Raw genomic sequence first — 144,179 nt, forward strand, 5'->3', positions numbered from 1 at the left:
TATGGCATAGAAGGTATGGTCATCTTCATTACAAGGTCATTCCTCCTCTTAGTCAATTGGTTCATTGTATTCCTAATATGAAGTTAGATCATGAAGGTGTGTGCAAGGGATGCTCTTTGGGGAAACATACTAGAAAGCTATTTCATAATAGTGAAACCAGGTCTAAAGAAATATTAGACCTCATCCATTTTGATGTGTGTGGGTCCATGTCTGAAAAATCACTTGGAGGTCATCTCTACTATGTAACATTCATTGATGATCATTCTAGGAAGACATGACTCTACTTACTCAAAACTAAAGATGAAGTATTTGATAAACTCATGGAGTTTAGGACTAAAGTGGAAACCCTAACTAAGAGAAAGATAAAAACTTTGAGGTCTGACAATGGTGGGGAATACACTTCTAAAGAATTGATTGCATATTGTAAGGATGTAGGTATTAAGAGGGAGCTCATTGTTCCTATCCCGAACAAAATGGATTGGTAAAATAAAGAATAGGTCAATTGAACAAGGCATTCGAACTATGCTCCTTGATCAAGATCTACCTAAGTTCTTATGGGGTGAAGCAACAATGACTGTCGTATACATTCAAAATAGAAATCTTCACAAGAGTCTTGATAATACTACCCGGAGAAGTAGTCACAGGGAAGAAGTTGAGTGTGGATCATCTCTGAATCTTTGGAAGTCCAGTGTATATCCATGTTCCGAAAGACAAGCGAAAGAAGTTGGACTCGACAAGTATCAAGGGAATGTTCGTTTTTTATAGTCATTCATCAAAAGCATATAGAATTTACATAAAGGAAGTAAGACATGTTGAAGTAAGCATGGATATCATATTCGATGAAAATCAAGCTTACAAGAAATCAAAGGATATTCCTATTGATTCTGATGACGAAGAAGTTCACTTTGAAGAAAAAGTTCATCATGAGAACTCTACTACAAATGTCAAAGAAGGACTAAGTGAGCCTATTCATCCCAACCACAAGGAAGAGGCCAAATTGGTTGAAAGCTACATTAAAATATTTTGAAGGACATGAAGATGTGAAAGGTTCCTCCAAGGAAATTAAGAAACCGAAGAGATATCCTGGCTATGCTGCATATATGACAAAGTTAATTGAAGTCGAACCATCTACATTCAAGGAAGTTAAGCATGAAGAGGTTTGGAAGAAAGTTATGCAGGATGAATATTAATCCATCATGAAGAATGGAGTTTGGGAGATCGTTCCTAGACCTAGTGACAAATCGGTTGTCACATCGAAGTGGATCTATAAGATCAAACATGTTGTTGATGGAAGTATAGACAAATAAAAAGCAAAGTTCACTGCAAGGTATTTCTCTCAAAAGGAAGGTATTGACTATGAAGAAACCTTCGCACCTATAGCAAGGTAAACTACCATTAGATCGTTGGTTTCACTGGCTGCTACAATGGGTTGGAATATCCATCAAATGGATGTCAAGACCGCATTTCTAAATGGGACCATTGATGAGGAAGTGTACATCAAACAACCCAAGGAATTTGAAGTGAATTGCAGGGGCTCTCATGTTGGCAGACTCAAGAAGGCCCTATATAGTTTCAAGCAAGCACCAAGGGGATGGTATGCAAGAATGGATGCATGTCTACTTAGAATTGGGTTCGTGAAGAGTTCTACTTATCCGAATCTATACATCAAAGTCGTGAATAATGAGCCTGTCATTCTTCTACTATATGTGGATGATCTATTCATCGCAGGTGTAGAGAGAAGAATTCAAGAATGCAAGAAGATGTTGGCAACTAAATTTGAAATGAAGGATCTAGGACTGATGGACTATTACCTAGGTCTAGAGGTATGGCAGAGACCCCGGGAGATATATTTGGGGCAAGGAAAGTACATCATCAAGTTATTGCAGAAAATCAAGAAGATGGATTCCAAGTCGATGACTACTCCTATGATCACCAACCTCAAGAAGTTGAGGAGCTCTAACTCTAGTCTCGTGGATCCTACCTCATATCATCAGTTGGTGGGTTCCCTCATGTATCTAGTGCATACTAGGCCACATATAAGTTTTGCAATGTGTTGTTCCTTAAGAAACCAATTTCCTGACTGTGGGGAAATTGTGCTTAAGACATTAATAAATATTACTTACTGTCATTTATTGTTTATTGTGTTCTCAAATGAAGGACCTGGAAAACTTGGTCTTTAACTCTTAATACATGTATGACCAGAACATCTCAGAATGCCATTTGTTGCTAGATATAAATGATGAATGAAGAAAGTTTGAAGGGGAAGTTAAAGATAATATGTTGATCTTTCACAGAAACTACTATCTGTAACTTAGAGGAATTATGATAATGAGAACTAAATCATAGACAATATGTTGATCTTTCACAGAAACTATTATCTATAATTTAGAAAAGAAGTGAGGACTTCAAGTATAGGAGCGCTCTTTAAGGAATTTTAACCTTATCTACATAAGCAAATAAAGACATGTTGCTTCATTACTATACTTGAAAAGAAGAAAACACAGCGTGACACATGACAGAGAAGCTTACAAAATTATATGCAACAACTCATAGAAAATTCTGATTCTTTCATTAATCAATGATGATATCAAGAATATAGTGGCCTAGTCTCCAAGTTCTCCAAAGTTCGAACCCTTTCTTAGTAAATTTTCCTCTTTTTATACATTGTGGAATAGTTGTTGATTTCTGAAACTGCCCAAACTATCTAACTACTTTTCTAACTATATGAAGTAAAAACTATTACATAATTTTACAGAGGGTAAAAGACACCTCAAAGAACGTGAAATAACAAGAACATAATTGGATTCAGAAGGGGATGATAATTGTTGGCTTGCTCTATTGATCCACTGCTGAATTCCTCTGCAAATGCCCTAATGATACTTAATTCATCTTAGCCGTAATGAAATGTGTTTAGTTTGTGTAATCTTGGGCTTACATGGGCATTCTGATTGGCCAAAATGCCAAGAAACATATCGGATTGTCTTCCTTTTCAGCTTCGGCTCTAACCCTGATTATTCACTTTACACAGCGAAATTAACGCGAACCTATGATTAATCCAGAACTCAAAAGAGTTAATCCTACTTTATAAACCTGTCAAATCCGCCCGTACAGCGCTCCGTTGACTTTCATCGCGAATCGCAATCGGCCCGATAACCCCTGTAAAACTTAACTTATGCACCCTTAGGCCGCATAACTATGAAAATGTTGGAATTATGTGTAAATATTTTATATCTGTGCTTTTCTATCGTAAACCTTTTATAATGAAAATATATGATAAAACATGCTTTTTCCGCTTCCAATACGGGCTCCGCACAATTCTCGAGGTATACTTTCCCGCCGATTCATCCCCACCGTAGATCTATGCTTTTCAGATTAGATGGTATGTAAAGGTTTCGAGCGAGACATAAGCCTGGAGAATACCTGCCCAAAATGAGCGATTTCCTCTCTCCACTTGACTGCTACATTTTGAACGTTGAGTGGAATCGGGTGCATTCCAATAAAAACCATCTACCGCTTTTGCTCTGCCTGAAAACCTGCCTTATAACTTGAAAACTGCCTTTCTGCACGCCTTGCGGACCTGCCGGACTTATATAACATAATATATCACTATCAGATTCAGCCCACAATCGCCATGTCATATTTATATATAAAGTGTTATACGATGATCGCGGACCCGCTGGGGCTTTAAAATATAATATATATATGCTTCAGGTCTGGGCTTTCTATTATATTTCTTTATAATAGAAATTTATATAAAACAACGTAAACAAAATATATATGAATATTAATAAAAATCTTTGCAACCCGCGATATGATGGACCCGTCGCAACTATAAAACATAATATATATTATATCGGGTCTGATCCGCCATCGCTCATTGCAATCGGCAAAACCATATTCATATAATATATGCTCTTTGTGTTGTTTCGGATCCACCGTCATTATAAAATATGGCATATAGAATATCGGGTCCGGAACCCAATCGCAAATCGTAATTGGCGCTTGTCTGCGGAACCAACCATCCATAACCATTGCGGACCCGCCGAACTTTTAAACGCAACATATATTATTTTGAGTCCAGTGTTAATTCTTTAACACTTGTTTCCCTTTGTAAAATCCGATATATTCCTTCATTTCTTTTATGTTTTGATTCCGATATACAACTTATTACATCTCCCTCTTGCCTTATCTTTTTTCAAAATATTTTTCAAATGATTTTTTGAATGAAACAAACAACAAAATACATGTTACAACATCTGGCTCCACCTGGGGATAGTATTTTTTCCACATAAGCACTAAGAACCGCAGATTAGTGCCTTCACTTTGAGCATGGAGTCACATATTGCTTTGCATAAACTGAAAAACTATGGCATTTGTACAGTGATTTCACTCCGATATTCACAATGAAATGATGCTTATTCTTTAGAATTAGAAGTAGTGTGTGCTTTAAGTATTGCCCATTAACAGGTAGCTGTAGAGTTTCACCATCAAGATTCTCAAGGATGAAGATATTATTGGATCTCACTTCAGAAATTCTAAAAGGACCATACCAGAGAGGATCAAAATTCCCATGCTTACCCTTATCTTCTCTTCTGGTATCCCATCTCAATACTAAATCTGCAACTTTAAAATCAATTTCCTTGGCTTTCCTGTCAAAAATATTTTTCATCTTGGATTGGTACATAATCAAGTTGTCTCTTACCTTGTCCCTGTTCTCGCTAAGCTCCACCACTTTGTTCATTCTTCTTACCAAAGCATTTGGTTCTTCTTTCGCCTCTTGAATCATTGCAATCACTGGCATCACAAGTTGACTTGGAAACAGAGCCTGAGTTCCATATACTAATTCAAAAGGTGATTTTCCTATAGATCTTCTTGTAGTTACTCTAGCAACCCATAGAGCAAACTTTAACTTAGAATCCCAATCTCTTTGATTCTCTACAATGGTTTTCTTAAGGATCTTCATCAAAGTTTTGTTAGTAGATTCAACTAATCCATTTCCTTGAGGATGATAAGCTGTTGAATGGGACAAAATAACATTATACTTGTGACAAAAAGTAATGAACTTACTTGAATTGAAGACTTGAGCATTGTCTGTTATAATTTTAACGGGACATCCAAATCTGCTGAAAATATTTTCTTCCAGGAACTTCATTACTATCTGATCATTTTCTCTCTTAGTAGGAATTGCCTCTACCCATTTGGTGAAGTAATCAGTTGCTGTGAGAACCCACCTGTGTTGTCTGCTTGAAGGTGGATTGATTTCTCCAACAAAGTCCAATCCCCATTGCCTAAATGGCTCCTCTATGAAAACTGGAATCAAAGGTAATGGAGCTAATCTCTTCTTCTCAGCAAAAATCTGACATTTCTGACAACTTCTAACAAACTTATATGTATCACCAAATAAAGTAGGCCAATAAAATCTCGCCTGAAGGATCTTATGTGCAGTTACTTTCCAACTGTAATGTCCTCCACAAAACCCCTCATGATAATCTTTGATTATTTCTGTAAATTCATCTTCTGTTAAACATAGCAATAAAATTCCAGCAGGACCCTTCCAGTACAATCTACCTTCCACAATCACATATGGTTGTGCTTTGATCTTTAGTTCCCTATACTTTTTTCTATCTAAGGATTGAGGACAAGGAAGAAAGCACAAATAATGAATTATATGCTTATACCATTCTGAACACAAAAATTTGTACCTGATCTTCATACCTGGATCTTACTCTCTCACTTTCTTCGGCTACTTTTTCATCCACAGGTGCCAACAAGTTAATTCCCAATGCCTGAAAGTTTCATTCTGTCAACATTTTTGCCAATCTTTGTCCTTTCACCAACTTTGTAGGTTTTATGTCCAAATCGTATTCTTGGATCTTGGAAATCCACTTTGCTTTTCTGCCTTCTACATTTCCCTGTACTAATACATCTTTCACTGCAGCATTTGGCACATAAGCAATGATTCGGGACTGCAGCACATAAGTTCTAAAAGCTTTCAAGGCTTTTACCAAAGCATACCCCTGTTTCTCAAGAATATTATATTTCAGCTCAAAATCCCTAAGAATTTTACTGAAGAATGCAACTGGCTGCTCTCTCTCTTCATCATTCTTCTGCAGTAAGATAGCAGCGATTTAACTTGATGATGCAAATGAAAAAACTTGGAAAGGCTTTTGGTAATCAGGGTTGATTAAGACTGGAGCCGCATGTAATGCCTCCTTAATCCTGGAAAATGATTCCCTAAATTCTTTGGTCCAATTCACTTCGTTCTCCTTCTTTAGAATATCAGTGATTTCTTTCAGGATTTTTGCATAGTTGGATACAAATCTTCTCAGGAAGTTTATCTTTCCTAGAAACTTTTGAATATCCTTTTTACTCCCAGGCAATGGTATTTTCTGCACAGCTTGTACTCTAGTTGGATCTATCTTCACTCCTTCTCCGGAAACAATGTGTCCCAATAGTTTTCCTTCTTCCAGAGCAAAAATGGATTTCTTGGGATTTAAGGAAAGTCCAAATCTTCTACATTTATCAAAATTCCTCTTCAAATGATCCAAATGTTCTTCATCAAACTTTGAGAAAACAGTAATATTGTCCAAATATATTACTACAATTTTATCTCCAACAAAAGCAATGTACATAGCCCTTTGAAATGTAGCACTTGCATTCATCAATCCAAAAGGCATTCTGGCATACATAAATGTTCCCCAGGGGGTTGTGAATGTTGTTTTCTTCTGATCCTCCTTATCCATAGCCACCTGGTTATAACCAGAAAATCCATCTAGCATTGACATTCTAAAAGATCCCGTTACATTTTGCAACACATGATCCATCTTAGGCAATGGATAGTTATCTTTCAAAGAAGCCCTGTTGAGATTTCTGAAGTCCACACACAACCTTATTTCTCCATTTTTCTTTCTCACAGGTACTAGATTAGCCACCCAATCAGAATACCTGAGTGGGACTATGATTTTGGCATCAAGCAACTTCTTGACCTCCTTTTCAATTGATGGTAGAAGCAGAGGATTTATCTGTCTAAGCTTATGTTTGTAGGGTTTAACCCCCTCCTTCAAAGGAATCTTATGCTGAATAATATTTACATCATAGGTTTTGAGATCTTCATAGGACCATGCAAAGACATCAACATAATTCTTGAAAAGTTTAATATATCTTTCTTGAAAATTAGGTGAAACTCCAGCATATAATTTGACTAACCTGGGATTCTCCTGAGTTCCAATGTTATGATCCTGAATATGTTCATCTTGTGAGATTTTCCCTGAGTCCACAGCTACATCATTGGAATTAAAAAGCCTTTCAAGAGGAACAAGTCCCTTTGGCAGAATATTATCTTTCAATTGAAATATCTTCTTATTTGCTATTGAATCTTTTAAACCACTGGCTCCTGCAATTTCTGTTGTCTCTTCTTCATCCTGATCAATTTCTGTGCCCTGGAACTCTTCAACCATAGTCAAAAACTCCTTAATTTGCTGGTCATCTTCAAAAACTTGTTAGTTCTTAACATTATCAAGAACAGAAGGTCTGTGTCTCATTTCTACCTCATATTTTAGTCTTGGATTAATAGGAGGCTTGAAAGTGTTAGCAGCCACAGCTAATGAATCTGTCAATCTATTCTCATCTCTTGGAATGAATTGAATGTTAAAAGCTTCAAAGAAGTTTTCAATCAAATCCCATACCTCATTTCTTTATGCCCGGAGCCTGGGATGCTTTGTTTAGCAGTGATCTTTTATCTGCTTAATAATTAGCTCTGAATCTCCAAAAGCAGAAATTGACTTGACTCCCATCTGTTTCGTTGTTTGTAGAGCAATAATCAAGGACTCATATTCTGCCACATTGTTAGTTGCCTTGAACTTTAATTTGAAAGAAAAATGGAACATATTACCTCCAGGGGCAATTAGAAGAAAACCAACACCTGTTCCTTCCTTGGAATAAGCTTCGTCAAAGAAACATTTCCACACTTCTTCTGTTTGCAGCTCTGTAATTACATTGGCTGAAGCAAGATGCTTTTGATTATCTTTAGCCAGCTCTGCATTATCATGCAGTGTGAAACAAGCAAAATCATCCTTCTCCTGACTATATACAAGTGAATTGCTTGCTCCATTTTTTGCAATTGTCTTTACAAACATAGTTTCTTTGTACAATCTCCTCTCCTCCCCACCAAAAATCGATATAACAACATATGTAAAATCTAGTTTCAAAACACCTCCCAATTTAGCCCCCCATGACCTAGATAGAAGCATTCCAAATCTAACAGGAATATCTGCTACTACAACATTCATGACCAAGCTTCTAGCTAGAATTTGGGCTAGTGACACTGCCAAATCCTTAAGAACCCCCAGACACTTGACCTTGTTTGAATCAAAAGAATACAAATCCGTGTAAGGTTTGGTCACTTGTAGATTTAGTTGCTTCATCACCGACAGAGCCATAAGATTATGTGAAGCTCCCGAATCAAACATACAATTATGTAGGAGGAAATCATGAACCAATAGGGAAATATAACAAGGAGGTATTGAAGAATCTACTTCCTCTACACGTGGACCAAAAACCACTACTGGTTTATCTTCCTACAGATTTACAGTGTCACTCTCATTTTCTTTTAAATTAATAAACTCAGCAATCACCTTTTGATAAGTGGGTGTTTTTGCCAATTATGTAAGGAGAACTTGTATTCTTACCTTTTCCAACTCCTTGGTAAGACTAAACAAGTGACCCTATTTAGCAATCTTTTCATTTTCATCTTCACCTTTGTTCATGACTGAAATTATTTGAGGAATTGAAACAAGTTTCTCCAAAGGAATTTTTCCAGTTTGATCTTGAGAAGACTCACCTCGAAGTATTTGTGTCTTTCCATTTGCATTTTGTTGTTGCTTTCCTTTATTTACTTGTTTTGCAGGCTGAGATTCTTGTGGAGTCGCCTTTGGTGAGGAAGTTGAAACTTGTTGTTCACTTTCATTTTCTTGATTTCTTGATCTTTTCCTATATCTCAGGTCATATTTCTCATGTAGTTCAGCCTGCATAAAATCAGAGAATTGTTTCCAATATTCGTCAATTTCATTTTCATTATGAATAGCATCTGCTTCATCATACACATACTCTTCTCCTTTAATGCCGAGTTCATCTTCATCAACTGCATTTAATGTAGAAATTTGATCTTCAGATTGTTCTTCACCAGGATCTGCTTCTATATATAATGGTGTTGAATTTGATTTTGATCTTTTCTTTCCTTTTGCAAAATTTGCAAAGGTTGTCTTCTGAATTGGGGATTAAAGTTCTTATTACACCGTGTTTGTCTCTGAGAGTTCTTATTCTCTAACTCTAACCTATTTAACTTATCTGACATAGTTTTAATTACATTACACATATCCTCCAATGATTGACTTTGAGAGGATTCTATCTTTGCCTTTCCCTTGTCTTAGGTACGCTGTGTTTCTAGTGGTTTTCCTGCAACCACTAGATTTGCTTCTATCTCTAAAGCATCTATTTGGATTTTATCAAGGGTTCGAGCTCTTCTTTCCCTTAATGTGAATCTAAATTTTGATTCAAAAGCCCCTACAAAAGTTATGTTTGCACCAGCAGGAGGAGGCTTAATCTCTGTTGGGAGACTATTGTACAATTTGTTAAATCTTCTGACAAATTCGGCCACAGTTTCATCAGACTTCTTCTTTATGGCATTAAACTTTGTTAATGAATATCCATGGTCTCTTTTTTCTCCCCATCTCGAAATAAACACACGTTCCATCTCTTCCCAAGAAGGAATGGTATTATTGGGAAGTCCTTTGAACCATTTCCTTGCTTCTCCATCCAGGGACTGAACAAAAAGTCTTAGAACAACATCTAAATGTTCAACATTTAGGCTTTCTGCAAAATTACAAAATACTACTACATGATTCTCTGTTGTCTGTTCATCTTCTCCTGAAAAATGTGGAATAGTTTTAAGGTAATCCTATGGCATTTGACTGAAAGGTTGTGGTAGTTAAAGAGGTGCATACCTATTCACTAAGACTGTGGGTGCTACCATGTTTACTGAACTTTGATTACCACCAGATGTGGAACTTGATTGAGAGGTAAATGGAATGTGCAAAGGAGGTAATGTGGTTATTGGTTGAGGTTGAATAATTACAGCAGGTAAATGAAAAGTAACAGACTCAAAAGATTGGTCTTGACAGCTAGATTCCTAAAATGAAGATGATGCTTTCTCAGATGAATGTTCAAGTGAATTGCTACTTGATGCAGACAATGTAGGAATTAGTGTAATTAGAATCTTAGACCTTCCATCCCTCTTAGAAAATAGCCTTTCAGGGTCTGAAAGAGCTTGAACTTTCTTTTGTGAAGTGTCTGATCTTGTATGGGGCCTTCTTGAAGCCAAAGTTTTTGCTTTGATTCAAAACAGCGAAATATTTCCTCCTCATTAAACAACCAGAAGAAAATATTGAAACCCAGGGAAAAATCTTCTTATCTTCTCTCCCCAACAACGACTCAAATTAATGTTGTTCCTTAAGAAACCAATTTCCTGGCTGTAGGGAAATTATGCTTAAGACATTAATAAATATTACTTATTGTCACTTATTGTTTATTGTGTTCTCAAATGAAGGACCTGGAATACTTGGTCTTTAACTCTTAATACATGTATGACCAGAACATCTTAGAATGCCATTTATTGCTAGATATAAATGATGAATGAAGAAAGTTTGAACGGGAAATTAAAGATAATACGCTGATCTTTCATAGAAACTACACTCTGTAACTAAGAAAAATTATGATAATGAGAACTGAATCATAGACAATATGTTGATCTTTTACAAAAACTATTATCTATAATTTAGAAAAGAAGTGGGGACTTCAAGTATAGAAGCACTCTTTAAGAAATTTTAACCTTATCTACATAAGCAAATAAAGACCTATTGCTTCATTACTATACTTGAAAAAAAAAAAACACAGCATGACATGGGCTTGCATGGGCATTCTGATTGGCCAAAATGCCAAGAAACATATCGGATTGTCTTCCTTTTCAGCTTCGGCTCTAACCCTAATTATTCACTTTACACAGTGAAATTAACGCGAACCTCTGATTACTCCAGAACTCAAAAGAGTTAATCATGCTTTATAAACCAGTCAAATCCGCCCACGCTCTATTAACTTTCATCGCGAATCGCAATCGGCGTGATAACCCCTATAAAAATTAACTTATTCACCCTTAGGCTGCATAACTATGAAAATGTTGGAATTATGCGTAAATCTTTTATATATGTGCTTTTCTATCGTAAACCTTTTATAATGAAAATATATGATAAAACATGCTTTTTCCGCTTCCAATACGAGCTCCGCACAATTCTCGAGGTATATTTTCCCGCCAATTCATCCCCACCGTAGATTTGTGCATTTCAGATCAGACGGTCTATAAAGGTTTCGGGCGAGACATAAGCTCGGAGAATCCCTGTCTGAAATGGGCGGTTTCCTCTCTCCACCTGACTGCTACGTGTTGAATGCTGAGTGGAATCGGGTGCACTCCAATAAAAAACATCTACCACTTTTTCTTTGCCCAAAAACCTGCCTTATAACTTGAAAATTGTCCTTCCACAGACCTTGCGGACCTGTCGGACTTATATAACATAATATATATCAATATCGGATCCGGTCCGCAATCGGCATGTCATATATATATATATATATATATATATATATATATATAAAGTGTTATACGATGATCGCAAACCCGTCGGGGCTTTAAAATATATATATATATACTTCAGGTCCGGCCTTTCTATTATAATTCTTTATAATAAAAATTCATATAAAACGGCATAAACAAAATATATATGAATATTAATAAAAATCTTTGCAACCCGCGATATGACGGACCCGCCGCAACTATAAAACATAATATATATTATATCGGGTCCGGTCCACCATCGCTCATCGCAATCAGCGAAACCATATACATATAATATAAGCGCTCTGTGTTGTTTCGGACCCGCCGTCATTATAAAATATGGCATATAGAATATCGGGTCCAGAACCCAATCGCAAATCGCAATCGGCGCTTGTCTGCGGAACCAACCGTCCATAACCATTGTGGACCCGCCGAACTTTTAAACGCAGCATATATTATTTCGGGTCCGGTGTTAATGCTTCAACACTTGTTTCCCTTTGTAAAATCTGATATATTCCTTTATTTCTTTGATGTTTTGATTCCGATATACAACTTATTACATCTCCCTCTTGCCTTAACTTTTTTCAAAATATTTTTCAAGTGATTTTTTGAATGAAACAAACAACAAAATACATGTTACAACACAATGAACATTCTTAGTCGGTTTCAGTGGGAGCCTCGTCATGATCACTTGATAGATGCCAAACATATATTGAGGTATCTTCATGGCACTATACATCACTCCCTAAAGTATGATAGTAAGGAAGTCAAGCTAATTGACTTCACAAACTCTGATTGGGGTGTCAGTGAGACCAATGGAAGGAGCACTACGGGAGGATGCTTTAGTCTAGAAGCTATTATGATCTCATGGATGAGTAGGAAGCAAAATCTCATTGCTTTGAGTAGTGCTGAGGCAGAGTATGTGGCTGCATGTGAAATAGGAAAAGATGTTGTTTGTTTAAGGAAGCTTCTGATAGATTTGTTCGAGAAGTCTCTAGGTCTTACTGTGATTAATTGTGACAATCAAAGTTGTATCAAGATGTCTGGAGATCTCGTGTTTCATTCAAGGACAAAACATATCAATAATAAGTTCCACTTTATTAGGAATTTGGTGTAGGATGGGATCGTGAAGTATGTCCCGACATATGAACAGGTAGCAGACACACTAACAAAGGCTCTTCCTCATAAGTTCGAATACCTAAGGAATCTGTTGGGTTTGATAGATATTGGTGATTGTATTAATGATAAGGAAATGGAAGAGATTTGTTGAGGCTTTGCAAGTGAAGCATTGGCTGGGGAGACATCTGGCAAGCACTCTGTATTGATCTCTGGATCCTGAAGTTAAAAAGATAGTGTTAATTATTGAGCTCTATTTTGGATACACAATTGTATTTTTGGGTTGGTGGTTAGCAAGTAAGCTTGATGGTACCTAGAGGCGCTGAAAGCTTGAGTCCACCTTATTCCCACTTGGATAGATTTCCCTGCTCAGGAATCTAGTCCATGGCATTGTGATGCCTAAACTTTGAGTGATTGACTGAATAGATTGCATTGGTCGGGAATTTAGTCCATGGCATTGCAGTGTCTGAAAAGTTCTTCAAATTTCATATAGTTTGAGATCTTCCATTGTATGTGTACATTATGAATACCTCCCTAGTTAAGAGGGAGTGTTAGAAAATGTAACTATGTTCAGTCTTCAATTATGTACTTGAGTCATTATGTAATGTACTTGTCAAAAGAACAAAGAAAATGAATTTTTATTATTGTAACAATGACTTATTAAAGCATGTGTTTCATGCTTAGGTCATCATTATATTAGTCAAAGTCCCCATTGAGGACTCCTATGATTAATATTGAGTTTATAGAATCATTGTACATTCAAAGAGACCCTTCTTTGGCTTTTGAATCATGTAGAAAGGTTTTGTATTAAGTCAAATATGAATTATGTACCCTCCACATCATGTTGGCCCAAGAGAGACCAAGTCCGCCTAGGGACCCTAATTCGACCCACAAGAAGCCTAGATATACAAAGAGGTCGAATTCATTTGTAGCATTCGCTCTCAAGCAAGTTTGATATCTCAAGAAGAGTTGGAAAAGTACGAAGTCTGTTGTCGGGAGGTCGAAAGAAATGCAAGTTTGGGGAAGTCTATAAAGAGCAAGAAAATCGAGATTTTGGTGCCTCTCTCTGTTTCATGGTCTGTGTTGGGAGATCAAAGTCTCCTAAGATTTTGTTGTTGTCGGAAGCTGCATGTTGTCGGACACTGCATGTTGTCAGGCGTTGTTGCCTAGCCAAAGTTGCTGGAAGGGGTCGAAGATCTAGGACGCTAACATGGTGTGGAGGGAAAGTCTGGTCTTGGTCTAGGGTAAAGAGTCGCAGAGAATACTATTGAAAGGAAAAATAAACTTCACTGGGTTTTCACCTCGAGGGGGGATTTTTCCCTAGCATGTGCCTATATCTTATGTCTCTTGTTTTGTGATCATCATACACACATTATTTGGTAATCACTTGATGAAAAATAAGATAATAAAGAAATAAAAGAAGCCAACACACTCACAAGTAATTATCAAGAAAAGAGAATAAAACCCTAATATAATTACTTTGATTTTCCAACAGCTTGACCTAGTGAGTACCTTGGAAGCATTTCTTCCCACAATTATTCATAAAACCCTAGGTCTAACGCGGGGATTTCCTAAGAAGTGTTAAAAGATCATAAAGAGCTTCCTTGAGGGATCCTACCTCATCACCTAGAGTCCTGACCTTATGAACACCTATTATTGGCGTCATATCTAAAACCCTAAATCTTGATCTCTTCATCTTAACACTTTTCTTGGAGAGTTTGTTAGCTTCCTTACAGCATTGAGTCATTGTTGAGTCTCTCCTTGAATGGGCTTTGTGGAATCACATCATACTTAAATCATTGATCTATTCATTCTAAGTGATTTTCTTCCTACCGACACTCCTCCCATCGGTGAAAGTCCGAAAAAAACAAAGAATCTTAACTAAGGTGTGTGGAAGTTTCTAAGTCTATCAGTTAGAAACCCTCCATGCACTTTACTGATTTATTCCTACCTACTTGTTCTGTTACTTAACAAGTTATTTACAATGTAAATACTGAAAATAAACATTAGTGCATGCTCAACATATTACAGATCATCAACTGAAGGAAACAGAAACAATCACACCAAATGACACCGTTATTTTTGAACCAATGTCCCCGGAAAAAACCAATGCAAGAAAATCGGTGCATCTATCTGAGGGTTTTCTTACTAATAAATTTCAAAGTATAATCTGGGTGCCAAATCCAACTTACCCAACAAAGAATTTCCTTGGCAGTGGTACCTCTCAGTCTAAAACAAATGTCCCAGCTGAAACCCCGGATAAACCTCTCAGTAGCTCCTCAGCTCCAATCTGCCCCAAAAACCCCAGCGTCTGCCTTTTTGGACTGCGTCAACCTCTCTCTTCCCAGCATTGGCCCTGCGTCACCCTGAATGGGTCTGCGTCAGCCTTAGGAGGCCCTGCGTCAGCAACACTAGCCTCTCTGAAGCACTGCGCAACTCCTGGCTGCCTCTGTGTGGCCCTACTTGAGCCCTAGCTGCTATTGCGTCACTCTCTGGCTATTACGCTACTCTCTCGGCACTATCTCTGCATCTTTGTCTCTCTGTACTTAATGCCCCTCAGCTGCAACTCCGATCATTTATTCTCTCTCTTAGCAAACCCCACTCTAGAGAATAGAATCACTGATCATCTGGTGTATTCTCCAAGTGACCCTCAAGCCTCATCTTATACTTTTCTCGTTGACATATCAACGGCCGAGATTAAGTCCCTAATCAACGACTAAGATTAGATTTGGCTTGATCCATGTCTTTTAGACCATTCTAACACAGTTTTATATTAATCCACATTAATATTTTAATTTCCCTAAGTTTAAACTTAGGGACTCCAATAAAAATATTAATTATTTTAATATCTCATGAACTGTTTAGAATCTGCCCAAACCCTTTCTGGGTATTGGAAATCTCATTTGCCCCAACCTCTCCACCAAATTTCATAGCTAGAGCACATCTGATACTACCCCAAATCAACACTCCCTCTTAGCGAGCACTGTGCTCTAGCAATACTCCTCACTGAGTATTACTTTGATCATCTGGCATCGGTCTATATGTTGATGCTAGGCATGTTGCCCACCATCCTCTACATTGTTGTATCCTATATTGCTGCCCATGGTTCTGCCACTGCCATTACTGCATCTGTACGACAGCTCCCTCTGCATCTGTGTTGCTGCCCATGGCTCTGCCACTGCCACTGTTGCATCTCCTCTCATCATGTTGCATCGTGTTGCACACTGATGCACTGCAACTCAGTTATTGAGAAGTAAGTAACTGATCTCCCAACTCTGACCTCTCTGTTGGGCTAGAGACCCTCCTGATGTTGAAGCTCCCTCTACCGCTGATAAGTGCTCCCTCTCTAACTTTTACGTTGCTGCAACAACTCCCTGCATCTCACACCGTTGCACACCTCTCTGCGCCATCCTGCACTGGTGCAACGCTCTCGTGCCTCTCGCACTGTTGCAGCCTACTAGCCTCACGCTGTCTTGGGACTCCTGCATTGTAGCTCTCTCTGCGGCTCCATTTGCATCTGTCTCTACCCACATCAACCAATCCTGCTACTCCTCTTCAAAGCTCCCGTAGCAGGGTCTAATCCAAAAGGTTGGGTACCTCAAGGATCTTGCCCTTCATCGCATGTAGTCCGCCTGACTACAACTCGATGTCTCCCCACTTCCGTTCAAGTCGCGTGTGTGCATTCATGGCACAGCCATCGTCTGTCTCCACTTCCTTCTCTGCCCTTGTTGGTGTTGCCTTAATCTCGAAAGACTCTCCCTTACTCTTCTTCCTTGGACACTGGGTCGCATAATGACCCAGCTCCCCACAGTGGAAGCACTTGATCTTGGAGAGATCCTTCTGCTTTTCTTGTTTCCCCTCAAGTGTTAGGGCAACATCTTCCTCCTCTTTGACTCTGATCCCCTTACTGTTGCTTCCCGCCTTTGACTGTCGTCTGATCTCTTCTTGGCGAAGAGCTGCCCACATCCCATCCCAAGGTGGAAGTGTCCCTCTACTTAGTATACTCTGGACAAATACCTCCCAGCCTTCTGAGACTGCATTCAGCGTTGTCCTCGCCATCAATTCCTGATTCGACGTGGCTTCTACAGCAGTCAACTGATCTCAGATCTCATTCAGTTCTCCGAGGAAGGTGTCAATCGGTTCTCCCTTCATCTGATACAACCTCAGCTCATTCTCTAGTAACATCCTTCTCTGCACAGAAGTATGCTGGTACAATTTCTTTAGGGCCTCCCACATCTCATATGTCGTTTCCTTCTCGACAATGTGTGGTACTACATGGTCCTTGACCCCGTTAAGGATGATGCTCTTGGCCCTCATCATTGCTTCCTCATACTTGTCATTCTCAGTTGGATCGACTAGTATAGCTATCGTCTTGAAGGCGAAGTGCTTGACATGATTTCTGTCAAGTACAGATAAGATTCTGGCCTTCCAGACTACGAAGTTTGACGCTCCGTCCAGCTTGTCCTGGTCTCTTACTCCGTGTAGTGCCACGATGCTCTTCTACTTCCCTCCTGGAAGTTCTCGATGAGACTCCCTCTGAGTCTCAATTTCCTCCTGGAAATCCTTCTGTCGATGTCGAGATGCCCCCCTACTCTGATCGTCTGTGCAACCGCACCACTGATCTGGATTTCTCGGCGAAAAACACTCTATAGCAACTCCCTCCTCTTGGCCTTGCCCTGTCATGTATTGTTCTGACTATAGTACCTCACCAACTCCACTCTGCAACTTTCCCACAGCCTCCTAAACCCTAGCAACCTGAAGGTGAGAACTCCTAGGCTCTGCGCAATCCCGGCACCAGCAACCCAACCTACTTAGCCAACTGCGTCAGCACTCCTAGCTTCTGCGTGGTTCTGCGTGAGTCTCCCTTTGCCTCCCTTAGCCTCTGCGCTACTTCTTCATGCCTCACCCTTGATGACGTAGAAACTGCGTCACCCTTCCCTTGTTGTTGCTCAGCTAGAAACAGCTTATGTCATTCGGGACAGCTATTTTATGTTGTTATTGCTCCGCTCGACTGATGTCTTCAGTTCTCCTGTGATCTGCAACCATGCTTTGATACCATGTTGAAGTTTCTAAGTCTACCAGTTAGAAACTCTCCATGCACTTTATTGATTTATTCCTACCTACTTGTTTCGTTACTTAACAAGTTATTTACAATGTAAATACTAAAATAAACACTAGTGCATGCTCAACATATTACAAATCATCAACTGAAAGAAGCAGAAACAATCACACCAAATGACACTGATATTTTTGGACCAATGTCCCTAGAAAAACCCAATGTGAGAAAACTGGTGCAGCTATCTAAAGGTTTTCTTATTAAGCAATTTCAAAGTACAATCTGGGTGCCAAATCCGACTTACCCAACGGAGAATTTCCTTGGCAGTAGTACCTCTCAGCCTGAGACAAATGTCCCAGCTAAAACCCCGGATAAACCTTTCAGCAGCTCCTCAACTCCAATCTGCCCCAGAACCCCAGCGTCTGCCTTTCTAGACTACGTCAGCGTCTCTCTGCCCAGCATTGGCCCTGTGTCACCCTAAATGGGTCTACGTCAGCCTTAGGAGGCCCTGCGTCAGCCTTTTGGCACTCTGTGTCAGCAACGCTGGCCTCTCTGAAGCACTGTGCAACTCTTGCCTACCTCTGCGTGGCCCTGCGTGAGCCCTGACTGCTACTGCGTCACTCTCTCTAGCTCTTGCGCTGCTCTCCTGGCACTATCTCTGTCTCTCTGTCTCTCTGTACTCAATGCCCCTCAACTGCAACTCCAATCACTGATTCTATCTCTCTTAGCAAACCCTGCTCTAGAGAATAGAATGACTGATCATATGATGTATTCTGCAAGTGACTCTCAAGCCTCCTCTTATACTTTTCTCGTTGACATAACAATGGCCGAAATTAAGTCCCTAATCAACGGCTAAGATTAGATTTGGCTTGATCCATGTCTTTTGGACCATTCTAACACAATTTTATATTAATCCACATTAATATTTTAATTTCCTTAAGTTTAGACTTAAGACTCCATTAAAAATATTAATTATTTTAATCTCCTGAACTATTTAGAATCTGTGAAAACCCCTTCTGAGTATTGTAGATCTCATGTGTTCCAACCTCTCTACCAAATTTCATAGCTAGAGCACATCCGATGCTACCCCAAGTCAACAAGGTGACATTAGGTCATTGCCCCATTGTTGTCACTTAGTCTAGTAATTGTCCCTTAAGTTTTCTCTTCTTTATGGCCCTATTAGATTGTGTGGTTACAGGCACTAGCGATATAAAACTAGGTCATTGATGCATCGTTAGGGAAATTTTGAGGACTAAAATGGCCTCCTAAGAAAATTATAAAATAATAGTGGAGAAATAAAATAAGATTTGATTACATCATCAAATTTTAAAAGAACAAATAAAAACAAAAGCCAGAAAACAAAAACTATTTTTCATCAAATTTATTAACAAAAAAAAAAAATATTTTTTAACTCATATTTTTAACTTATCTCCTTATGGGTTTACTCAAATTTTGAGTGGCAACACTCGTTGGATGCAAAATTTGATTCCTCATCTGAGAAGTACCCATGTTGCATACTTTTATGGACCCTGTTACACTAAAAATGAGAAATACATTAAAAACGTGATTGCAATCATGTTTTTTCATGTATTTCTCACTTTTATTTCGCTGGGTGCATCAAAAGTATGCAACATGAGTACTCTTTCGATGAAGAATTAAATTTTGCATCCAATGAAAAATCCCAGTGGAAATTTAAATAAAACCTTAGGGAAATAAGTTAAAAATACAAGTTGAAAAAATAGTTTTATTGTTTTATTATTGTATTAATTTTTAATTTTTTTTACTTTTTTACTCCAAAAATGGTGAATCATCCATCATGGTTGACATCATCGTCTTGAATCCTATTGGTTCTTATAAAATTTATTTTGGTTGTACATTTTTCTTAAGAGGCTCATTTTAGACCTCAAAAATCCCCTAACACATGAGAATCGTAAATGGGAAGTTGGTGCTCTACAAACCAAGCCTCTAATCAAGAAATGGATAGGACCACAATAAAAAGGAGGGTGATCCTCTTGCAACTGACCTGACCCTGAAAACGGAATAATCTATTGTTTTTATGATTTTAATGTTGGTTTGTGTTGTTTGTACTCTTCATGCTAGAACCATTAAACTTTGGAACCTTCAAATTTTCCTGTGGGGTCGAGTGACTTGATAATATTGTCTTGGATCTGCTTTATCTTAGATTTTGTGGCTTTAATGACCTCAAAGCTACTGCTAGCGACCACTGCAATTGCAATGCTCTTTCTTCTATAAAGTATGCTGACATATATACTGTGAATTTTTAGTAGTTTGACGAAATATTTTCTTACCAAAACTAATCTCGAATTTGAAATTACATCTGCTTTTTTCTTTAGCTATTTTATTTTCCCAAACAGTGTTGTGTGGCTAATCTTGATCATCTCGCCTTACTTAAATCTTGTACGTAATGGGCATCTAAAGGAACAATCATTTTTCTTCCCATTTTTGGAGGGAGGGACGGAGGTAAATTAATTTCAAGGGGTATACACCAAAAAATAACACAGTCGAGAGCTGGGAAAATACAGAAGATGAGTGGAATATCCTGAAGTCAGCTGGGATATTTCTGAAATCAAAATTGAAGTCTGCAATCTTCTGTCTGATTCTTGTACAAGAGGGAATGAAAAGCAAAATTGCATAGTATTTATAGATTACAGTGATCTTTCCAAATTATGGCAGCATTCGCTGCGTTTATAAATTTCGGATATGCAAATAGAAAACTCCCCAAGAATCTAGAAATCTGTTGCATCCACACCAGGTCCAATGTAGCAGGAATTTGATGGTTTATATGTTTAAAAATGGGCGATGTCCTGCAATCTATCCTCTTTTCCAATTATAGGAAGGAAGAATCCATATATAGCTAGCAACTTTGAAGGGGCAACAACTGACTGGGTGTTATTTAATGCTTGTATCTAACAAGACTGATTTGGGGAATAGCATAAACAAATACAAAAGGATTAATCTATCCTCTTTTCCAATGTTATAGGATGGAAGAATCCATATATAGCTAGCAACTTTGAAGGGGCAACAACTGACTGGGTGTTATTTAATGCTTGTATCTAACAAGACTGATTTGGGGAATAGTATAAACAAATATAAAAGGATTTATTTTGATGTGGACGACGACTTCCTCTAAATATTTTCACCTTTTCTGACCAAAAAATCCTTCTACGTTTTCAAGGACCCACATATGGAGCCTCAATTATTTAAAGGCGAGCATTATTTCAGGTCATTCTAATAGGACTTCCTCAACATTGTTGGGTGTACTCTCACCTCCTAGATATATTTGAAGTCAACACCTCACTGGTACAGAAAAAGTCAAACAGATGCCAAAAATACAACTCAAAAGCATAGTTTAAAGTAGTCTCCCAAGAAATGAAAAATCAAATATACATGCTAAAAATATATGAATGTCTAATGAATAATGCAAATCATATCCTGAAATCAGAGGACTGGTATCCGACGTCCATGAAGACTAACAAAAAATGCCAAACTCATCCAGGTGAGGGTGAACCAGAGTCTGCTGGAAGAATCAATTTTCAGTTGATTAAAGGCCAGAACAAGACTTCAGTTATTCTTTGTAATACAAACGCACCAAGAAGAATATTCCCCTGAAAACTAAATAATGAGGATGACAAGCTTCTCTGTTTGATCCTCATGAATTTGAAGAATTGCAGTGTGCAGCAACCCTACATTCAATTCTTTATTTTATATCTGAGACTTCAGTTCAGTAGCACAGCTAATTTGCAGAAACGTGAGATCAACTAGGAATTGTTCTAAACCGTGCTGCTCTTCCAAAATCCAATAAATTACTGCACTTCACATTTATCAATATAGAAAACCAGTCTGAGACACTATCCTCCCCATAAATAATTTTCCACGCTTTTAACCAGGATATAATACAGAAGCTTACAGTGGCATCAACCGTCGATGCTTGAAAAACCATAGAAAAGAAAAAAAAATGATGAGCCCAGTAACTCCAGTTATTATCAGAACCCACTTGAAAGCCTTAGGTTCTTCAAACAGATCAATTGGAATATTCATGCCAAAGACTCCAGCTACAACTCCAAATATAGCAACAACAAAGGTTGCAGTTGTGAGCAATAGTTCAAACTGTATCAGCTGGTTCCGAACATTATCCTGTTGAGGGACATTCTTAAAAATTAGAAACACCTCAAAATAAAGTCAATAAAATATAAAAGTAATACTACAACCATTCCTAAGTGTACTGACCCAAACACCTAACAGAAAAGATGCTTATTATCTTGCCAAATTGCAACCCCTGGCCAAGTGGGGGAATATGAGGCAATGACGAGAACCTGGAATGCAAGGATTTATGCAATTGAAAGATTCAATACAACCTAAACTCGGACCAAACACTGAGGCTTACCAGTTGAATGTTTATAAAATCCTCTGTATCATCTATATATTCCTTCAGCTGAACACCATAAGATCAGAAATTAGACAAAAACTCCCATTGAATACTATTTTACAAGTTCTAAAGTCTCAAGAAAATGATACACTGATTAAGTAATCCAGGTTATTATAACCACTTACTGATGTTAGCTTGTTCAGAGTACTGTCAATAACCACAAAATAAGCCTCAAGTAACATTTCTAGCTCCTGAATATGTTCATCATTGTTTTCAGAACCCTTCATACTTTCATGCCTGCTTCGTGCAAAGCTTAGAGTTTTTTCCAACTTCCGAGAATCAGGTGGAGAACATATGGGAGAAACTGGGGCTGAAACTGATGCCCCAGTTCCAATAGAACTGTAACCAAATAAAGATTGATCTCTATAAAAAGCAGCCTCCATTCGCTCCTTTTTCTCAGTTAGATACATCTCAGCCATATCTCCATCATCATCCATGAGCTGCTCTATCTCATCTCGGACCTGCATTAAAAATTATGCCAATTATACCCCATTATATAATAATGTTGATTATGATGAAGAAACATGCAAATGTTCAGGATATACACCTTTTGAACCCTTCGAGTCAATGCGACAAGCCTACTTTTCAGTCTCCGAACACGCTCTAAGTTTAGCGTGCTGATCTTTGAAGTCAATTCATCTAATACAGGATATGCTTCAATTTCTAGCTCTGCTGCCTGCAACAAGCACAAGACAGAACATGAAAAGATCCTTGGTAACAAAAATTATCACAATCACCAGTAATGAACAAGATGGAGAAACATGAACCACCAAAAGCAAGGGCCTGATAAATTTGACTATAAGAAACCAAAATCATACTGATAAACTAGTATGCTCTTACATTTCTAGATAAAAATGTTGGGTGTGTGTTATATTCTTTCCACGACTAGCTCCATGCACTGTACGTTGTGCCGGGTGGAGTGAGGGGGTCACAAGGGGAGCGGCAGCCCCTCTGTCGAAGGGTTTGCAGGGGGAGCTACCCGGGGCAGCGCCCGGGATTTTTTTTTTTATTTTATGCGGACCCAATAATAGTTGGGCGGACCTACCCGTGGTTTTGTGCATGGGTTTTGCACATGGTTTTGGGCATGATGCTTTTTTGCCCATGGTATTTTGTAGATCCAGTCAAGGGAACTACGGTTATGTTCTAATCCAGGGTTAATGGATTGGGATTTTTGAATGCTTCGGCACATATATATATATATATTGTAACATTGAAATAATATAATGAAAAATCAATCTGGTAGTCCCAGTTTTGGGATCCAGGGGAAAATCTGTGTATAGTTGTTTTATGTTCTTGTCATTGTTTATTTTTTTGTTTTAAGAATTCATTTGCAGATAATTTCTGTACAGGGTTAAAACCTACCAAAAATATTTGGCCAGTCAAATGCAACCACAGATTGAGAAAGTCAACATGAATTAAATGGAGTACAATTGATCTGTGATTACGATAAAACAGACTGGAAACTGAAAATTGAAAGCACATCTTCTGAAAGTGGAAACAATCTTGATCAAATTAGCAAGAGGAGGAGGAAGTTTAAGTGCTTCATCCTATCCTGAGAAAGCAGGTGAGCTTTATGATTTAACCCACCTTTTAGTTGATGTCCTTGGAGGCAGCAAAGTGCAACGATAATAAAGAGAGGGAAGATGCTAGTGGAGGGATAAATGGAAATGGTAAGCAATTAGTGAAAGGGCTCACTGAAGAAATGCTTTGGATTCCTCCTCCCCAATTGAAACAGCTGTTGTTCCTGGTAATGGTAGTAACAATCGAGAGGCTGCAAGTAAGAGGGGAATGAGCACACACCAACAAGAGGATCTAGGTGATAGATTCTATGCCTCGTCCTTTGACAAAGATGAAGTGTGTCATGAAGAATACCATCTGAATTCCTATAGAGTATTCTCATTAACTTTGGGTTCTGTTTCTTCCTGAAAAAAGGACTGAGAATTGGGTCAGCAATGTATGGAAAAGGAATAATATTTAGTATGGTTTTTTCAGATATTTGGGTGATTGAAAAATTTTTAAAAGAAGCAAATATGGCTAAGAAGACCCCTAAAAATCTACTGGAAATGTGAAAGGCCATTGCTAAAGGGCTCTCCATCGTCTTCAAACATTGACATAGCTTCCTTGAAAATTTGAAAATATATATTCAATGTTCCACCGAGATTCTGGGAGGGGGAAGCGCGGATACGCACAAGGGGGATGTATACAAGCAACCCCAAAATTTAGGGCAATTTCGGGGAAATGGGGGGATGTAGGAGTCATAAAAATTATCAAATTATTAAAAATTTAATACATAAAAAATAAAATCCGAACAATATGTCAATAACTAAATACTAAATCCTAATAATTATGAAATGTAGATCAAATGAATTTCATCATTTCATATTAGACTATAATGAATTATCATTTCTGCAATGTACACCTAAAAGTAGATTGAATCCATCATTTGACATTATGCAATGTTCCATCTAAATTCATCATTTGGCATTATGCAAGGTACATCTAAATTAAAGTCATCATTTGACAGTTGAAATTATGCAATGCACATCTAAAAGAAAATTCATCATAGGACAAAGACATTATGCTGAAGACTAAAATAGCCATAGAATATTAAACAAAAAGTAAACATAGAAAGCAGTGAAATAGTAAATTTCTCAAAAAGTACTAAATAATAAATACTAAAAAATTCAAGGACTCATTCATCAGTATCTAGAGTCAAAAGTTCAAAACTGGAACAATGAAAAGTGTTTGGGCGTCCCCCCTGCATGCCTCTGCTCCCCCTACAAGGGAAACGTTCCCTCACTGGGGAAACGTTTCCCCCAGTGCTTCCCCACATTCCCCCAAAAGGGGGACGTGAGAAAATGTTTCCCCAAGAGCATGGGGAAGCGAGAGGGCGCACTGCCCGGCCTGAGGGATGTGTCCACATGGAACACTGTATATATTCCATGAAACATGAATAGTGAATTTACTTATAGAATTGCAGTTATAACTTGGCAAGAGGGCACGCTCCCCGGCCTAGGGGATGTGTCCACATGGAACACTGTGTATATTCCATGAAACATGAACAGTGAATTTACTTATAGAATTGCAACTATAACTTGTTTTGGAATCAAAATGATTTTTCCAGCTCAAGTTAAGTCAAGCTCATGTGACCAAGTTATACTCACAATTAATAGTGAGTCAAAGTTTGACCCCTGATTAATCATGAGAACCAAATCGAACCCACCAAGGTGTCTATATAACCTCCAAATCATGTCATTTTGTACTTCCCGAGTTTTTCTTGATCAAAGTCAAGCTTTTGACTCTTTTGCAGTGTTGTTAAAATCGCGATAAAATCGCGATTTTATCGGAAAATCGCGATTTTTTCGCAAATCCGATTTTATCGCGATTTTTATCGATAAAAATCGGCACTTTTTTTTATAGGCGATTTTTTCAAAAAAATCGCGATTTTTTCAGTAAAAATCGCCAGAGGCGCGGGCAGCGGGCGTTTTATATGGAAAATCGATTTTTATTTTATTTCATTGAGCAGTCCGCGCGGAGGAGGAGGAGAAGAAGTGAGGGAGAGGGTTGCCGTCGGATTTGGGAGCGAATCCAAGCGATTTTAGGAGGAATCCAAGCCAAGATCACCAATTTGTCCATAAACCAGGTATGTAGATTAATTTTTTTTTGTTTTGCTTCTATAAAAACTTTGTTTTTCATTGTTTTTAAAGAATTTTTGGAAATTTTTCATTGATTTGGGATGGGTTATTTGTTATGACTATGAGAACCAATTTTTTATTTTTATTTTCTCATTTTCTTTAAACATTGTTTATTTTTTTTTGAATTTTCATTGTTTTTTTGCATTTGCCATTGGCATTTGGTTGGGTAACTTGGGTTTAGAAATTGGGATTTTGGAAATAATTAACTTGTAATTTTGCAAATGCTAAATTGTAATTTGTATTATGTAATCCTAAATTCCTATTTCCTAATCCTTATTTTTAATTTTTTCCATAGGTTTGCAAATTCAAAATTCAAAAACAAACATGCCAAGGAAATTGGATCCTTTCTGGGAATATGGTGACCCTAAAACTCCGAATGATAGACAAAACTTGTATTGCAAGTTGTGAGGAAAGGAGATATTCGGGGGGGTGTACAAGTTGAAGTTCCACCTTGCACAAATCCCTGGACGTGATGTGGTGCCCTGTCCTAATACAAATGCTGAAATTATCCGAAAAGCCATGAGAGCATTGGGAGAATTAGAGCACTCTAAAGAGGCCAAAGAAGAACTCAAAAGGCAACTAAAAAGGTCAGCTGAAGGAAGTGGGCCAAGTGGCACTGGTTCTACTGCAGCGTCAGTCAATCCGGTAGCTGCATCATCATTTTTTGTTCCTCGAACCACACCTGGTGCACAACCAACTATCGGTTCAATGATGAAAAGAACTGAAAAAGAACAAGCTGACAAGTTGATGACAAAATTTCTCCTCTGGAGTGATATTCCTTTCAGCATTGTAAGGAATAATCCATTTTTCCAACCTACTGTTGATGCTATTGCCAGTGTTGGCTCGGGGTACAAAATCCCTTCTCTTCATGATTTCAGAGGCCGGCTTCTTCAAGATGAAAAGCGTGACTGCACCCAAAGATTGGAGGATTTTAGGGAATCCTGGGCACAAACAGGATGCACTGTTATGTCAGATGGTTGGACTGACCAAAAGGGGAGAACCCTTATAAACTTCTTGGTTAGTTGTCCCAGGGGGACTATGTTTATCAAATCTATTGATGCAACTCATCAAATCAAAGATGCAAAAAATTTATGTGATTTGCTGGATGTGTTTATTTTGGAGGTGGGTGCAGAAAATGTTGTCCAAGTCATAACGGACAACGCTGCAAATTATGTTGCTGCTGGTAGAATGCTTATGGACAGGCATCCTACTTTATTTTGGACACCTTGTGCTGCCCATTGTATTGATTTGATGTTAGAGGACATAGGGAAAATTCCCTTTGTCAAAGAGGCTGTTGACTCATCAAAAACCATCACAAAATTTATTTACAATCACACATCTGTGCTTAGCTTGATGAGAAAATGCACCAACAACAAAGAGTTGGTGCGCCCCGCCATTACACGGTTTGCGACGAGTTTCATATCTCTTCAATCCCTCTTGAAATCTATGTGGGATTTGAAGAGAATGTTTGTTTCAGAGGAGTGGCGTTCTTCGCCAATGAGCCGCAAACCAGAAGGAGAGGCCGTCTGCAGACTTGTTTCATACCAAGAAGACTTCTGGGCGGGAGTGCAGGAGGTGTGCGCTGTCACTGAACCTTTGGTAAAGGTTCTTCGGTTGGTAGATGGTGAGAAGCCCGCAATGGGCTATTTGTATGAAGCCATGGACAGGGCCAAAGAAGCCATTCGGTCCTACTATGATGACAAGGGAGATGATGGGTTCCAGAGACAACTCCTTCTATGGAACGTCATTGATGAGCGATGGAACAAAACACTCCATCGTCCCATTCATGCTGCTGGGCTTTTCCTGAACCCTGCATTTTCTTATGCATGTGGGTTTGATTTTGATGCTGAGATCATGGATGGATTATTAACCTGTGTCCAGAAGATGGTGAGAACTCCAGAACAACGTATGGAGATCTCTAAACAAATTGAGACGTATAAGATGTCAGGTGGCACATTTGGCTTTGATATGGCTATCTTTGATAGGACGGCCAAAATGCCAGGTATTTTTTAGTTTGTAACTTTGTTTCAAATTTCATTGTCTCTTCAAATTCCATTTTTTTCTTATGTTTATTTGTAATTTTGTTGTAGCCGCATGGTGGAAGATGTATGGTGGCAGAGTACCCCTTTTGCAAAAGCTTGCCATACGCATCCTCAGCCAAACATGCAGCTCCTCGGGATGTGAGCGCAATTGGAGTGTATTTGAAAAAATACACAACAAGAAGCGCAATAGGTTAACAACTTAACACTTAAACATTTAAAATATTGCAAATTTCCAAATAAATTTTTGAATTCATTAAACAATATTTTTTTTTATAATATTAATTATTAATTATTATTTCATGAACTTTGTACAGGTTGGAGTCTCGTAGACTTAATGACATGGTCTATGTCTACTACAATCTTCGATTGTGGGTGAGGCAACTAGACAAGACACCTGATATGGAAGCCATCTCATTGGATGAGATTGACACCACTGCTGAATGGAGGGTTGAGACCGAGAGGCCTCTCATGGATCCCACTGAGGATTGGTTAGTGCAGGATGAGGGGGAGGAGGAGGGGGAGGAGGAGGAGGAGGAGGAGCAGGAGCAGGAGCAGGAGGAGGAGGAGGAGGAGGAGCAGGAGGAGGAGGTGACACCGCCTACCCGGGCTACCACTAGAGGATGTGGTCTCTGTCTACCTACAGTAGCTGCTACTTCTACAGCTACTTCTTCAGCTTCTAGAGCACGTCAGACTCCACTGCCATTTCCACCACCACAGGCACCAGCATCTTCATCTAGGGGGAAAGGGAAAGCAGTGACATTTTCTCGCAAGAGGGGCAGAGGAAATCAATAGGATTAGAGTCTTAGACTTTCATTTTATTGTATATGACATTATGACATGATGAGATACATTATCATATTTTTTGTTGATATTTTGAGGCTGAGTTGGGACTCAGGACTTACTATTCAGGACATGATTCAATGTTATGTGTGATTTTAGCGCTAGAAATGATATTAAACATCTTATATATTAGTTTTTTTATCATATTTATGTGTCAATGTATTTATTTTATGTTGTAGATGGTTTAGATATTAAAAAAATTGAAAAAAAATGAAAAAAAATGAATATTTTTGTGCCAAACGATTTTTTCCCGATTTTTTCCGATTTTTTCCCGATTTTAACGATTTTTCCGATTTTTTCCCGGCGCCGATTAAATCCCGATCGCGCTTTTAACAACATTGCTCTTTTGTCACACTGATTTCCTTGAACCAATGCAAGCACTTGACTTTTCTGCTTCGTTGAGTTTTTTGCCAAGCTGAGTTTGGTAACTATGCACATAATGAAGCTCGATAGCTTAAAGTCCAAGGAATGAAGCCCACTTTATGGGATTTTATTACAAAAAAATTTAGCTTAGAGAGGTTTCAAAGATTGAGAAATGCTAATAAAACTATTTCAATCAAACATTTAAGAGTTATGATTGCCTTCTCAAGATATCATATGCCAAACAAAATCAAGATCTCCACTGGTTACTAGAGTGTTAGATTTTGCACTTTGTACAAGCCATACATGAACCTACCATAAAAAAATTCGCATTACACATTAGCTATATAGTATACACAAACCCACCCTAGGACTACACAAGGATACCTACCCACTTATGTCGTGATCTCACAAGCACTAAGGTCATGTCCTTTTAGTGTTCCTCCTATAATCCAAATAGAAGACAAGTGCTAAAGCCCCTCCTTTGAGTGTCCCTCCTACGATCCGAACATATAATTTAGGAGCCCTTAATTGGTCTTAAAAATTAATGTATCATGTAATTTGTTTTGGATCAAGGAGCCTAGTAGGTCTCCCTTCATATTTTACTTGGTCTCATACCCTAGTTAATCACTTCTGGCCACATAACCTCCCATTTAGGTCCTTTCCTAAATTACCCGCTCATTGTTGGGAAACATAGCATTTATTGTGGCCCGAAAGATTGCTCAATGCAATCAAAAACACACTTTGGGACAACAGGCACCCCTTTTCTTTGATGGATGCACTCATATTAAATAGTCGAAACTGGTCACCTCTGATCCTTCTCTTTTACTCTCTTTGTGCATTAATTACCATGGGTGATTTTGTGCTTACAAACCTTTGTAGCATTAACATAAATTCTCAATTTTCCCTTGCAATAAAGAGAACTCATTTTTGTCCTAACACACATGGTTCATTGACTTCCTCCTATGGTTAAGGGTTCAAAACACAATTAGACAATCAAAACAACGGTGGTGTGCCCTAGAATTATGGACAACATTGGAATCACTCCCTAAGGGCTAGCAGGGCATAAATAGGATGCTCCTCTTGTTTTGATCTCCTCTTCCATTCATCTATTGGATCTATTAATATGCTCTTGTAGGTAATTCTTGTACACTAGCTATACTTACAACATGCATTTGGATCAATGTTGCAATAATTGTGATCAGGATTAAATCAACAAGGGTCCGGAAAAAGAAAAAATCATAAAAATCGGGATAAAATCAGTGAAAATCAGCAGTATTAAAATAAAAATAAAAATAAAATACAAAAATTGCGATTTTTGGGGAAAAACGTGATCTTTTCAAAACATTGCGATTTTCGCAACACTGATTTGGATATCCATTGGTTTCTCATTTCCATAATCCTCCTCACTCAAGGAGGTGTTGGAAGTTGGAACTACTATTCATATCCTTCACTATCTAGTTTGGGTCTTCCCTCTTCAACTTTGAGTTTCGAGATTGCATCTCATGTTGGTTTTTAGCAATGGTACAAATATTGACAATATATAATCAACATCATGATATATCGCAATCCTCTCAACTTAATATTATCATTAGACACAAAAAGAAAAAAACGTGATTTTTCAAATTTTGAATATATCGCAATATTTTCAAAAATATCATATCGGTGAAATATTGTGAGAAAATGGAAAATTTTAGCTTAACTCGAGAGATTTTTGGATTATTTGCTCACTTCGAAGAGGAAATGAAAGGATTGAGAATAAGGAGCTTACTCATTGTTACATTTGCCCATAAAAGGGCCAAAGGGAAGGGGTTGTTTTAGATGGTTAAAAATTTGAAAGTAAAATGTTACATATTTTTTAGGCTTGTTGATATTTTCCAATTTGCCTCAATGTTGCCAATAAGTTTCTTTCTGGACCCTCAGTGATATACTTTCCAACACAAGGTTTACAACATTGATTTTTACCATCCCTCTTCCCACCTCTTTAATCAGTCTTCTCCCATCCTTCCATCTCGAGGGAATGCTTCAACATCAATCCATAATGTAGAAGGTTCCCTTCTAGTGAGTTCGAGAAAATTGTTAGAATTTTGCATCTGGATTTTGTGATTTATGGTACCCAACAAGGTCTAACCCTCTTTGTTACTTGTTGCCTATGTTAATTTCTCAATTCTAGATCTGGTCTTAATTCCCAGAAATTTTTATACCCAGAAAATATTTCTGCAATTACTAAATCTAGAACACACTGGAATTTTTCACAGAAAATTAAATAATGGAAACACACACAGAGGAAATCTTTCACACAGCAAATAACCCTCCAATTACTCTTCATTTTTATTATTTGAATAATGAGGCCTCCCGTACTAGGAATATGGCCCACATAGAAAATACAAAATTTTCACAGCAAACTTAAAACCTAGCAAATCTACCCCTGAAAACCCCCATTTGCACCCAGCTGAATTTTCCTTCACTCATGCGGCCTTTGTAGCTTCTGAAACCCTCGCACATGTGCCTGTCTCACATGAACCCTCCACACATGCAGCTCACATGCTATTCTTGTCACATGTGCAGCCTCTCTGCAACTCAATTCACTCACACATAAAATGAATTTGGCCTTAGCCTCCACTCAAGTCTCCTTTTGGAATTTCCTATTATTGATGCAACATTTCTTTTCTCTTCAACCCTGAGTATCACACTCACTCTTATTCTTTGTTTCTCCTATCTTTAACCATGCTTTTATAATTTCTTATGGAGCTAAATCCCTAACCTTAATCTCCAAAGTGATGGATGGCTAGGATTAAATCCTAACCCACATGAGGTCAACGATTGAGATTAAAACAAATTCACTAGAGTAAATAATGTATTTTTCCTTGGTTCTTTAGTTCAATAGCCAACATAATTAATTGTGTTTTCTATAGTTAGACTTAGGCTAAATTACAAAAGCAACTTACTCAATAAATTGAGCAAGTGTGCTAAGGATATTTTGGATGACTCCTGCATGTTGGACACCTAACCAATGCAGAAGTACCTATCCACTACTATAATTATCAACACTACCTCTTAGCAAGGAAGGTATTTTGCACCATTCCTAGCTTATCTTTGTAGAAGACAAACTTCCCCTTCAACAGGAACTTGGTGAGAATATTTGCAGCCTGCTCATCTATGGAGATATATTGAAGCTTCACTGCTCCTCTCCGGACCCTGCCTCTAATGAATTGATATATGATCTCAATATTCTTGGACCTATCACGGAACACTAACTTATCAACGAGTTTAATGCATCTTTGATTATCACAAAGCTTTATAGTAGGATCCAACTCCTAACCAACTAATCCTATTAGCAATTTGCAAAGCCAAATAGCTTCACAACTTGCCAAACTTGCTGCCATATACTCAGCCTCTATTGAATTAAGTGCCATCGAAGTCTACTTCCCGATGAACCACAAAATCATTGTTGATAGAAAGCTAAAGCAACACCCTGAGTTGTTATTCCAGTCTACTACACTCCCATCCCAATCTAAGTTTGTACACCCTTGCAACTTCATTTCATCACCCCTGACATATCTGAACCCATAGTCCATTATACCATGCAAGTACCTAAGCACATGCTTTGTTGCAATCCAATGCACCTCCTTCAGTTCCACCATGAACTGGCTCAGGGTGTTCACAGCAATGCATGTATTGGACCTAGTGTTGACCAAATACATCAAAGAACCAATCAGTGGCCTATACAAAGTGTGATCCACCAACTCTAAATCTGAAGCATTAGCTTCTTCAATTTGGTGATCATAGGTGCAGTCATAGGCCTACAGTCCACCATCATGAACCTCCTCAGAATATCAACTACATATTTCCCTTGCCAAAAGAAAATCTCGTCTGACCAATGCCATACCTCCAAACCCAAAAAATCAATGCATCGTGCCAATGCAATGTTGCACAAAGCAGGGACATTTTTTGGAAGAAAAGCATCGAAAGCATCATTTTCCAAAAATCTAGGAAGCAAAGCGTCTCGGAAGCTTTATATATATATATATATATATATATATTTGCATATATATTAAAAAAAACATCCAAAATACCAAATTAGTTGTAGAAGATATGAAAACATGCATATTTGTACATAAATCAAGATAGATATGGCATCCATTGTACATCAATGATTAATTATTCAAACATCAACCATCTAGAATCTAGATTCCTCTCCTCTTGTCTAGCCTTTGCCTCTACTTTGATTCTCTAGGGATATTAGTCAACATTGCCCAATTTTGATCAAATGGCCTAATCCAAGCCTTATAATATGGTAGAGAAAGCTTAACATGCTTGATCAATGATTTTGACTCGAGTGAAGGGTACATTTGTGCTAAGGTCATTACAAAGGAGTTCAACAATCAACACCACCAACACTAAGGTACATATAGGGCATGGTGTTCTTGATTATATGCCAATCGCATACCCTCATACATGATATAATCTAATGAAATGCCACAATCCCATTGATCCTGAAATCCTGAAAACTGTTAAGTCTGCTGAATTTTGAATGGGATATGACATTATATTTTCTCCATGTGAAGTCGGATGAGAATGGAACCACTCTCAAACATCCTGAGTCATTTCACCGTAATGTTAAAAATTTAAGTAAAAGGATGAAATGGAAAGATAATCCTTTATCTTTCATTTTCATCCCTTTAGGAATTTAACATTATCATTAGGGAGCATCTAAGAAGCACATTCGAAGTGTTCGGGAAGAATAATTCCTCACATAACAGTTTGAAAACCCAAGTCCAAAAAAAAACCAAGTCCATGGAACTGTCCACCTTTCTCCTAGATCCGATTGCAATCTGTCGCAGATCCGTTCCGGAACCATGAATTGAGTCGTTGGAATTGCGAATTGGGCTATCGCAGTTCCATTTTTCCAAGAACCACGAAAAAAAGGTGGAACTGCAGATCTGATTTTCAGATCTGCCGTTCTACCTAAGGATCGGTGGTAGATCCGTCAAGGATGTGAATCTGTAGCATTAGATGTGTTCTAGCCACAAAATTTGGTAGAGAGACTAAAATAACTTTGATCTCCAAAACCCAGAAATCATTTCTGGAAATTCCACCTAGAGATGACTTAATAAGATTATTAACCAATATTTTTAATGTTTCCCAAGTCTAAATTTGGAAAATTGGTTAATTAAACAGAATTAATTAAGTCAAAGTAAGAATTCTCTAGAAACTCACACAGATAGATCCATAAATGATTTGAGCCATCGATTAAGATTTAATCTTGGTCGTTGGAGTCCCAACAATAAGATATAAGAAGGGAGCGATTTGGTGATGGAGAATACACCAGAGTCACATGAAGAATTCAATTTTCCAAAGCAGCAGCAATCAGCTGCCATAGAGTTCGAGCTTCAGTGAGTAAGCAGATACAGTGAGGGGCAGCAACAGTGATCCGAAGGAAGTTTTCCAGATCCGAAGAGGCAGTAGCAAGGAGGCCGAGTTATTTCCAGTGAGGTAGCACAAAGGACTGTGCAGTTGCTTCAGAAAAGCAATTCGATTTGGCTGGAGGAAAAATCAATTCAGCCTCCAGAGGCCGGGAAAGTCTTCCAGAGGGCCAAAGAATCAGTTTCCTCACCAAAGACAGGTAGAACAACTTCACCAGAGGCAATTTCGGGCTTAGATGTCCAAGGGTCTGTGCAAGAACTACACAGACGTTGATGCATAGGGTCCAGGAGGACAAAATTTCTAAAGGGAAGTTGTGTCAGTGTTGCTTGCGGAAGAAGGGAAATTTCCTTAAATAATTTTGGCCAGATTTTCTTGTTGTTTGGATTGCTAGTTGAGAATCCATAGATTGAACTCAGAATTTCACTGCTGCTTAATAATAAAAATCCTCAGCTACGGCATTAGTTTTCCCAAGTTGGGTTTTTCCAGGGACTTTTGTCCAAAAATAATGGTGTCAGTTTTATTGTGTGTGCTAGTACTTTCTCCGTTTCCAGCACTATTATTTCCACAGTATTTTATTTGTGAAGGTTGCAATGTGATTTATGGAATATTTGCCATGGCAAATAAATTGTTAAAATTAATTAACAATTAGAAGAATAATTTCCAGTTGCTGCAATAGGATTTTCAGTTTTGAAATTTTCACAAGGGTCACCAATAATATATAATTTCCTATTTAGAACTCCTAGATCAGCAACTGCTCGTCTTTTATTATCCAATTGCAGCCTTTTCCTTGTGGACCTGCAAGTCAATTATGAAGGGGATAAGGCCTTCCATCCTATAGCTGTACCATTGTAACAGGGAGATGGGAAGCCTGATTAGCATCTGCAAGATGGTTTACTGTATAAAGATGAAAAGTTACGTACTCTGAATGGTGAAAATAGAACCATACTGTTAAGAGAAGCCCATACTTCCACAGTAATTGAATACTTTGGAGGTGGAAAGACATTGTTTGACCTTCAAAGGCATGTTTATTGGCCTTGCATCTCCATGGACTTCCCTAAAGGTTTGCCAAAGGCCAACATAGACATGACTACCAGCTGGTAGTCCCAGACAGGTTCAGCAAGATGGCTCAATTGATTCCATTCAAGAAAACCATCAGTCGCCAAGAAGCGACTAAGTTGTTCTTCTAGCACATATGGGTACTTTCAGACTGTGATAGTTCGTCATTTCAGGCAGGGGTAGCAGATTCCTGAGCAATTTCTGGAATGCATAGGGGTTATGACATATACCACATTGAGGAGGAGCACTGCATTCCAACCCCAAAAATTTGCACATACGAATGTGGTGAATCAAACAATAGTCCATTTGCTAAGTGGATATAGAGGAAGCATGCTACACATCAATGTTGCGAACCTCGGCATCGGAATAAAATCGACAAGGATCTGGAAAACCCAAAAATCGTAAAAAGGGAAAATATCGGTAAAAGCCGGCAAACATCAGCAAAATCAAGATACCATCAAAATATCAGTGAAAATCGGCAAACATTGGCTAAGCCAAAAAATCGTGATTTCGAGATAAAATCGGGATGTTATCGAGATGTTTGCAACACTGCTACACATTGGCATGAGTGTCTAGCTTACATTCAACACTCTATTATAATCAAGCTATTTGTAGCTCCGACAACCAATCCTCAGTTGAGACATGTTTGGCATTCTTACCTCGGACACCCTATTGATCTGTCATTTACACAAGTCGCTATCCAGCCCATGGATGGTAGTGATGAACAGGAGAAAGCTGCAAAATTTATAGAAACAAACAGCAGATTCACAGGCAGGTGGGAGAACAGTTGAATAAAGCTAAGCAAAGGTACAAAGAGAGGCATGACAAGCATAGAGTTTCTCATAAGTTCAGTATGGATCACTTGGCTTGTTACATCTTGGTAAGAAGCAGAAACAGGGAAAAGGATAGAAGATTAGACCCATTGGGTATGGACCACTCCAGATCATACAGCGTGTGGGAGAAATGGTAGAAAAAGTACCAAGGATAAGTGTTCCTAAGACTTGGTGTCTAGCCTAGGAAAAAGTGTCCTAATGTAACCCCCTTGACTTAACTTTATGAGAAAGAAAAATAATTTGACTTTAAGAGAGATAAAGATGACTTTATTTCACATTAACGTCATAAAGTGACTTTATAAAACATAAAGTCACAGAGTACCTTTTGAGCAATTAATGAAAAGGGAAATAAAGGGATTAGACCCCCACCTTTGACCTAAATGGCTAAAATCTAATCTCAGCCATTAGATCATAGGTTCAGATCTCTCTTCATCATGAGAGAAGAAAGGGGAAAAGGGAAAAGCGATGAGGCACCATTTGAACACTTTATTCATGAGATTTGGAGAAAAGGAGCCTGAGATGGCTAAGTACAGCAGTGAGCTCCAGACAGAAGGGCACGCATTACTAGGCTGAGAAGGCACAGAAATCGAGGCATATCTACAGCATTAATTGCAGCTAGGTCAGCATGAATTTCAGGGTGGTGTCAGCACATTTATGGCTGCAGGCTGAACACAGAAAACGAGGGGACTGACAGGCAGTTATTGCTGTTAAAATTGGCACGAAATTCAAGGGTCTGGGCTGCATTTACTGCTGCATGAATTTCGAGACGGTCAGCATTAAATTCTGAGTAGACAGGGCATGGTTTTCGAGCCTGTGAGAAGCATTTACTGTGACATCAGGGGCACAAAAATCAAGGTGTCAGCTCTGAAATCGAGGGCAGATTTTAGGACTGTTGGTGCACAAAGTTTAAGGCAGAGGCACAAATTTTCAGGGAACTGACAATTATTGCTGACAGATTGTACAGCAGTGGCACAACTTCCTGAGTGAGCTGGGCACGAATTTCTGAGACTATAACACAAAATTCGAGGAGGCGGCTACAGCACTTTTCCCAAGGAATTCTGAGCATCAAATCAGGGAGATAAGTTGACTGTTTGCTGTCATTTTTTGTTGTAATAAATTCTTTCATAAGAGATAAAAATCTCGCTCACTCACACTGGTTTTCTCTTCGGGGTTTTTTTCCAGGGTCATTGGACCAAAAAATCAGTGTTGCGAACATCAGCATCGGGATCAAATCGGCAAGGGTCTTGAAAATGAAAAAATCGTAAAAATCAGCAAACATCGGCTAGGCCAAAAAATCGTGATTTCGAGATAAAATCGGGATGTTATCAAGATGCTTGCAACACTGAAAAAAAATCTCCTGTGTTAATTTGTGTGGCTGCTTGTGTTATTCTGAGCAAAAGTCAAATATTAGAGTAGGTTCATGTGTTTCTTGTTTTGAAAATATTCATGTTTATGACAACAACATAAAAAATGTTGGATTGGGCATTAAACTGATGTGATTTCACAAAAACTTGAAACCGGGTTCAGCCTAAAACCAATTTTCTACATGGTATCAGAGCCAAGTGGGAAGAACAGCTAAGAACAGTGACCAAACAGCAAACTAAACAGGGTTTTGTGGTGGAGAGGGAGCTGTTGTTTACCCTTGGACAGATTTGAAACTTTGTGTTGGTAATCAGGGCAATGGCTACAGAGTTGAGGGGGGAGGATAGGCTGAGTGGGGCTGAAAACTTTAGCCCATGGAAGGAGAGGTTTGTTTTGGTGCTTCAGGGATTTGAACAGTGGGATATTGTTGAGAATGCAATAATTCCTCCCATTGATCCAATACTACTAGCTGATTTCAACAAGAGGAAATGTTAAAGGCCAAGAGGCTCCTTCTTAATGCTATTAAAGACCACCTTATTCCCCATGTTTCAGGGAAGACTTATGCCTTTGAGATGTGGGCAGCCTTAATCAAACTTTTCCAAAGCACTAATGAGAATAGAAAGATGGTGTTGCAGGAAAAACTAAGGCAAACCAAGATGACCAAAACCGACATAATGTCCTCATACCTCACCAAGATTACTCAAGTGAGAGATGAGTTGGCAGTTGTGGGAGAAACCATCTCTGATGAGAAGCTAGTTAGATCAGCCATGAGTGGTTTTACCACAAGTTGGGATGCTTTCATTGATGGAAAAGTAGCCTGTGAGAAACTTCCAGATTGGGGACGAATGTGGGACGATATCCATCAAGAGGAAATAAGGCAAAATGCCAAGAGTGGTTGGCAGCATAATGGGGGAGACGAGGAGAATGTTGCCCTAGCAATGAAGGGCAAGAAGAAGACCAAGAAGGGTTCCAGGAGTGGGACCAAGAAGAAGGGTAAACAGAAGGAGAAGTACATGAGCAAAGTGAGATGTTTTGCTTGTCAGAAGATGGGGCACTATGCAATGATGTGTCCCAACAAGAAGGGTGTTGCAACGTCATCCGAGGTGGATGAGTTTCCACCAAGTTTGATAAGGAGTTTTCCTTGATGGTCATTCTTGCCATGAGTGTCACATCCTCTAATGTCTAGTACATTGACAGTGGAGCTTCATGCCACATGACAAGTGTCGGGGAGCATTTTACAGGTCTTACTGAGAGGGATGTATATCTAGTGGTGGTGCTTGGAGATGACTCCACAGTCAGGGCAGTTGGTGTTGGGACCGTGTCCTTTTAGAGGTAGTCACAGCCTCCCTTGAGAGTGACAAAGGTATTATATGTACCAAGGCTAAAGAAGAGCCCGATATCAATGTCCACTATTGAGGACAAGTGGTATGATTTGGTGTTCCGAGATGGACAGGTTCTTATGTATCCCAAGGGCTCCAATATCACTTTTGCCAAAGTGATTAGAACTTGCCATGGGAAACTATACAATTTTATGTTTTGGCCTACTAGTTGACCACCAACACAAGTGATTAATGTGAGTTATGGCACAGGAGAATGGCCCACTTGCACCATGGGGCTCTGAGAGTATTGAGGGAGATCATCACAGGACTACCAGAGTTTAGTACTAAGCACCAGGATGTGTGCAAGAGGTGTGCTTTGAAAAAGTACACCAAGACTGCTTTCCCAAGCAATGATAGAAAGGTAGCAAGGATAGTTGATTCACTCTAATATGTGCGGTCCTATGTCTTCAATATCATTGAGCGGATATGAGTGTTATGTTACGTTCATTGATAACTACTCCAGGAAGACCTTGATTTTCTTCACAAAGACCAAGGATGAGGCCTTCAAGAGGTTCCAAGAGTTCAAAGCTCTTGTGGAGAACCAGACAAGGAAGAAAATCAAGTTGTTGAGTTCTGATAATGGGACTTTTGTGTGGGAGTGGGTATAAAGAGGGAGATGATAGTTCCTTACAACCCATAGAAAATTGTGGTTGCAAAGAGGAAAAGCAGGGCCATAGTTGGGGCAGCGAGAGGCATGTTGCATGATTACAGGCTACCATTATTTCTATGGGCTAAGGCGTGTAACACAACAAGGTAGCTACAAAATAGGAGTCCACACAGAGTGTTGGGGAGCAAGACTCCTGAGAAGGCTTTTTCCGGGAAGAAGCCTGAGATTGGGCACTTTAGGATTTTTGGGTTCCTAACCTATTCACATGTCCCTGAGGAGAATAGGACAAAGCTAGAACCCACAACTACGAAGGGTATTTTTGTGGGGTATAGCGAGACCTCCAAGACCTATCGTATATACATTCCTGCCAAGAGGAAGGTTGTTCTAGGCAAGATGTGATATTTGAGGAGGAGAGAGCCTTGAGGAGGTCACGAGACATGGATCAAGTAGAGCAGCAAACTCCTCAGCGAGGGAGTCCACCACAGGGTATGAGACCACCATCACAAGAGTCTAGAGATCATAGGCTTCAAGGGTGACAGATCCACAGGTTACAGGGTCACAAGGCACATGTTCCCAAGGTACAAGTTCACCATCGACCACAAGAGCATCATCGTCAGAGATACAGACATCAGAGGAGGATATTCTGACACTAGTACATGAGGCCACTTCAGGGCAGAGGAAGCCTAAATGGCTTCGTGGTACCTTGCAGGAAGCCCAAGAGGCAGTTGGAAAGCCTAAGTGGTCAGTTAGGGAGAGCAAACCATCAGAGCAACTTGGTGGTTATTTGGCTATGGTGAGTATCATTGTGGAGACTAAGCCATCTAGCTATGAAGAGGCTGCAGGTCAGCAAGTCTGGAGGGATGCCATGGTGGAAGAGTATGCTTCCATCATGAAGAATAATGTGTGGGAGATAGTGTCGAGACCTAAGGGGAAGTCAGTGGTGACTTCCAAGTGGCTCTACAAGATCAAGTATGCTGCGGATGGCAGCATTGAGAAGTACAAAGCTCGATTTGTGGCACGGGGGTTCTCACAAGTAGAGGGAGTTGACTATCAGGAGAACTTCACTCCAATTGCTCGATACACTTCTATTAGATCAGTGGTTTCTATAGCAGCATAGGTGGGTTGGAAGATGGATGTGAAGACGACATTTCTAAATGGGATTATACAAGAGGAGGTGTGCACTGAGCAATCACAAGGCTTTGAGATGCAAGGGAGGGAGTCCCATGTATGCAGGTTGAAGAAGGCATTATATGGCCTGAAGCAAGCTCCAAGAGCTTGGTACTCTCAGATAGACACTTACTTGCAGCAAATGGGTTTTAGCAAGAGTGATGCAAATCCAAGCCTCTACTACATTGTGATTGGTGAGGATCCTCTCATTCTTGTATTGTATGTGGATGATTTATGTATTATAGGGGCAAAGAGACTCATAGAGTACTGCAAGAGTGACCTTGTTTCAGACTGAGATGATGGACATTGGACTGATGCACTATTTATTGGGGTTAGATGTGTGGCACGAGGAGAGTCGTATCTTTCTAAGACAAGACAAGTATGCGGTGGACATTTTGATGAAATTTCATATGGAGGACTATAAAACAGTGCGAACCACGCATATGGATTTCCAATGAATTAATTAATCATGAGCAAGCTGAAGCTCAATAATAATACAGAGATATTTACAATAATAGAAACATCAAGTTTCTATGTAGAATATGGAAACAATCAGTTTTATCTAAGAAACTGCTAAAAGAATAAAAAGCTAAAAGAATGAGCATTAAATACTAAATAGGAATAGGAATATTCTAATACCCTCCCTTAATGCTCAATCTATTTACAACACCAATAGACCCTCTGAATTTTACAAATTTATCAGGACCAAGAGGCTTGGTGAAAATGTCGGCGGGCTGCTCTGTTGTGGGAACATATTGCAACTGAACTGAGCCGTCTTCAACAAGCTGGCGAATGTAGTGGCAATGAGTTTCCACATGCTTTGTTCGTTCATGAAAGACTGGATTCTTGGCAAGTTTGAGCACTCCCTGATTATCACAAAACAAAGAAGTAGGCCCTGTCTGGGAAACATGCATATCTGCAAGTATACGTCGAAGCCAAACTGCCTCACAGGATGCCTTAACTGCTCCCCGATACTCTGCTTCTGTTGAGGAGAGAGCCACTGCCTGTTGCTTCTTACTAGTCCAAGTAACAGCACCGGATCCTAGACTAAACACATACCTAGCTGTAGATTTACGGTCATCAACCGAACCGGCCCAGTCAGAATCAGTGTAACCACGGAGTATAGGTTTGGAACTTCGAGTGTATAGGAGACCATAATCAGAAGTGCCACGCACATATCGTAGCACACGCTTTGCTACTTTCCAATGATCAGCTTTAGGAGCTGACATGAAGCGGGAAATGTAGCTTACTGCAAAACTGATGTCAGGTCTGGTAGCAGTAAGATAGATGAGACTGCCCACTAATTGCCTGAATAAAGTTTCATCCACAAGGGGAGATGATGACTGTGCTGAAAGTTTGAGCCCTGGTTCCATAGGAGTCGTGGCCGGTTTGCAATCCTGCATTCTGAACCTGTCCACAAGATTGTTGGCATACTTGGACTAAGAGAGAAAGATCTGATTTTCAGTCTGCCAAACTTCAACCCCCAGACAGTAATGAAGAAGTCCCAAGTCTGTCATCTCAAAAGTTCTGCATAAATCTTGTTTGATCCCATGGATCAAATGTGCAGAGCTGCCAGTAATGATAAGGTCATCCACATAGACAACCACAAACAAGATATCATCACCAGTATGCTTGATATACAGGTTTGCATCAGATGGGCTCCGCTGAAAACCCTGATCTGTCAGGTACTGATCAATTTTCATGTACCAAGCCCGAGGAGCTTGTTTCAATCCATAGATTTCTTTAGCTAACCGACACACTTTCTGTTCTTGACCAGCAACCTTGAATCCTGGAGGCTGCGTCATGTAGACTTCTTCTTGGAGATCACCATTTAGGAAAGCACTCTTTACATCCATCTGATGAACTTTCCAATTGAACTGAGCTGCTAGGGCAAGCACAAGCCTTATGGTACTCATCTTGGCTGTAGGAGCAAAAGTCTCCTCATAGTCGATGCCTTCCTTCTGTGAGAACCCTCGAGCCACAAGACGAGCTTTATACTTGTCTATGGTTCCATCAGCTTTGTATTTCACTTTATACACCCATTTGCAGCCTATGGGTTTTTTTTCTGCAGGAAGATCAGAAAGTGTCCATGTGTGATTCTTCTGAAGACTCTGGAATTCAGCTTCCATAGCCTGTTCCCACTCAGATGTACCCTTAGCCTCTGAATAGGTTTGAGGCTCAAAAATACTGTGTAGGTTAGCCATAAGAGCAAAATTGACTGTAGACTGTTGTCTGTTCTTATGTCTAGAAGTTCTACCTTCAAGGAGCTCATCATCCCGGAGATCACCAATGGTTTTAGCCCACCATTTAGGCCGAAGAGTAGAAGAACCAATATCAGGAGTAGAGGAACCAATATCAGGAGGAGGTGGAGAAGACTCAAGAGCAATAGGGGCCGCAAGAGGAGGGTTATTTTCTGGAGGAAGCTCAGATAGAGTATTATCAAATACTGATGCTACATCATCCCTCCCATCAGGTGGACCGACCGGAAGAAGAACACTATGAGGCTGATCCTCAGAACACTGCTCAGAAGAAGAAGACTGAAAGAATCCTCTGTCTTCATCAAATACTACATCCCGACTGAAGCTAAGACGACCAGTGGCTATATCTATCAGCGTATAGGCCTTGTGATGATCACTGTACCCTGTCATCATGAGTTTCTGGCTTTTGGAATCCAACTTAGAGCGCTTAGTAGCTGGAATCCAAACATATGCAACTGAGCCAAATACTTTGAGATGACTGATCTTAGGCTTACGGCCAGACCAAACCTCTTCAGGAGTCTTCCCTGTAACAGCCTGAGTGGGTTATCGGTTAAGAAGGTAAACAGCAGTAAATACTGCTTCAACCCAGAATCTGTTTGGAACACTCCTGTGTTGTAACATGGAACGAGCCATTTCAACAACCGTGCGGTTGCGACGCTCGACAACACTGTTCTGCTAAGGAGTGTAGGGTGTGGTTAACTGACGTTTGATGCCATGAATATCACAGAAGTTGGCAAAAGCTGAAGAACAAAATTCCCCCCCATTGTCGGTCCTAAGAGTCATGATGTTACAGCCAGACTCTTTTTCAACTAAGGTTTTAAACTTCTGAAAGGTACTAAGTGCATCAGATTTATTTTTTAGAAAATACACCCACATCTTTCTACTGAAATCATCTACAATAAGTAAAAAATATTGGCAAGCAGTGATAGAAGTTGTATTCATAGGACCACAAATATCAGCATGAAGTAACTGGAGTACCTTAGATGCGCGCCAAGATTCTCCATCCTTGAATGAAGACCGATGTTGCTTTCCCGCTTGACAGGCGCCGCATACCCCCAACTGCTGAGTCTGAATATCAGGTAATCCTGACACATCTCCCTCCCGGGAGAGCTGAGAGAGATACTGCATATTTAGATGCCCATATCGCTGATGCCATAGAGTACTGATGGGAGAGACACGTGCTGCTAGAGCCACTTCTGGAGAGTCACCGGTGTCAAGTAGCCTGTATAGACCATGGTCCTCTAGGCCAACAGCAATTGTTAGACTAGTCTCCCTGTCAATAATGGAGCACTTGTGCGCACTGAACACTACATCAAGCTGAGGAGAATTCCTCATAATCTGGTTGACAGACAGCAGATTAATTTCCATACCAGGAACATAGTATACATTCAAGAAGATGAGTGTGCGCCCACCAGACTGGATCTGAACGGTACCTCTGCCAACCACTGTGTACTTTTCACCTCCACCAAATACCACGGAATCACTGAAAGGTGAGAAGTCAATAAACCAGTCACGCCTGTGAGAGAAATGGCGTGATGCACCAGAGTCAATGTACCAAGCAGAAGACGGTACATGATCTGACGACCTTTTAGCCATAAAGACGTAAAAGGCAGATTCTGTCTGCTCGGAATGTTCCTGACTGCCTTCCAACATGAGATTGGTTAACGAAGCCATCTGCACGTTTCCCAAGATATGGAAAAATACAAAAAATCCTGCACGGATTTCAATGCGGATGCTGGCTGATCCAGACAAAATTTGACAGATGCTGATATAAATATGAAATGATTCCCAAAGGAAACTGATTTACTGTAAGAAGCACAATTTTCTTAAACAAACACTAGATAGGAAGAATCAACAAATTGGGCCCACAGGCATAGGCAGGAAACTCAAGACGGATATGAAGAGGCACGAAATTTCTGGAAAGTTAAAACCTCTGTTTTACTGTAATAACAATGCTGATTTACTTGAATGAACTTCTTCCCAAACTCTGCTGCTTAAGATAGTGCTTTGAACGACAGATTTGACTCAGAAAATATCGGCTTATTTAATGAAATTTTGCCAGAAAGCGTAAAGGATTCATGACTAAGACAAGAAAAATAATGCCGCTTTACAATTTTATCACTCTTCTACAGGAAAAAAAATACCCTTTGTGAATGCGTTTTGCCGTCTAAGAAACGCAAATGAGTTGTTACTGAAATCCTTGATTTTCTCTCTCTGCTGGACAAACAGACGCATCGGAATAATTTGCCAAGGAAGCCGTCAATCAGCGAAGATGTTTAAATCTCAGAACATGGGAGTGCGAGGGGCTGTCTCATTCTTCAATTCTTCTGAAAACAACGCTTCGAGGAATCTAAACTTGGACCTGACAGAAGAAACCCTTACTTTACAATAGAAAAAGAAGATCTCTTCAAACTAGCAGAACAAGCACCTGAATATCAGGTTTAGAGACAGACAGACTGGTGGCCCTTTCCGCGGGGTCTCTGGAACAGAACAGCAAAACGCGTGCTCACGATGAGGAGCTTCCGCTTACGCTTCGAATCTCCTCGCCTACCTTCGTTCTCCTAAAACCAGATAAGCGTAAAGACCAGACGACGGTAAACGAGAATTTAGACGGCAATTAACGGTTTCACACTGTCTGCGTCGATCTTTTCGAGTCTTTCGGTCGGAGAATGCCGTCACGTGAGCCGTCGTTTTGATAAACCCACGCTGCCGTCGTTTTGTGGTTCTACTGTCGGAGAATGCCGTCGTCTCAAATTTTCACGTCTCTGCTACGATTGATCAATAGAAAATACGAGGGCCACAATGAGACCAGTGTCTGGAGCACGTCACTGAGAGGCAAACAGCCCCCCCAACCCAGCGACACAAGGCTTCAAACGACAAATAGACTGCTGCTCATAACACTGCGATCCAGCTCCTGGGGTTCCGGGTTGTGATGCAAACTGGTGATGCTGCGTTGGAAATGTGAGAAAGATGCAGTTCAACAGTAAAAACAAATATGGCGGAGTCAGCCAGAGAACGAATCCCGCGCCCACGAGACGGTCACCGCCACAAAGTGTTGTAGCGATTATCCAAACAGAATCGGTATACCAGCAAGGAAATTTTGTTCTAAGCCAGATCCAAGAGTTTCTTCAACTTTTAATTCCTCAGAAAAATGATAATGCAGGAGAAGAATCCATTTCTGTATCGAGATAGACGACTGTAAGCTTTTATCACAGTGAGCAAAGCCGAGGCTAAGACTCAGTGAAGGCTACCTGGCTTACAGAGGGCTCGACCTTAGAAATGAATGAAAGAAAGAACTTTAAGAGATTAGGATGCAGAGAGAATAACTGTTCAAGAAATCTCTTAACCTCGCTCGTGAGCAACCAGCTTGAAAACAAAAAAAACAGACCCTGAGAGCAGTTTCGAAATGAACTACTGAATTTTTCAAACTATGAAAAATTATTTCGAAAAAAATAAAATCCCTGTGCTCTGATACCATAAAACAGTGCGAACCACGCATATGGATTTCCAATGAATTAATTAATCATGAGCAAGCTGAAGCTCAATAATAATACAGAAATATTTACAATAATAGAAACATCAAGTTTCTATGTAGAATATGGAAACAATCAGTTTTATCTAAGAAACTGCTAAAAGAATAAAAAGCTAAAAGAATGAGCATTAAATACTAAATAGGAATAGGAATATTCTAATAGACTATAGGCCCATGTCCACGCCTATGATTACCAACGGGAAAAAGCTTCACGTTTTTGAGTCTTAAGTTGGTTGAACCCACAACTTATTGTCAATTGATAGGCTCATTGATGTATTCGGTCAACACTAGACCAAACATCCATTTTGCAATCAACACTCTCAGTTGATTTATGGTGGAGCCTAGGAGAGTGCATTGGATGGTTGCAAAACAAGTGTTTCGATATCTACAAGGTACAGTGGATTGTGGTTTGGACTATGTTTAGAGGGATGGAGTCAGATTGATTGGCTACACAGACTCAAATTGGGCAGGATGTGTTGGTGACAGAAAGAGTACTTCCAGGTGTTGTTTCAGGTTGGTTTTGGCAGTAGTGTCATGGTTTAGCTAGAAACAACAGTCAGTAGCACTAAGTTCTGTTGGGGCAGAGAATATAGTAGCTAGTCAAGCCAATTGTGAGGCCATTTAGCTTCACAAGATATTGGTGGGTTTATTTGGTCGAGTGTTGAGGTCTACAGTGATCTATTGCGATAATCAGAGTTGCATAAAACTCACGGAGAATCTAGTGTTTCATGACGAGGGTGGAGTCAAATTGATTGGCTACACAAATTCAAATTGGGCAAGATGTGTTGGTGACAGAAAGAGTACTTCTCTGTGTTATTTCAGGTTGGGTTTGGCAATAGTGTCATGGTTCAACTAGAAACAACGGTCAGTAGCACTGACTTCTACTGAGGCAGAGTATATGGCAACTAGTCAGACCAGCTGTGAGTCAGACCAGCTGTGAGGCCATTTGGCTTCAGAAGATATTGGTGGGTTTATTTGGTCGAGTGTTGAGGCCTACAATGATCTACTGCAATAATCAGAGTAACATAAAACTCACGGAGAATCCAATGTTTCATGACAAATCAAAACACATAGGCAACAAGTACCACTTCATCCGTGACTATGTTCAGAGAGGGGCAATGCAACTTGAATACATATCAATTGATAAGCAATTGGTCGAAATTCTCACAAAGTCCTTGCCAAGAGGAAAGCATGTCTATTTTAGAGACAAGATCAGGGCGGTGAGAAATACTTTCCTTGTTAAGAGGGAGTGTCAATAAAAGTACCAAGGACAAATTGTAATGTTCCCTATGGATTAATTGCCCAAGGGAGGACAAAATAGCCTAGCCAACCTCATAGGTTAAAGAGTCATTGATAAAGGGGGAAACCCATTATTCAATGTTTTGGGGCAACATTATGTAAAGTTTGGGGTAGCTGGGGCAAAAAGCCCAAATTGGGAATTGCACTTGTAACCCCTCACATTAATTTAAGGATAAGAAACCCCACAAGGAAATATATAAATATGAGAGAGTTAGAATAATTTTCTCATCATCAATTTGGAATTGAATTCTCTTCGTTTTCTTGAGCCTGAGGCTCTGAGGGTTTTAACTTTTAAGACCCCTTCTTCTTATTAGTTTCAGTGGAGGTGATCCCACCCTAGCTAATCCTCCCATCTAGTTTCAGTGCCCACCCTACCTAGACAAAAATTTTCTTTGTTCTGGTATAGCATACCTACTTGAAGAAACTCAGCACTATCTTAAGGGAGAAGTTCATGTGGTGGTGTTGAACAGCAATCTCTGTCTCAAGCCAGTGAAGGAATATTTATGAAGGAACCCCTCCAAAATTCTACCTAAAGCTGACATCTGAGGCTTTCTGAGGCATAGCGAGTGGGGTATTAGGCTACAGACCGCAGGGCCGCAGGACAAGGCCGCGGGGCCGCAAGCCGAAAAATACTTTAAGTGGCAGCCGAAGTATAATTCCTGCTGTAGATTTGTTGTCAGCTCTGCAGAGGGTGACCTAAGCTAACAAAGTGCCTATGGTTAAAGCGAATGACCGGAAGACTAATCCAGGCAATGAACAATTAGGAGATTGAGTCTGCATTGAACAGAAAAATCCCAAGGGGAAAATTACCCTAAGCAGGGCCACAGAGCCAAAATTCACTGAGCAGGAAAAACCTTATCCAGATCTGTTGGGGTCACATGGATATCCTAGGGCAGCAAAAGCAATCTGAGGCCAAACCCCAGGACAACAAGAAAGTCTAGTTGGAGCAGCGAATGATTATAGGACTATGGTGGCTGAAACATTACTAGGGCAGCGGAGCTCTCAACTTAATAGAAGGAATATTTCGGCCTGACCAGGGCAGTGAAGCAGCGAAACCCTTGATCTGAGGCCATAACTGGATTTAGGTACAGTACAAACCTATTAACCCCAGCAGCAAGATAGCAAGGAGAGAGAAGTTGGTTGTTCTGAGGCTGATTATAAGGTCAGACAGATTAGAAGTTTAGCAAAATAGTTAGTAACATAGTAGTTACTTGTACTTCAATTACTGCGAGAATACTGAAGGATTTATGGGTTAAACCCATATATATGGAAGGCTGGTTTTATGAACTGTAAATGATCTACAATACAACTCCTAGTAGACAATTGTCTTAACTGCTCATTGTTATGACTATATTAGCAAGTAAACCCATAAGGATTATAAATTGATATACAGTGTTACTGCCGCTTATCTGTTCATTGTTGCATTTCAATTGTCATTGGCAAAGATTGGCAAAGACACTGTTATTTTGGTGCAAAATTATATTCTGATTTTTAAAACCCTAAGGGCAAAAATTCCCTGTGGACATTACAGTGTTATCAGAGCTGGGCACTACTGCCACCCTGGAAGGGTTATTTGAAAAATGGAGCTGTTGGAATCGGTTTTTGGGAAGGAGTATGCAGAATTTTGGCGGAAATATGAAGAATATCGCAAGAGCCTATCAAGAGAGACAGAAAGAACTGAAGCATGGGCAAAGGAACACCCAAATGATTGGTCATGACTATACAAAAACCAGACAAGTGACCTCGAAAATCTAGCAAAAGAGGAAGATGTGAGCAATAAAAAGAGCATGTACAGTTCGGGTACAGTAGAGGAGTCACAAGGAGAATTTTGCTTAAACGACTGCAGCAATCCTGCACTCGAAAAACAGGTAACTGGGGAAAAATAACAATTTGGCAGGTGAACTGGCTAAATCTGTAACAAGTTCTGATACAAACCTATCTCACAAGAGTATGGACATTCATGCCACTGTGGATTCCAGGGAAACTGGCAATCCAACACTTGTTAACAGGAACTCTGTCATGGGTGGATCTGAAGGGGAGGAAAAAACAAGTTTTCTACCTGGTAACAAATTTGTTGACTGTGAACAATTTTCTAGATATAGAAACAAAGATAGGGTTAACGATGATAGTGCTAAAGTACTTGGGGAAGGTTCAGTGGCCAATGTGAAGGCAATTGACACACAAGATACGGGTCAAGTATCCACCAATAATAGTGATAATTGTGAAATGGCTGCCCAACTTTAGGTGTCATCTTTGCCTGTTGAAAGTGAAGGCAAACAGGATTTAGTAGGTAAATTGACAGAAAAGAAGAATAAAAATTCTTCCAATATTTCTGCCAAGAATAATGTTGGTGATGCTGCCAAGGTATAGTTGTCAGCAAGAAGAAGAAAAAGAAGGAACTTCTCAGTACGGTGAATGCTACAGCTCCCACAAGTGATTTATATAATGCTTATAAGGTTCAAGAGAAGCAGGAAGATGTGAATTCTCCAGAGCCATCCAAAGTAGTAATTGATGTTGTCAAGAGTAAGACTTTTTCAAAAGAGCCTGAGAAGCAGGTCCTGAAAGAAGTGGATGACTGGGAAGATGCAGCTGAGCTTTCAACTACTATGAATCAAGTAGCTATTTTAGTTACTAAATGTTCAGGAGACAGAAAGTACTCCAGAGATTTTTTGTTGAGAAGAAAGGATCAATGCAAAGACATACCAAATCATTTTGAAATTTGTCCAGACACTATTGAATTACTTGGAAATTCCCAAGCACTTGCAAGTCATGTAGGAGAGGCTGATGCATTAGCAAGCACTGCAGGAGGACTTGACAGGCAGCTGAGTGAGCATTATTGACTTGAATGCTGTGAGAGCAATATGGCCATTTTGGATGATAATAGATGGGCCAGGCCAGTGGATGCTTTTGTTGTTGGCCATGATATACAAATGGATGCAGATCTTAGTGGTTCCTCTGTTGTGTTTCAACTAGGCCAAGGTTATAATACTGGCTTTGGAAGAAATGCCCATACAACACAAATGAATTTGAATGGCATCCTCCCTGGAGGGCCTTATGTGCAAGCACCATTTCCACAAGTTGGACTAGTGAGAAATGATTCTGGTGTTGATAGGTAGCAGTGTGCTTCTGGTTTGCCGAATGGTTTGATTCCTCCTCCACAGCCTTCTCTACCCACAGTTCATAAATCAGAGAACCGATATGAAGTGGGCAAGGTTTCTGATGAGGATCGACTGAAACAAAGAATTAAATCCATTCTTAATAAATTAAGCCCCCCAAAGCTTTGACAAACATTTTGTACAGGTCAAAGAAGTGAACATTGACTCTGCATCATGTCTTCAAGGGATAATATCTCAAATATTTGACAAAGCCTTGATGGAGCCAAATTTTTGTGAAATGTATGTGAAATTATGTTTTCAGCTTGCTGCAGGATTACCAAAATTTTATGAAGATAATTTACCAGAATTTGAAAAAGATGAAAGAGAAGAGGCGAAGGCTGAGAAAGCAGTAGAGCATGGTGAAAAAAACCTTTCAGCAGGGGAAAGACGAGAGAAGGCGGCTGCAACACAACGGTGAATGCTAGGAAATATAAGGCTTGTTGGTGAACTCTATAAAGAAAGTATGCTGACCGAAAGAATTATGCATGCATGCATCAAGAAACTAATTGGTGAATTTAAGCATCCAGAGAAGGAAAATGTTGGAGCTTTGTGCAAACTGATGAGCATTATTGGTCATATGATTGACCACTCAAAGGCCAAGGAACATATTGATGCTTACTTCGATAGAATGACAAAAATGTCCAATAACCAAGGGCTTCCCTCTAGGTTGAGGTTCATGTTGAAAGATCTGATTGATCTAAGGAGGATTGGCTGGCAACCAAGGAGGAAAGTTGAGGGCACCAAGAAAATAGAGGAAGTGCATCGGGATGCTATGCAAGAACATTTTTCTCAAAGGACTCTAAGTTCACAACTCACTGAAATTCAACTTAGGAAAAAGGCTGAAATGATATTGCAGTGTGAGAGGTTTGAAGGAGGCAGCTTTTTGCGTAGATGACCTTAAAGCACCATTGTTTCATTCAACTATGGTTTCACTTTGGATATTAGATTCTTTTGTCAGGAAAGATGTTGAGGTTGATCTTCTAGGAAATCTACTTACACATTTATGCAAGTCTGAGCCCTTCTTTCTAAATCAGGATTGCCTTACAGAGGTGGCTAGAAGGAGGTCTTTGACAAAACTCCATATAAGGCAGGCAAGCCAAGAGATAGAAAGGATGGATAGAACAAGGAAGACTGAAGTGATCAGACCATGACAGCCCTTAAAATATCTTCTTGCACACACTCCTTGTTACCTACTCATTTGTACCTAGAAGGGAACCAAACCACTTTGCTCAACGGAGGAGACAACTGCAAAAAAAAAAAAAAATTGAAGATCAAAAGTCCAACAAGGCATTTCTGCCCCTTTCTCTCTCCATCTTCTTTCAATGCAAATTTCATGGCCCTGCGGGGGAATTGTAATAAATGACACTAGCATGATGAATTTATGTAACAGGCTTGGACCCTTGGGACCTGGTTACTAAGAAAGTCACTCTAGAGTGTTTTTTTCACTTGATTAATTATTTTCACTTTTCAGCGATAAATAACTAATCAAGTTTTTTCACTCATAACCTCCAAAGCTGAAGTGCATCTTAATAGTTGGGCCTTAAGTGTGTTTCAGAGTCTAGGATCAATGTATATTACAATGCTAGTCATTTCCCAGAGTCTCACAAAACTGCAGTAGGAATTTATAGGATTTTTTAATATTTAAAAATTTACCACAGAACGAGAATTTTTAATTAAAATTATATGTAATAATCAAAAAGTAGCACAAGGAAATGTTGTATGGCATGTAAGTACTCAAAAATCATACTCAGAGTACCAACATTATACTAGTACCCACATTGGGGTGCAAAAACTAAATATTTCCTCATGAAAATCCACTTTTAGTCGTAAAAGTGGGAAAAAAAGACCAGGAAAATTCAAAGATTAATAAACTGGGGACATATTAAAAACATGTTCCCAGTCAAAGGAGTGTCACTTTAGTCAAGTGAAGTGACTTGGAATTAAAAGCCAAGTTAAAAGCTGATTTGGAGGCCACATAAGAGGGCCAAGATCACCGCCATGTGGAGGCTGAATCAACTACCAGTTTGAGGACCAAGTTGCCAATGTGGAGGCTGAGTTTCCTCCTCTTGTGTTCATGGATTTGATGACTGTTGTGGGTGAGTTAAAGTGAGGGAACAACTAAGAGGGGGGGGGGGGGGGGTAAAATCGCACCTCACTCCCCCTCCATCTACACATTTCCATTGGCTGCCATACACAGCAGATTTAGACTCGTATGCTAGCTTGTCATGGAGATAATACACAGCAGTTGGAGGACAGCTGTTGTAGCACTTGTTTGTGGCCGAGTCTACTTGGGAGCAAGCAAGACGTAAGTGGGGACTTGTCTCCCCTTCAGTTCACCTCTTCTACACATGGCATTGAGTTTCTTCCTTGAGATATACGTTGCCTCTCTCAACAGCTACCTAGCAGCAGTACGCAGTCATCCTCTGGGACTGTTGTCACACTCATAGCTACAGCCACTTGGAAATTCGACCAGCATTGGGATCATCATCAAGAAGACACTTGTATGCTCTCTTCTCATTGGGATTTCCTCCCAAATTCCTATAAATGTAACCCCATTTGCTCATTGAAAGCTAGTGTTGAAAGCTTGAGCTTGGGGAATTGCTGGCAAATTGGTTTTGTACTTTTCATATCATTCATCAATAAACAAAGACTTTGGAGGTCTAATGGTGCAAGATTTGTGTAGCATGCATTGTGTTTATTAGAGGTAACTTGTACATGTTTTCATGTTGAATTTGCTTTCAATTTTGTGGCCTAGGCCATAGCAAGGGGCAGTGTTGTCCAAGGAGAAGGCTTTAAATGCTTATTCCGTTCTTGGTTTGCTTACATTCTAGGCTTGATTAGTACATGCACATTCCCAGTTAAATAGCATGTCTAATCTTGTCATTATGTAAGCAATCACCTATGCTACTAATGTTGTTGTGCAAGTTTCTTTTAGTGTGATACAGGTTACTCTCCAAGCTTGGAGTTGGCCACATTCTCAGTTGAATCAACCATCTTCAAGCCACTTGCGGAGCACTAGTCCCACCACACCAAACATTCTCCAAAGGTCTTCAAAAAAAGATCAGAAGAGGGCTTCAAAGACCCCCCCAGTTTCCTTTCTTCCTTCTTCAACTAAATATCAATATTTCTTGGTTCTTTTCGTTGTGCTTTACATTGCAAATCAAGCATCTAAGCTTTTACTCGGACAGTTGTTCTAACAGCAGTCCTCTTTGCTGAGAAAAGTCCAAGTCGCCTTGGCCTTTCCTTGGCAAACTAGAGCAGGAATCCGGTAGTCTAACTGTAGGATTTTTACTAAGTGTTTGGGCTAATGCATGCTAATAGTTTTAGATTGTTTTGATTTTTAGCAGGTCCTCGCCATAACAAGGGGAGATGCTGGCAAATTTTTGTCAACATTGAGGATTTGGAACACCCAATTAAGAGCAACTATGAACCTATTGTAAAAACTAGGAAATCTTACCACTGTAACCTCTTCAAGAGCTTCTTATTCCCTTTGAACTTTCAAGTGAATCCATTTGTAACTCCTACAAATCATTTTCCATCCCTTTATTCACAAGGGATCTAATCAAGCATTGTAACCTTTCTTTAAAGTTAGGGGAAATCCCCCTCCTAAGCATCCCTCATCCCCATATGGGGATCTTCTTGTGGCTGTCTCTTTTTGTGGTTGCTTTTGTGGTTGAATTTAAAATTAACTATAGAGTAGATAATCACATCATAGCATTAGAGTCGGTTGCATTTGATCCATTCATGCAATCTAGTTTAGTCTTCATTTCATTTCATTAGCTTAATCTAATTGCAATCTAGAGTAGAATAATCACACATGCAATCTAGTTAGATTTACTTTTGTTTTATTAGAATAGTCTAATTTTAATCTAGATTTCCCTTTTGCTCTTAGATTAGACTTTGTAATTTCTTGTTTTAGATTAGATTCAATTTCATATCATTAGTTATATTTCATTTTCTTGCAAATAAACCTCCGACAAGTTCCAATGGCTTGCTGGTTGAAGTAGATTAATTAAGGACCCTCCCTCTTCTATGTCTTCTTACTATGCAATTAGGGCCCCAACGAGGGTAAGGCCTGAAGAAGAAGTTAATCTTTGACTAGTTTTAACTTTTGCAATTGCATTGCATGTTGGTATTCCCACATTGAATCTACCTAAATTCAATTGAGAACCTAACTTCAACTAAAAACAAACCAAGAGACATTTCAAAACATTTCTTTTACAGCATTTCTGTACTTGGGGCATTTACATTTCCAAGCATTTCTTTCAAATATTTACTTATTCAAGCAACCGTCTTTCAATTCAAGGATTTATCTTTGAGCAATCAATTTCCGGGCATTTATTTTCCAAGCATTTTACTTTCAAGCTATTGTCCTTTACTTCGAATATTTACCTTAGTGAGTATTTTACATAAGGCACCGGTCTCTACTTGCTATATCTTATGCCTTGAAAGTTTTTCATTCATTAATATTTGTTGTTGTATCGCTTACGGTGGATGGTTATGGTGGTTTACACTCATTGATTCTATCTACATGCTTTGAAGTCATTTTTTGTAAAACTTCATAATGATAGTTGAATATATCTTGATCAATTATAATTAACTACTAGAACTAATATTCCTTTTTGCTCAAGCTTGTTAAGCCTTAGTTGTTTCATAGGGTCCACCCCCCTTGGCTTCGCTAGGAGTTAGCCTAGACAGAGGATTTGAGATTTGACTGACTGCAACTCAACTCGAGACTTGCCCCCAAGGCCACACCAAGTGAAGTTAAAGATTTTATCCATGTTAGCACAAGTGTGGATTTAGGCAGCAACACTCATCAAGATAGTTCGACAGCTATGTAGGTTAGGAATGAGAAGATATACCAAATACAAAACAAAATCAAGCATGAGAGAATGTTTTTACAGGAAGAAAAACAATTGTTGTGTGATATGAAAGAGATGTTTGGCCACATTAATAAAATGCAAGAACTTAGTAAATCTTTGGATCAAGGGTTGGATTCCCTGAAAAAGCGGATCTTTCAAACAAAAGGGAATGTGCAGGCCATTAAGGAAGAATTCGGTAGATTGAATTTCGGTTTAAGACAATTACAAGATCAATGGAATGATCATCTGAATCTGGAGATAGCAAGGACCCCACACAAAGCGTCTATTGACAGGCAACAGCAAAGGTTACATGGTTGGGCAGAAACAAAGAGCCTACAGTTTGAAGGTAGGTTTCATTTAAGCTATGAAGTTGTCGCTGACAAGGATAAAATGCCGTTGAATGTCAGGGATCCTTTATATTGTCATAGAGGAGGAGATGAAGTATGCTTATGCAAGGAGACAACTTTTGCAGCACCCAAACATGAAGCTGCTTGAGGACAAGCAATGTTGGGAAGGGGGGACTGTAATGTTTGCTATGGATTAATTGCCCAAGGGAGGACGAAATAGCCTATCCAACCCCATAGGCTATCGTCATGACTCATTGATGAAGGGGTAAACCCGTTATCCAATGTTTTGGGGCAACATTGGGTAAAGTTGGGGGTAGCTGGGGCAAAAAGCCTAAATTGGAGGTTGCACATGTAACCTCTCACATTAATTTAAGGATAAGAAACCTCCACAAGGAAATCTCTAAATAAGAGAGAGTTAGATTTATTTTCTCATCATCGAATTGGATTGAATTCTCTGCTTTCTTTGAGCCTGAGGCTCTGAGGGTTTTAAGACCTCTTTTTCCTTTGTCTAGTTTTGGTGGAGGTGATTTCACCCTAGATAGTCTCTACTGATTTCGGTGGTGAAAGATTCCACCCTAGTCAGCCATCTTTTCTCATCATTTTCTGGTACGTTACTCTAAGGAATTCTCATCTGGTTTGATATTCAAGAAGGGATTTTGTTGGGCTGTTGGTTGAATGTATTCATTGTTTCTGCAGCTATTGTCTAAGACAGCAAGCAGCTGAGAGTATTGTAGGAGCAGTGGAGTGAAGTAACGGCCCTCTTGTGGCACCCAGCTGTGACAGCGCAGGGCCGTAGCCGTAGGGCCAAAAATCTCTGAGCAGCAGAAACCTCATCCAGATCTGCTAGGATCACATTGATATCCTAGGATAGCAAAAGCAATCTGAGGCCAAACCAGAGGACGACAAGAAAGTCTGGCTGGAGCAGCAAATGAAAACATGACTGTGGTGGCTGAAACATTAATAGGGCAGCTGAGCTCTCACCTTAACCACAGGAATATTTTGGCCTGACCAGGGCAGTGAGGCAGCAAAACCCTTGATCTGAGGCCACTAGTGGATATAGGTACAATACGAACATATTAACTACAGCAGTGAGATAGGAAGGAGACAGCAAGTTGGTTGTTCTGAGACTAATTTTAAGGTTATACAGATTAGTAGTTTGGCAGAATAGTTAGTAACCTATTAGTTATTTGTACTGAAAGATTTGTGGGTCAAACCCATATATATGGAAGGCTGGTTTTATGAACAGTAAATGATATTCTGCAATACAATTCCTGGTAGATAATTGCCTTGGCTGCTCAGTGTTATGACTATATTAGCAAGTAAACCCATAAGGATTACAGATTGATATACAGTGTACACTATTACTATCGCTTATCTGTTCATTTTTGCATTTCAATTTCATTGACAAAGATTGTAGAAGACACTGTTATTTTGGTGCAAATTGTCTTGTGATTTTTGAAACCCTAAGGGCAAAAATTCCCTAGAGACATTAAACAAATGTCCCTAAGGCTTGGTACCTAAGTTTATGAAAAATAATGTTAATGAAACTTTAGGAGAGATAAAGTCATAAAATGACTTTATAAGACATTAGTCATAAAGTGACTTTATAAAACATAAAGTCATAAAGTACCTTTTGAGTAATTAATGAAAAGGGGACTAAGGGGAAAAGGTGTCTCATGGGTCATTGAGAGATTAGATCCCCACCCTTGATCTAAATGGCTAAGATCTAATCTCAGCCATTACATCTTAGGGTTAGGTCTCTTTCATAATGAGAGAACAAAAGGGAAAAGGCACCATTTGAACACATTCTTCATGAGATTTGGAAAAAATGTGGAAAGGAGGTTGAAGGGATAAGTACAGCAGTGAGTTCCAAGCAGAGAAAGGCACGCATTACTAGGCTGAGAAGTCACAGAAATTGAGGCACTTCTCCAGCATATTGCAGCTGGGTCAACACAAATTTCAAGGCGGTGTCAGTGCATTTATTGTTGTAGGCTGAGCACAGAAATCAAGGGGACTGACAGGAATTTATTGCTGTTAGAACTGGCATGAAATTCGAGGGTCTGGGCTGCATTTATTGATGTTGTCGAGACAGACAACATTAAATTCTAAGCAGAAATGGTGTGATTTTCAAGGCTGTCAGAAGTATTTACTGCATTGTCAGGGGCACAAAAATCAAGGTATCAGAGCTTTGAAAGTGAGGGCAGATTTCAGGACCATGAGTGCACAAAATTCGAGGCAGAGACACGAATTTTGAGGGAAACTGACAGAATAAATTGTTGTCAAATTGTACAGCAGTGGCACGATTCCCTGAGTGAGCTGGGCACAAATTTCTGACCATCAGGCACAAAATTCGAGGAGGCAGCTACAGCACTTTTTCCAAGGAATTTTGAGCATGATATCCGGGAAATAACTTGACTGTTTGCTGTCATCTATTGCTGTAAAAATTTCTCTGATAATAAATAAAAATCTCTCTTTTTCATTGGTTTTCCCTTTGTCAGGCCAAGAGGTAACTCCTCAAATGGAATTATGTTTTCGCATTAAGGCTGATCATAAATATATACATGGAGGGATAGACTCTTGGGCGTCATCTCCAAGTGTCTCTTCATATTCCAACTCTCTTTAATTTCTATTTACATTATTTTACACATATTCACCCAATCCCAAGGATTAGGTATCAACATCCCCCCCCTTAATCTGAAGGGATGTTGGTGAGTCCAAGCATCGTTCTAAATCTTTCGAACTTTTCTCTTCCAAGCGCTTTGGTGAAGATGTCTGCAATTTGCTCAGTTGTGGAACAATGGCGTAGATGAATTGTCTTGGCCTCAACATGATGTCGAATCAGATGGCATTTTGTATTGATGTGCTTCGTTCGATCATGGAACTTTGGGTTCTTGGCCAACTTTATTGCAGAAGTGTTGTCAATCATGAGTGGAGTTGAATGCACTTGTTTCACCTAATGTTTTAAAACTCCGACTCGGCCGAGGGTCGACTCCGACTCCGACTCAATATCGACTCGGCCGGCTTGATTCCAGTGACTCGGTCGTTGTAAAAAATACATTAAATATTTATTTTTTATAAAAACACATAATTTTAAAGATTTTCATTAATGTTTCCAAACACACAGCATTAGAATATAGATAGAAGACAACATATGATCAAAGTAGGCTCATGAATATATCCATTATATTGAAATGGCACCCAGTGCACTGTCCAATACATACATAATGATGATATAGAGATCAAAACAAAAACACATAACCAAGGAGGCTAGAAATGGCCTCTACAACAAAAGTTTGTGACCAGTACTACTGGCTACTACTAGAGTTGCCAACATCATCTGGCTCAGTGTTACTTGGGAGCGAGAGCGAAAGCAGGGAGCGGGAGCGAAAACGAGAGCGGGAGCAACATTTTCATAAGCTCCCATTTTGGGAGTGAATCTCGGAAGAGTTCGACAACCAATGTCACTAACATCAAGGTACATAGAGCGATTGGTGCTCTTGATTAAATACGAGTTCCATACCCTAATACATGACAAAATTCAATGGAAACATTGCAATCCCCCAATCCTGAAATCCTGAAAAACTAATAAGTCTGCTGGATTTTGCATGAAATCTAAAATTCTACTTTCTCCATATGAAATCCAATGAGGCCAGAACCACTCTCAAACATCCTGAGTCATTTCATGGTAATGTTAAAAATTTAAGTAAAAGGATGAAAATGAAGATTAAGGAGAATGTCACTTTTACTATAAGAATTTAACATTACTATGAATAGCATATCAATACTAGGGATCAGAGTCAGACAGGGAAACCCATAAGTCAGACAAAGAAGCCCAGGGAGTCCCCCACACTCAGAAAAATTTAAAAAAAAAATTAAAAAAAAAGCGGTTTTTTGGGGTTCATTGGCTACTATTCGTAACCCGGCCGGGTTGATACGGACTCGGCTGAGCCAGTCGGGTTAATACCGAGCCGACAGAGTTGTGTTAAAACTCGGCCAGCTCGGTATTAACCTGGCCGGCCGAACCGGTTCAATGGCCGGGTAAAATTTTTTTTGACCGACTCGGACCAACTCGACCGAGACGGTTCCGAGCCGGACGAGTTTAAAAACACTGGTTTCACCTGCAAATCTTCCAGAATTTTCCTGAGCCACACAATTTCCTTTGTTGCTTCTACTGTTGCCACATATTTTTCCTTTGTTGTGGAATCTGCTAGAAGCCTGGAACTGATTGTTTGCATGACCTCCAGGAGACAGCTCCTAATCCAAGACTCGTAGCATACCCTGAAGTAGATACCCCAATTTCTTTATCTACATTAAAGTCTCCCCTGATCCAAGACTCGTAGCATACCCTGAAGTAGATACCCCAATTTCTTTATCTCCATTAAAGTCTGAATCAGAGTATCCAATCAAGCTGAAGTCCCCCACCTGTGTATACTTAATTCCAAAGTCTTGAGTTCCCTTCAAGTACTTTCAAACTCTTTTCGCAGCAGACCAATGTCCCTCACAAGGTTTTTGCATAAAACTGGAGAAGATTCCAACAACAGATGAAATGTCTGGCCTGGTAGTAGTCAGGTAGTTGAGACTTCCTACAAGTTGTCTATACGTTGTTGCATCCTCAAATTCTTTTCGTTCAGTGGATGTGAGCTTTAAGTTATGTTCCATTAGAGTAGTCAAAGAATTGCACTCAGCCATGCCAAACTTGTTCAACAGATCTCCAATGTACTTCTTCTGGGAGAGGAATGTAAAAATCGGATGTTGAATTACTTCAATACCATGATAGTAGTGAACATACCCCAAGTCTGTCAATTCAAGGCAGTGTCAATGCATTTATTGTTGTAGGCTGAGCACAAAAATCAAGGGGGCTAACAGGAATTTATTGTTGTTAGAACTTGCATGAAATTCGAGTGTCTGGGCTGCATTTATTGCTGCAAGAATTTCGAGACAGACAACATTAAATTCTAAGCAGACATGGTGTGATTTTCAAGGCTGTCAAAAGTATTTACTGCATTGTCAGGGGCACAAAAATCAAGGTATCAGAGCTTTGAAAGTGAGGGAAGATTTCAGGACCATGAGTGCACAAAATTCGAGGCAAAGACACGAATTTTGAGGGAAACTGACACAGAATAAATTGTTGTCAAATTGTACAACAGTGGCACGATTCCCTGAGTGAGCTGGGCACAAATTTCCGACCATCAGGCACAAAATTCGAGGAGGCAGCTACAGCACTTTTCCCAAGGAATTTTTAGCATGATATCCGGGAAATAACTTGACCGTTTGTTGTCATTTATTGCTGTAAAAATTTCTCTGATAAGAAATCAAAATCTCTCTTTTTCATTGGTAACTCCTCAAATGGAATTATGTTTTCGCATTAAGGCTGATCATAAATATATACATGGAGGGATAGACTCTTGGGCTTAATCTCCAAGTGTCTCTTCATATTCCAACTCTCTTTATTTTCTATTTACATTATTTTACACATATTCACCCAATCCCAAGGATTAGGTGTCAACATCCCCCCCCAATCTGAAGGGATGTTGGTGAGTCCAAGCATTCTTTTGAATCTTTCGAACTTTTCTCTTCCAAGCGCTTTGGTGAAGATGTCTGCAATCTGCTCAGTTGTGGAACAATGGCGTAGATGGATTGTCTTGGCCTCAAAATGATGTCGAATCAGATGGTATTTTGTATTGATGTGCTTCATTCGATCATGGAACTTTGGGTTCTTGGCCAACTTTATTGCAGAAGTGTTGTCAATCATGAGTGGAGTTGAATGCACTTGTTTCATCTACAAATCTTCCAGAATTTTCCTGAGCCACACAATTTCCTTTGTTGCTTCTACTGCTGCCACATATTTTGCCTCTGTTGTGGAATCTTCTGGAAGCCTGGAACTGATTGTTTGCATGACCTCCAAGAGACAGCTCCTGATCCAAGACTCGTAGCATAACCTGAAGTAGATACCCCAATTTCTTTATCTACATCAAAGTCTAAATCAGAGTATCCAATCAAGTTGAAGTCGCCCACCTATATATACTTAATTCCAAAGTTTTGAATTCCTTTCAAGTACTTTCGAACTCTTTTCGCAGCAGACCAATGTCCCTCACAAGGTTTTTGCATAAAACTAGAGAAGATTCCAACAACAAATGAAATGTCTGGTCTGGTAGTAGTCAGGTAGTTGAGACTTCCTACAAGTTGTCTATACTTTGTTGCATCCTCAAATTCTTTTCCTTCAGTGGATGTGAGCTTTAAGTTATGTTCCATTGGAGTAGTCAAAGGATTGCACTCAACCATGCCAAACTTGTTCAACAGATCTCCAATGTACTTCTTCTAAGAGAGGAATATAAACTTCGGATGTTGAGTTACTTCAATACCAAGATAGTAGTGAACATACCCCAAGTCTTTCATTTCAAAACCTTTCCTCAATTCCTTCTTTATGGATGCAATATAGCTCTCATTGTTCCCTGTCATCAAAAGATCATCTACATACACCACAAGATATACAACTGTTTTGCCAACTTTCTTGAGAAACAAAGTTGCATCATCAAGATCATAATGTTTGAAGCTGTGTTTCAGAAGATGCTCAGTTAACTTCTCGTACCAGGCTCGCAGTGCTTGCTTGAGGCCATACAAGTATTTTACAAGCTTGCATACTTTATGTTCTTGACCCTTCACAACAAATCCTTCTGGCTGGGACATAAAAACATTCTCTTTCAAATCTCCATTCAAGAAAGCAAGTTTTACATCCATTTGATGGACTTTCCAATTGTTCTGAGCTACCAAGGCAAAGAGTGTCCGCATGGTAACCCATTTTGCTATGGGGGAAAAGGTCTCCTCATAGTCGACCCTTTCCTTCTATGCAAAACCTTTTGCCACAAGCCTAGCTTTGTGCTTGTCAAGTGAGCCACCAGCGTTATACTTGTCCTTGTAGACCCACTTGCAGCGTATTGGTTTGGTTCCCAATGGAGGATCAACCAGCTTCCAAGTGCCATTCTTTATCAAGGCATCATACTCTTTTTGCATCACTTCTTTCCATTCATCATGAGAAGTGGCTTCTTTGAAGGAAGTTGGTTCAAAAACTGAAGACAAATTCAATTCACAATCATAAGAAACATCCATATCAACAAGTGCATCAGAATCATCTACATCACCTCCATTTTGTCTGGTTGAATTTCTTGTTCCTATCTTTCCAACCTCATCAAAATGAACACTTTCAAGTGTCTTTGTCAGCCATTTTGGAGGACCTTTCTGAGATGGCCTAGGCTGAATAGTTGACTAAGTTGGGGCTGAGTCAAGATTTAGTCTCCCAATTCTATCAATCACATCACTCAAAGTATCATCAGTGGTTGGAGCTTCATGTGGGGGAGAGAGTGCTTCAGAAGAAGATTCCACAGATTGATCCAGTATAAAAATCCCCCCTTCAATATGTGGAATCTCATTATCAAATTCTTGAAAACACTTAGCATGTCTGAATCTATCCAAGCAATCAAGTTGTCGCTCAACAACATTGTCAGCCTTGGAAAATTCAAGAAATATCACATCTTTAGATACTATAAACTTCTTATTAACTTCATCATAGGGACGGTATGCTTTGGAGGTATTTGAATACCCCAAGAAGATACACTTACGACTCATTGCACCAAATTTCTTTCTTTGTTCCTTAGGTATCAAGGCTTAACAGGTAGAATCAAAGACCCTGAGATGCTTTACCGAAGGAATGTGGCCACACCACATTTCATAAGGAGTCTTGTTTCTAATAGCATTAGATGGATACCTATTCTTTATATACACAGCACATAGAATTGGATCAGCCCAAAACATTAGTTTAACATTCTTGAAAAACATCATGGAACGTACCATATTTAAGATTATCCTATTCATTCTTTCAGCGACTTCGTTTTGTTGGGGATTATAAGGCAGAGTTGTTTGATGTTTGATCCCATGTTGACAAAGATATTTTTGAAATTCCTTTGAAGTGTGTTATTTTCCATTATCAGTGCGAATAGAGCCAATATAAGATTGTGCATCATTTTCAATCCATGCATGAAAGTTCTTGAATGTTTGAAAAGCATCATATTTGTTCTTCAATAAATAAACCCAACACATTTTGGTGTTGTCATCAATACATGTCATCATATATTTATTTCCATTTGCAAAAGGAACAGGCATTGGGCCACATAAGTCAGAATGAATGAGTTCAAGTTTTCTATGAGCTCTGGAAGGAGAATCATGAAAATATTGTTTGCTATGTTTTCCTAGAATACAAGCATCACGTTGCTTAAGTTTCCTAGGAATCGTAGGCAAACCAGTAACACCACTTTTCTTTAGCATACGAAGGTTGTCATAATTCATGTGTCCAAATCTAGCATGCCATAAAAGACTTTATGGAAATGTACCTTCAACATAATGAGAACTGTATGAGAAGTTATGTGCACGAGCAGAGGTACCTTGCAGCTTTAGAAGTCTTTCTTCTTCTATCCTTGTCATGACAAGTGAGCGATCCGATGTTTTTCTGACCTCAACTTTGCCATCAAACACATGAATGGAGTGTCCTTGCTGGCGGATGTGGACCAAAGACAGCGAGTTTCTCCTCAGCATTGGGAGATATAAAACATCATGCAAAAGAAAGTTTGGAAGACCAAGCAGTTTGAGCCTGATTGTGCCAAGCCCTGATGGCTTGAGTTTTGACTTGTCTGCAAAGTATACTTGCTCCATCAACAATGTCAATAAATTCTTCAAAAAATCCCTTCTAAAAGTCATGTGTCAAGTTGCCCCTGAATCAAGCAACCAATCATATTTCCAAAAAGCAAGTGAAGCATTAAACAAGTCTTCAATTACTCCAATATTACAATGTGCCACAAGATAGTGAGCGGATTCGATTGCTTTACCTTTCCCTTTGTCATTGGTTTTACCTTTGGCTTCATTTCTTTCCTGCTCAATTTTGTCCCAAGGCAAATTACATGTTGATGCATCATGTCTATCTCTATTGCAATGTATGCAATGAATATCAAACTTTTCTCCTTGGAACTGTCTGCCCCCCTACCTCTAAAATTCATTCTTCCTCTTCCTCTTTGGCCACCTCTTCCTCTAGAAGAATCTTGTGCATGATTCTTCTCTCTATGTGCAAGACACACAGCTTCTTCAGAAGACTGAGGAGTTGTCTTCTTCCCAAAATCCTTCTCTCTTTCAGCAAACTTCTTCTCAAGGGATTCAAAGGTAATCTCCTTAAGGTTTCCACTTGCTTACAATGACTCAAGATAATTTGAATAAGTGGGATATAGTGCCTTGACATAAGCTATGAGAGGAATGTCTATTTGAACACCAATGGTTTTTACATCATGCATAATGGATCTAACTTTTGATGCTAAAGCAAGAGAGTCATCATTTTTCAATTCAAGACTGAACAATTTAATCATCAATTGGACAACTTCAAGTTCTGTAAGGCTTCAAAAGCATTTGAAAATGGTGAAATATGGTGACTCACTTCTTCATTTACAGATGTTGCAATCAGGGCATGGGCCTTGTTGTTCTTATTTTCCCAAATGACAATCTCCTTATCTGAGGTGGGCTTTGCCAATTCATTATCTCCTTCTCTTACACAAACTCCTTTCCACAACTCACTGAAAATGAGAGTGTGTTTTATCTTCCTTGACCATTCAAGATAGTTCTCTTTTCCCGAGAGGACTACTCCAACAATAGATATCAATGAATGCATTTTAAAATGTATATTGTGTAAAATGTATTTTGTTGCCAATATATAAAAAATAAAAAATAAAAAAATCACTTGTCGTGGTAAAAATATAATTTTGATATATATATAGCAAAGTTATATTTAGGGAAGGTGGTATATGGGGGAGGGTATATTTGGGAGAGGGATTATATGGGGGAGGGTATATGTATTATGCAATGGCGCAACATTATATGTATTATAACGTTAATTATGCAGGAGCAGGGCAGTGTTAATTATGCAACGGACAGGCCATTCAACGAAGTAGTATGACTATGGGAGGTGTGATGTCATGGGGAGGAGGCGTTGTTGTTCCGCTGCGCAGTGAGGAGGAGGCAATGTTGTTCTGTTGTGGGGTGTAATGTCAGGCTAGGAGCAGTGGTATATTCAACGTAATATCATATGGTGGTATAGCGCAGAGATACAACCAAGAGGGAGGGTTGTTGGTTGACCAACGTATGGTGGTATGGGTCGGGCTTCAAACAGCAGAGATGTGTGATGTGAGAGGAATTAACCAGAAGTATTATATGACCATCGGAGGAGGCGATGTCGCAACAGAGAGCAATGGCGGTGGAGAGCGGTTTTGTTAAGCGGTGGCGGGTTATATATTAATGGTATGGGAGTCACCACAATGGTAATACACTGTAATGGTAACCGGACAGCGTAACCAGTGAGGATAGTGTAACTCAATGTATATATATGCAGTGACACGGTAATACCACCACCGAACTTGAAGTAATACACAGTCACAGTCACGATGTCGATGATACCACATAGACTGCATTCTTAAAAAGCAATAAATGTTTCAACCCACAAAATTTCAGCAAAAATACCATTCAAGCACAGAGAATCACCAGCGTTCAGAGTCAATTTGTCGCTCGGTCTCTTCTACGCATCAGTCTCATAGTCCTGAGGTCGAGAGTGCAAGCAACACACCGCCAAAAACGAGTGAGGTTCAATTCTTCAATGAGAAGATGAGGAATTTGTGCTGACAGAAGGCAAATGTGTCAAGCTGCAAAATGCAAAACATGGGTAGAAGGGAGTTACAAGGGCAGGAAGGGAGTCAAAAATAGTGGCTAGGACCTGAGCTCTGATACCATGTCAAGCGAGGAGGTAACTCCTCAAATGAAATTGTGTTTTTGCATTAAGGTTGATCATAGATGTATACATGGAGGGAGAGACTCTTGGGCTTTATCTCCCAGTGTCTCTTCATATTCCAACTCTCCTTATTTTCTATTTACATTATTTTACACATATTCACCCAATCCCAAGTATTAGGTGTCAACACCCTTCGGGATTTTATCTACGGTCATTGGACCAAAAAATCTTCGATGTTAATTTGTGTGGATGCTTGTGTTATTCTCAGCAAAAGTGAAAGAGTAGAGTAGGTTCATGTGTTTCTTGTTTTGAAAATAGTCATGCTTATGACAGTAGCATAAAACATGTTGGGTTGGACATTAAACTGATGTGATTCCACAAAAACTTGAAACCGGGTTTGTAATACCCTTGCTCGTTTATGATAATGTAAATATATGTACATATATATTTAGGATGGTGAGCTGAATGTATATAACTATTAGGCTGAGTTGGAGATATTTTGCAGGCCTACATGCCTATGTGTTTATGCTTATAGATTTTGGGGCTAGTGTACTCATACATGTAAATGATGGCTTTGGCTAAGTGGCCAATGCGCCAAGATTGTAAATATGATGTAAATGGTTGTACATATATAATAATAATAATAAAATAGACTGGTTGCAAAGCCCACTCCACGGTAAAGAGTGTCGCAGAGCAACTCCACAATGGCAAAGGCAACGGATTGATGTGTTCAGTGTTGGGAAAAAAAGGGCGACTGGGACCCACATGGCCTTGGGCAGTGCCACATCGCAAAGAGAGGCCATGCATATTTAAAGGATGATATTTTTGCCTATGGGGGTTAATCATTCATTATGCATGCAAGGATTCGTCAATGGCTAGGAGTTGGACAAAGATTCTTGGTTATGAACCAATTGGTGAGCCCTGTGTGCTTGGGTTTTGGAACCAACTAGGGATTTTAGTAAGTGAGTCCAGTGCTTGGACTCTAGAACTGATTGGAGTTCTAGTGAACTCGATTTTTAGCAACCAGCTGGTGAGCTCTATGCTTGGATTTTGGAACTGGTTAGGAGTTGTTTCGGTTCAGGTGACCAGTTGATGAGCCCTGTGTTTGGATTTTGGAACCCATTGGGAATTGAGTCGGTTTATGCCCTGGAAGGGTGCCTGGAGGCCCTGGAAGTAGCATGAGTTCCTAGAAGCCCAGAGTCGAGACCGTTTTTGGCTAGCCATATGGCGTCCTAGAAGGTGGGCACCACCGTGGGACTGGCTGGGGGTAGAGAAGGGCCACGTGGGCACAGGTTTCGGTGGAAGAGTGAGCTTGTGGTTGGAGCAATGGCTATTGGGTTGGCACCTTGGTTGTTGATGCATTGATTTTATTTTTTTTGTTTATACCGTCGCCTATGGAGTTGCAACCCTGGCTCGAGGGTGACCTGTGGTTGTGATCTATGAACCACAAGGTCTGTGGATGGGTGGAACATGGAGAGCCCACAACCAATTGGGCTTTTTGTGCAAGACAAGTGTTTATACTTCTGTACTGTGTTGAATATTGAATTTATGGTGAAACCCTAGTTTCAAGATTCAGTGCATTTATGTGTTTGTGTTTATTTTCATTGTGCATTTGTGTATTTATGTTTTATGTGTTAAACATAGTAGTAATGGCATTTAGTACTACATTCATGATAATTGGGAACTGTCAGGTGCAAGAGAAACCATGGCAAAGTTACGGTTTTATCGCTTCCGCAGTGAAAAATTCATAAATTTCAATAGTGTTGGTGACAACATTGCCTACGGGTAGCTAAGGATATTACAAAGTTGGGCCTAAAACCAATTTTCTACAAGAAAATATGTTTGAATTATTGTTGCCACCATACATGGGCATTAATTCTTTCATAAATGCAGAAAACTTGAAGTTGTTTCAGGCCTCTACACTTCACTAAGGAGAAGGGTTGCATGTGTTGTCTTCAATTACAAAGCATGTGCAAAAAGCCCAATTCGAATGGGAAGAAGACACAATTTTGAAAAAGGATCTCGTGAAACCTATCAAGGTAAGCAAGAACTTTGCAGAATTGGAGTAAAATATCAAATTCCTGCCAAGGCTAAATGATACAGATTCAAAGAGGTTGAGAATAAACTCCCTCATCTTCTTCAAAATTGTTGAGATTCTTGGGGACCAAAATCGTCCCAAAAGAGGGAGTCTCATCTAAAATCAGATCGCAGAATTAAGACAAGACAATCAAAGTGTTAAAATTGGCAAAGTATGAAAAAGGAGGGAGCCAAGGGCAATTTTTGTAAGTATCAAATGTAAATTAGTCAAAATAATGATGTGGATTCAGGGTTGTGTGCACCTTTGAAAAAATTATCATTTTATCTTTCAAAGAGTTAGACCCACATTCATAGCGCCATATGACATCAACTTGATGTCATCATGCAAGAGGCTTCATGCAGACAAAGGGTTGTGTAAGAGGATCTCTCTGCACACCTAGGCATTTCACATGGGACGCGTGTAGAAGGTTGCATGCAAAGGACCACTACAGAAGGAAGGTGAGCTCCTTTGCACCCTGCATTCCTACATCACCCACATCCCACATTCAGATGTGGATCCATCCACATGACCTCTTTGAGTGCTTGGGAAGGAATGAAAAAAGGATGAAAGAAAACCAGCATAGGCAACCACATCAAAGTAGACAGCCAACAACATGATGCGAAATACCAGAGCACATCATTAGCACACGTCATCTCCATACCAGCTCCACCTTAGTGCCATGGCAGCATGGCTTGAACAGGATGCAACTTACAAAGGCAGTTGAACAAGCATCAAACTACCAATAACAGACGAAAACAAACCACCTATAGGTTATTGATTTTCTTAAGAGAATATGATCTTCTAGTTGATAACTATTTTCCAATGATTTATTTAACCGAGTTCACTTATTTCACATACATCATTAAGTAATTATACATAAAAATCTCAACAGTAATGCAATAATGACAGGAGGATCATAAAGAGACAGCCAAGCACAAAAGAGACACAATTTTACCCTGGGAAAACCCAAACTTGGGAAAAACTTGGCAATCTTTTCTTAGGAGAAATTGCTCAATTCAGCAAAAGTACAATCTAATTTTCCAGTCAAACTTGGTCAAACTGACCACCAGAATCCATACAGGTTAAGCCTAGTCAAACAGATTGAAATTTGGCCTTCCAGTTTCTACCAAGAATTTCAATCAACCTAAGTCATCAAGGTAGAAATTTGGTCTCCTGCAGCGGCCTAGAAACTTGGTCAATTGCCCAGGAAACATGGTCAAACTGCCCAGACAGAGCTCGATCAACTACCTCCAAAATTCAATGAAACAGTGCCTCAGAAATTTCGATCAAAGAGTGGTCAACGCTTGTCAAACTTCTATCTTCTTCTCTTCTCTCTCCTTCGCACATGTGAATAGAAAACAAATGAATTTTGTATGATCCGAGTTGATGCCAAAAAATTGGAGACCGAATTTGTATTTATAGTGCTCATGAGGTGCCCAAGGGGCACATCTCCTTGTGCTGGGCCAACCTATACTTTGGGGCCAACATGACCTTTTTTGGAGGCAAATTTGAATTAAATTTCTTCTTCTTAATTTATCTTTTAGGGCTGACTTGAGTAGCTCGGAATATCGACCATAGCAACCCAAAAAAATCAACACTACCTCTTAGCTAGGGGGGAATTCACCTTGACTTCCTTAGATGTCCTCTTTGTTAAACAATTTCTCCATCCCAAGAAAAGATTGAATGAGCCCGCTATGTTAATGTATCCATCCACTTCATGTTCTAATCCAAAACCATGTGGAAAGCATCTTGCATTAACATCATGCAAAGGATCTAGTTACCCACTAGTCAAATATCCTTTGCAAAGGGATCTAGTCACCCACTAGCCAAATACCCTTTGGCGATATGGTCAGGTACCCCATGACCGGAGTAAACACAAGACTAGTCCTAGGTCACCAACTATCCAAGTCGTCACTTAAAACCAGGTCAGTATCCCTGACCAATGGTCAATTCCCAGGCCAATTTACCATTCCTTCATGCCGTCACATGATACTTGAATGGTAAAACACTTGCCTGATGTTATAAGGCACTCATTCTACCCACTAGCCAAGTAACCCTTGGCAATATGGTTAGAACCTTATGACCAGGGGAGCACTCTAAGCCTTGATGCTCTCTAGCCAATCTCCCTAGCCACATTACATGGCTCCTAGTCAATACCCTTAACCTAGGGAGAATATTTGCCCTTTGATGCTATAACAACAACACTCCCTCTGACTAAGGGAAGCATTCTCAACAACTCCAAGCTTGTCTCTAAAGTAAACAAACTTCATCATGGGACAAAGGCTTTGAGAGAATGTCAGCAACCTGCTCGTCTATAGAAATGTATTGGAGCCTCACTGCTTCCTTTTGTACCATGTCTCAATACTTTATCTCAATGTGCTTTGACCTGTCATCACAGACGTGTCCACCACCTGATCAAACAATGTTGCAAGCAGCTTTCAAAGCCACACTGCTTCACAACTCACCACCTAGTTACAATATACTCAGCGTCTACTACGCAGTGCAACTATGCTCTTCTTGTCTTTGGCACTCCATGCTCAATCTGAATCTGTATATCCCTACAATTGTACTTCATCATTTGAGACATATCTCAATCCATATCCAATTGTACCATGTTGGTACCTCAACACATGTTGTGTCGCATGCTTCGACTCACCCATAAATTGTTCGACTTTGTTCATTGGATTCATCACCACAACTACATTCCAATCACGCTGATTGGGTGCTCCCTCTGACACGGAAATAGATCATGCAATGGCAATCCCGGCTACTCCCTCTGCCACTATTGCTTCCTAATCACTAAAGCATATTTGTTGTCTAGCATGGTCCACTCATAGAAGGCATACTTCTCTTAGAGACCTCCCGTCTCTAAGCATCTAATCTGACAATCTCAATCTCATGGCATCCACTTGGACGACTGGTACTTCCACCAAATCTGAATCAGAGCCTCTCAACTTCTTCAGATTGGTCACCATAGGAATGTCTATGGACTTGCAGTCCATCATCCCAAATCTCTGAAGGATCTCAATAGTATACTTCCCTTGACCAAAGAAGTAATGCACCATCCTTCATCTCGAACTCAGAGGTCAACTCCCTCTGGCATTGAAGCAAGGCTTGACTTCTCCCTCTATCACAAAAGCATATCCTCATGCCAATGTTGCTCCCTCAGTCACGTGAATCCTTCTGCTACCGTCAGAAACAAGTCATATAATAACAAGATCAACCAAGACTTGTCAAATATCCATCAATCTGAGAATACCATGCATGGGGTCCGTACAAAGCTTTCTTCAGTCGGGCGACTAAAGCAAATGTCTCTTGATAGTCCTCTCTCTCTTTCTAGGAGAAACATCTCGCTTTGTACTTCTCTGTGTTGCCATTTATTGTATGCTTGATCTTGTAGATCCACTTGGAAGTCACCATTGACTTCCCCTCACGTTTCAACATAATCACGATGGACTAATATTCCTCCATCATGGCATCCTTTGAAACTACCTGACTATTAGCTCCCTTTGAACTAGGAGCTCTTCTGGTCACCTAGCATGGTTGTAGATGTTTATACAATTTCTCTCTCTTGAACACAAATCACTCTAGCTAAGTTTATGCTCGATCCTAGGAGAATCCTCTTGTCATAAACTTTACTTCATTCTTCTTGATGCTTCCATCTGCTACCAAAGCCTTGGCAGCCTTCACGATGTACCTGCAAACCTCATTAGAAGGCCATGGAAGAACGATTATAACCAAGCAAAAAGATAAAAAGACAAGAAGTCAACCAATCAAGTAAGAATAATCAAGGAAGAAAGATATGAAAACTTATCTTTTGATCGGATTTTAGGGAATTGTCAACTCCCTCTTGATCCTTGCCTTCTTGCAGAAATCCTTGCAATCTAACTGCGATCTCATCAAGCTAGAAATGCTCATCCTCGTCCTCATCATCAGCTACTAATGCATGTAGCTTTCCTTTCCTTCCTTGCATGAATTTTAGGAGCTAGGGTTTCACCAAAGGCTCAACTGCAAGCTAAGACATCTTCACGCTAACAGGAAGATGAACCAAGTATAAACTCCACTAACATTCGGCACTCCAGATCTTGTTCTAGGGTTTCACAAACCCTTAGGACCAAGACCTCAATACAAGTCATATCCTTCTAGACTTTCAAATTTCATCAAAACCCTTTGCAAGTCCAACAAACTTGCCATGTGCAAATTTACCATCTCAAATCTTTGAAGAAATTTTACCACCTGTGAATCTGACAAACACCTGCCAATGCCATGAAGAGTTCTTCAAGTAAAGTGGAAGGAGCCAGGACTTGTTCGAATCTGGTATTTCAGTAAGGTCTGAGCATTGCTCATTGCCCTTTAAAAAACATGCAGATTTCCTCATTCTTCTATTCTTCTATTCTTCTGATTCACTATCCTGCTCTTTAATTTCCATCTCTTTTGCTATACCATAATCTGTTAAGAGTTCTGCATCATGAGTGTCCCAGAAGTATGATCAAGTATATTAAAAAAAATACAAGATGCTTTAAATCACCTCCCAAATCATCTTTCCAGGAAGGTTGCCACAGAGCACACTCAGAAAAGCACAACCTATAGACCAAAATCAATAAAGATCTTTTAACTTCATCTTCATTGTATGACAACATGATTGATTTAGAGCTTTTAGACATGCCATAAGCAGATCTATACCATGACACTTGTTTAACCTTGAGTAAAGTGATTACCAGAACCCTTTCAATCATTGAAACAACTTGATCTAGGTCAATTCAAGGCAAGAGTAACATTGTGATCAATGTTCATTCTTATGAGAGGTTTGAGCGCTTCCACATGCTTTTGATCCTTCTTTTCACTCAAAGAGTCAAATTTATTGCTTTATGTAAAAGTAGGAGGCTTTCTCCTCAGCTCCCTCTGGCTCCTGAGTTCTGCCCATGGAGATGCCATGAAACCAACCTTTAATCAGTGCTTCAAATCTTAGCTTACTGGCCTTTCCATTGTCTGATGCACTTCGGACTCCTTCTGGCCACCTTCTGAGGCTTCTCAGCCTCTGTTGTTGTCAAACTGAGGCCTTTCAGCCCTCCTGAGGTCACCCCTGAGGCCTTTCGGCCCTCCTGAGGTCACCCCTAAGGCCTCTCAGCCTTTTGCAACTCTGACTGAGGCCTTTTCACCCCTCTGCCGCTCGAACTGAGGTCTCTTTGGCCTTCTGCAGCTCGGACTGAGGTCTCTTTGGCCTTCTGCAGTTCGGACTGAGGCCTTTTCAGCCCTAATATAGGACTTCGGCCCTCTTCCACAGTCAATCACAATTTCAGCCAAAAAATCCTTCCAGCAGACAGAACCTCAAAAGAATAATTAGGCCTTCTTCAAGATACTTCAATGGCTGTTTTCACATTGCTCTGATACCATGTTGATTTTCTTAAGAGAATATGATCTTCTAAACTGATAATTACTTTCCAATGATTTTTTTAACCAAGTTCACTTATGTCACATACATCATTAAGCAATTATACATAGAAAATCTCAACAGTAATGCAATAATGACATTAGGATCATAAAGAGACAGCCAAGCACAAACGAGACACAATTTTACACTGTGAAAACCCAAACTCGGGAAAAAGCCAGCAATCTTTTCTTAGGAGAAATTGTTCAATTCAGCAAAAGTACAATCTGATTTTCCAGTCAAATTGACTACAGAATCTGCACAGGCAAAGTTTGGCCTTACTGCTGCTGCCAAGAATTTCGGTCAACCTCAGTCAACAGGGCCGAAACTCGACCTACTGCAGCTGCCCAGAAACTCGGTCAACTGCCCAGGAAACTTGGTCAAACTGCCCCGACAGAGCTCAGTCAACTGCTTCAGAAATTCGGGCAAACAGTGCCTCAGAAATTTCGGTCAAAGAGTGGTCAACACTGGTCAAACTTCTGTCTTCTTCTCTCTCTCCTTCGCACGTGTGAACTAAAAACAAATGATTTTTGTGTGATCTGAATTGATGCCAAAAAAATGGAGGGCGAGTTTGTGTTTATAGTGGTTGTGAAGTGCCCAAGGGGCACATCTCCTTGTGCTGGACCGACTTTAAATTTTTTGGAGGCAAATTTGAATTAAATTTCTTCTTAATTTTTTTTTAGGGTCGACTCGAGGAGCTGGGAATACTGACCACAGCTACCCAAAAAATCAACATAGGCTATAATAGAATCTGGGAGAAAAGGCATAAAAAAGAGAGGGCTGAGGGAGTGTGGGTGCATTGCATGTAAGCTAAGACAGACTGAGTGAAAGAGAGGAAGGTGCAAACAAAACGGTGGGAATATCATATATGTAGCCCAGTTAAGCCAAATAAGAGATGGTGTGAGAAGGTAATATCCAAGGCCACCAATTCAAGAATGCTATGGTTGTCTGGGAGGTCGTGAAATCACCGAAAATTCAGAAGCCTAAGGGTAATTATTATAAGCATTGGTTTGCAGATTAATAACATGCTAGAGTTTTATTCCTGTGAGGGTTTCTCCAGCTTAAAAAATTTCTATGCATTGTGCAATGTTGTAAGTGTTGTTGCACATTTATCTGTCTAGCTTTGCTTGGGTTGCATAGAACAGAGAGATCCATATAAGCATGCATGCAGATACATTCTGACTCGTCCACTGGAATACAGATCATAAATTCATCCTTTGGTGAACATAGTTAACCTTAATAAAAGCACAATTTGATGTTAATACAGCAGTTTGGGCCAAAAAGAGAATAAAATGCTGGCAGGGTTAAACTCATTGTTAGTTTCATACAGTACTGTTTATGAAAATAAATTCATTTAAATGAATTGATTGAGACTTTAGAAAATTTAATGTTGGAAAACTAAGCTCTGCAAGGGCAAAGTTTAAGAGTTCAACTCAAACTTGGCAAAAACTCTGTCGCAAAATAATTAAAAATGATGTCATTTCCTTTAAGTTTTGGCATTTATTTTATACCCTAGCAAGTTTTTCCATCCACTCATGAGTTGCACTCATTAGGGAGAAAATAACCCATGAGTAATCATAAAACCAACTCATTCCTGGCAAGTTTGACTCATGGACAGAGAGTCAGACTCAGGACGGAGTTAATTTGGCTTGACAGCAAGCCCAAGTATAGTTTGGCTTGGGAGTAGACTCAGTGATTTTTTTCACCTATTAAGAAAATCCGAGAAACAATATAACCAAAAAAAAAAAAAAAAAAGTTATGTCAATATAAGAAGTAATCTCAAAATTATATACAATTGTTCACCAACTGTGCATGAGTGTGTATCAAAAGTTAAGGCTTATATTTCATATACAAATTGACTAAACATATAAAACAAAATAACTTCAAGAAGCATGAACATAAAATAGCCCCTAGATGGGAAGAGTGCATTATCCTTTACTATTGACCTTCACACATTTGACTGTGCAGGCATTGGTTGCAAATTCAATTGATACTTTTAACGTTTCCAGTTACGTTTCTACACTTCCATTCCACTACATTTTTTGATAGCTTTTGCCAACATTTCACTGCAGTTGAACCTTCAGCTTTTGGCCAAATCCCATGCGCTCTTTGCACATAGTAGAGCAAGTGCAAATACATGCATGGTATGAACATATGTGTGCGCATGCATCTATCAGAGTGTGTGTGTGTGAGTGAGAGAGAGAGAGAGAGATCCAGAAAACAAATCAGGCAAGACAGGAGTTAAAGTATTACTAAACAGATTTCACAATCAACAGAGGTACAACAATCAGGATATGAGAATATAAACAAGTTTGTTACATGCCTGGGTGTCTAGAAATGTGCAAGCTGCCTCCAAAGCAACCTCCAATGCCCTGAATTCAAAGGGAAAATCATCTGCAGATGAACCACTGTAAAGTTCAGCATCACTAATTGATTTTTGTTGGCTAGACTGTGCGCTGCCAGACATGGCATCATCCCTCAGTTCTTGTCTACTTGACACTAGTGGAAATCTTGAGCTTCCTTGTTCTCTAGAATGCCACATATTGTTAACCATGTCATTTCTAACATTCAGACGCCTCTGTAGTTCTGCCACATACTGTAGAACATAGCTATCCAATGAATTCAACAGCAATACTTCATCAGCTGTGATTATACACCTTATCTGTTCTAGATTCACAACAATTGCTCTCTCTCGTCCCAGAATAGTGGAAGGATATACAAATAATGGATCCAAAAGACGGAGATCCCTAGCCGGCAAGTCACAACGCTTCATTATTGTTAATTTATCTACCTCCAAAACTTGAGAACTCCCATTTTTATCTATTCTTATCCATGACCGAATCCCCTGCCCTCTCTTTTTAACTCCCAAAAGGTCTAGTCCTTGAAACAGAGGCCTGCCAGGCATGGTTGATCGACAAGGAGCTTCACGAGCCACAGAAACAGAAGGCCGAGGAGGAAGAAGGGGCTCTTTCAAATCTGCCATATAATACTGCTTTTCAGGTTCTGAAAAATTTGTTTTCACAGGATCAAAGTCTCCAAACCTGTGTCTATAGTTATTGATAAGTGATATGTGCCTCTGAACAATATATTTCCTTCTGAGGTTTTATATTTATTTTGAAAGAAAGGCTTCGCAAGCCCCAATTCCAAAAGCATCTAAATATCATTGCCTTACATTGCTATAGGTGAACCTTGCACTGAGCGCTCCAACTCTACTAGCTCATAACTGCAAGACTCCTTGAACAGAGATAAAGACAATTGACCAATGCCATTTTACCAGATCAAAAGATCACAACCATTTCCAAAATGTGTCCTCATTTCATGAAAGTATATGTAGATTGACTCTGGGAAACAAATAAAAATCTCCGGCTCTTGAACTCTAAACAAGTAAATGTCCAAAGTGAACCTCCAGTTGGTTCCCAAACGTTGTGAGCTTGAAGTGTAATGCTTGAAAGGCGGCGTCCCTTGATATTCAAAACAGAATTCAGAGTCATCTCAAAGCAAAATTTCACAGAAGTTTATCCTAAATTCCCAGTTTCAACTTTCAACCCCTGCTTGCATTCACACAAGTAAAAGATCAACACACTCATTGAACTTGATATTCAGAACAGAATTCAGATTTATCTTAAAGAAAAACGGGAAAAATGTATTTTACTATTGATTCCCAGTTTCAACCCCCGCATGCATTCAAACAAACAAAACATCAACCCATTCAACAAACAAAGGCTCGCTATTATCGATTCGCAATTTCAACCCCCTTTTGCTTTCACACAAATAAAGCATCAACCAATTTCAACAAACAAGGGCTCCCTTATGCAGACTAGCTGCGGTTCAAATAAAATCTCCCCTTCCTGAAGTTTGTTTATCCATTCAGAGATTACTATGTAATTTGCCATTATGTGTTCAAATCTGGAAAATTAATTTCCCTCCGGCTTTCCACGTGCTCTGTTAAATTTGGCTTGCAGCAAAAATCATAAGGGATAAACAATTAAATCCCCTCTGTTGATTTTCCAGGGGGAATCTTAAGGCATGAAATATTTTCTACTGACACAAAACAGACTGCTAATCCGTTTGAGGTAGCATATAACGTACTAGCACGGTGCACCAAATCAAACATTTTGATAGACATAGTAAAATCAACAGAATTACTAGAAAGTGGGTAGACCTTTTTCACAACATCTGGACGATTCACAGTTATAATTTAAAGAAATTAGAGAGACTATTTGATTCTCCCCGTTGCTTAGTCATCTTGAAGCTTTATAATTGTGAACAACATTACTGCATAATTTCTTTGTAAATCACAAATCTTAAATGACTCGGACCGGATGCTCTACATAGGACATTTATTCCGTGATTTTCATTGCAAATTCTCATTATTTTAACGATTGCTTAGTACATAGACCTCACTGTTGCAATCTAAACGACTCAAACAATAATTGAATTCAACACGCACAACTGTGTAAATATGCATAACTCGCGCAGCAATCCGCTATCCATAAAGGTGAATTTGCACGACATGAGAACGGTTTTTGTTTCAACTTTTTACCAAATTCAACTGACAATGAAGTCATGTTTTTTACTTTACCAAAACCATTGTAAGAAAAAGCATTACGACCGCCCTAAAAACAATCCAGAATTATCTCTGAGAGGAACAAACCCCCGCCCATGAAAATAACCGTAAGCTAAAAGGAATAAAACAAACAGCAGAAGGGGGAAACAGGAAGGAATAAAAATTATGTGATAATCTTACCCGCAAACGGCAATCCCAGCTTGCTCGAAAGTTGATCTTCAGAATAAATAAAAGAACCTACGAAGATTCATCTGTGGAAGAATCAACGAGTAGGAAAATAAACTAGGGCTTCAAGATTTGAGTAGCGAGGGGGATGGATGTATGAACACCGATAAACTATTTTTGCGGTTCGTTGCCAATGGAGAAGTGGAAACAGACACCCAAATTACTTGAATTCAATAATGGTGCTGGAATCGAGTAACTCGGCATATATGTATATGTTTTGGTTGGAAATGATTAAAGCAAGCAGGCTTCCATTTCATTGGATGTCATATGAAATCGATCCAACAACACAACACATATACAGACATAGTTTAGAGATTGACAAATGGACACTGTTGCAACCATTTTACAAGACAACCCCTTTAGGTAACTGGAGCGAATAAAACAATCCCCTGATGCTACCGCCCTTTCAGAATCTTCTTCCTCCACATAAACGTGAAGAATAAGACAACCCGCCGACACCGAGCACTCGCCCTTACGCCAATAAAAGGAAAAACAACACGGCAGGGGTGTGGAAAAACAACACGGCGGGGGTGTGGGAGGTTGATTTTAATTTCAATTCTCCTGAGATTTCCTCGGGAATTTAGATTTCCTCACAATCTTGGTTCAGATGACATCTGGAGGGAAATTTTACAATTTCGTGCTCAACATAGTCATGTTCACTGTGTTTTAGTTTTCTCTTTACCATAGAGTGAAAACCTATAATCAGTTGTCTAACAGTGATAGCCATCATTGTTACTTAACTAAAATTTAGTTAGAGTTATCATTGTTACTTAACTAAACTATAGTCATAGGTTGATTTATTATTGTTATTTAAAGAAAATTATGTTATATACAATATATGACGTTACTTTAAATTGTCAGTCTATAGTTTTTGGATAGACGATAATGTCAGTCTATAGTTTATGGATAGACAAAAATCATGGGTGTTTTGTTAAAACATTTTTTGATTTTAAGTCATTTGTTCAATTCCTTACTTTATTCTTGGATAACCTTACCAATACCGAATTTACCAAATATATATATACCATGAAATTATATTTTTTATTATTTAAATTACATTTTTTTAATGTATAAATAAATGTTGACACATTCAAAACTTTTAAAGAATTTAGATTATATATATTTAACAACTTAAATATATAATTCCAATTATTTTTAATCAAATTTACAATAAAATAATCAAAATATTAAAAATAAAATGTTTAAATTATTATGTGTGTTTTTTTTAAATTGACTTTCTTTTAAAAAAAAAATATATGAATTATGGAACACAATTCTATTTTTAAAACTAAGTATTTTAAATTATAGTTGATCTAGGAAATTAGTTCATATATATTAAAAATAGTCAAATCAATGTTTAAAAAAAGGAATTTATTAAAAACTAAGGTAGAATTGTTTCTACAATGGTAAAATCTAATAAGTTTGAGATGAAAATGAAAATCTTAATTTTTTTATCATTTTGTTTGTGAGTTGTCTTTAGTGTGACTTGTTTGAAGCTTTTCCTGTGGGATTTTTTGGTCTAATTTCTCTAAAATCCGACAAGAATTTATTGAAATAACAAGCTTGATGGGTAACCCTTGCACAATCGAAGTGCCCTAGGGGTTTTTAAGGGTGTTGAATCCATATATACAGTGAAAAAAACCAGTTTAAATAACACAAATAAAGATTTTACCTCAAATTTTTCCGTCGGATTCCAGTACCGGAAAGTCCAAGAAGTCACACTAAAGACAACTCTGTTTGCCAATTGTCTTAATTTTGTGATGAGATATAAAATTCATTGATATCTTTAGCATGCTAGAAAATAAATTTAGCAAGTGGGTAGAAGAAAGAGATAAGCGTGCTAAAGGGCAAGCAGGTTTTAGACCTAAACATTCCACAGTTGATCATTGTATAACTTTAAGGCACATCATTGAAAAAGTTTGGGAGAAAAAGGAACAAGTCTTTTGTTGCCTCGTTGATTTTAGAAAAGTGTTTGACAAGGTTCCTAGGGATAAGCTTTGGCACAAAATGGAGGAACTTGGGGTTCCTAAACATTTGAGAGCAGATGTGCATAGGTTGTATGAAGAGGTGAAAGTCAAAATTAGAACTTCATCAGGCATTTCTGAAAGTTTTAGAAGCGATATCAGGGCCAAGGAAGGTTGCCCATTGTCTCCTACCCTTTTTGGTTTATATATCGACAAGCATGAGGAGTGGTTAAATTCGCAAGGGGGTGATGGTATCTATTTGGGCAAGTTTGTTATAAGGCTTCTTTTGTAAGCAGATGACCTTATTCTGATTGCTAAATCGGCTCTTCGTTTGCAAGAGCACTTACTATCCCTTGATCATTTTTGTAGAAGTGTGGGGATGCAAGTCAATATCAGCAAAACGAAAGTAGTGGTTTTCTCTATAAAAAAAAACATAACCAGCATAAGTTCTATTTTGATGGCAACATTCTGGAAGAAGTTGTGGATTACAAATACCTCGGAATTAGCTTCAACAAAAATCTAAGCTGGGATGGTTGTAGAAACAAAAGAACTTTGGGGGTTGGAAAGCATTTTATGCTTTCAAAATAGATGTAGAGAGGCAGAGTTATGGGACTGGAAAACCACTCAAACTCTTTTTGGGCTTCTAGTGATTCTGGTGGTTCTCTATGGTTGTGAACTATGGGCCAACAGTACATCCGACATGCAGTGGAGACAAATTGAGAAAATTCAGATGCGTTTGATTACAAACAAATTCAAGATTAAAAGTGCAGTTCCTTATACTCTCTTGTTAAGTGAAACATGGGTTACTCCTATTGAAGCAATTGTTATGGTGCGAGTCATAAGGTATTTAAAAAAAAAAATGAGCAAATAGAAGAGGATAGATGACCTAAGGTTGTCTTTAATGACAAATTATGCAACAGAGAAAAAAAAAGAAGCAAACAAACAAAAACAAAACAAAAAACAGAGCATGCATTTTTTGTTCTTCTTGAAAAGTGGAAACAGAAAAACATTTCATTTTAGAATGTGAGGCCTTCAGAGACAACAAGGGAAGTTATGCAGATATGCTGGCAACTAGATCTTGGGATAATCTATTTAGCGAGGGGTTTGTCGAGAAGCTAGGAGCATTTATTGTGAAGCTCCACAAAAAAGGGGTCGAATACATCAAGTAGATAAAGAAGCAATATGTCCCATATGCTATCTTTAGCCTCATAGATGTTAAGATAATTTCTTTCTTCCTTTTTTCTTTAAAAATTAGTAAAGTTATATTTTAAACGAAAAAAAATAGTGAAAAAAATATTCAAAGTTTTATTTAGAAACAAATATTCTAAAAAAATTTAAGAATTATAAAAGGAATTTAGTTAAAGATCGATTAAAATTTATGAAAAAAAATTAATTAAAAATTGAAATCCTATTAAGATAATTTAATAGGAAATTTTAAAAATAAATAAACAAATAAAAAATCATAAACAATAGTAATGATAAATTTAAAAATAAAAAGTTCATACACAGATTCTAGTAAAGATAAAGTGACACCCAGATATGACCATATTCGTTGTCTTTCATGTTCAAGAGTTATTTGAAAGTTGGAAACATAATCTCCAATGACATTGACAACATGTCAAGAGACAAGGTAGATTATATCAAGAGGAATGATTTAGATCATATCAAGGAGGAATAATTAGAGTAGATTTTAGTCAAGAATTTACCAAAAAATATATATATATATATAATTTTTTTATTTTTTAAAAATATGTTGATATAGTTTTTGGTGAGATTGTATTTTTTTATTATTTAAATTACATTTTTTTAATGACACATTCAAAAATTTTAAAGTATTTAGATTATATATATTTAATAACTCAAATCTATAATTCCAATCATTTTTAATCAAATTTAGAATAAAAATAATATATATATATATTGAAAATTAAGTTTTTAAATTATCATTGTTTTTAGGAAATTAGTTTATATGTATGTTAAAAAAATGAAATTTATTAAAGACCAAGGTAGAATTGTTTTTACAATGATAAGATCTAATAAATTTGAGATCAAGATGAAAATCTTAAATCTTTATCATTAAATGTGATGAGATGGAAAATTATTTTTCTCTTTAAAAAATTAGTAAAGTTATGTTTTAAATGGAAATGAATAGTGAAAAAAATATTAAAGGTTCGTTTAGAAACAAAATTCTAAATGAAAAAAATTTAATTAAAAATTAAAATTTAATATGAAATTTAAAAAAGAAAATCATAAACAAATTTAGTAAAGATAAATTTAAAAATAAAAAGGTTCATAAACAAATTCTAGTAAAGATAAAGTGACAACAAGATATGACCATATCCATTGCGTTTCATATTCAAGAGTTATTTGAAAGTTGGAAAGGTAGATCTCCAATGAAGTTGACAACATATCTAGAGACAAGGTAGATCATATGGGAGGAATCATTAGTGTAGGTTGTCTCGAGTCATTGTTTTAACATAATACATAAAGTAAGTTTGTAATGATATTTTGTTTTTGGTGTCTTATGTGAAGGACAATTATGTTAATTGATTGATGTAATTTTGATATAAGGATAAAAATTTAATTTTTATAATTGGTTTATGTAATTTTAACAATTAAAAATAGTATAAATATAAAGTATAATATTGATAATTACTTAAATCATATAAATAATAAGTTATAAGTAAATAATAAAGCTAAGTTATTTAAATAATTTTTTGTAATACTTAAAAGATATATGAAGTTATGGTTTTTTTTTTTTTTTTGTTAATTATCAAAGTTAATGATGTATAAGTAGTCAATATTGTCATTTTTAGGGTGCTATATATTTTTTTATACACGTGTTTATCTCGCTAATTACCAAAATCATACCAAACAATAAATCCTAAAACTCAAGACTCTATACTTTTTCCCATCAATATCCTTACGATTCAATAAGTACTAACTATGTTTCTTTGTGTATTTTAACTTAATACAAATTTGGGATAACCATGATATTTAATAAATATGTATCTATACCATTGGGATGTTTTATTTTTTAAATTGGTTTCCAATGGTCCTTCCCATATTTAGGAGTAGCCAACTTTAGCGAAACCGAAGTCATTTGGCTCAAGAATTGAGACTAACGAGTTTTTATTTTTCCAAAGGCCACCTAGGGCTTGCCGGTAGACCCAACCACTATGACAAGTACATATGCAGAATAAGCATGAATGCCATAGCCTTGATGCGGGTGATGACAACAACAAACTTTCACCACCCCGATAAATTATCAACAAAGCATTTTGAATTCAAAAATCACAATTTTCAACATATCAACAATAGTCTAACTATTATGGAATTTATAAAATATCTATAAAAAATAAGGGTATGGTTCTAAAGAAAAAAATGTACATGTATAGCCTTATACTTTATCCTCTCTTTTTTAATATAGCAAAACTATCATAACTCAATTGTTAATGGGAAGTGAAAGCAACCACCACTAACTCTTATCTGTAAATGTGGACTTACTTATAATTGTTAGATTGTATATATATATACTCTAAATGTTTTTAAAGCCTCATGTATATATATATATATATATATATAAAGAAATGTACCCAACACAACCATATAATGCATGGTCCAATGTTTATTGTTTTTTAATCTAAACAAATGTTTTTTTTTTCTTTGTATTTATAGAGCTTATTATTAGGTTAGTTTTTTATATTTTATTTTTAGTTTTTTTTATTGGTTGATATAGTGTTTGTGAGATTGTGGTTTTTAATTTTTATGTATTTTTTTGTGACTAAGTTGAACCTTGATTAGGGCTAGTTTGTTTATTGGATGGAAGAAGACTAATTCACATGTATTGGGATGCTTATCACTAGGATTGTATAAGGCTCAATCATTTTTATTTATTTTTTTATGACTACGTTGAGCTTAGGCGAGGCTAGCTCGTTTATTAGATGGAAGAAGATCGATTCACCCACAATGGAATGTTTATCACCAAGATTGTACAAGGTTCAGTCGAGCCTGAACACCCCTTAGGAAGTTTAATTCCCCTAAAGTGGTTTCCATCCTCAACCCTTCCCCGTGAGGTTTGAACTTGTGCCCTAGCAAAGACTAAACCCCACACAAACCAAGTGATCTACACCTCATGGATAGATTGTAATTTTTTATTATTTACATTGTGTTTTTTAATATATAATTAAATATAATACTTTGAAAAATCTTGAAGTACTTAAAATATATAGATCCAATAATTCAAATTTATAATTCCAATAAATTGATGTAACAATTTAATTTTATAATTCCAATTCTTTTAAATCCAATTTAAATAAAAATTATCAAAATATATAGAAAAATAAGACTCGTATACTTTCTTTTTGAATAAACTAGTTAATATGAGTTATGAACATCAATTTAATTTTATAATTCCAATTCTTTTAAATCCAATTTAAATAAAAATTATCAAAATATATATAAAAATAAGACTCGTATACTTTCTTTTTGAATAAACTAGTTAATATGAGTTATGAAAAAAATAGTGTCTTTAAATTGTCTTTATTTTCGGGGAAATTAGTTAACATGGGTTATGAAAAAAGATTTATATGTTTTAAAATCAGGCAAGTTAATGTTTAAACAAGACAAGTTGTTGAGCAACAAGTCCTTGTCTTTTTGGTAGGAAAACAAAAAGTGCAACAGGTGGTAGCTCTACCAAAAAGCAAAAAGTGCAACAGGTGATAGCTCTTCAAAATCTCAGTGTTGGACCTACAGCAATAGCACAAAGAAATCAAGAAACCAAGAAATTTCATAGATAAAACTATAAACTATAGTTGCTTATAAAGACATAAGGTAACTTATATGAAAAAACCTTCTATAAGGCACTGTGTTCGAACTTCATACTTATAGTACTCTACATCATACTAGTAGTAAGAAATGAGATGAAACCAACATAATAATAATTATTTCCCACATATGTGCTTACTCATTGAGCCCTTTTTTACTCTAAATTGAATACAGCATGCTCATGCGAGCAGTCAATTTATGAAATAGTTAGAACTTAATACCAATATCATAGTAATAAAACACATCACTATGAACATAGTAGTCACACTAATGGGAATAAGAGTACTATCTAGTTTAATGTACAGAGTAGAGAGATGATGCTTACATAGGATAAGGACTTGAAATCAACCTCATACATATCATATTCAATAAAGCTTAGTCTTTCTTCTCATTGCTTACTAAGCTCACTAACATAAGAGTATAAAGCAAGAAGATTTATAGTACAACTAATAATACAAAGCATTAACCAGGCTAATAATACAAGGTGTTAGTGTTGAACTTGTTGGCTTGTCAAGGACATGGACAACACGTGATAATTTGAAAGTAGTAAAAGCACTAAACTTTCAATGTGTTAATAATTTATGTGCGTTCAGTGTCGTGTAATTTTAGATTTCATGTTGGGGTCAATCACATTTAAGTTTCAAAATTTAAAACTAACATGTATCAGTGTCAGTTATTAAACAATTAATTCATAAACATAGTGTTGGCCAACAATGTCCATGTGGTAGGAAAATATCATCTACTTTCTAGAAATTTCATGATCGAGATGTAAAAATGGGGAGAAGTTTGAGGATTGATTGTACAAATTATGTAGTGATAAGTCGCTATCGTTATTTTGTAACTAGTAAATCTTGGAATATGGAGAATGATTCAACTAATTCCTTCTATTTATTTATTCTGTCTATGGGCGTTTGAGTTTAAAGATATTGCACGTTGAGCGCTTGCCTGGGATGTCAGTCAACTCACACCTTTTGAGTTTCGGTCAAGGGCGATGAGCGAAGTATGAGCTAGAAATATTCAATATAATAATAAATGATATCATTATGTCACCCAAAAACTTCTTAAGAAATATAATTAAAAAACACTCAAGTCCTTCTAGAATAAAATAACCTCAATGGTCATTCTGAGGACCTACTTGCATGCATTACACGTGCTCTTGTATAGTATAATCATTTGGATAGTTCGAGAAGGAGGTCTCGAGGAGATCCACGAAGTGTCCATGAGTGAGGCCTCCATACTCATCTCACCTGCAACAAATTATGTAGGTATCCCAACATGTTGATATCTTTCTTCCCAATAGTTCCTGAATTACTTCGGCAAGTTCATACCACCACCCTATGTGTCACGCTCCTATCCTGGCGGTGGTCTTTCAACTGCACATAGGCAAGTGCGGCACCACTACGCAATTTCTTTTCACCAATATTAATGAGTATGGGCTACGCCTAACATTCAACACTTAGTTATTTTTCTGTAAATCTACTAAGCATTCATCATTTTACACAGCGGAATTAACATTCATCATCATTATCATATAAATATGCACAGCGGATAAATTTCTTTTAATGGGAGGGGCAACTCCCAGATTAGAGTCTTCCCAATAATAATAATACAATCTTTTACAAGTATTTTACTTATACAACCTTTGCCAAGATTCACCTTATCAATTATGCCAAAATACAGTAACTCGACCTGCTCCTTCATCAACTCCCACTTTCTATCGTTCAGGGTGGCCCATACTCGTGTCGTGCAGCCCGCCTTAGGGCAGAGGCGCCCACCCTGTCAGGTCGGGTTGCTCTCCGCAGCTCATCCGGGCAGAGGTGCCCACACGAGGTCGCCCTTCGCAACTCGTCGCAAGTCAGCTCGTCCGCATCGGCAGTTCTCCATAACTTGTCTGCACAGGAAGCTCGTCCCCAGCTCTTCTGCATCGACAATTTTTTCGTAACTCATCCGCAGACCCAAAACCTTCCGCAAATCATCGTTGGGCAGGAGCGCCCACCCCGCCAGGTTGGGTCACTCTCCACAGGTCGCTGAGCAGGGGCGCCCACCTACGAATCATCCTCCGGGTAGGAGCGCCCACCTGCAACTCGCCGAAACCCGAAACTTGTGTTTCTTCTTTCTTCCTTGCTCAACACTGTGACCCTCGGTCCTCTTGCACCTCGCCCTCCTTTGTTCCCTCTTTCCTTAGCCTGCCCAAGTAATTGCTCAATGCTTATGCTTGAACTTCCTTGATGTCTTTCCACCACCAAGACACCATCAATATATACCCTTTCTTCCATGGTTAAGGTGGGTCGGCCTGCTTAGGCCGACCAGCCAAGTCGCCCATGAAAAATACCAAAAGATGCGCCAATCCACCCAGCTCGTCGCTCTGCACGTCGGCCCACTAGCTCGTTGGTTTTTCGACACCTCTATAAAATCATTGCACGTGCTCTTGTATACTTAGCTTATTTTCCCTTTTCGTTTTTTTGACCCTCCAAGTAGCTTGCCATCGCAACTCGTTGTCACACACTCACCGAGGCGCGTTTAACCGAACGCACCCGCTCGTTGTCGAACCTCGACTCATCACCTTTAACCAAAGTTTGCCACCCCTTCATCACTCGTTGCACATGCTTAGCTCGTGGGCATGACATACTCCCCCACTTTAAACGGTGGTCATCCTCAACAATACCATCATACAAAATTGCAAAGTGTTTCCAGATCCAACATCTACAAAATGTCCATGTTGCCCATCTCTACTCCAACATCGCATAAACCACCAAGGTTCATGACTCCTTGAACAGGATAGTCTCCTCAATCCATGATCATCAACCACATCCATCACAATCTCTACATGTTGCCCCATCGGGGAAGGCTGGTCCCTCCAACTCAAGCTACATGTTATCACTGCAACATATATCGTGTCGATCCCCATCATGTATCGTCACCATGTGAACTGTTGTCATGATAATCCAACTCAACTCAACACATCTCAGTACACTGCTAGCCTCCATGACTCAAATTAGTCGGGTGATCAATCCAACTGTCACGATCAGATCACGACAATGAACCTCCTCATGCCATCATCAGTCATTTCTCTCAGCATCCTGTCACAACATCAACTCGACCAAGAATCCATCCCATCTCCATCCAAATGTAAGTAAGCCATGCCCAGGCCCATGAAGTAATATCCATCTCATCCGCAACATGTTGTCCATGATGTTGGTGTCAATCAGTTGCATTTATCCAAACATCATCATCCATATATGTGAAGTCCAACTCCTCAAAATGAAGAGATCCTCTCATCAAACGAAATCTCAATTTGCCACATCCAAGTCCATGAAACAACCTCCATCACATTTGTAATATGCCATACCTCAAGTTTGTCAACAGGACAAGTATACACTTATCTCATCATCCATGTGCTACCCATGGTCATAAACCAATCAGCCTCCATGTCTACCAAAAGTGGTTAAGTCGCGGCTCAACCCATGCCCAAGTGTTACCACCAAGGCATCATCATCGTTGCAACTCCATCAACTCCAAACAATATAAAGCCTCCATCAGCTGCAACTATCTCAAGTCATCATGAACTCATATGAATCATCTCCACCTAACATCTCAGCAACCATACTTGTCTTGGCCTCAAATACCACTGCAAGATGCCTCTACACTTCATGTAGTATGGATACGCCATAGTCTGCTCACAAATCCAACCAGTCCATGGCCTTATTGTACAAAGGTTCACAACATCCCCATCGACTCATAAGTAAAATGTCTCCATGTCATATCAACAATCCATCAGCGCAACATCCTTGCCTTGGCACTCCTCATTGGATGTCCATAAATTACATCTCTACAAGTGCTCCTGCATAATGTCTCTGCATAGTGTCTGCCATACTCCATCTATCCAACTCAATGTCCATGACTCTAGCTGCCCATGTTATCTAACTAAGTAGATCCATCAAAACATCTGGCATCTCATCCTCGTCCTCAATTAGGTTTAGTGCCCTCGGTCACTCAAAACACATATATCATCAAGTCATAGTTTCCTTCCATCATCGTTGCCTCCCCCACTAAAGGTCCACTAAGACTGCCTCTTGGTCTCAGCCATGAAGAAGTCCACCCAAGTATCAAATCATCATAACTCGGTGTTCCCTCTCTTCAATCTATCCATGAGTCATGTTGAGCACTTAGCCAATTCTCCATATGGCCAAAGCATGACCCATCCTCCGCAATGATCATCATGTTCCTCCTTTGTCACGAGCATTTGCACCTCCTGCCATGAGGTCGCAAATTGCTCCAACAAGTTCTGCAACAATCAATGTTCCTTGCTTCTCTGCACAAGGTCTCATCCTAGACATCCATGGTAAGGTTTTCCATCGCATCGGCAAACTTTCTTCACCCTTCCCTACATATGGCCCATCCTCCAAAACCTCCAATGAAACATAAGTAGTAATAGGAATACTTACTTTGTCATGAGGCTCCTCCATGTGAGTGCCTTCCTCCATCAGTGTCTGCGACATGTATGAACTTGGTTCAGCTTGAGCAATCAAACGTGCCTCAAGTTCTTCCTCCATTATGGTCACATCTGCAACATCCTCATACATCATGGCTTCTTCTTCTTCATCGCAATCTGCAGCTACATCCTGCCCCATTTCCCAACAAAGTCAAAGAAGTTAGTCTTCAACATTTATTTCCAAGACCTCAAGTTCATCTCGAATCTGTGGGTTCTCTTCATTCATCAAATTCAACCTGCATAAGATCACCAAGAGCCTCCCTTAGAATTCTTCCCAACTTGCCATGTCTCGTTGTTCAGCTTGGCCCAAGCACAATGCTTCACCTCTGTTAAACTTGTCACGAAGTGTAGTAGTAACACTTCAATCTGCAAAACTTGATTCTCTGAATCAAGCTCTGATACCATCTATCACGCCCCTATCCAAGCGGTGGTCTTTCAACCGCACTTAGGTAGGTGCGGCACCGCTACCCAATTTCTTTTCACCAATACTAATGAGTACGGGTTACGCCTAACATTCAACACTTAGTTATTTTTCTGCAATTCTACTAAGCATTCATCATTTTACACAGCGTAATTAACATTCGCCATCATTATCATATAAATATGCACAGAGGATAACTTTCTTTTAATGGGAGGGGCAACTCCCAGATTAGAGTCTGCCCAATAATAATAATACAATCTTTTACAAGTATTTTTACATATACAACCTTTGCCAAGAAACCCCGTGATTCACCTTAGAAATTCTGCCAAAATACAGTAACTCGGCTTCCTCGTTCAGCAGTGCTCACTTTTGTCATTCAGGGTGGCCCACGCTTGTGTCGTGCAGCTCTCCCTCGAGCAAAGGAGCCCACCCTCCTGGGTCAGGTCGCTCTCCGCAGCTCATCCGAGCAGCGACACCCACCCTGGGTCGCCCTCCGCAACTTATTGCAAGTTAGCTCATCCGCGTTGACAGTTCTTCGTAACTCGTCTGCACAGGCACCTTGTCTGCGTTGGCAGTTTTTTTGTAACTCATCTGCAGACCCGAAACCTTCTGCAACTTGTCGCTGGGCAGGAGCACCCACTCCGCCAGGTTGGGTCGCTCTTCGCAGCTCGTTGGGCAGGGACACCCACCTGCGGCTCGTCCGCTAGGCAGAAGCGCCCACCTGCAACTCACTGAAACCCGAAACCTGCATTTCTTCTTTCTTCCTTGGCTTGACACTGTGGCCCTCGGTCCGCCTGCACCTCGCCCTCCTTTGTTTGCTCTTTCCTTAGTCTGCCGAAGTAATTGCTCAATGCTTATGCTTAAACTTTCTTGATGTCTTTCCACCATCAATATATACTCATTCTTCCATGGTTAAGGTGGGTCGCCCATGAAAAATACCAAAAATATGTGTCGGTCCACCCAACTCGTCGCTCCGCACATCGGCCCACCGACTCGTCGGTTTTTCAACACCTCTGTAAACTTGTCGCATACGCTCTTCTATACTTAGTTGATTTCCCCTTTTCGGTTTTTCAAACCTCCAAGTAGGTCATCGCAACTCGTCATGTTACTCATCATGTTATGAAACCAGCTCACAGAAAGATAGAAAAGAAAGATCAATGCCTTAGAAATTAGCCTCTTCAAGGGGGCAACCTTTACATTACACAAATGAACAATTCTTGGATGATACAAATGACAAAACCTCCTTTCTATATATAGGAGTCTAAGGGGTCACAATATAATCAAAGTCGACATAACAATAATAATATAAGGGCACAACAATAACAATAGTGGGCTTCTATGGGGCACAATAATAACAATATGGGGACAATAGGGGCACAACAATAACAATAGTGGGCTTCTATGGGGCACAATAATAACAATATGGGGACAATAGGGGCACAACAATAACAATAAGGGCTACAATGACAATAGTAATGGGGAATAACTAGTATTATAGGGACCTAACGTGCCCCTTTCATTCAAAAAAGTGTTGTCCTCAATGCTTGAGTAGTTTTGGATGCTTCTATAAAAAATTCTCATCCTCCCATGTGGAATCTTCCGCGGGTAAGTTCTTCCACTTGACAATATACTCCGAAATTGATCAATTTCGCAGCTGTCGAGTTCTTGTTTCTGTGACTACTTCAGGTTCCAATATGATTTTTCCTTCCTCGTCAAGTTCTGAAAATATTGTTTGAACTAGGATCTTGTCACCAATAACCTTCTTTAAGCATGAAACATGGAAAACTGGGTGCACTCGGGAAGCTGCAGGAAGCTCCAATTGTATGCCATAGTACCAATATTTTGCAACACCTTATACGGATCATAATACTTTGGTGATAATTTATTATCCTTCTTAGCTTGCTTGAGGGACATTTGTTTATATGGTTGTAGTCGTAGAAATACCCAGTCACCTATATCAAAACTTCTTTCACTGCGATGTTGATCTGCATGTTGTTTCATTCTATTCTGTGCCAAAGTTAGGTTATCCTTTAAGAGTTGGAGAACTTGTTGTTGATGCTCGATGTGATCTTCCACTGCTTGAACCTTAGAATTTTCTCTTAAATATGATGTGATGGACGGTGGGTGATATCCATAAAGTGCCATAAATGGGGTCATTTTTGCTGCAGTATGGAAGGAAGTGTTATACCACCATTCAGCCAAAGGCAACCATTTGAACCATTGTGTATGTTTATCAGATACAAAGCAACAAAGATAGCCTTCCAAACATTTGTTTACTATCTCAGTTTGCCCATCAGATTGAGGATGATAAGATGAGCTATGAGCTAACTGAGTACCAAGACAAGAAAATAATTATGTCCAAAAATTTCCAGTGAAAATGCGGTCTTTATTGCTTACAATAATATTTGGGTTTCCATGTAGCTTTTGAATTGTTTCCATAAATGCAGTAGAAACTGTACTAGCTTTAAATGGATGAGATAATGCACAAAAGTGTGCATACTTAGTAAGTCTGTCAACTAAACCATGATGACACTCTTTCCTTCGGACTTGGGTAAACCTATGATGAAATCCATTGAAACCTCGTCCCAACGTTGACTTGGAATGGGTAAAGGTTGTAATAGACCCGGGGTCTTAATTGTTTCAACTTTATTTTGTTGGCAAACCAAACATTCCGCCACAAACTTTTGAATATCATATTTAAGGCCATCCCAAAAAAACTCCTTAACCATGTGGTAAGTTTTTAAAAATCCTGAGTGCCCTCCCAAGGGGGAGGTGTGCAATTCCATAAGAATCTTTTGTTTGAGTTGGGAACTCTGACATAGGTATAAGCGATCTTTCTACCATAATGAATCATTTTTCCAGCTAAATGTATCAGATGTACTGGGATCTTGTTGTAAGTTTTGAATGAGTGCCCACACTTCTTCGTCATTCTTCCATTCCTCCCTTGCTTCGTTTATCCAATCTGGTTGGATAATATAAATGGCACATAGCAATGCTTCCACGTCCCCATCCTTTATTGAGAGTGCATCTGCCACAACATTTTGCTTCCATTTTTTGTATATGATTTCAAAGTCATAACCCAACATTTTTGTGACCCATTTTTGCTACTCTTCTGAAGATAATCTTAATTCTAAAACGTATTTCAGACTATCATGATCCGTTTTTACCTTGAAGTGTCTTCCCATTAGGTAGGGTCGTCATTTCTTAAGTGCATGTAGTATTGCCAACATTTCTTTCTCATAAATAGCTTTGGGTAAATACTTTCCTCTGATTGGACGACTTTCGAAAGCAATGGGTCTTTCTTCTTGCATTAAAATAGCACCAATTCCATTTCCTGAGGCATCACATTCCATAATAAAGGTTTTTGTGAAGTCCGATGAGGCTAAGACCGGTGCTTGGCACATTGCCTCTTTAAGATGTTCAAATGCCTTCGTTGCTTATGGAGTCCATAAAATGCATCTTTCTTCAATAATGTTGTTAGAGGTGCTGCTATTCTCCCATAATTCTTAACAAACTTACAATAATACCCTATCAACCCAAAAAATCCTCATAGATGCTTTATGGATGTGGGATTTTCCATTTATTAATGGCTTTAATTTTGCTAGGGTCTACCTTAACACCATCATGAGATACAATATGACCCAGATATTCCACCTCTTGTACTCCAAAAAAACATTTGGAGCTTTTTGCATATAATTGTTTCTCCTCCAATAGTTTGAGCACCCTGTCAACATATTGAACATGATCCTTCCAAGGCTTGCTATAGATTAGTATATCATCAAAAAATACGAACACAAATTTTCTAAGGAAGGGTTTGAAAATGGAATCCATCAAACCTTGAAATGTAGAAGGTGCATTGGTAAGGCCAAAAGGCATGACCAAAAATTCATAATGACCCTCATGAGTTCTAAATGTTGTTTTCAGAATGTCTTCAGTTTTCATTCTGATTTGATGATATCCTGAATGAAGATCCAAATTGGTGAAGTAAATTGCTCCATGCAATTCATCCAATAGTTCATCAATGATAGGAATGGGAAATTTATCTTTAATAGTGAGCTTGTTGAGCTCCCTATAATTCGTACACATGTGCCATGATCCATCCTTCTTTTGCACCAGTACTAATTGAGCAGAGAAAGAACTTTGACTAGATTGAATTATACCAACCTCTAACGTTTATGCAACCATACGTTCAATTTCACTCTTTTGGGCATAGGGATATCTGTAAGGCCCGATGTTTGGAGGAACACTTCCTGGAATCAAATGAATAGCATGATCATGATCACAAATAGGTGGAAGACCTTTGGGAGTCTCAAATACCTTGGAATGATTGTCCAGGACCTTTTAGAGATCTGGAGAAATAGATGATTTTGATGTGGGAACCTCTAGCGAACATAATTGTGCAATTACACCTCGTTGTTATTTTTTTAGAAGCTTTGTCATTCCATTAGAGATGATTATCTTTCCTGGTTTCCCCGCGATACCTCTTAATTCTACTTCCTTTACTTCCAAAGAAAAAATCATGAAAAGTTCTTGAAAATTAAAAGCTATTGTACCCAAGGATTGTAGCCATTGGAATCCCAGTACAACATCAGCACCACCCATTGCAGTGGAAAGCATTGGGCTATTCAATACATATTCTCCCATGGATAACTTGATATTATGGCACTTTCCAAAGAAATTTATGGTTCCTCCACTTGCAACCATTACTTGACACTCTGGTGCTGGATATAAGAAGCAATTCAATTCCTTGGCTATCTTACAATGAATAAAATTATGGGTACTGCCCGAATCAATCAACACTATTACCTTTTTCTTCTTGATATTTCCTTTTATCTTGATAGTTTGAGGAGTGGTAATTCCCGCCAATGCATTACAAGATATGGTCGGATTCATTTCTTCTTTCCCTAGGGTTTGTTCCTGGTGTATATCCTCTTCTTTTGATGTTTCTTGTTCATTTTCTTCCTCCTCTTCACAATCTATGTAAACTAATTTCTTCTCAGCACACTTATGAACTTTAGTGTATTTGCTATCACAACTGTAACAAAGCCCTTTCGCTCTTTTTTCTTCCAATTGTTGGGGTGTCAACCTTGTAGGTTGTGGAAGGCTAGAGGAAACAACACTTCCATCCTTATAGTTGTGAGTGGTAAGCTTCTGTTGAAGCCTCATATTTCTATTGCTCCAACATGGGGGATAACCACCCGCTCCAGAGCTTAAAGGCAGCTCCTTTTCCGTTTGAAGTGGTGGCTTAAATGAGAGTGGGTGGTTTTCAAGCGATTGCAGTAAGGATAGTGATAACTAAATGGCTTATTCTATCATGCAAATCTCTAGCTAACTTAATCTAATATAAACCCGAGTATTTTGTGTGATATGCGATCTAAAAAGATATATGTTTGACATGTGATAATAAAGATCAATCACACATTAAACAAAGGTGATAACGTGAAAAGATAATTTCTTTGACTAAATAGTTAGTCAAATAAATGTATAAACTATATCGCATATATCTTATGATTATATATGAAAATAAACATTTAGCTAGGCATCATACAGTAGTGCAATTAACGCATAACAGAAAGATTGTATCTCATATACAGTTCATGAAAATGAAGTGTTATCACTAATTAAATAGAAACAGAACTAATCATACAAGATAGAAGTACCATATGTGTGAAGTTCTTCTCATTTGACTAATGACATAGATCAACTCCTTTCTTCAGATCAAATTATCTTCCAAGTATACAATAGTGCATCAACAAAGGAAAGTAGTCTGATATTTAAAAGAAACGACCATGTTCCATAATTTCATCAAGGCATTCACAAACTTACAGAAGTGCATTATTTGCAAATGTTTTTGATAAAATTCTGGACCCTTCTCTAAATGCATGAGAAGGGTATAAATACTATTCTAACTAATGTTCAAAAATAGATTATACAAAAATTTGAGGAGGTTTCAAACAACCTTCCTCCTAACTAGTCAACTAACTCTAAAAATAAAAGTGACTTGATGAGTAGAGGTTATAATGATGACTTGTTGTCTACCAGCTTCTCTTTTAAATCACATATATCGGCCATCAGTTTCACTTGAGGAGGTGCCCCAAACTGTGTTCTGACCTGTCCTGCGAAAATAACATCTGTGAGAGGTGGCATCATCCGTTGAGTTGAATGGAGTGAGCAGTTGAGGGTCATGATTTGGCTGTGTGGCTTGACAAGGTATTGCCAATACACCTCCCAGTCAGTCTTTGCTAACTTTGCAATTGCTTCCCTTTGGATTTCCACTCTTTCCTTCCAGCTTTTATGCAAGTCGTTTAAATTTGGCAGTATTTTCGGGTTACCTTCTTTCCCTAGGTTGGTGGTATGCAAAGTGTGGTTTACTGCTTTTACTATGTTCTTTGAACCCCTGCTGCTCTTGCCACTGCCAATTCAGCTTAGTTGATCCGTGCATCCCAATCTGTGAATAGAATGTCCTTATGTGTCTCCTCAATCTCGGGAAGATTAGCTCCCCTTCCTTCTTTAGTTTCTTGTCATTCAATGAATTATGAGATCCTTGTATTTAAATCATTAAATCCAGTTCTTTGGTCAATCACCTTATCTGTTAACTGATCATTGGTGATCAGATAAGGAGCGATATGCGACATTCTTTGTCAAAATTGCTCTTGCTGTTTTGATAGAAGGGAATTTAGCTCTAGTGTCGCTTTGATGAATTCATCGACAGTAGGGACATCTTCATATTTTGCCATGGCTTCGTGCAATTATTGAATTTGCATGTTCTTCGCAAAAATGTCCGCTTCATGGCTTATATTTAACACTTCCATATTCTACTGCAATTGAGTGATTTGTTCAACAACTTGTTGGTTCACATTTGCTTTTTCAATTTGCAGTTGTTGCTCGAGCTGCGCTATCTTCTCTTCCCTCTCCCTTAACAAAATAGATATCTCTGTAGCTTTATCCGTGGTGGAAGTTGCTTATGCCCTTGAAAACTGCGACAGTCTAGTCAAATTTTCAGCTGGATTGGAAGGAATATCCTTCCAGACTATGTCCATTAGCTCATTCCCAGGTGGGATCTCGGGTGTCTCTACCCTCCTTCTTTTCCTCTGTCTCCTTACTATAGCCTTGTGAAGTGGGCTGTAGAACACATCTAAAGGAGGAATTTCAATCACCTTTAGGACAATTTCTGATGTGGGCAAAGTAGGAATGATTTCTGTCTGCTGTGAACTTGTCCCTTGCTCATCCATCGACTTAGACTCTATAATTTTCTGGGTATGCAGAGGAGTGTGATATTCTGTGGTTTCCTAGGCATTTGTTGTCTTAGGAGTGTCTTGTAGTTTTTTATTGAATTGGTCCCACTCCTGCTCCAAACTGTTGCTTTTGATCTCAGAACTGGTATCTTTAGTCAGGTCACTTATGACCTGCTTTTCGGCTGACCTCCTGCTAGATTCCGTTGTATTCTCGGTGTCTTGGGCTTTCCCTGTGTCCACTTGAGACTCTGTGCGAGAAATTGGTCCCGCGCTGTTGACAGTTGCACTGGGTGTAGGTTTGTCCTCGGTTTTTAAAAAATGCAATGGAATTATTTGGAGCCTTTTGTTTCCGAATTCTTGAAAGCTTTCAAAATATTAAGGACTCAGATTTGCCCTTGCCCACTTGAACGCTTGTTCGAATGATTTGGCTAACTGTAAAAGGTCTTCAGAATTATTAGCCTAATGGTTAAAGGGCTTAATCTTCATCGCAATAGTAATATTATGTGCTATTTTGTCTGGATCAAATTGCCTTTTCGGCAGAGTATGGAGGCTGAGGCTCTCTAGGCTTAGTGATTCCTTGGTTGCATGGTTAAAATTTGCTAACGAAAAGGAACCACAACGAATGAGAAACGATGGCCACAGTGACTTTTTTTAATTATCTTTTAGGGTCTTGGTCAAGCCTTTTCCCACATCCTGGTGGGTTATTTCTCTTGCTAATAGTTTATTAGAGACATACAAAGGGAGGACATGCAGGTCCGTTGTACTGCCAAAAACCCTGATGTAAGTAAACCATTCTTCAACAAAATACTTGCCTACTATGAGAAGGTCTGTAGTGGCTTCTTTGGAAAACCTGGGGCTTTCTTATTAAAAATCAACTGATGCAATGGTAAAATAACAACATGGCATACTTTATAAAAATGGGGTATATAATGGGATTCCCAAATCTGTTTTTGGCTTATATGGATAGGGTAGGGGTCCTGCAAAGTCCATTTCCAACCCATGATTAGAAATTTAGTGCAGAAACAGATGGCATCTATGATGTATGCACTGAAATAAAATGGAGGAAGGTTCTCTGTGGAGGAGGATCTCTTCCGACGATACTCGGAGCTGGCAGTGGCTAGGTTATCAGATAGGATAGTGGTCGAATTCATTATGTGGGAATTGACATAGGCCTCAATTAAAGGAATCCATTCTATGGAAAACTTAACATTATTAGGTAATCCATATAGCCTACATAACGTACAAGCTGCATAGTTGTAGGGGTTTGCCAAGGAGGCTACAGGATACATACCCATTTTATCATATTAGAACTTGTTCTCCATTACCCTCCAACCCTAGATCATTTTAAAAGGTTCTTCATTTTTCTTTGCAAAGGTGGCTAGGTATGACTTGTCATATATGTCCTAAGGGTCAGGTATATGATACATTTGCTTCAGGTCTTTAGATTTGAATGACCCCATGAGCTCCATCCTCGAGTTCCTGAATTGCCTATCTTCAATAGTGATATTTTCCACTACCCACCTAATCATATCAGTATATGGGAGTATTTTCGCTCTTGCTCATATTCTGTGAAGGAAGGAACAGACAACATCTTTGAATTGGACTCCTGAAGGTTTTAATTCGTTTCCTTTATGACAGTAATTTTGGGACGCTCATCTTCAAGCTTGTTGTATATGACTTCCCATGTTGTCGCTCCCCCGTCGGCGTTGCAAACTGTATCATAGAATATAGGCAACATTTCTGATATCTTGGACTCTATAATGCTCTGCTTTTTCTGCTTTTGCATCATCTTTAGCAATGACATGTCTTTTGAATCTTGCCTGAAACGGAAGAGATATATCAACACAGACGATATAGGGCAATTAAGGCTAAAAGCTCTCTAAAATGACTTTGAATCGTGGGAAGATTTTGAACGAGATATTCAACGTTAACTAGCCATAACTTGAAACATCATTACCTATCCTCGGGCTACTAAACATTAATTACCCTGTCAAACCAATCATTATTTATTAAAACACTATAAATTTCCCACGCTTCATGCTTTATTCGTGTATCCCAACTTTTAAACGTTTTAATATAGCGTTGCCTAGAGATAATGCGAAATGCGATTGCGAAAATCACAATATCACATTTCGCAAATCGTTAAAGGATGACACAATGGCATACGTTATTTATTTGCGACTCTGCGAAGTGCGATCGTGTGTCCTCAAGGCGTTCTGATCGGAATATCGCAGCAGGGAGCTTCATTGCATATCACATTTCGAGATTTACTTAAATATGTTTATATTTATCACATGGAAAACTGCGAAATGCGATTTGCGATAAATATCCTAAGCTTGGGTTGTTTTCTAAGGGTTTCAAGGCAATTTCTTAGAGTTAGCATTCATTTTTCAAAGACTAAATTTTTAAAAATGGTCCCCATTTATATGTCAAATATCAACTATTATTGTATAATTGGGGGTGTTGTTACATTGTACAACAATTGGCAATTCACTTGGGAGAACCAGCTATCTCTGATTGATCTTTTGAAATTTCTAAAACTTTCAAAATAAGAAAAGTTATAGGGATAATAATTACATGAGTTATAAACTAAACCATATTCCTCTGAAATCATAATCACTCACTCAATCTATCTATTCAACTACTTTACTCTTGTAGTGATAAAAATACAAATGTTTGCATCAGTCAATTCTAAGATTTTAAAAAGATATAGCAGGTGTCTTCTACATATTAGTTTTTTGGTTTTCTCATTTATCACAGATAGAGCCTCTGCTACTAGCAGGCGTTCATAGCCTCGACAGGGTTACCTTTTAACCAACAATGATTCATTGTCCCATCCGAAGCAATTTTCAAAATTCAAAATGATATTCATTTGCTTTTTCTTTTTTCTTTGGACCTTGCTTTTCTTTTCATGTAATTTTCTTTTGAAATTTAAAAGACATTGTCTAGGCTTGGTAACCCAATAATGACAATGCCATTCACCAGTTGTAACTAAACTGAACAAGCTGGCTCTTGATGAGACCCCTTGTCCTTTGATTGATTAGATCATTGGCTATTACCCTGTTTTGATATGCAGTTTTGGTAATATCAGTTTAATTATTCCCCTATGATCATGGTAAACAAGCTCATAACGAGACTTGTTATCTTTTAAATTTTGTATATTTAAGAATTACACTGTGAAAAAAGAAAATTTTATCTGATGGGGTGAATCACTGGCCCTTTTAAAGAGTTTTGGATGATAATGATAGAGTTTTGAGATACTCATCTGTAGAAAGTCCTTACTATAGGAATTTACAGGGTAAGTTCTTCAGACAGAACACCAAAGGACACTGCTCACAAACAGATCACAGATCAATACACCAGTATTTTGACGTGGTTAAAACCCTCAAAGAGGGAAACAGTCCACGGCCTGAGCCAACGCGGCCACTTCAGGCAATTTATTAATAAAAGAATGAAAATTTACATATGCTTCTCTCATAGACGGATTACCCTACAAATGACCCTCCATGCTCTTTAAATAGAGATCATGGACCAATCGGGTTTTAAGCCACGGATCAAGTGTCGATAATACTGAGGAGAGAATGAACCGTCGGATCACTACATATCATGACCGTCGGATTGTAAGTTACAAAATGTACATAGTAAAGAAACACACTTTACCTAACTCTATACTAGACCAAGTTGTACTTAACTATTTCCTATGTGTCGAAATATCCTAACATCCCCCTTAAGAACAACTTGGGATAGGATTGAAGGATTTACAAATATGACACAATAGGAGAAGGAAGGAGGCACTAGAGCCTATCCCCCCTTAGTGACAACTTCCTGAACTCCAACCATAAATCGAAGTTTAGTGAACTTCGCCTTTGTGAGAGCCTTTGTAAAGATGTCTGCAACTTTATCATTTGTTGAACAATATTGCACTTCAAGAACATGGTCGTGAATGAGCTTTCTGATGAAGTGCATGTGCAGTTCAATGTGTTTGCTGCGCTGATGTTGGACTGGATCTTTGCATAGCTGAATGGCACTTTGATTATCACACCAAAGTGTAGTCGGATGCTGCTGGTGAAAGCCAAACTCTGACAGGATCTGACGAAGCCACAAGGCTTCCTTACTAGCTTCTACAGCACCACGATACTTTGCTTCTGCTGAAGAAAGAGAAATGGCACCTTGTTTCTTGCAAGCCCATGTAATAAGTCCTGAGCCAAGAGTGAACACATAACCTGCAGTAGACTTCCGATCATCAGGGTCACTAGCCCAATCGGAATCAGTGAAACCAACCAATAGAGGAGATGCTTTGGCACTGTAATGAATCCCAAACTGAACTGTACCTCGAACATAACGAAGTATTCTTTTAGCTGCTTTCCAATGACTTTCATGTGGGTTTTGCATAAACCGAGCAACAAGGCCAACGGCAAAGGAAAGGTCAGGACGAGTATGGGTTATATACAAAAGTTTTCCTACAAGTTGACGGTATAAGGTAGCATCAACTTTAGGAGAAGTACAAGTGACTGAAAGTTTGACTCCAGACTGAAAGGGAGAAGGGGTTGGCTTACAGTCTTCCATGTGAAAGTGGCATAGAATATCACAGGCATACTTGGACTGAGAAAGGAAAATACCTTCCTTGGATTGCAAGACTTGAAGACCGAGAAAATAATGTAAGTGTCCTAAGTCTGTCATTTCAAACTTCCTTTTAAGGCTAGACTTCACATGGTTTATAAGGTTGGGATTACTACCAGTCAAGATAAGAGCATCAACATAAAGAACAAGAATGATAAGAGACTTGCCCACTTTCTTGGTGTAGACAGTATTGTCAAAATGACACCTAGAGAAGCCAGATTCTAAAAGAAAGTTATCCATTTTGGCATACCAAGCTCGAGGAGCTTGCTTGAGACCATAAAGGGATTTCTTAAGCCGACATACAAGGCTGGAGTCTGTTTGGATAAAGCCAATAGGTTGTTCCATATAGATTTCTTCATGCAAGTCCCCATGCAAGAAGGCGGATTTAACATCCATCTGATGGACTTCCCATTTGAAAGAGGCAACAAGGGAAAGAACAAGGCGGATAGAGTTCATTTTGGCAACAGGGGAGAAGGTTTCAGTATAGTCAATGCCTTCAACTTGTGAAAAACCCTTAGCAACAGGACGAGCTTTATGTTTATCAACTTTCCCATCTCGTCCATACTTGGTTCTGTAAACCCATTTGCATCTAACAAGTTTTCGTCCCTTTGGTAGAGGAACAAGATCCCATGTATCATTTGCCAATAATGAATGGTATTCTTCATTCATAGTTGCTTCCCAATTTGGATGGCTTGAAGCTTTTGCAAAGGTGTCAGGATCATAATTCACTGAAGCTTGAGCCAGTAAAAAAGAGGCTCTCTCGAACTGAGAACGTGTACGTCGCTGATCTGTAGGATCACCGGCAAGATCACCTGCTGCATCCCGAGTAGCACAGACCCATTTTGGAAGCTGAGGAGCTGAAGGAGGATCCTGAGAAGGTGGGGGAGGATTTTCATCCTCGCTTTCATCATCTGAAGAAGAAATATTTTCAAAAGTAGAAGAGATAGGGAGAGGTGGCACATCCGCCGAACTAGGCTCGCAGGCCGATATATTTTCATCAAACTTTACATCTCTTCTAATGATAACATTTTTGGACTTAAGTGGAATGAGTCTATATCCTTTGAAATCTCCAGAATATCCAACAAAAATACATTTTTCACTCTTTGGTTCTAAAGCTTTATGTTTCTCATCTGGAATATGGGCTCATGCTTCACTTCCAAAAACACGAAAGTGACTTACATCTGATTTGTTTGAGCTCCATGCTTCTTCTGGAGTGATATTCTTTAAAACCTTAGTAGGAGTGCGATTTATTATGTAATTTGCACAGTTAATTGCTTATGCCCAATAATTAAGACTAAGTCCTTTAGATTGAAGCATACAATTAGCCATTTCCTTTAAGGTGCGATTCTTCCTTTCAGCTACACCATTTTGTTGTGGAGTATATGGAACAGTATGTTGCATTTGAATTCCATTCTCAGTGCAAAAGTTGATGAATGTGTTTTTAACATATTCTCCGCCATTATCAGATCTTAGCTTAAGACTTTGATGTCCAGATTGTTTTTCAACAAAGGCCTTAAAGGCCAAGAACATGTTAAATACTTCACTCTTGAGTTTTAAGAAGTATACCCAAGTGCGTCTGGAGAAATCATCAATGAAAGTTAAGAAATACTTGTAGCCAGAGAATGAAGGAACTGGAAGTGGACCACATAAATCACTATGCACGAGTTGTAAAGGGGCTGAGGCGTGCCAAGAGGCACGTTTTTCAAAACTGTCCCGATGATGTTTTGCGAGTACACATCCGGAACAAACACCATCTCTGCAAGATACCATTGGAAGACTTGTCACCATATTTTCTTTACATAGATTCTGAAGAGAGCGATAGTTTAAGTGACCAAATCGCTCATGCCAAAGTTTGCTCACTTCATCATTATGAGCAACAAATACTGAGGGAAGATTTGATAAGTTGTGAAACTTATACAACCTTGTAGAATCATCAGCAATGCCAGTAGCTAAAATCTATCTAGGATCTCTTAGGTCCTTAATTACAACATCGTGAGGTGAAAATTCAACGATTTTACCTTCACCTGAATGGGTTATCTGATATACAGATAGAAGGTTGCAGGATAAGGTTGGAACACATAATACATCATTAAACTGACCATTGTCTAGATGAACAGTTCCAGTCCCTACAACACTAAGAGATCTATCATCACCAACATATATATTTTTGGTGTTACAATCATTTAAAGAAGAAAACATGGCTTTGTTTTTGGCCATGTGATAAGAAGCTCCAGAATCAATGAGCCACTCATGAGAATGAGAAGAAGAAGATACATTTAGTGCATAGCCAGACCGAGATGCTTGACAACCACATGCAGAAAGTGCCATTCCTAAAGATGAAGTTGAAGTTGAAGATTGCTCCAAATGGATGTTATGCTTCTTCATTGCTGCTTCCAAGGCTTCCATCTTCTTAAAGCATTTGGATTCTAAGTGGCCATCTCGATTACAAAAGTTGCAATGTCTATCAGTCTTCTTCCCTTTGTTTTTATTTGTCTTACCATTTTTTTGAAATGATTTTTCATTTTGAGGCTGAAATTGCTTAGGACCCTTGTTTGGTTTAGGACCATTCTTTTTAGGATTCTTTGGATTTGGTTGCTGCTGGGCGGCTAACGCTTTCTTAGAAGAGTTTCCAAGATGAAGAAGACCAAGGTGTAAGAGTTTTTCTTGTTCTCTTATTAAAGAATCACAAAAGGAATCAAAGGAAGGGGACTTGTAGGTTTGTCCTTGAGAAATGAAGGCTTCTCTTGTAGAATGGAAGGTGGAAACAAACACAGAATAGGCTGGTCCCAACTTAGTAAGAATGGAGTAGATAAGGCTACTATCTTCTTTCTTAACCTTAACACCTTCCAAGAGAAGTCTAAGGGTCTTGAACTTGGACAAAAAATCTTCAATGCAAGAAAAATTATTGGGGTCCAATGTAAGCAATTCATTTTCAATTTGATGGGCTTTAAGTTCATTTTTTATTCCAAAGACTTTAGTGATTTGTTGCAGTGCTTCATCAGGAGTATCAATTTCTGCAATATGGAATCTAAGATCTGGAGAAATAGACATCCCTATCAACCCACGTGCTTGGTCTTGCCTATTTTCCCATTTAGCTGCCTTGTCTTCATCTTTCGGTTTGGTCTCTTGGCCTGTGGCTATTCTGTAAAGACCTTTACTTCTAAGTAAATCCACAATGTAGGACCACCATTGGAAGTAGTTAGTGCTATCAAGAATGACTTGGCACGAACTTTCCATTTTTAACAGAAATTGAAGCTGTAGATGCTGAAACTAAGTGTACCAATGGAAAGATCTCGAAAAATTAGGCCGTTTCAAAAAAAAAAAACGGTTCTAAAAACGGCTTCCGGATGAAGAAGTTATGGCTTTTTGAAAAAAATTGACGAAGTGCGGGAATGTGCGGAAATGAAAAAATCCGCCCCCACAAAATGGAGACTTGAAAGAGAGAGAGAGAGAGAGGGGGGGGTTGATGCTTTAGGTTGCGTGCTTGCTTTGAGAAAGCTCTTTTTCCCTACAAAAAAAAAAAAACGAACCTTGCGGCTCAAAGTTAGCTTTAGCTGGAAACTAAATATTTTCAAAGATGAACCTTGCGGCTCGAAGTTAGCTTTAGCCGGAAACTAAATATTTTCCTCAATGTTTCTGATTTTCCGAGATCACACTAAGGCGCAGCGGAAAAGAGCATACGCATGAGAAAAATCCTTCCTTTCTGTTTCTGATTTGCCCAGATCGCACAGAGTCGCAGGGCAAAGAGCATACGCAGAAATGAAAGGTATAGATCCGGTAATAAAAAAGCTAAATAAACCGAAACCGAAATAAACAGAGAGAAAATAACTGTAAACTGCAAATAAACACTGTATACCTCTAGATCTTAAAAATGACGCATCTAGGGCTACCGGAAACCTTTTCGAGTGAAACGAAAGGGGTTCGTCACTGGAACAGATGCTCCCAACACAACAAAGTAGTCCTCTCGGCCCGAAAGCAGTCAGAAACAGTAGATCTAGGAAACGACAGTCGGATGTAGTTCTACCGACTTCAGATTTGGATCACCAACGGACGCGACCCTCAAATAGCTCTGATACCATGTAGGAATTTACAGGGTAAGTTCCTCAGATAGAACACCAAAGGACACTGCTCACAAACAGATCACAGATCAATAAACCAGTATTTTGACGTGGTTAAAACCCTCAAAGAGGGAAACAGTCCACGGCCTGAGCCAATGCAGCCACTTCAGGCAATTTATTAATAAAAGAATGAAAATTTACATATGCTTCTCTCATAGACGGATTACCCTACAAATGACCCTCCATGCTCTTTAAATAGAGATCATGGACCAATCGGGTGTTAAGCCACGGATCAAGTGTCGGTAATACCGAGGAGAGAATGAACCGTCGGATCACTACATATCATGACCGTCGGATTGTAAGTTACAAAATGTACATAGTAAAGAAACACACTTTACCTGACTCTATACCTAACTCTATACTAGACCAAGTTGTACTTAACTATTTCCTATGTGTCGGAATATCCTAACACTTACTAGGTTAAAGATTATTTTCTTGACTGATAACAAGACATCTATACTTTATAAAGATAAGAGCTTGTTCATTGAACAAGTGTTTTTAGCAATGTCAAGATTTTCCGAAGAAATAAAGCTCATTTTGAAACTCAAATGCTCTAATTATTTCTTTAACAATTCCTTCTTATAAAAGCGAAAAATCAAAATATTATCATAGATTTTATTTTGAGAAGCCAAAAGTAAATACTACATTAACGTTTATTTTCCTAGAATCTTAAAGACAATATGATAAAAAAATAGAAGAGGTTGTCTTCTAGGAAAAGTAAGTTTGTTTTTTGTTTGTTTGTTTGTTTGTTTTGTTTGTTTGTTTTGTTTTGTTTTGTTTTGTTTTGTTTTGTTTTTTGTTTTGTTTTTTTCCAGAATTTGCCCATTAATGGGCAAGGAATCCACTTTACCTGAGAAGTATTGTAAAAGAAATGTTGATTGACCAATTTTCTGAATGATTTAGAATGGTCCAAGCCACTGTCTTTGGAACTTGGTATGCTTACCCTTTTCCTCATGTGCTTTGTCACATTTCAAAACTAGATCACCTACTTCAAAAGTTTTATGACTGGCAGAGGTTGTATCAAAAGAGGCTTTGACTAATTGTTGATGATGGGAATGGGTAGCTTTAGCCTTTTCTCTTTCTTCTTCGAGTTTAAGGATCTAAAATTGTCTTGCTTGAAGAGAAGAGGAATGATTTTCATTGATAAATTGCACTAGGGCGAGAGATGTAATTGCTATGTTTATGGGGAGAATTGCTTCTTTTCCATAAACTAGAGCAAAAGGAGAAGAATCGATTGAGGTGTTCTGTGTTATTCTATCTGCCCAAAGAGAAAATGTCAATGCTTTGTGCCAATTCCTATGATTTTGGTCTATAGTCCTCTTGATGATTCTGATAAGGTTTTTGTTTGTTGATTCAGCTAATCCATTAGCTTATAGTTGGTTGAATACTTCAATTTGAACCCTCTTTTCAAAGCAAATTCTACCATAGTATTTCCAGAAAAATAAGATGCATTATCAAACATTAAAGCTGTGGGTAGGCCAAACCTGATGATTATGTATTGATCAATAAAGTCTATAATACTTTATGTATTAGCTACCTTTAGTGGGATATCCTCTACCCATTTCGTGAAATAATCAGTAGCTATAAGGATATACTTGTGTTGTTTGGAAGAGTTAGGAACAATCTCACCAATTATATCTAATCCCCATTGCTCAAATGGTTGTTGGATATTAACTGGTTGCAAAAGGAATGATGGTTTCTTGTCTCTTCCAGTTGCAGTTTGACAGGTTTTGCATTTTCTTGCATAGTCATGTGCATCCTTGAACAGTGTTGGCCAATAATAACCTGCATGTAGGATTTTATGAGCTTTGATGTTTCCTCCGAAATGACCTCCAGTTGGTCCATCATGTAATTCCTGCATAACCTTTTCAGCTTCAGGTTTCTCAAGGCATCTTAATAACACTGAATCATATTTTTTTTCTAAATTATACATCATCAACCAATTGATACTGATTTGATTTCAACCTTAAAGCATGTTTTGTTTTGTAATTGAGATGCATAGGAGCATATCCATTCTTCAAATAAAACTTCAAATCAGTATACTATGATTGTGCATTGTTGAGGCTTACCTCTGATGTTTGCACTTCATTACCTTGGTCTTCTTCTGTTGATAAGTGGGAAGCTCCAGTTAGCATCCTGCAAAAACCTTGGCCCCTAACAATTTTAGCTGGCCAGATTTCTATATCGTATTCTTGAAGTGCAGTGACCCAATTTTCTCTTTTCTCCCCCACTTCTCTTTGAATCAATAGTTGCCTTATTGCAGGGTAAGGTACTATTATTTTTGTATGAGTTTTGAGGAGAAAAGGTCTAAAATGTTTCAAGGTTTTAAAGATAGCAAAAGCTTGTTTCTCAATAGCTGAGTAGTTTAACTCGGCACCCTGTAAATTTGAACTAAAAAGAGATAGGTGCTTCTATGTTTTGATCGTTTAGTTGTGTTAAAACTACCGCATATGATGTATCAGATGAAAAAGTGTACAACACAAAAGGTTTGAGAAAGTCTGGAGTGGTTAAAGAAGGAGCATTGATGATGGATTTTTTTATTAACTCAAATGAATCTCTTTCATTTTTATCCCATTTGAAGAATGCATTTTTTCTTAACATTGATTGAAGAGGTAAAACAATCTGTGAGAAATCTGGAACAAATCCTTTTACAAAATTGAACTGGCCTAGGAATGATTGCATGGTCTTTTTGTTATGTGGGAGAGGAATATTTTCAATTTCATGGATTCTATCAGGATCAATATAAATTCCTTTCTTGGATACTATGAACCCAAGGGGATTGCCTTCTGCTAAAGCAAAGTATGATTTTTTGGGATTCAAAGAAATGTCATATTTCTTGCATCTTTCAAAGATATGCTTTAGGTCATTCAAATGATTGTTTATGATCTTAGAGTAGACTGTGATGTCATCTAGGTAAATTACAACTAATGTATTAATTAGACCTTTAAAAGCAATATCCATGTCGCGTTGGAATGTAGCACCTATATTGATAAGTCCAAAAGGCATCTTCTAATAAGCATATGCTCCCCACTTGGTCCTGAATGTTGTCTTTAATCTATCATCTGGATGTACAAGAATGTGATTGTATCCTAAAAATCCATCTAGAAAAGACATTAACTTAGAACCTGCAATTGATTGCAATATTTGCTCCATGGTAGGCAAAGGAAAGTTATCCTTTTGACAAGCTCTATTCAGGTTTCTAAAATCAATGCAAATCCTAATATTGCCATTCTTTTTCCCGAGATGAACCATATTTGATAGCCATTTTGAGTGTCTAACATGAAAGATTATCTTTTCTTTTAGAAGTTTGTTCAACTCAAATTTGATTTGACTTTCAAGGTTTGGATGAATCTTTCTTAGCTTCTATTGAATTTGTTTCTCATTAGACTTCATTGGTATAGTATGTTGAATTACAGAGGTATCATAGGTCTTGAGATCTGAATGATCCCAGGCAAAGACACCTTTATATGTTTTCAACAACTTGATGAATGATATCCTTTCTTTGGATGATAAACCAAGACCTAGGTTGACATTTTGAGGTTTTTCAGTTTTACCTAGATTTACCACTTCAAATCTCAGAGTAGAGCTCCGAGTCTTGGAGTTGGTAATATTCTTAAATATGTGTTTCACATAATAGAGATCTTCCATTTTGACTACAGATTTTGGAATTGGGTTTTGATCTTGTTTATGGTTTATTTGCAAGTCATGCTCATGTTCTTCTGTGATTTGTTCCTCATAAGATCCTTCTGATATAAGGAAATAAATTATATCATCACCATTATTAAACACTCTCCAATTTGTTACATTATCAGGAATGGATGGTCTGAAAACTAACTCTATGGAAAATTTATCTGAACTAAATTATTCTGAAGGTATAAGCCTAGATGCTACATTGGCAAGTAAGTCAACACTTGCATTTTGTAATCTGGGGACTGTACAAATGTTAAAAGCTGTTGAAATAAGAAGTAAGATTATGGGCTAAAGATTGATAATGTTTGAGATGCCTAGACACGTAATGGATTGTGTTTCTTACCTGTTTAATAACTATTTTTGAGTCTCCATATTCTTTCAAATAGTTGACATTAAGGCCAATGGATTTGTACAACCCTTGAATCAAAGCTTCATATTCTGCAGTATTGTTAGTGCATTGAAATTCAAGCCTGCAGGCTAACATGGTTTTCTCTCCTTGCGGGCTGATTAAGATACATCCTGCACCTGCACCATCTTCAGACTTGGAACCATCAAAATAAAGAGTCCAGAATAGTGAATTATTTACAACTTTATCAACTACATCTACACACTTGGAAGCATCTGTTTGTGGAAAAAAAAATATCTGAGATATTACAACATTATTTGGAAAGGGAGATTTTTGAGCATTAAAGGATCCCAATAATGACTCAGCCGAGTAGTTTCCAATAATGTTATTGGTGAAAGCTATAGGTTCATTGCTTCCCTCGAGATAAGTGACTGTGTACTTTATGAATTTTTCACGGTCTACTCTGATTTGGTTTGGTTTACCATTGTGTGGCAACCACATGTGAGACCAATCAGTTGCAAAGTATCCATGTAACTTTTCAGACCAATCCCTACTTAGAATTAAACCATAAAATTCAGGGATATCAGCCACTAGAATATCAATTATATGCGAAACTTTTGGATTAGAGGAAAGCCTAATTGACACTGATGTTATTTATCCAAGTACCTCTACTTTAGTTCTATCCAGTTGAACTATGTGTGCAATAGATTTTTGAGGTGTAATATTCAATTTGGTGCACACATTTCTTGGCATAATATTTGAAGAGGCTCCTAAATCAACAAGGAAATTATGGACATTTCTGTTGAAAATCTCATAAGTAAGAAGAAATGGAGGTGCATGAGAAATATACCTATCACCTATCAAAACTAAATCTAAGGGATTTACTTTGTTTGAAGATGAAGGAGGTTTTCCCATATCATAAGTAGCTTAAGTGACCACGACGGATGGTAGAAGGGCTACAAGAACTGTTATTAACTCTCTGAATATAATTTTTTGTTGTTGTTTGAGTTTAGTCAGCTCATGTAATGAAATATTTGCTATCGTCTTTTTCATATCTTCGAATATGTTATATTCTACTGTATCCGAGATCGCTAACATTTTGGAAGCAGTTGGAGGATCTAATTGAATAGAATAAGTTTGAGTAGTCTTAGATTTCTTACTTACTGTCTTCTCCTTTACAGGAGTAGCAGTTTTCTGTTTCTGAATTGTTATAGACATATCAGGAGAGTTTTTACTTCTTGTAGTTACTGGCATAGCTTGTGCTTCCTCTTCAGTTGGAAGAATGAAGTCCCACATTCTGTTTAACTCAACTTCTTCTTCAGTTTCAACTTCCTCTTCGGTTGGCGAGTCTTCTTCTGTTTCCAGATCAGATTCAGCATTAGAAATAGTATTTGGTGGCTAAGATGTAGAAGAAGGATTTCTTTTAAATGAGCGAAAATGTTTCTTGGGAGCAGATGATTCCGCAACCTATTTCTTGATTTCGACCATTTCATTGGACATGGTCTTCAACACTTTCTGAAGGCCTTCAAGGTTGAAAGGGTCCTTTGGAGTTTTCTTTTTTGAATCATCCTTGAATGTTACTTTCTTTGATTTCCTTTCATCTGTCTATGACCTCTTTTCTAAGGCAATAATTATTCTTTCTACAGATAGAGATTCCTTCATGTTTTCTACAAGGGTAGCCTTATTGGCTCTATCTACAAAAATTGTGATATTAGAAGGGAGGGAGGATATGTACCATTCTATTTGTACATCCACTGCAGGTTTTGAGGCAGCTGGGATTTTGTTTAGTAACTTGTTAAATCTGGAGTTGAAGTCTTTGATCCTTTCATCTGAATTTGCTTTTAAGTTGGAAATATCATTGATTAAGGATGCTATAGTCCTGTCATCACCAAATTTTGCAAGAAATATTTCTTGAAAAGTATCCCAGTTTCTTATTGAGCCTGCTGGAAGGGAAAAATACCAAGATCCAGCAGATCCTTGGAAAGTATAAGGAAACAATCTGATTACAACATCTTCATGTGCAACTCCATTAAGATTCATGGCTAGCATAAAGTTATTTAGATGTTCTTCAGCAGGAAGACCATCATCAGGATTGTACTTAGGTAACCATTTTTCTAGGTTTGTTGGGAGAGCATTTGGATTAGCAACCAGAACAACACCAGGATTTGTCCAAGGTTGAGTGGGTTGATTGGCCATAACTTGAGTCAGAGACTGGGAAGATGGGAAGGTCGGTCTAGAAGTAGGTATAGATGGTGAAGAACTTACTACTGGGTTAGTACTACTAGTAGTAGTACTAGTTAAAGAAGTGGATTGTTGAGAAGAGGTGGATTGAGTAGAAATGAATGGAGAAGTGAATGGATGGAAAGGTGAAGTGATCTCGCTGGTATCCGATTCATATATTGATATGATAACTTTCTTACGCCGTGAAGGAATGGGAAACTCAAAAGGAGTTACTCCAAGCCTTTCACTTTTTAATCTAGTTAATACACCAGTTTCTCGTAATAAGGAAATGACACTTTCTTTAGAAGTTTCGGGCCTCTCTGGTTTCTTGGCAGAAATGGATATCTGTTCCAATTTCTGTATCAAAGAGTGAACTTCAGGAGACTCGGGAGTGTAATCTAAAGGAGGTGGTTGTCTTAATACTTCAGGAGACAAGGGAGATGTTTCTACAACTTTAGATTTCTGATTCGAAGATTTTGAACGAGATCTAGAAGGTGTAGAAGTTGTGGAGGGGTTTTGACTCTTATGAATGTTTTTCGATTGATATTTAGGTTTATATGCCATTCATAGTCAGATGGCCCTCCTTCTAGCGCCAAAATGTTGAAGCCTCAGATTTCTGCTGCTCCAACATGGGGGATAACCACCCGGTCTGGACCTTAAAGACAACTCCTTTTCCGTTTGAAGTGGTGGCTCCGACTGGGGATGATGGGACTAGTTTCCCAGTGTGGGTTTTAAAATGAGAGTGGGTGGTTTTCAAGCGATTGCAGTAAGGATAGTGATAACTAAATGGCCTATTCTATCATGCAAATCTCTAGCTAACTTAATCTAATATAAACCCTGGTAATTTGTGTGGTATGCCAACTAAAAAGATATATGTTTGACATGTGATAATAAAGATCAATCACACATTAAACAGAGGTGATAACGTGTAAAGATAATTTCTTTGACTATATAGTTAGTCAAAGAAATGTATAAAATATATCGCATATATCTGATGATTATATATGAATATAAACAATTTCAGTTAAGCATCATACAGTAGTGCAATTAACGCATAACAGAAAGAACATATCTCATATACAATTCATAAAAATGAAGTGTTATCACTAATTAAACCGAAACAAAACTAATCATAAAAGATAGAAGTACCATATGTGTGAAGTTCTACTCATTTGACCAATGAGATAGATTAGCTCCTTTCTTCAAATCAAATTATCATCCAAGTATACAATAGTGCATCAACAAAGGAAAGTAGTCTGATATCTAAAAGAAACGACCATGTTCCATAATTTCATCAAGGCATTCACAAACTTACAGAAGTGCATCCTTTGCAAATGTTTTTGATAAAATTCCGGACCCTTCTCTAAATGCATAAGAAGGGTATAAATACTATTCTAACTAATGTTCAAAAATAGATTATATAAGAATTTGAGGAGGTTTCAAACAACCTTCCTCCTAACTAGTCAACTAACTCTAAAAATAAAAGTGACTTGATGAGCAGAGTTTATAATGATGACTTGCTATCTGCCAGCTTCTCTTTTAAATCGCATATATCAGCCATCAGTTTCACTTGAGGAGGTGCCCCAAACTTCGTTCTGACCTGTCCTGTGAAAATAACATCTGTGAGAGGTGGCATCATCCATTGAGTTGAATGGAGTGAGCAATTGAGGGTCATGATTTAGCTATGTGGATTGACAAGGTATTGCCAATACGCCTCCCAGTCAGGTTTTGATAACTTTGCAATCGCTTCCCTTTGGATTTCCACTCTTTCATTCCAAATTTTATGCAAGTTGTTTAAATCTGGCAGTATTTCCGGGTTACCTTCTTTCACTAGGTTGATGGCGTGCAAAGTGTGGTTTACTACTTTTACTATGTTCTTTGACACCCCTACTGCTCTTGCCACTGCCAATTCAGCTTGCTTGATTCGCACATCCCAATCTGTGAATAGAATGTCCTTATGTGTCTCCTCAATCTCGGGTAGATTAGCTCTCCTTCCTTCTTTTATTTCTTTCCATTCAATGAATTCTGAGATCCTTGTATTTAAATCATTAAATTCAGTTCTTTGGTCAATCACCTTATCCGTTAACTGATCACTGGTGATCAGATAAGGAGCGATATGTGACATTCTTTGGCAAAATTGCTCTTGTTGTTTTGATAGAAGGGAATTTAGCTCTAGTGCCTCTTTGATGAATTCATCGACAGTAGGGACATCTTCATATTTTTCCATGGCTTCTTGCAATTCTTGAATTTTCATGTTCTTCGCAGAAATGTCTGCTTCATGGCTTATCTTTAACACTTCCATATTCTGCTACAATTGAGCGATTTGTTTAGCAACTTGTTGGTTCACATTTGCTTTTTCAATTTGCAGTTGTTGCTCGAGCTGCGCTATCTTCTCTTCCCTCTCCCTTAACAAAATAGATATCTTCGTAGCTTTATCCATGGTGGTAGTTGCATATGCCCTTGTAAACTGTGACAGTCTAGTCAAATTTTCAGCTAGATTGGAAGGAATATCCTTCCAGACTATGTCCATCGGCTCATTCCCAGGTGGGATCTCGAGTGTCTTTACCCTCCTTCTTTTCCTTTGTCTCCTTACTACAACCTTGTGAAGTGAGCTGTAGAACACATCCAAAGGAGGAATTTTAGTCACCTTTAGGACAATTTATGATGTGGGCAAAGTAGGAAAGATTTTTGTCTGTTGCGAACTTGTCCCTTGCTCATCCATCGGCTCAGACTTTGTAATTTTATGGGTATGCAGAGGAGTGTGATTTTCTGTGGTTTCCTGGGCATCTATTGTCTTAGGATTATCTTGTAGTTTTTTATTGAATTGGTCCCACTCCTGCTCCAAACTGCTGCTTTTGATCTCAGAACCAGTATCTTTAGTCAAGTCACTTATGACCTGATTTTCGGCTGACCTCCTGCTGGATTTCATTGTATTCTCGGTGTCTTGGGCTTTCCCTATATCCAGTGCTTTCCCTATGTCCACTTGAGACTCTATGCGAGAATTTGGTCCCTCGTTGTTGACAATTACTAGGTGTATGTTTGTCCTCGGTTTTTAACAAATGTAATGGAATTATTTCGAGCCTTTGTTTCTGAATTCCTGAAAGCTTTCAAAATCTTGAGGACTCAGATTTTTCCTTGCCCACTCAAACGCTTGTTCAAATGATTTAGTTGACTGTAAAAGGTATTCAAAATTATTAGCCACATGGTTAAAGGGCTTAATCTTCACTGCAATAGTAATATTATGTGCTGTTTTGTCTGGATCAAATTGCCTTTTCGACAGAGTATGGAGCCTGAGGCTTTCTAGGCTTAATGATTCCTTGGTTACATGGTTAAAATTTGCTAACGTAAAGGAACCACACCGAATGGGAAAAAATGGCCACAATGACTTTTTGTTATCTTTTAGGGTCTTGGTCAAGCCTTTTCCCCTAGTGGGTTATTTGTCTTACTAATAATTTATCAGAGACATACAAAGGGAGGACATGCGGGTCCACTGTACTGCCAAAAACCCTGATGTATGTAAACCATTCTTCAACAAAATACTTGCCTACTACGAGAAGGTCTGTAGCGGCTTCTTTGGAAAACCTGGGGGCTTTCTTATTAAAAATCAATTGATGCAATGGTAAAATAACAACATGGCATACTTTATAAAAATGGGGTATATAATGGGATTCCCAAATCTGTTTATGGCTGAGATGGATAGGGTAGGGGTCCTGCAAAGTCCATTTCCAACCCATGATTGGAAATTTAGTGCAGAAACAGATGTCATCCATGATGTATGCACTGAAATAAAATGGAGGAAGCTTCTCAGTGGAGGAGGATCTCTCTTGATGATACTCAGAGATGGTAGTGGCTATGTTATCAGATAGGATAGTGGTCTAATTCATTATGTGGCAATTGACACATGCCTCAATTAAAGGAATCCATTATATGGAAAACTTAGCATTATTAGGTAATCCATATAGCCTACATAACATACAAGCTGCATAGTTGTAGGGGTTTTCCAAGGAGGCTATGGGATACATACCCGTTTTATCATATTTGAACTTGTTCTCCAGTACCCTCCAGCCCTAGATCATCTTGAAAGGTTCTTCGTTTTTATTTGCAAAGGTGGCCAGGTATGACTTGTCATATATGTCCTGAGGGTCAAGTATATGATACATTTGCTTCAGGTATTTAGCTTGGAATGACCCCATGAGCTCCATCCTCGAGTTCCTGAATTGCATGCCTTCAATAGTGAGATTTTCCACCACCCACCTAATCATATCAGTATATGGGAGAATTTTCGCTCTCGCTCATATTTTGTGAAGGAAGGAATAGGCGACATCTTTGAATTGGACTCCCGAAGGTTTTAATCCATTTCCTTTATGAAAGTAATTTTGGGACACTCATATTCAAGCCTGTTGTATATGACATCCCATGTTGTCGCTCCCCCATCAGCGCTACAAATTGTATAACAAAATATAGGCGACATTTTTGATAGCTCGGACTTTGTAATGCTCTGCTTTTTTTGCTTTTGCATCACCTTTCGCAATGACATGTCTTTTGAAGCTTGCCTGAAACGGAAGAGATATATCAACACAAACGATATAGGGAATTTAAGGCTGAATGCCCTCTTAAATGAATTTGAATCGTGGGAAGATTTTGAACGAGATATTCAATGTTAACTAGCCATAACTTGAAACATCATTACCTCTCCTCAGTCTACTAAACATTAATTACCTTGTCAAACCACTCATTATTATATTAAAACACGGTAACTTTCCCACTCTTCATGCTTTATTCACACATCGCAACTTTTAAACGTTGTAATATAGCGTTTCCTCGAGACAATGCGAAATGCGATTGCGAAATTGCAATATCGCATTTCGCAAATCGTTAAAGGATGACACAATGGCATGCATTATTTTGTTTGCGACTTTGCGAAGTGCAATTATGTGTTCTCAAGGCATTCTGATTGGAATATCGCAGTGAGTGCTTCATCGCATATCACATTTCGAGATTTACTTAAATATGTTTATATTTATCACATGGAAAACTGCGAAATACGATTTGCGATAAAGATCCTAAGCTTGGGTTGTTTTCTAAGGGTTTCAAGGCAATTTCTTAGTGTTAGCATTTATTTTTCAAAGACTAAAAATTTAAAAAGCGTCACCATTTATATGTCAAATATCAATTATTACTCGTATAAATGGTGGGGTTGTTACATAGTACAACAACTTCCTTGTTGCCATAATTTTGCTTTCCATTTTTCTTGCCAACCTAAATGCCTTCTCCAATGATTCAAGTTCCCAAAGGCAAACCTCGTGTTGGATGTTATCCTTTAAAGTCCCTATGAACACATCAATCATATGCTCCTCTGGTATATCTTTTACCCTTATATTCAATTTTTGGAAGTCCTCAATGCGCTCCATCATTGAACCCTTTTGTTTGAGGTTTATCAATTAGCTAAAAAAAGTGTTGCTTTTTGTATCCTCATAATGTGCTATCATTTCTTCTGTAAAAATTGCCCAAGTGACAATTTGTTTACGAGAGCAAAGCCATCAATACCATACAAACTAATTTGGTTCCAAATATAAAGTTGCAATGCGTACCTTTTGTGTGTTTTGCACATTATGGAGATCGAAATATTGCTCCATCGATAGTATCCATGTTACATGATCCTTGCCATCAAACTTCCGCATATTGATCTTTGGAACATGGTGGGTCTTCAATCCAACATTAGAGTCTATGAAATAATGATTAACATTTCTTTTGTTCTCATCATGAATTTCCTTTACTACCCTTTTGCCATTAGTAAGCGTTTCTTGTAGCAACTTAGTCAAATATATCTTCAAATCTTCCATCTTAGCATCCATGCCATTCATCTTAGCTTCCATGCCATCCATCTTAGCTTCCACACCATCCATCTTACTTTTCACACCATTCATATTAGTTTCCACGCCATTCATCTTAGCTTCCGTTACCTTTTGCAAGTGGGAAATTTGTTGCACTTGGTCTCGTAATTTTGATATATCATGTTGCATTTATTCGTCTTCTTCATGAGTCATGCTAGAGCTTTCAGGTTTCTTACTAGGTGTTTCCATTTTCTTTCTTCAGGGCATCAATGAATGATAATTATGCTTCACTATGCCCTTTGAACTTCAATGTAGTTTTTCAACCCAAACTTATGCAAAATTTTAAAAAGACTACACATCTTTTTTTCGCTTAAGCTCGATATTGAATCTATTGTATCTCTGTAATTGCGGATCTCCATGGTCTGAAATTTCTTCCTGCAGTAGCCCTCTGATTCCTCTTTCCAATGCTACTAGTCTGATCCAAATGTAACAGCCCCGAAATAAAAACATGTAATTTATTAGATTAATCATGCGATTTATAATCAACACGCAATTTATCAACTAATTAAAATCAAATTTCAAAAATATGAGTAGAGACATGTTTCTCACTTGTAATTTCGAGTTGAATGCTAGTTGAATTCTGCTAACTGCAACAGAGTTTTGGGAACGACTCTCCACCCAACCGTAGGCTCAGTTGCACAAAATCTTGCTACAACTGGCCACCCCGAGCCCTCAATCAACGTTCTACTGCCAGGGAATCCTTTGTCTCACAACACTATTCTCCCAAGAGAATGGATGATGGAATCATGGAATCATGGAATGCCTCTCATCTTCCTCACCATCTATTAAATAGAACAAACATTGGAAGGGGAACCACATGCACACACTCCATGTGTCAACATGCAACTTTATTGCTTTCTTGTTTTATTTCTTTTGTTTTTACTTTTTGATAGCTTTACTGATTTTTAATGGTTTCTTGTTTTATTTCTATTTATATTTATTTAAAGCTTTAGTATTGTTATTTATTATTTTATTATTATTTATTTACAATTATTATTATTATTATTTTATTTATTGTTTAATATTATATTATATTATATCATTTATTATTTATTATTTATATTATTTATTTATATTATTATTTATTATTAAGGGACATTACATACTCTCCCACTTTAAGGAACTTCGTCCCGAAGTTAAGTTGAATTATTTAACATTTTATTCTGTTATTTATTACTTCATGTTGCCGACACCCTCTGTTGAACTAGTATAACTAGCAGGCACCGAAAGTTTCACAACAACCGGGAAATCCCAAGGAATCTTTGTCCTTTTTCCCATATTCGGAACTAGGCATAAGCCTCCCCAGTCTGTATCCTAGTCCAAGGCTGGCCCCAAGGATCGTGCCCGACTCAGACCTCATCTGCCCCAAGGCAGGCATCCAGTACAGTACTCAATGACTTCGGGCATCTCGCAAGGTTGGCCCACTCCCTCCACAATTCACTAAGGCGCACAACCCCAGGCATCAAAGTCCTTACACCCCCACGAGACTTCAACATCCCAATCTAATAATAGGCACCTAACCTAGAACATCAGGAACTTGGCCTCCTCAAGATGGTCCCATAGCCTTTCAAGAGCTATCCATCAAGAGCTAAACAAGACAACGAAACCACTGGCATATGTAGTGTTGGTTGAGTTTGTCCCCAGCCCTCGTGCGTATGGGCTCGCACGAGATCATCAAATAAACCGGCACTCTCGGCCCATTTGTGGAGTCTTGTCAATCATCACACCTCAACATGCAACCAATGCATTAGCTATACCATCATAGTATCATAGAAAATAATCCACATGCCAAGTCTTGCATGTCATCATGAGAACATTCATCATTGTTAATCGCAACATTATGAATAATAACGAACTGCATGCTCATGCATGTCATAAATTTGTATGCAACTATGACATGCTTCACCTCATGAAATACCATCATAAGTTATAACATCAACATATTTGCATCAAAGACATATCATGACTTCACATAATAAATGAACCACATGTCAATAAACCTCATATTATAACATCATAATTCCCGTGCCACTTTATGCATATCATATCCATCATGAGTATTCAACATTAAATACCTATCATCACGTAGTAAATGAATATGTCAATATACCTTGACATAACATCATAATGCCTATGCATATCATCATCATCATAAGGATACATCATCACTATAAGAACCATATGTGCATCATTATCCTCCAATTATATCACAAAACCTCATGTAACATTATACTCAGCATCATAACAGTTAATTAAATTAAACTGAAATCATAGTGTACGATTTAGGTGTATCACTCTATAACTTTATAACTTTTTATCAACAACCATTCTTTAAAAATATTTTGAAAATGGTATGCATCGTTAAAGAATAGAAATTTGATTGTTGGAATTGATTAGTTTGCATTTTGTAATGTGTCACAGGTAACAAGCCAACCCTTAGATGGATGCTTATTAAAATCATTTAGGAGGAAACCCAACACAATGTTGTTTTGGATAGCTTTATTAAATCAAATAGGAGGTAGCTCCACTTTGAGAAATGATATAAGGAGAATCAAAATGATTTGTTCTGATACAAAATAAAAAAAAAAAAAAAAAAATATATATATATATATATATGCTTGGAATTCCAATGCATTCGTGAAAATACATAGAAAGGACGAAAAGTAATTTTGCATAACCAACACTTGCAAATTTTTGTAGATCACTGTGTAGTTCCCTATTATAAAATACAATGCATGATATGTAATTTTCTTGAGGCATGATTAAGTAGAGATAAGGAAAAGAAGTTTTGTGTACATACAACTGTGGCAATCACTTCTGTGTAATTTTGTTCTCTTAGATTCAGATGTAAGATTATAAGGCTTACCAATTTGAAGAAAAAAAAACAACAAAAACAAACAAACAAACAAACGAATTGAGAGAAATTGGTAAAGAGTGAGTCATAAAGGGTTTTCATTTGGGCCATGGATTTTATTTGGTTAACAGTGGTGATCAATTGGAAATTTCTTGGCTTTGAACCAATGATGAAACCCTTCCAATGTTGTAACGCTGACCTGTGATTCTGAATATAGCCCACAATCCCAATTATCAATTGATGTATGAATGCAAGATCAAAATTAAGTGAAAGAGGAGATGTCCGCCAGAGAAACCTACAATTTGCCAATTCAATAGTCCCATATTAAGATGGATTTCTACAATGAGTGAGTTTGAATACACAATGAAGCTGTCTCCTTGATTTCAAATTTCCCAACACAATGAAGAATCACTAGAATTAGAATGAGAGGGACCCTTTAGAAAGAAAAAGAGCACTTCACACTCAAGAAACTTGTTGAATATGGACTGATCAACAATTTTTTTCTCAAGCTACAAGAGATCAATGAGGTAATAGATACAAATCTACTGGACAACTTGACTGTAAAACTCCCCAAACAACTTTACTTTAAACCTTTAGATGCCTCAAATCTTTGACAAATATACTCTCATAAATGCCCACGAATTTGATAATATTATCTCAAAAATTTGCTCACGGATTGGAGGAGAAAGGAAGCCTAGCAACCCTACAACCTTGATGAAAAGAAGTCAGAATAAACTCACGACCAGCGCAAACATTGCTTTAGAAAATAATTAACAAAAATATGGCAGTTCCTAGAAAGATTAGGCTCTCCAAAAAAAATGTAATTAGCTCCTGCAGAATTAATGTTCTCACATTAGGTAGAATAGATGTGCTATATGCTCAACACAGAACCTATCAAAACAGTAAGGGCTATATCAACAACATATATGCCAAATTAAACAGCAAAAACCTTTCGATAATTGATCTCTTCAGAAATTGATGGAGTTCACCTTCAACAATTCAGTATTTGATTGCAAAATGGGAGAATTTTAGGAAAAAAAAAATTATAATTTCGCAGTCTTTGTGATTGAGAAATAAATGGTTGACAGGCCTATGACCCTAAAAAAAAATAAAATAAAATTAGAAATTGATCTCTTCAAGCCATAAGCAAAGGATTCTAGTGAAATTTTGAGTTAAATGACTCCAAATAATTAATAAACCATGAACGACTTTCCAGGAAAATGATCCCTTGCTCAGAAATGAAAACAACCTTTCAAAAAGTTTGAAATGGACTTCAAAAAATTTACTAATAGCTTCATAAATTTCGATATTTCTCAAAGAATTTCGATTTATTGACAAATATAAAAATAAGCTTGTCGTCTTTTAACAAAAAATTGGGTCAAGCCTTCGAATTACGATTCCTTGGCCGGTCCAACAATAGAAAGCCCTATGCTTCTTCAGATCTGCAAACCTGGTTTCATACCCTCTTGAATCTTAGAGCCCTAGTTGTGAGAACTAGATTGGGAAATCATGATACTCGACTTTTCTTTAATCTTCGAAAAAAAAAAAAAAAACTTGTAGAATCCCTACATTTCAAGTCATAGCCACACTCGAAAGTTTTCTTTGTCGAAGCCCAGCGATAAAACAATTGAAACTAAAGCAAGAACGAAACAAGATATGGGTATAGGGTTTCAGGAAATACGGAACATGAACATCTTGCTCCCTCTTGTCCATTGAATATTATTAAGATAAAATTGATTAGAAGCGCACTGATGTAGTGTCAATATAGGAATTGGCCCAAGATACAGGTCTTCTGGATTTGGGGACTGGAACACTCCACTCATTCTCAATCTAGCCCCGAGAGGTCCCGAGTTCGATTCTCGGAATGCCCCAGAACGACAAGAAAATAATCATAAATTTGAAAAATAACAAGACCCAAATATACACAAATATGCCAAAATCAACACCAAAAGGGGCAGATATCAATACTGGTCAAGTATAGGACTTTTGATACATTCAATGATTTTATGAAGCCTTGAAGCTCTTAGCATTTTAGAGATCGAGATGCATTAAAACAGAGTATTAATGCCTTCAAACTTTCCAGGCATTCATACAGGACATAAAGCCTTCAAACTCATTAACTAGGCTAATATGGTCAATTCCAGAAAATATCTACGTGGAGCAGTTTGTTCAAGACCAAAACTCCACAAAACAGTGGATCTAACATCTCAGAGAACAGATCTTTCCAAGGACTGCACCGATTAAACATGGAAAATAGCACGGGAAGAAAGCTTCAAGCAATTTTACCGTTCAAAACACTTTAGAAGCGTGAATAAAAGCTTCTACAGACAAACCACCAATCTAGGCATTAAGAAGACGAATCCTCATACAGCTTTGGACAAAAAGAGCGGAGACAAACAAAGATCTGATAAGATTAAGGATTCAAGAAAGAAATCTTGGCTTACAAATTTTATGACCAAGGTTTATAAATATAAATAAAGAAAATTTATCTACTATCTTAAAAGTAATTGTTTTACAGACTTTGTCACTGATGGATTGGCTCATGGCAACCGGAGGGGGTATGCCTGAAAGGCATGAAGCCTAAGTTCTTGGGGAAAAGTGTTAAAAACCCGTGATAAAGTTTGGTGTTTCCTTCAAATCTGGAATTAATTTCTTGAAATCAGAAAAGCTAAATTGCAGATTGATGATTTAAATTGTCAAATCAGCTCGAAAAAACATAAATCCGTAAAATTCTCCGGTTTTTTTGTTTGTTTTTTGTTTTTGTTTGTTTGTTTATGTTTTTTGTTTTTTTGTTTTTGTTTTTGTTTAATTAGTACGTCCAAGCATCTAAATCTATAATGTCATCTATAATCTATATATATATATATATATGTATATATATATATATATATATATATATATATATATATATATTGTAAAAAGAAAGGTTAGATTTGTATTTATTTCTCTCAAATTTAGTTTGACTAAATTTTTCTTGATCATCACAAACAAAATAATTGGAAAAAAATAATTTAGTATTTTTCTCAAAAATTTTACTTAGAGGTCACACATAGTTGAAACCCGCTTTGATACCATATGTAACAGCCTCAGAATAAAAACATGTAATTTATTAGATTAATCATGCGATTTATAATCAACACGCAATTTATCAACTAATTAACATCAAATTTGAAAAATATGAGTAGAGACACTTACCTGTGGCGATGATGTTTCTCACTTGTGATTTCGGGTTGAACGCTAGTTGAATTCTGCTAATTGCAACAGAGTTTTGGGGACGACTCTCCACCCAACCGTAGGCTTAGTTGCACAAAATCTTGCTACAACTGGCCACCCCCGAGCCCTCATCAATGTACTACTGCCAAGGAATTCTTTGTCTCACAATACTATTCTCCCAAGAGAATGGATGATGGAATGCCTCTCATCTTCCTCACCATCATTAAATAGAGCAAACATTTGAAGGGGAACCACATGCACACACTCAATGTGTCAACATGCAACTTTATTGTTTTATTGTTTTATTTATTTTGTTTTTACTTTTTGATAGCTTTACTGATTTTTATTGCTTTCTTGTTTTATTTCTATTTATATTTATTTAGAGATTTAGTATTGTTATTTATTATTTATTTACTATTACTACTATTTATTTATTGTTTAATATTATATTATATTATTTATTATTTTTATTATTAAGGGACATTACACCAAATTGGATTCTCCAAGAAAGATTTATGCCCAATCTCCCAAGATGACTTGATTATATAATTTTTTAGTAGAGCGAACTTGTACAACGTGCCATGTGTCACTCTTTCGACCTTCGGATCTGAAAAAGATACAAAGAAAACTACAGTTTGTCATCTTTCTATAACTTCTTACTAAATTTCAATTTGATACTCAAAGAGAAAGTTATGACGATTTTCCCAAGGTCACATGTTTGGAATGTAATTCGGAAGTCTACCAAAACCTTAACTTCCTCAGATCATATCTCCGAAGATATAGGGCGACAAGATCTGAAATTCAGACCCAAGGTTCAGAACGATTTCAGCTCAAATGGGTTCTTTTTTAGCTTCTGAAACGTTGCATTAAAAAAGTTATAGCGAAAATGCTACGATGACTTGTTTGGAGCAGCGAAACCCTAGAATCCAAAGCTCTGATACCAAATGTTATGAAACCAACTCACAAAAAATAGAAAAGAAAGATCAACCCCTTTTAAATCAGCCTCTTCGAGGGGGAAACCTCCTTTACATTACACAAATGAACCATTCTTGGATGATACAAATGACAAAATCTCCTTTCTATGTATAGGGTCTAAGGGGTCACAATATAATCAAAGCCGACATAACAATAATAATATAAGGGCACAACAATAACAATAGTGGGCTTCTATGGGGCACAATAATAACAATATGGGGACAATAGGGGCACAACAATAACAATAATGGCTACAATGACAATATTAATGGGGGAATCATTGGTATTATAGGGACCTAACAAGTCATCGCACACTCGCCGGGGTGCGTTTAACTGAACGCACCCGCCCGTTGTCGCAACTTGACTGGTCGCTTTTAACCGAAATTCGCCACCCCTCCATCGATCATCGCACATTCTCATCTCATGGGCGTGACACTGTGAATCTAAGAAGATGTTTGCTTCATAGAGTCTAAGGACTTTATTGGCTCGGGGAGGCACACCAATGAGATTAATGGATCCCATCATCCTTAGCCTAGCTGAAACCTTACTAACAGGGCATTTTTGATATATTTATTGCCACTTGACGTGTTCCTTGGAATGGATTGAGAAATAAAACCAAGGGTAGTTTCTTACAGCTATGGTTTTTACATGGCTTGATTGTTCTATAGAGAGGCGTATTCACAAGCAAAGTGATGTGATAAGTATATTCTTGTTATTGATAGATACCCTAAGGCAGAGGAAGGTCGACTAACCGAGTAATGCAGGGAATGTGCATGGTTCATAAAGAGTTCTTTTGGGATAACCTAAACTTAGGAAAGGAAGAAAAATAAGCACTCTCATTGCAAGTGTTATTAGGTATTGGCTTCATTACAGTAAGGAGTCAATCCTTTTCGTGTGGAAGATTTGTGAAGGGGAGAATGCCAACTCGAAATGGAAGATAGATAGAGGCAGGCATAAAGGCATAACCATTTGCAATGAAGGCAAAGGTCATTGTAGTTTACTCATTTATGTGGAACCAACACCACCCATTTTATATGATTTAGTTGTTGAGTCCCCATCAAAATACCCCGCTCTAGCTAAGTTTACCTCCTAATGCCCAGGTATACACACATGACTTTGCTTTGTTAACCACATAGCTTATTTGTGAGTGATCCAGGTCCGGGTGTGATGAAGGACCCTTCCAAGACCTTTTACTTTTGTGATGTGTTAAATTGCATTTTTAAAAGATCATAAATGAATACATTTGCATGCTTTAAAGAATAGGAACATGTCAATCATCAACAACATAAAATCAAAAGCGGTTGATAACGGAGTTCGTCCAGGAGGGACTACATCTCCGGGCCCCAGTGTCAAGATGGTGTAGGTCGCTGCATTAAGTGCTGTGAATAGTGGTGATGTACATGGAGGTGACGTCGATATCATACAAGGAAAATGACCTCACGTAGGAGTGGCTCTAAGAGATGTTCCACTATAGGAACTCTCAGTCAAAAGACTCTTATCAATATGACACAAAACTCATGCATGATGAGCATCTCACCAACATGGCATAAAAGGATCTCAATGCAAAACATGCATGGCGAAAACATGAGTATCCCATCAACATACAACAAAGGGATCTCAACACATAACATGACGAATCATGACAACAAGTACATCACATAAAATATTCCGCATCACATCAAGCAAGGAATCATGAAAACAAGTAAGAAACATAATCCCACATCAAACATCAAAAAGGATCTGTGCAGCACAATGCATAAAGAAGAAGTACATGGACACATCATATACCTCACAACCAAGGGCCATCTGAAGAAGTGGCTGTCAAACTGTTGAAGTTGTTCGGACCATCTATCTCAAGGCCTCGATTGCATGAAAATGATTACTCGCATATGAATGTGGACATCTGCACTAGCACTTAGAAAAGTGATTGGAAAATGAAATGAGAAAATGACAAATCTGAATGTCCCACCAGATTTATGGCATTGAGTAGTGCAAAATCGACTGTCCAAAATCTGAATTCTGAAAAGTTGAGAATCTGGGGCTCAAGGAATCTTTTAGATTCCCCCGGGATTCCTCAAAGATTCTGCTCCATGGGTGGACTGGAAATTTGCAACTCAAATGGCGAATCTGATCTCACCATTGCGATCCCTGCAGAAAACCGTGAAAAATAAGTATAAACTTGACTATATTCTGACATGGCAAAATTTTACCTCCTTGGGAAAATTTCAAGGCTCATGGTTCCGCTCCCTATTTTTGCTGAAATCATGGTTCCATGTGCATTTTGAAAATGGCTGAAAAATGAAAAACTATGATGGAGAAACGGACATCACCATTGCATTCGTGGTGACGAGAGGTGTTGAATCCATATAAAATTTGTCAAAATCGGACAAAGTGGAAATTTGACCCTCCTGCAAAATGCATGGTTCTTGCATTAAAAATTAATTAATTTGCCTCGATTTGCATTTCTGCTCTTGGTTCCTCCATCTCTGTCTCAAACTGTGTGCACTGGTGAAATTATGGGTTTATATAAAAATTCATGGGCAGATTTACCAATGAGTTAGTTTGGCAGATTGGTTAAATGAAGGCGTTGGTTGAGGAGGGGTCAGGTGGTCAAACCCCGCCCCTCCTATCTTTTCCCATGATATATTTTTTTAAACAAAACAATATACATAACTAGGGGGTCGGGCCCGCATTGGGCGACCCGCCCCCATACCCCACGCATTTTTGTAACGGTCGTATGATATATTAGGTTGTATATGTTTTAAGTTTGGGCACGTAAGGTTTTTTATGTTAATGCATGGGTAATATTTATGGGGCCGTCCGGTGGGCTGACCCACGTGGCCGGTGGGTTCAACTCCCATTGGCCTCACCATTTATGGTAAGGTCCGTAGGTTGGTTGGGGGGTGGTGGGGTTGGTGCCCCCCACCCCCTTTTAATATATATATTTATTGTTTTATTAAACAATAATGCACCTTTTTTGAAATTTGATTTTTGGGCATAAGAATCAAATTAAAGACCCCACAATTTCGCCCGGAATCCGGTGGTCGGGTTCAGTCCAAATTGTGGCCTCCTTAAGCTACCCAGTCATCAAAAAGTCAACCCAACTTTGACTGCTTCTAACTTTCTCATACGGACTCGGATTGACGAACCGTTCACACCACTGTGATCAGGACGAGGAGATCTACGCTCTGGTCCTAGTTTGTGCATAATCCAAACACTTTGATTTTTGAGTGTTCATAAGCCCTCTTTGTCCTGTGTGTCTCTCTGGAGCCACCTAGATCAGTGAGCTTAGTAACTAGGGAAGAGGGAAGGTAATAAGGATGGTGTTTATATATATCTACACCTATCAAGGAAAAGATCCACCAGAAGTCTTAGCTCAAGGTCATGCATCATGCCTTACTTTCTCTTCTGTATCTATTACACCTGTAAATCCTTCTCTTGCCTTTGCTGCTTCCACTTTCTTTTTCTCTTCCACTTTATGAATGTGCATCTCTCTAGCATGTCATTGGCATTTAAAATAGCTTGCTTGTCATCAACATTCAACATTTTAAGCATACATCTATCAAACTCAAATTTAACTAAAGATTGTAGGTTGTAACTGATTATTTCTTTACAATGTCTAAACATGAAGGTTTGTTTCTTGAATTAAGTGTTGATTACTTCTTTATAATGTCTAAACATGATTTTTTATTTCTTGAATTAAACATTTTATTATGAACATAAAAGAAAAAAACTTACATCAAACTCATCTAATTCCATCCTCCCAGCAAGGAGGCAAGGGCACCAAACCATTCTTTCTCATTGATGGTAAGAGCAGGGGCACCAACCATTCTAAAAAACATATGAACCGATCGGATTTGGGGTACATATGGACTACTAGTGAAGACATAGGCTAGTAAGCTAAGGTTTGATAAGACCTACTGATATTAAATGATCATATGTTAAAACTGAAGTAGAATTGATTATGCCATTAATGAATTGAATGTTAACTGAAAGTGCAGAAACCGAGAGAACTGCTTGAGAAGAAAGACTTTATGACAACTGATAAAACATAAGTAAGAAGCAAAATAGTAATGTAAATGGCAAATACGCAACGATACCAAACATCAAGATTTATTATGAAGTTCGTCCCTAATGGACTACGTCTCCGGGTCTGCTTTCAAGATGGGCAACCACTTTATTAGGATTAAAACCGAGGAGATCGATTACAAAGAGAATTGACCAGATTGAATGTGCACGTAGGCACTTCTGATCACTGTCATAAGGAAGCTCTCTAAACCAGCTTTCCAACTGGTGAGCTCCAGTATTGCAGCAATAATGCTACAACTCCTGGGACTCCCTTCTTTACTTTTATCAACCCGGTAGTTCGTAACAAACTTGGAAGCGACGACGCTGTATGCACAAGTACTAGCTCTTGCCGCAACTGTCACTTGGTCAGCTGGCACAAGTCTGCTAGGGGCTCAAGCCAACTTCTATGGGCTCTGAGAAGAAGCTTTTTAACCAATGGACGAAAGCTATTTTAAAGAAGGTTGATCTACTTGCAGAAAGACAGTGAAAAACTAAAAGAAAACGCAAACCCTAGCAAACCCTAATTCTACCAGTTAACTCTACTGATGCTAAGAAGATGATGCAAACTACTGAAGGAAATGCCATTGACCTCTAGGAAGGTAAATACTTGTACCTAAGCTACTTCTACAGTAACATCTGAAAGAAACATCTTTTTTGTATTTTTGAATAAGTTGCCAGAGTTATTATGCATATGATTTGACTGTTTTTGGGTTGTGCAGAGGTGGATATGCAAGAAGAAATGCTTGGGAAAGGTCAAGAAGGTTCAGAGAGGGCCTAAGGGGTCCCTAACACCCTTCCATAGAGTCTCACCGAGTTTGGCTGTCGGGAAACCTCATTCGTGAACCTCTACAGGAAGTCTGCAGGGGTTCTACAGGATGCCTGCGATTTTCTACAGGATGTCTGGAATTTTCTACAAGATGTTCGGAGATGAGGTTTTTGGTGGATGAATGGAGAGGGAAAGGTGAAGGAGTGAGTGTGGAGGTAGGGTGAAGGTTGGAGATGGTCTAGAACTCAGTGGATGGAGTTGTGGACAGGTGTGGATGGCGGTATTTGGCTCAAAGAAGACTAAAGCAATGTTACACACAAAACTAGGGTTATGGGAGCGAATGGTGAACAGGAGGCAAGGATTCTAAGCAGAGGGTGGAATGGATGGTGCTGATGGCAAATGAACAGATGAAGGAGTGGTACAGGTACTCTGCAAGGCTCTGTTTCCCAACTGATCCAACGAAGACCTGTAAATTCAAAATCCTAATTATGATGACCTAAATCTGTTAGCTGCCACTGAAGAGAATGAACAGAAGTGTGACCTGCAATGAAACCATGTATTTTAACTCATGCAACTAAGCAAATGAAAGTCTGAGATTTCAACCAACTTATACACATGAAACTCAAACACTAGTGATTGCATGGCACGGCAAAATTAGTGTTTTTATGGGCATAAAAGTTATCCTGATCCCAGCTCCAGATCCTACTGAAGGAGAGGTGAAACCAGAGATGTTTGATGGCCCTTTTCTTGAAGTTTTTTTCTCTTAACAATTCAACAAAATCTGAGCATTCAAAAGTCTATCTAACCATTTACAGTGACCTATTTAATCAGCAAACTTTAACCTACTTAACAGAAATGTTTTTGCAAATGCATAAAGAACAACTAGCAATACATAGAGGAGGCCTTAGCACTCGGGTTGGGCCCAACCCCAAGAGCTGCAGGCTCCTATAAAAGACTCAGATCTGATACCAAGTAGAGCTGCTTATCATTATTCAAAAATAACCATCATAAGAAAGTTGTACAACAGTAGCTACAATAAAACAGGCTGAGCAAAATGGCAGCACTATAGTGCAAAAATAACAATGGTTCCAAAAGTAAAGTACGAAGGCTGAGGCCTTCCTATTTGTACAATACGAGGGAGCTAGCAGCCCTCCTAGATTCAAGGGACTCGGCTGTCCCAACTGCTAGTGAACAGTTACTCCTCCAAAATCTGCTTGGCTGCCTTTAAAACTCGGTTTGGTGGCCTGTGGAGCTCGGTGTTGAGGGTGGAGATTTCGAGGAAGGCCATTTAATGCCAGAGACAACCTCCCTAAGAATCCTCACCTCAAGCTTGGCTGTCAGCTGACCCATGATTGCTTGGTTTTGCTCCATAATTTGTCCAAAAATCCTGAAATCACCACGTATTAGTCTCCTAGGTAGAGTGACCACCCTTATTCGTTCAAATAACATAAACATACTAGGAAAACATGCATAATCTATGAAAAATGGAGGATTGAACAAGGATAATTAGGAAAAATGAGCCCAATAGGTTACCCAATTTGGGGGCTCATCATCACCCCCCTGCTGAATCGGTTGCTCATCCTCTGAGCAACTAGTCCAGCTCATCATCCTTTATGGCTTTGATCGCCTCCCTCACGTCCCAAGCCTCTGCTCTGATCATGAGAGGCTCACTGAGCTCTCTGCCTATGATACTGCGGACTTCTGTTGCTCTCTTCTCCTCATGGCTCATCCAAAAGGCCATGGCCATAAGATGGATATCCCCTATCACTATGTTAGGATCCCATGTGTTCATGTCCGGAAGGGCAAAGTTGTGCAAGTAGAACTCTGCCAATTTGGCCCTATCCTTAGATGAACTGCTGCCACATAAAGCTGGAAACTGATGATAATTTTGGAAAGGGGTGATGCCCCTTTGAGCCAAGGTATTGATTTGAAACTGTAACCATTGGTCCTTGAGGTAAAGGGCATAGGATTTGGCAGGCTGCCTGCACTGCAGAGCTTCCATTGCCCAGCTGGCCATGCAGGCCAGTTGGGCCTCCTTTTCTTGCAGCTGCTGTTTTAGAGAATGTATCTGTAGTTCTTGTTCCTGGAGCTGCTGGTTCAGTGCCTCAATTTCAGTCTGTGTCCCTTCCTTCCTTTGCTGTTCATAAGGGGTATCTGTGGCTGTTGTGGGCCCCTCCTGTTGCTCTTGTTCCCCCAAGATGTGAGGCCTGTCTTCCTGCCTCTGTCCCTGTGACTGTAGATGTTGTTTGAGCTGCTCATTTTCTTCCTGTAGCCTGACCCGCTGGATGCTCTCCACATGTCACACCATAGCCAATTCTCTTCTGGCCTCTTTGGGTTGCTCCTCCAAAGGACCTATATCTGCTACTCCCTTGGACTTAGCGATTTTCATCCAAGTGTGGGTCCTCACCCTCTCTTCCTCTAGTGCAAGGAAGAGTGGCACTGTGAATTTCTGAGGAATGATCTTTCCGGCCTCCAAGAAGTTATAATAGGAGTCCAATCTGGGCTGGGGGCTAGGCTCCATAATGTGCTCGACCTCTTCTTCCTTCTATGGTGATTTGGCTGCCTCACCCTCCATTTCTTCGGTCTCCTTCAGTCTAGCCAATGTTTCCTGTAGAATAGTTTCAGCATCCTGTAGAGAGGTTTTTGTGTCCAACCTTTCCATTCTCTCCCTCCAGGTGGATGTCTTTGGGCTTCCCCGCTCATAAGTGATGGATGCCTTGGAGGGGGACCTCTCCTTTGGTGTGGTAGGGGTGTCTACAATGGTGATTGGTTCTTTGGATGGAGGTTGGGGTCTGCCGGTTTTAATTCTTACACTTCTTCTTGCCTTAAAGTACAGGGGAGGCTCCCTCTTTCACTTTTCCTTTGGCTTGGGAGATGTGCTTAGGGTGGCCAGCACAGCTGCTGCCTCCCTAGCTAAAATCTCGGCCGATTTCTCCTTCTGCTGCCCTTTCCCCGGACTTCCTGTAGAAAGTCCTGTAGTGGCCGTTTTCTGGCTTCCTATAGATGCAGTTTTCTGACTTCCTGTAGAAATAGCCTGCTGGCTTCCTGTAGAAACAGTTTTCCCTGATTTGGCTTGCTTAGCTGAGGGTTCCTTCTCCTTGACTTGTGCTGTGGTTGCCTTGGGTGTTGTTTGCATCCTTTCAGTCTTCTCTGCCCGAGTTTGCAACCGTTTCTCCCTTGGCGTTGGTGTTTTTATTTTACTCCCAGCTTTGGCCTCAACAGCTTGTCCTTTTTCTTACTTTTCCTTTTGTTGTTCTTGTGGTTTTTCCTGTGATGACCTGTCCTGGGTTTTCTTACCCTTAGCTTCCTTACCTTTAGGTTTCTTCTCTGCCTCAATATGTTCCTTCTCCTCACTGCTGGATGAAGTGAGTTCTTCTGCCAGGGTCCGGATATCATCATTCTTGGTCATATTACGGAAAATCTCCCAGGAGATAGGGACAATATAAGTATGGAGGGCATCTTCTACGAGGAGCTTGATAAGCCCATGATGATCCAACTGGTCTAGTGTCCCCTCCTTCACTTTTGTGCCACACTCAATCAATGACTGCAGGAGGAAGTATGGGATGCTCAATTTTTGTTCTGAGGGAAAATCCATCTTATGCCTGAGCTCAGTTAACAAGCGGAAGTGATACCCATACACAATACTAAATCGCCCCTCACAGGTAATATATTTCATAATTTGAAGGCTGACCTCACTCCAAAATGGTTGTAAGTTAGCTCTCCGGACCCCATTTTTATCCTTTGAAAACTGTTCTTCTGGTAGGAAGAATTCCTTTTTAGCTTTTTGGCCCAATTTCCTTTCCTCTTTATCCCAGGGCATCCCCAATGGAAATTCAGTGACCCGGCTAATGAGTTGTGGGGTGAGTTTCAAGGTCAATCCCCTGAAATTTACAGTTGCCAATGTTTTTGATTTGGGCTGCAGGGACCTTAGGAACTCCTCTGTTATTTCATCATCGTGACCTTGGATTTTATCACAGAAGGTCATCCACTTTGCATGGGTAAATAGGTCTACCACCTCAGGAGTTTCTCTCAATTTCTTGGAATCCGAGGGTTCCTTTCTGATAAACCCTCCAGGCATGGTGAAGATACCCTGTTTTCGGCTTGAGCTCTGGTTAGAATGGAAATTCGGATGTGGTTTTCCCCCTTGGTTCTCAGGTTAGGGTTTCTCTACTGTTTGTATCTTCCCCTTTCACCAATTCTCTGGTTAAAATGCTACTGCCGCCCAAGACTTCGACTTGTCAAAGGGAATGAAGCTCTCACAGACAAAGTGCAGAGCAAATTTTTATACCAATCATATAACAGCCACACAAAAAAATTGATACGTGCACAGGTGAGCCTTACAGCGGTTTGTCATAATAATGGGGAGAGTTTGTTAATAGGAATCATGGAGGTGAGTACAATGCAACACCATTCAAAAGAAATTTTGTGTATTATATAAGCAAACCACCGTTCTTGACCACATGTAGACTGGTTTAAATTTTCCCCCCTTCAAACAAGCTAATTCACCACCTTTCGAAAATTAAGCATGGGGATGGCATGTTCGAGCCTACCTCTCCTCGAGATTTCCAATTCCGATGCACAGACACGGGTTTCTCTGCTCTGGTAGCTTTCACTCTGCTTCCTGTAGTGCTCCTTCTTGTATAGAGCTTCAGCTGCTTCTGGAGGACATCACGGTACTGCGGAGCAAGTTTGGGACGCGAGAATAGTTTGAACTGGGCCGAGAAATTCGGGCTAACGAACTGCAGAGGAGGAGGACGCTCACGGTGCTGAAAAACCGGTTGTGGTGTAAATGACAGTGGTTGAGGTGCATGCTCTGGCCGAATGATTTTGAAATACGGCGCAATTCATGGCGCGGGGGTGAGGTGTCCAGGCCGAGCCGTTAGACAACGTCACGACCATCATTCCTCGGCGTGTTTCTAACCACCAATATCTATCTCCGCCATTACCCGCCGTCATCCTTGTCAGTCCGCCGATTTCACTGCAAATCTGTTGATTTCCCCGACTGGACACTTCCCACGTGTCGGCTCCATGTCTTTCTGGTGGAATCGAGCGTAACCATGCTCGTTCGGATCCCACGAGACAGTTCAACTGGCTGTGGATGGCCAGTTGACTGACCATTGCTTTTGTTCAATCCGCACATTCACAGTCATGCAAGTTTCACAGTATAGTTCATGTTAATTTGACGAAATAAGGTTAGGCACTTACCTGGGGGTGACCGCGGACGTGTTTCACAGGTTTTTGGACGTGAAGCAATGGTTTTTCTCGCTGCTGCTTCATGCACAGGTGTGGTAATTCCCTCGTCCATTTGCTGATGCCAGATGCAAGGCTTTCGGGAACCGGTCCTATGGTGGTGAATCGTCGCATGCACGGCCCCGCCTGCTCTCAGCTGTGGAGAAGGTGTTCATATTTCCGAGGAGCTAATAGCATGCCTTCTGTGCTGATTTCAACTGCTCCTGACTCCATAGTGTGTATTCCAGGCGGATCAGCTGCTACAGGATTCCTGTAGGACATCCTGTAGCTGCTTCTCCTCCTGGGCTGCATGCTGAAACGGGCACGGCTACAGTCACGGGTGAAGGGTCCTCTTGGAGATTTTGACAGGTATAGTATGCGGGCCTTCATGTATTTGATTTGTCCCCTGGAAAAAAAATGGCGACCTGAGGAAAACAAGACTTTTTTACATGACTGTGCAGGGGTATAGGACCAAATGGTGGTAATGGCAGTGGAAAGAGAGGAAACAGGTGATGGATGGGACAAAGGGGTGGCTGCAGGCCTCACCAACAAACTTCAAGTCTTAAATCCTCCTCCAGAATCGATTTTGGCTCGTCCAAAGGTTGTACAGGAATTTTCCTGTAGAAATGCAGAACTTCCTGTAGAAAGCCCTGAAACTTCCTGTAGGAGGTTGAATCTTGACCCGAATGTGTCCAAATCCTGGAAAAAGTGTGTGGCCATGGAGGGAGTGTCGGTGAGGATGCCTGGTAGCTTGGGATGGACCCCTGTCCTTGGTTTGCGCGACCCTCTTTATCTGCATTATATCCCTGCAACTTGCAATTTTTTCAAAGATCAGACCTGTTTTTTCTTTTTTCTTTCTTTTCTCCTTGTTTTTTTTTTAGAGACAACAGGGGCGCCTCTATGAGGTTTTCACCCAAGGATCTTTTTTTTTTTTTTAATAGAGAGAGAGAGAGAAAGCAGGGGCACCTCCATGAGGTTTTCACCCTTACTGCCTGCCCTGGCCGCCTCGGAGAGGTTTTCGTCCAGGGATCTTTTTATTCTCCTTTTTTTTTTTTGGATGATCAAGGTGTGGCCAGAACAGAGGCATAACCCTGCTCTATTACCAGCACTGGTTTTTCCACAGTTTCAATGAATTCCTGCCTCGAGAGGGGTTTCTTGTAGATTTTCAGTTGATGTCTATTGACAAGCATGGGGATGGCCTCTTCATCAATGGTCCTGATAAGGACTGAACCATTTTCGTTACATTTCTCCACTGTATATGGTCCTAACCATCTTGTACTCAGCTTCCCTTTGAAATTCTTGTATCTTGAGTCATACAGCAGTGCCCAATCTCCCAGTTGGAATTGCTTCTCATTAAGGTGCCGATCATGCCATATCTTCCTCTGGAGTTGGACTACTTCTAAGTGAAGGAGGGCCTGCATTCTTTGTTCATCTAACCCATTCGGCTGCAATAATCTCTCACGTTGAGCATGGCTGAGACCTAGGTCCAGATGAACTGCCACCCTCAATGTATTGTACTCGAACTCTATGGACAACAAAGCTTTCTTCCCGTAGACCAGCTCATAAGGTGTGAAGCCGGTTGTGGTCTTCCAAGTGGTGTTGTAGGCCCAGGTGGCGTCAACCAGGCGATCTGCCCAATCCTTTCTGCTGTTGCTCACAACCTTGGTCAAAATCCCTTCCAATGCTCAGTTAGTGACTTCCACCTACCCATTTGCTTGAGGATGATAGGGGGTGGAAGTCTTGTGCTTGATCTTGTGATGAGCAAGCAAATCTTCAATCAGGTTGGAGGTGAACTGGCTTCCTTGATCTGTGACTAACTCTCTTGGGTAGCCAAACTTGTAGAAGATATTTTCCCTCAGAAACTTAGCCACCTTTTCTTCTGTTGCTGCTTTGATTTCCTTTGTTTCTGCCCACTTGGTCAGATAGTCGGTGCACACAATGATGTAAGACCGTTGCTTTGAAGGAGGGTTGATAGGACCCACAAAATCCATGCCCCACTTCTCAAATGGCTCAAAGGTCACTTGAGGTTGGAGAGGCATTTCATCTCTTGGAGTCGGTTTCCCCATCCTCTGACATCAGTCACACTGGTTGACATATCTTCTGACATCCTGATGGAGAGTAGGCCAATAGTAGCCTGCCTGTAGAATTTTGAAGGCAGTCCTTTTTGCTGCAAAGTGGCCTCCACAAGGTCCATCGTGACAGGTTAGGAGGATGTCAAAGACTTCCTCCTCCCTAACACAACGTCTCAAGATCTGATCTGGACCAAGCTTAAACAAGTTGCCCCCGATCCATGTGAACGGGGCACTCTTCCTTACAATTCTGCTCTTCTCTTTTGAGGACAGATGCGGAGGAAACTGTGCTGAGACCAAGTAATTTGCTATATCAGAAAACCATGGAGAGAGTACTGAGATAGCAAATAGATGTTCATCTGGCATCTGGTCATCCACTGTTCCTTCTTCACCTGCAGGCAAGTCCACTCTTGACAAGAATTCAACAACAACATTTTCCTTACATGGCTTGTCGACAATTGTCAAATCAAATTGCTGTAACAAAAGTAACCATCTAATAATACTAGCATTGACATCAGGCTTATTCATTAACTATCTAATCGTAGCATGACCAGTGTGCACAAATGTTTGATAACCGGTGATGTAGTGTCTGAACTTGTTTAGGGAATGGACTACGGCTAGGAACTCTTTCTCGGTTACAGTATAGTTCATTTCTGCCTTGGACAGGTTTTTGCTGACGAAGTATATGGCATATGGGAGTTTCTCCTCAATTTGTCCTAAGGCTGCCCCTATGGATTTGTTCGAGGCATTAGTGTGGATGTGGAAAGGTAGGGCCCAGTTTGGACCTCTCAGGATCGGGGCAGACACCAACTTTTCTTTCAACTCATCCAGTGCCCCTTGACAGTTGTCAGTCCATTTAAACTCAACATCTTTCCCTAAGAGTCCAAACAAAGGCGAGGCTAGCTTGCTGAAATGTTTAATGAATCTTCGATAATATCCTGCTAAACCTAGGAAACTCCGAACATCCCTTACCTTTTGAGGAGGTGGGACCCTTTGGATGATAGCAATTTTATTAGGATCCACCTGTAATCCTTGGTGAGAAATGGTATGTCCTAACACGGTCCCTTCAGTCATCAGGAATTCACATTTTTTAGGACTGAGGGACAGGTTCATCTCAATGCACTTGGTTAAAACTTTTCCGAGATTGGTCAATGCTTCTCGGAAGTTGAACCCATAAGGAGTGAAGTCATCCATGTAGATTTCTACCGAACCATGGACCAACTCAGAAAAGATGCTCAATACTGCTCTCTGGAAAGTGGCAGGAGCATTGCATAGCCCAAAGGGAAGGATGCGATAGGCAAAGGTACCCCAAGGATAGGTGAAGGTGGTTTTATCTTGGTCTTCCGAGCTGATTTGGATCTGGTTATACCCGCTGAACCCATCTAGGAAAGAGAAAAACTTCTTCCCTGCCAGTCCATCCAACACCTGATCTATGAAAGGCAAAGGGAAATGGTCTTTCTTAGTGGCTTTGTTAAGTTCTCGGTAATCTACACAGATTCTCCACTTCCCATTCTTCTTGGGCACAAGCACTAGGGGCGAGACCCACTCACTATCGGAGATAGGATAGATGAATCCTGCATCCAACAATTTTTGCAATTCTTCTTTGACAATGTCCTTAAGAGCTGGATTCATTCTCCTCTGAGGTTGCCTGACTAGTTTACAATCTTCTTTAATGTAGATGTGATGGGTACAGACCGAAGGATGGACTCCTTTCATCTCCTTATAGCTCCAGGTGAAAGCATCTAAATGTTTGTTCAGTAAGCTACACAGCTCCTTCTCCTGGGAAGGAGATAGGGAGGAGCTGATATTCAAAGTTCTTTCGGGGCCAAACTCCACATTCTTAGTTCTGGAAGAGGTTGGATCAGTCACACAGAGGTCCACTAAGGTGCTGGCTTGGGTATCCTCCACCAATTCCTCTAAGGACAGTGCACTGGGAGGTGGATTCCGAATCAAGGTCTCAATCAAATCATCCTCGGTTTGAGGACCTCCCCTAGTGGTTTCTATGGTGCACAAGGGTGCAGAGTATACCTCATCCTCATCTCCTTCTTCCATCCAGAGCGGTAAGTCATGTTCTAGCATGGGCTGGGCAGGAGGGTATAGGACTAGCTGCTTGGACATAGGACCATTTTTGATGGTCATGTTTCCAGCTCGGCAACTGATGTAAGCATCCGCAGTGGCTAACCAAGGCCTTCCCAAAATCAGGGGGTATCCAGTAAGCTTTGCCTTTGGTTGAAGGACTAAGAAGTCCGCAGGATACTCCCAAGAGTCAACCGAGACCAAGACATCCTCCACAATCCCTTCGGGAGTCACGATGGAGAGATCTGCCAATTGTAGGAGTGTTGAAGTCTTCCTTAAGGAACCCTGAAGGTTGAGTTTAAGCATGGTGTCCCTGGTCATCACATTAATGGCAGCCCCTAGATCAATCAAGGTATCGGGGATAATGGTGCCATTGATGTGGACATCAACTACAGGACTCCCAGGGTCCAAATACTTTGGACAGATTACTTGCCCCAACATTAGATTAGACAGTTGTCCTATGACATTGATTGTCGAGGCATCTCTCTTCCTCCTGCCTGGGTGCCTGAAACACTTCTCCTTAATCAATTTGTTGTATATCGATACATCTTTGATGGCCTGGAGAAGGGGTATTTTCACACACAACTGTTTTAGTTCCCCTAGAAGTTCAGTCTCCTCTGGGTTTGGTTGTGTGGTTATTGTTAGTCACTCAGGAAAGGATGGAATGGCCTTGGGTTCACTTTCATGTTTCACCTCCTCGTCCTCTGGGGGAGGAGGTTGGCGATCTGGAAGGGTCTTCCCGGATCGCAGGTTGATCTCTTGGATCTCCACAACATAGGTAGGACATGTTGTTTCCCCAGTGTATACCTGCTGGGCCTGTCGGTTGTTGGGGTTCGGGTTCGGTTGGGCAGGCATCTGGGGTTGTCTTGGAGGAGCAGGAGGTAATGGTTATGGTTGAGCCGGTGGTGGAGGAAGAATGGCGGGAGGAGAGTTGTAATGGGGCCTCCACCTTGGTTGAGGTGCATTCCACTGAGGCTGTGGCTGGACATGTGAGTGAAACGAATGAGCAGTGGGTTGAGAACGATATTGAGGCGGATAAGACCACGGAGGAGGTGCAGACCAGGAAGGATGAGTAGGGGGACCCCAAGAAGGCATGTGAGCAGATTGGTTGGGGCTATAATAAGCTTGGGATGCCCCTTGCATCCCCTGATGGTAAGGTCTAGGTCCATGTGGTCTCCTTTGGTTGAGGAAGTAGAGAGGTTCAGTGGGTGCCTTAGTCCCTTGGTACATGGCTTTGAATCCGGGCAAGGTTGGGCATTGGTTTGTAGGGTGGTTCTCCTCACAAACGAAACATACCTCCATTGAGTGTAATGGACACTCGTTCTTAGGGTGCTTCCTCGTACATCTGGGACAGAAAATGGCCAAAGCCCTCTCAGCTTCCTCTTTCTTTTGTTGGATTCAGAAAGTATCAAGTTGCATGGCAATGGTCTGTCTCACCTCACTTTTGAGGTCTTCCAGCTGATTAGCAAACTCATGCTTGGAGAAGGTAGTACTAGCTGAAAGTGGATTCCCCCTACCTCTTTTCCGGGCTTCCCTAGAGTGGTTTCTAAACATAGTCTTTATATCCTCATAAGGTAGTTGGTAAATATCTCCTCCAGCTAGCATGTGAAGGGTATCTAGAAGGTCTTCAGGGACTCCTCGGAGCAGAACCAGCTTTAGAGATTCAGGGTCAAGTGTGCACCTGGCCCGTTTATAGCTAAGTTGGAACCTTTCCTCATAGTCCTCTAGAGACTCATCATTTCCCATGGTCATCCGAAATATTTCCCCCTTGGTTTCCTTTGACCTACAGTAATCTCGATATTTTTTGTTAAAGGCTTGCTGCATTTGAGCCCAAGTAGTGATACTATTTCCAGGTAACCCCATGAACCAGCGTAATGCTGCATCCTTGAGGGTAGAGGGAAAAAGCTTCAACTTTTGCTCGTCTTCTGTATAGTCATAACTTCGACAAAGGACAACAAACTCAAACAGGAAGGTATCAGGGTCTTCAGTGGTCAATCCATGGAAATGAGGTAAGGCGGAGGGACTTATGATCTTCATTTTCATGTCCCCGTTAGTCTCTCGGATGGGGAAGGTACCTTCTATTCTCTCATCATCGTCTCTACCATTTCTGTTGTCAGCCATAGTCTCACAAGGAATATTTTCTTGCTCTTCTTCTGTTATAGGATCTTCGTATATCTTAGGAGGTTCACCTATAGGTTCTTCTGGATCACTGCCACCAAAGAAGACTGAAGGTGACTTAGTGAAGTGGTGGGGGTGTTGGGTATGAATTTTCTGGTATTATCTCTGTTCCTACGAGGCATAAAAGGACTTTTGGTTGTTTTTGCTTTTTTCTGCTTGTACCTGCAAAACTGAAACAGATGGAATTGCAACTAACTAAAATCTATCTTGCAGAAATGAAAATGCGGAATTGAAATGAAAGCAGAGAAAGACTAATCTATTTTGCTGAAATCAGATTGCGAGAAGGAAATACTAGACTACACTTGCAAAATTGAAATTCTATTCTACGCTTGCAGAATTGAAAGGATAATCTACGAAAGCAGGAAATGTCTAGTTTACTTTTGCAGAAATGAAATTGCAGAATGGAAATGAAGTAAACTACTTAGCAGAAGGCGAGAGTAGGAAAATAGAAGAAAAACAACAATCACAAATACTCTTACGCTTCCCCAGCAACGGCGCCAAAAAGAGGTGATGAGCTCCAGTATTGCAGCAATAATGCTACAACTCCTGGGACTCCCTTCTTTACTATTATCAACCCGGTAGTTCGTAACAAACTTGGTAGCGACGGTGCTGTATGCACATGTACTAGCTCTTGCAGCAGCTGTCACTTGGTCAGCTGGCACAAGTCCGCTAGGGGCTCATGCCGACTTCTATGGGCTCTGAGAAGAAGCTTTTTAACTGATGGACGAAAGCTATTTTAAAGAAGGCTGATCTACTTGCAGAAAGACAGTGAAAAACTAAAAGAAAACGCAAACCCTAATTCTACCAGCTAACTCTACTGATGCCAAGAAGATGATGCAAACTACTGAAGGAAATGCCATTGACCTCTAGGAAGGTAAATACATGTACCTAAGCTACTTCTACAGTAACATCTGAAAGAAACATCTTTTTTGTATTTTTGAATAAGTTGCCAGAGTTATTATGCATATGATTTGACTGTTTTTGGGCTGTGCAGAGGTGGATATGCAAGAAGAAATGCTTGGGAAAGGTCAAGAAGGTTCAGAGAGGGCCTAAGGGGTCCCTAACACCCTTCCATAGAGTCTCACCGAGTTTGGCTGTCGGGAAACCTCATTCGTGAGCCTCTACAGGAAGTCTGCAGGGGTTCTACAGGATGTCTGCGATTTTCTACAGGATGTCTGGAATTTTCTACAGGATGTTCAGAGATGAGGTTTTTGGTGGATGAATGGAGAGGGAAAGGTGAAGGAGTGAGTGTGGAGGTAGGGTGAAGGTTGGAGATGGTCTAGAACTCGGTGGATGGAGTTGTGGACAGGTG

General features: G+C 39.1%; 1 protein-coding gene across 2 annotated transcripts; it reads right to left on the bottom strand.

The window, feature by feature from the left end:
* Positions 1 to 21,370: 21,370 nt before the first annotated feature.
* LOC149141312 (magnesium transporter MRS2-1-like) lies at positions 21,371 to 80,273 on the bottom strand. 2 transcript variants are annotated; one of them, XM_089446634.1, is made up of 6 exons: positions 79,568 to 80,273; positions 77,140 to 78,281; positions 22,829 to 22,953; positions 22,407 to 22,742; positions 22,240 to 22,287; positions 21,371 to 21,989 (listed from the first exon to the last, which is right to left on the bottom strand). In XM_089446634.1, the coding sequence occupies exons 2-6, from the start codon at positions 77,801 to 77,803 to the stop codon at positions 21,759 to 21,761; spliced, it is 1,404 nt and encodes a 467-aa protein (XP_089302760.1). In that variant the 5' UTR covers positions 77,804 to 78,281; positions 79,568 to 80,273; the 3' UTR covers positions 21,371 to 21,758. The 2 variants fall into 2 exon arrangements, with proteins under 2 accessions (XP_089302760.1, XP_089302761.1); XM_089446635.1 differs by having other exon boundaries at positions 77,140 to 78,368.
* Positions 80,274 to 144,179: the final 63,906 nt, after the last annotated feature.

This window comes from Pinus tabuliformis, chromosome X, assembly GCF_031772625.1.
Source record: "Pinus tabuliformis cultivar Carrire ecotype Pingquan chromosome X, CPIR1, whole genome shotgun sequence".
Lineage (NCBI taxonomy): Eukaryota > Viridiplantae > Streptophyta > Pinopsida > Pinales > Pinaceae > Pinus > Pinus tabuliformis.

Bases quoted from the DNA above. Each gene is read 5' to 3' on its own strand.
- LOC149141312 (XM_089446634.1), bottom strand. From the start codon at position 77,803: ATGGCAGATTTGAAAGAGCCCCTTCTTCCTCCTCGGCCTTCTGTTTCT. The intron at 22,954-77,139 runs GTAACAAACTTG...TGTTGCAGGCAG, and splicing joins ATTTCTAGACACCCAGGCAT to CAGAGCTAGAAATTGAAGCA. The intron at 21,990-22,239 runs GTAAGCCTCAGT...GTCCCTCAACAG, and splicing joins ATTTTATAAACATTCAACTG to GATAATGTTCGGAACCAGCT.